The sequence below is a fragment of the Narcine bancroftii genome, chromosome 12 (genome assembly GCF_036971445.1).
Source record: "Narcine bancroftii isolate sNarBan1 chromosome 12, sNarBan1.hap1, whole genome shotgun sequence".
Taxonomy (NCBI): domain Eukaryota; kingdom Metazoa; phylum Chordata; class Chondrichthyes; order Torpediniformes; family Narcinidae; genus Narcine; species Narcine bancroftii.
The window spans coordinates 69,549,366-69,693,544 of NC_091480.1; the positions used below are offsets into that span (position 1 = coordinate 69,549,366).

General features: G+C 42.4%; 2 protein-coding genes across 12 annotated transcripts in view; one reads left to right on the forward strand and one right to left on the reverse strand.

The window, feature by feature from the left end:
- The first annotated feature begins 2,771 nt into the window (after positions 1-2,771).
- smarcc2 (SWI/SNF related BAF chromatin remodeling complex subunit C2) lies at positions 2,772-118,437 on the forward strand. Of its 6 annotated transcripts, none has more exons than XM_069906740.1 (28): positions 2,772-2,914; positions 14,894-15,013; positions 16,368-16,453; positions 18,276-18,357; positions 29,188-29,280; positions 31,899-31,968; positions 37,035-37,104; positions 41,004-41,079; positions 47,877-48,008; positions 49,326-49,441; positions 62,289-62,419; positions 69,150-69,209; positions 71,692-71,729; positions 74,756-74,886; positions 76,634-76,705; positions 79,260-79,373; positions 80,898-81,051; positions 81,232-81,348; positions 85,122-85,184; positions 87,142-87,400; positions 88,759-88,920; positions 93,636-93,697; positions 95,590-95,713; positions 104,667-104,827; positions 108,416-108,550; positions 108,654-108,963; positions 110,264-110,653; positions 113,772-118,437. In XM_069906740.1, exons 1-28 carry the CDS (start codon positions 2,804-2,806, stop codon positions 113,837-113,839), a joined length of 3,507 nt encoding a protein of 1,168 aa, XP_069762841.1. In that variant the 5' UTR covers positions 2,772-2,803; the 3' UTR covers positions 113,840-118,437. The 6 variants fall into 6 exon arrangements, with proteins under 6 accessions (XP_069762841.1, XP_069762844.1, XP_069762843.1 ...); XM_069906743.1 differs by having other exon boundaries at positions 110,264-110,347; XM_069906742.1 differs by having other exon boundaries at positions 62,295-62,419.
- Positions 118,438-133,870: 15,433 nt separating this feature from the next.
- Positions 133,871-144,179, reverse strand: part of LOC138747488 (myosin light polypeptide 6-like) — a 17,213-nt gene continuing 6,904 nt past the window's right edge. For 2 of the 6 annotated variants that reach the window (XR_011347516.1, XR_011347515.1), the window contains 4 exons: positions 143,245-143,418; positions 138,354-138,431; positions 137,428-137,570; positions 133,871-134,250 (listed from right to left, as the gene is read on the reverse strand). Coding sequence is in view for 4 of the 6 variants with exons in the window: in XM_069906753.1 (XP_069762854.1) it covers positions 136,431-136,459; positions 138,354-138,431; positions 143,245-143,418 (281 nt within the window). In the remaining 2 variants the exon portion in view is untranslated. Of the gene's footprint in view, positions 134,251-136,417; positions 136,460-137,427; positions 137,571-138,353; positions 138,432-143,244; positions 143,419-144,179 lie in introns of all 6 variants that reach the window. The other 4 variants (XM_069906753.1, XM_069906751.1, XM_069906754.1 and 1 more) reach the window with 2 other exon arrangements.

Here is a 144,179-nt window from a genome sequence, read left to right on the forward strand (position 1 = left end):
AGCCTGCTCCGTCATTCAATGAGAACATGGCTGATCTGATAATCGGCTCATCTCCACCAACCTGCCTTTTCACCATATCCCTTAATTCCCCGACTATGTAAAAATCTATCCAACCTGGTCTTAAATATATTTACTGAGAAACTCAGATCCACTCCATATCCTGCACAAAGACAACACTGGACAACAATTATTTCCAAAAGGTTTTCGTCCTGAAAGAAATTGGGGATTATGATAGACAACTTCAAGCTGAACACAAAAATCATTCTTCATCATCGGCAGCTGGCAGAGGCAGCTTGGTGCTGGGATAATGCACTGAGCAGCCTAAACCAGCACAGGGAAAGTTGTTCAGCAGCCAAAGGAGGCGGCTTTATCCCCATAATGCAGTTGGAAACTAACTGGTCAGTCGGGAGCTGTAAATCCCGCCACAGTACCGTACACTCACTCCTGCTCTTGCTGCTGCTCCACAGACTGCCATTGTGCTTGGGTCCTTGAGATCGGTGACCCTGACAGCCACCTTGTCAAGGTTCTCAAATTAGACTCCCACAAAATACATTCCAGCCTGCTTTCCATTTTCTGATCAATTAACATGAGGAGTACTGGACCCACCATTTTATCTCGCACGTCATCCTGACAGATGGCCCATCAGGTCTATGCCAGGTCTCAGGGGAATACCACACCCCCCGCCCCATTTATTTTCCTGCTAACCTATTCCACTGGACAACATTTTTTTTTCAAAAGGTTTGCTTCCTGAAATAAAATTGGGGATTATGATCGACAACTTTACGCTGAACACAAAGATAATTTTAGATTTGCTGTATCGTGTAGTGTAATGGAGGATTTGGACCATGCTTTTGCTTATGCAAGGCTGAGTATCAGTAACCTACTTTGAGTATAATGTAGGAATCAGCAGGCAGAAGCTAAATTCCACCACAGGGCCCAGAGATGCAGTTATCTGACAAAAAGACATCTGGTACCAAGAACATTTAATCTTCCTGCTTGTTGGCCGGTTGCTGTTTGAGATTGATGGGATTGTTGGTCGCAGACTGTCATGTGAGACCTTGCAGCTAAGTAAATCATTGTATTCAAAGTGATAAGCTAGAAAGTTGTGGTATTTGATAGAAGCCTAGGCGTGCTCAGTTATCTTTTTTTTGCGCAGGGAATAGGTGCTTGGGTAAGCAATTTTTGGGTAATATAAGCTGTGGTCCTGCTGCTGAAGTTTCAGACTCTCTGAGGGGTGGGAACATTTCTCAGCAAGAAGAAGAACTTATAGAGTCCAACCAACGTCCCGGTCGGGAGAGGTGGAGAAGCTGCTACCGGCGCCCCAAGAACCTACTACAAGTGTGCGGTCATTGCCTCGCTTCGGCAGTTGGGACCAGTCCAGGTGTTGATAAGTATAATTGGGAAGGGCTTGCATATTGTAGTTTGAAATCAGCTTTAGATTTAGTAATAGAGATTTGTATAAACTGAAGTGCTCTCGGCGTGTGTCTCTGTTTTCTTTCGGTAGCTCAAACACTGTGATCAATCTAAAACGAACAAAGTGAGAGGTACACGTTTACCCAGGACATGTAGGAAGTTGGAGAAGCATTAAATCAACTTTTATTGAATTTAGCCTGTTTAATCGCATAATGACACTGACACATTATGTTAATTCAACTGACCTAATAATGTCTTGCCACTGATTTTTATCTGTACTCACCATCTGATGCCTCAATAGTCGGCCAGCATTGATGGATTCCAGATGCCCTGATACCGCTTTTCCGTGGTTGGAATGTCCTGGTGAAACCTTTCACCATGTTCGTCACTGACGGCACAGAGATCAGCAGGAAGTCCCAGTGAGAATGCAGAAAATGAGTTTTCAATGACATGATGCATTCTCTGGCTTTGTCTGCTTGCAGTCGACTTAAAATATGTCAGGAAATCACAAAAATAGGTTATATCTAAAATAATGGTATGTTTTAGGAACATTTTAAGGTGATTTCTGTGATCAGCAGCCCAAAATCCATAATATACATCAAAAGGTGTTGAGGAAACAAAATCTTCATCATCCAGTGTTATCTTTCCACAACCACATGAAAGAAACAAAAAAATACATGCTGGAAACACTGAGTGGGTCAGACAGCATCTTTATGGGTCCGCATCACTCTCCATGGAAACTGGCAAAAGGAGAAGTTATGGTCAAAAATGGATGCAACTTTCTCTTTCTTTTGATGAAGAAACATTGATAATTTATCACTCCACAACTACCATCTGACTTGCTGAGTTTTTCCTGATTTTATGACTGAGAGCAGAAAGCAATCAAATGAGTCATCTCCTGAAACAGAGAAAGTCACAAGAGGGACTTTAAAGTAGAATTGGTCCATCAAAGAATGGACGAGGTAACCTTTAAACCATTTTCACCACTATTCATGGCCTTTGCAATCTCTTTGGTAACTCAAGAATCATGTTGCCCTGGATTGTATGTTGAAGTAGTAACTTTGTAATAAAGATCTATTTTTCTCAATCAATGAGAGTGATAAAACAATTAAAATAAGAAATTTGAGGAGTACAACAAACACTTGGCCAGAGAATTAGTTTTAGTCCTAATTAGGACTAAAATGTCTTGAGAGAAGCAGCAAATATGGGAAAACTGAGGCACAGAAAATCACATGAATGATGCAGAGGCGGCTGTCTGGGCACTCGGGGGCGCTGCCGGGTGCCGGTGCCGCGCCTGGGCACACGGGGGCGCTGCCGGGTGCCGGTGCCGCGCCTGGGCACACGGGGGCGCTGCCGACGGTGGGTGAGGTGTTTGCACGCCCGGTGGAAGATGGCGGTGCGAAAGAAAGATGGAGGGCCGAATGTGAAATATTTCGAGTCCTCGGACACGGTGTCGCAGTTTGACAACGTGCGCCTGTGGCTGGGGAAGAACTACAAAAAGGTAACACGATGTAGTGACTGGGAATAGGGACCTGGCGGCGGAATGTGTCACTGTAACGGGCCGTTGATGGGGTGGGGGGGTACATGGCTGGAGGTTGTCACTTCACTGAGGGGCCCGGGCGTGACGGCTCGGGGATGGGCATCGACCGCGACTCCTCCTCTCTTCCCCCTTCCCCCTCCCCTCCTCCCCTTTCCCCCCCTCCCCTCTCCCCCCCCTCCCCTCTCTTCCCCCCTCCCCTCCCCTCTCTTCCCCCCCCTCCCCTCCCCTCTTCTTTCTCCCCCTTCCACTCATTGCAGCTCCTGGAAGTCTGACAAAGGCACAGCACCAGAAAGATTCAGGTCACACAGCATCTGTGAAGAGGGAGAAATAAGCCTCTTCATCAGAGTGTTGCCAGCTTCATGGATTGGGGAACAATCTGGGAGTTCCCTGCGGTGAATTGGATACCCAATCCAGCATTGTTCCCCAATCTATGAAGCTCCAACAGCTATTGGATTCCAGGGTCAATGTCAGAACATTGGACAAGCAATGGAGTCAAACAAGGAAGTCTGTTGGCGCTAAGGTCAGGTGCAGTACACAAACATGCTGGAGAAACTCAGCAGGTCACACCGCATCCATGGGAAGTCAAGGAAAAATGACGATTCAGGCCCAGCGCCTTTGACACGAAGTGGGCAGACAGCTGGAATTACCACCTCCTCTCCCATCCTTCACTGCATACCGTGGTTGCCAGATTTTTACTTCAGTAAAATTGGTGTCTCATTTGAAATCATATATAAAAAAATGCATAACCATTACAGTACGGATACCCTGGCCCCTCTAGTCTGCACCGATTTAAGTGATCTCCTCCCCACTCCCTGTCCTTAACACTCCAATCCCTTCACATCTGTCATAGAGCATGCTTAAATATATAACAATTACAGTATGGGAAAAGGCCATCTGGGTCCCTCTAGTCTGCACTGATTTAAGTGATCTCTTATCTGCCCCCTGTCCATAACCCTCAAATCCCCTCTCATCTATCATAGAGCATGCTTAAATATACAACCATATTACAATTACAGTACAAAAACAGGCCATCTCTATTTCTTCTCATGTGTCATCTGCACCATTGAATGGTGGGGAGGGTTTTGAATGGGATGTCCCGGGCCGTATCCACTACCTTTTGGAGGGCTTTACCTTTGGAGGTATTGGTGTATCCGCAACAGACAGTGATGCAGTCGGTCAGCACACTTTCCACCACACCACTGTGTGGTGAAATACTTTTGCATTGTGGTGTCAATGTGTGGTACTCAGTCCTGTTGTTACACAAGAATTTGCATTCCTTTTGCATTTTAACCAGCTGGTGATGAGGACACACCAAGGTATCATTATGCTTTCTAAGTTACCACAATCTGCTTAGTGTAATATAAGGCCATTTCAGACAGCCCAGAAGTTGGGATGTAAAGGCAGAGAAACTCCCTAAAACGCATAATCGGCTCCCTTTCTGAATGTCTCCGAGCCACATATTCCAACCCCTCTCCGAGAGTAGTAATCTCCATAGTGCAGCCCTCCACCGATCGATCTGAATTGGCAGCGCTGTTTGAGTGCGGGCTAATGATGCGGTCGGCCCATGATCCATCTCCCCACTCACCCCTCTCCCTCCATGTCGGGGGCAGCGGGGGACAGTCGGGGCAGCGGGGGTTGTCAGCGGGGACCGTCAGGGCATTGAGAACTGTCAAGGCTGTGGGGACCAGTGGAGCAGTTGGGGCAGCGGGGACTGGTAGGTAGCGGGAGCGGTCAGGGCAGCGGGGACCGGCGGGTCAGCAGGAGCAGTCAGGGCAGCAGAGCAGTGGGAACAGTCAGGGCAGCAGGGGTTGTCAGCAGGGACCGTCGGTAATGGGAACTGTCGGGGCTGCAGGGACCGGCGGGGCAGTGGGGACTGGCGGGGCAGCAGGAGCAGTCAGGGCAGTAGGGAACGGTGGAGCAGCGAGAGCAGTTGGGGCAGCGGGGGCTTTCAGCGGGGACCAGTCATGGCAGTGGGAGCTGTTAGTGGGGAACGGAGTGGCAGCGGGGATCGGCGTGGCAGTGTGAGCAGTCGAGGCAATGGGGCCAGTGGGGCAGCAGGAGCAGTCATGGTAGCGGGGACCGGCAGGTAGTGGGAGTGGTCAGGGCAGCGGGGACTGGCGGGTCAGCAGGAGCAGTCAGAGCAGTGGGGGCCGGCGGGGCAGCGGGAGCAGTCAGGACAGCCGGGGCTGTCAGCAGGGACCGTCGATAATGGGAGCTGTCGGGGCTGCAGGGACCGGCACAGCAGTTGGGGCAGGGGGACTGGCGGGGCAGTAATGGTGGAGCAGTCGGGGCAGTAATGGTGGAGCAGTCGGGGCAGCGGGAAGCAGTCGGGTCAGTGGGGGCTGGCGAGGCAATGGGAGCAGTCGAGGCAACGGAGCCAGTGGGGCAGCAGTAGCAGTCGTGGCAGCGGGGAGCAGTCAGGGCAGTGGGGACCATTGGGGGCAGCTGATGCGGGCTGGGACAGCCACACTGGGCTGCTTCGGCCTTCGGGGCCGCTCTCTGTGGCTCAAAATGCGGAAGAGCAATGGCTCTCTTCCCTACCTGTAATCCCCCCACGCAGCTGGAACTGTCCTGGGAACCATAGAGCGTATTGATGATGGGTGGCACCAGTCGGCCCACCTCCACGGGGATCCAGAGGGCGCTACGAAGCGCCTCTCCTTTGAATGGGACACAGTCTGAATGATAAGTTCCAGATTTTTTACCTGCTCCGAAGCCGGTCTCCAGGCAGACCCTGAACTGAAATGGCCTGTACAGTCTTTCTTCTTATACAGCATCCTTTCTAATGTAACATTAGTCCCAAATTATACAGTGGAAAATGGGTTATTTTTCTGAAGGGGGAAAAAAAATCTGAAAGCAAGCTTAAGTCTCTTGTAAAAACACACTGAAATGCTGGAGGAACTCAGCCGGTCTTCAGCATCCACGACAGACATAGATATATTGCTGACATTTCGGGTCTGAGCCCTTCTTCAAGAAATAAGCAGAATGAGCCAGAAGCAGGAAATCTCAGAATTCAGACTGGAGCAGGAGTCTGGACCAACACAAGGGGTAAATTGGATATGATCATGGGAGAGGTGAGAAATGATCACGTGTGAAAGGAGGAAGAGAGACAGAGCTGGGGGGAGGCAATGGGGAAGAAGTGAGGGGAGCCAGAGATATCGATGTTAATGCCATCCAGTTGGACGGTGCCCATTCGGAAGATGAGGTGTTCCTCTAATTTGTGGGTGGACTCAGTCTGGCCGTGCATGAGACCACGGGAAAGGAATGGGATGAGGAAATGAAATGGGCGTCCACGTTATTGTGGTGGAAAGAGCCGAGGTCCTCAGCGAAGTGATCTCCCAGTCTGTGCCCAGTGTCTCCAATGTAGAGGAGGCCACAGCGGGAGGTCGGGATGGAGCAGCTGACCCCTGCAGATCCACATGTGAAATATTATCTGCTGGCTGATTTTGTGAGGTCTCTCCCCTCACTTTCAACAGTGTCAATACCCTAATCAGGCAGGAAATTATCATGGCAAAGTTACTTTTCAAGGCTTAGCTCATGATTAAAAATACTGAAGAACAGCACAATACGAGTTTCAGTTAGAATTTTGGTCATTGTGGGAATTGTGCAGAGCTATTACGTCTGTTCATTTCATCAAGGACGTTTAAATTTTGTGAAAGCTTATGTTTTTTTTTGTAAAGCTTGCAGCAGAATAACATTCAGATGTAAGTAAAATTGACAGTTAAAAAAATAAGCTATCAGGTAACTGATTGGATAAATAAAATGAGATTTGATAGAGGTTGCAGTACAAGTCATAGTTTGAAGCTGTCACGTGTAGTTGTTGAAGATGAGTGAGATCCCAGTAACTACTCCTGCAGCTTCCCACCAGGTTGATGAGCTAGAGCTGAGTTCCACATTCTGTAATGAATCAGCTTGATCCAGGGCTCTGTCGCTCCCCTGAGGTTGCATAATATACCGGATTTATAAAGTGGCCAGGGGACAGAAGGATGAAAGTCTGGCAGCGTGGAGGCTGATGGATGTATCACAGCCTTTGATCTTGTAGGAAACGTGTGTGAGGAGTTTGTTTATAAATGAGCTACCAGGAGCACCAGATCACTGCCTGAATTACATGCAAATTTACACGGGGTTCAAGAGTTCGAGTGGTGTAGTAGAAAATATCACAGCCTTTGATCTTGTAGGAAACGTGTGTGAGGAGTTTGTTTATAAATAAGCTTTACTGGAATAGTGCTGGGACCAGTGTACTGACAAATAGGTAAAATGGGCTTAGGGGAAATTTTGAATTTTAAAGAGGAAGGAAGAGTGTGGAGTAGCAAAATAGGTAACAATAACCGAAGGGTGACAGGAAGGGTTGGAGATTATTGCAGGAAAGAACACGGTGGTTAAAGTGGTAAAAATTGATCTTAAAAAAATCAGCCTAAAGTAAAGATACACAAAAGTGCTGGAGAAACTTAGCAGTGTCCTGAGGCAAAGATATATAACCATTTATATTTTTGCTTCCAGGCATTGTGTGACCTGCTGAGTTTCTCGAGTATTTTTGTGTATTATCCACAATCACAGTTTCTGCAGACTTTCTGGTTTTCTTTCCACTCACATATTCCTTTAAGTAATCCCTGTGCCATTAGTGCTCTACGATTAGTAAGGGATTACGTAAGGTGGGGTATGACTGGGAAGGTTGAGAACCACTGCTCCAGACCCAATTGTTAATGGAATATTTTGCTTGAGAAAAATGGTCACTGGCCCATTTCCTTTGGAGTTCTGAAACCATGCACATCACGTGTCAATTCGGGATGATTAAAACAGTGGTTTTTCACCGACATCCCACCTTAAACAATCCCTTACTAATCACAGAGCACCTTTGAAGTTGTGAAACCGAGTCAATGAGGGACGATTAAAACAGTGGTTTTCAAACTTTTTGTTTCTCATTCCCTTGCAGTCTGTATGGTTTTCTAAAAGGGATGTGTTAGTATCACCAGCTAAGTAACAGAAGTGTATTTTATGCACTTAGATTTCCAAAAAGCATTGCAAGGAAGCCACAAAAATATAGGCTCATGGGATTGGAGGTGATTATTATCGAAATAGTTGGAAATATGCTTGGTTGGAGGGACCAGGTGTAATGCATCCAGGTTTGTTGACAATACAAAGGCTGGTGGTGCAGGGATGCAGCTGGGTTAAGTGAATGACAGGTGGAGTGTAATGAGGGGAAATGTGAAGTTTTACACTTTTAAAGAAAGAATGGAAAAGTAAAACATTGTTTAAATGGTGAGACTGGCCATTGTTGCATTCAATTAGGAAAGTTTTGCTACAACTGGTGGGACCAGAACTGTTTTGTTTCCTTATTCAAAGTAGTGTGTGCTTCAACAGTAGATACGATTGCCTGCCGCTCACCTTTCTTTTGCCGGAAACAAATGCAGTGGAAGTCCAAAAAATCTGATCGCCAGAAATCTGTACCACTAGGAATCTGGACTTTTTCAAAACTCAGAACATTTTAAATTGAGCAGGCTTTTGTGTGCATATTTAAAACAGCTCATTTTGATAAATGAAGCAGGCAGTGTTTGCTAATGAACAAACTATCTGGGAACAAAAAGGAATTAAATTGGTGGAAAATTGTTATGAGGCAGGATATTTTATTTCTTTTCAAAGAATGAAAGAGAAATATGAAATATCTTCGAGTACTCTTTTTTTCTTATTAAGTTAAGCTTATAATTTTGTACACACTTTGAGGCTTTCTAGAAGATCTAAATTTGAAATTTTGCTTACCAATGGTGGTAAGAATGGTTTTATATCTGATATGTATACCTTATTGCAGACTAAAATGCCTAAACCAGATGTCGATAAAACTAGAGTGAAATGGGAAAAACGTCAAAATATCTATTTCTCCAAATGATTGAGTGTTGATATGTGAGGACAGTATGACTAAAAGTGTAAATGTAAGGTAGAGATTGATTCACTATAACTTTATAAATCTAGAGTGAAGTGGGAAAAACATGTCAAAATATCTATTTCTCCAAATGATTGGATGTCCATATGTGAGGACAGTATGACAAAGTGTAAATGTAAGGTAGAGATTGATTCACTATAACTTTATAAATCTAGAGTGAAGTGGGAAAAAGATTTGGAAATAACTATTTCTCCAGAGGATTGGACGTCGATATGTCGACATTATGACAAATATTGTAAATGTAAGATACAGATTGGTTCATTATAATTTTATCTACCAACTATACTTGACTCTGGAGAAATTAAAGAAATTTAAATATGTTACTTCTGATTTATATTTTAGATGCCACAAGGAAGTGGGTACCTTTTTTACATTGGGTTTGGTTATGTGAGATGGTTAAGCCTTTTTGGAATAAAATTAAGGAATTTTTAGAGCTTATGTTTACATTTAAAATTCCTCTTGATCCTTTGATATTTTTATTGGGTCATATTAAAGCATTGAGTTTGGAGTTAAAATTAGATAAATTCCAAATTGCCTTTATAAGGCTGGTTTTAGCAGTGGCTAGGAAATGTCTTGCAGTTACATGGAAAAATAAGACTAAATTGAGTATCTAACAATGCAACGTGGAGATGAGACTATGTATTTCTTTCGAGAAAATAATATATAATCTACGAAATAACTATCCTTTATTAAAACATGGAGCCCGTACATGGAACGGACGTGATTAAATCATTAAACCTTTCTTTCCCATTCGTTGGTGGTGTGGTCCCAATCCATGGCACATAATCCAATATGTTGTTTCAGTAGATCTCCTCCTTCCTCTCTTTTCTTTCTTTTTGGGGTAGTTTAGAGGGGATTAGGTGGGGTGGGAGGTATAAGAATGGGGGTGGTGGGTTTCATGGGATAAAATATGTATTGGATTGTATTTTGAATGTATAATTTATTGTTTATAAATAAAAATTTTTAAAAACCTATCAGAATTTACCTGTTCATCTCTTGCTTTATTTCTCCATTAAATTTCAATTTTAAAAGTATGCCCGAGAATCCAGAAAAGCTGGGCCATCCCAATTCGCAAACACGTAGTAATGGACTTGAGTGCTTCTGCACCGGCTGTTTTTTAGAATTGCTTTTGGGCGAACCTGATGTGATTGCCACTGACTTAGTTGCGCTCCACACGCCCTTCCCCAATCATATTATCAATACTGCTCAGTTCTGTGAGGTGAGGCCACTGCAAGGTACAATAATGGTGTCATTTTTTTTCTAACCATCCTTCTATTCATCCTTTGGGTTTGAAGATAGCTGTGTCCCAGTTCTGTTTTCGACTTGAATTATTCCTTTTATTTCTGTCTCCCCAAATCTTGTTTCCAGCATTTTCTGTTTTTATTTCCGATTTCCCAGTATCCGTTGACCATGACACAACTGATCTTGTGGTGTCTGAACTGTTTGAGATTGCCTTGGGCGGTTGCGATTGCAGCTCTGTGCTGTTGTTGTTTGATTCGAGTTGGGTATTCTGTGCCTTCTTTAGCTCAGACTGGAGCATAATTATGGACAAGGCATGACAGCCGTACCAATCGTGCCAAAACACGATGCTGGAGAGACCCAGCAGGTCAAACAGTGTCCTTTATGCAGCAAAGATAAAGATGCTTAACCAATGTTTCAGGCTTGAGGCCTTCATCAAGGAATGAATAAAATGTAGATGGGCGCCTGATGTTGGTTATGGCACCTGCCCACATTTTGCTCACATCTTGATGAAGGCCTCAAGCCCGAAACGTTGGTTACGGCACCTGCCCACATTTTGCTCGTACCTTGATGAAGGCCTCAAGCCCGAAATGTTGGCTACGGTACCTGCTCACATTTTGCCCACACCTTGATGAAGGCTTCAAGCCAGAAAAATGGGTTAGGGCACCTGCCCACATTTTGCCCACACCTTGATGAAGGCCTCAAGCCCGAAATATTGGTTAGGGCAACTTTATCTCTGCTACATAAAGGACAGTGACCTGCTGAGATTCTCCAGTGTTGTGTTTTTACTTCAACCGCGGAGTCTGCAGACACTCATGTTTTACTTCAATAATGAGCAAGATTGCCAAAAAAAATTTTTTTAATAATTACCATATGAAATTTCTTCAAATACTTTGTTCACTTATTATCAAGATAGAACCTTATTGTTGGATAATTTGGGGCGTATGGTACGGTTGCCTGGGTGGTCTAGATTTGAAAGTTTACTTATTGAAAGGAGTAAGAGAGGGTTTATATCTGAGATGTACGCTTTATTACAGAATGAAATGCCTAAGCTGAAAATTCATAAATCTAAATAAAAATGGGAAAATGATTTATCTATAACTATTTCTCAAGATGATTGGATGGCTATATGTGAGGATAGTATGACCAAATGTAAATGTAAGGTATAAATCAGTTCATTATAATTTTATTCACCAGTTATATTTAACTCTGGAGAAGTTCAGGAGATATAAGTTTATTTTTCTGATTTATGTTTTAGGTGCTATAAGCAAGTTGGCTCTTACACGCTACTTGGTCGTTTGAGACAGTGTGACCTTTTTGGAATAGAATTAAGGAACTTTTAGAAGTTTTATTTAAATTTAAGATTTTGCTTGACCCTATGGTATTTTTATTGGGTTATATTAAGAAAATGAGTTTGGAATTAAAATTAGATAAGTCTCAAATTGCTTTTTTGAGATTGGCATTGGCTGTTTGGCAATTACTTGCAAAAATGAGACTGATTTGAGTATTCGGAAATGAGGTCTTGTATTCCATTGGAAAAGATTGTATAATAATTGTAATAATTATCCATTCTTTGTTAAAGTTTGGAGCCTGTATACGAGATGTATGGGTTTGAATTTGTAATAGTTCTTCTTCCTACGGATGTTGGGGTTACACCAAACCATGGTGATAGTTGATGGTTGTTATGTAGGTTGATCTCCTCTTCTATCTTCTATTCTTTCCTTTTTTTTCTTTTGGGGTAGATTAGAGGGGGGTGGGGGTTGATAGGGGACAAATATTATGTATCTACTTGTATTTTGATTTTGATTGTATGAATTATTTTGATCAATAAATAAAATTTAAAAAATAATGGGCACGATTTCTCTCAATCTGGGAGTCACTGGTCCTTCAAATATTTCTTCAGATCTTCTTGAGCGACCCTTTCCCCCTTTAACTCACCATTGAAGACCTTTGCCACTTCTCTGGCTGCAAAGGTCTTGGATCTCAGTGGAAAGGTAAACTATCGGCAAGTAGCAAACGAACATAGTCAAGATTCACCCACACTTAATTCATCTATTCCTTTGTTTATTTCTCAGTCTTTTAATTTCATTGGTTCAATGGTAACTTAGTTGCTAGAGCACTGACGAAGGTTATTCAGCTCCCAGGGGAGCAAACATCAGCCTCATTTCCCACCTCATTTTCTCTGTCCATCAACAGCCCTTTGATCCACTTTTGCCATTTTTTAAAATTCACCAAATCGTTCCAGTCTCACATGTAGATTCCCCAACGACTGCATAGGCTGCGTTAAATATATCAAAACATCATCTGCAAATACATTTATTTTATACTCATCCGCACTCACCTTAATATCCATAATATTACCATACTGCCTAATTAACTGAGCCAAAAGTTCAATAACCAACGCGAATAGAGCTGGTGACACCCCTGTCTAGTCAATCTAGATAATACAAATGAAGAAGATACCTGTCCATTTGTCACAACTTTAGCCGATGGATTTTTATATAAAGCCTTCGCCCAGCTAGTAAAAAGTGGCCCTAATTTAAACTTCTCCAACACTTTAAACAGAAAACCCCATTCCACTCTGTCAAAGGCTTTCTCGGCATCTAAAGCAATTACCATAGGTTGACTGGATTGCCCCTGAGAAACATTAATTAAAGAAATCAATTTTACGATATTATCTGCTGAATATCAATTTTTAATAAACAGCTTGATCTACTTGGATCAAATCTGGTAAATATTTAGCTAATTATTAGCTAGAACCTTGTCAACAATCATGTAATCCACATTTAATAAAGAAATAAGATCCCACTTTTAATGGATCTCTATCCTTCTTGGGGATAACCGTAATAAACGCTCTAGAAAAAGAATCCAGGAACGAGCCAGTCTCTTTAGCCTGTTTCAAAACATCCATCAATAAAGGAATTAGCAAATCCTGAAATTCTTTATAAAATTCAGAAGTAAAGCCATCCTCTTCTGGAAATTTCCCACCAGGCATGAACTGTAACACTTCCTTCACCTCCACAACAGTAAAAAAAAGGCATCTAAGTCCTTAATCTCTGCATCCCTCAAAGACAGTAAAGCCAATTCAGATAAAAAGGTGTTGATTTTAGCATTATCCTCCAATACTTTAGAACCCCTGTGGTGTCCATTAGTAGCCCTTGGATCCGTTTTTGCCATTGTTCCACACTCAGGGTCATTTACAGTATTGTGGAAATCTGAAAATCTGCACTGCTTGGGGATTGAGTCGGATTCTCGGTCAGTACAAATTTACAGAGGAATATTGACAGGTTATTCGTTAGCAGATACAAAATTTAAACAGCGTAGAAGGTTGAGGGGGAATTTGATAGAGATTTACTAAAATGTGGCCTGGATTGCAGTATCGAGAATACAAAGAAAGATTGAGTAGACTGGGTCTTCATTCATTGGAGCGTAGAAGGTTGAGGGGGGATTTGATAGAGGTATATAAAATTATGAGGGGGATAGATAGAGTAGATGTGAATAGGCTCTACCCCTTGAGGGTAGGTGAGATTGGAACAAGGGATAATAAGTTAAGGGTTAGGGGGCAAAAGTTTAGAAGTAACATGAGAGGAAGCTTCTTCACTCAGAGAGGGGTGGCTGAGTGAAATGACCTTCCGGAAGAGGTGGTCAATTTTGTAACTGAAGAGAAGGTTGGATGAGAGCACGGATGTGAGGGGATTGGAGGGCTATGAACAGGGAGCGGGTAGGAGATCACTTAAATCGGTGCGGACTAGAGGGGCCGAGATGGCTTGTTTCCGTACTGTAACTGTTATGTGGCACTTACACATTCACACACCCTCACAAAAGATAGCTAAATTTAAAAAATTTGAATTTTTGAAAAGTCCGGTTTCTTGGGCGGTCCGGATTTCTGGCTTCTGGATTTTTTGTCTTTTAATGGACCTGTAATTTTTTTTTCCAGTTATGGGAGGAAATCGGAGTATCCAGGGTAATCCCATGTGGTCAGAAGGAGAGCATGCAAACTCCACACAGACAACACCCAATATCAGGATCGAACCCATGGTCCTTGGTGATGTGAGACAGCAGCTCTATCTGCCTGAAAACATTCCCAAACTTTTTGCTCCATTGAGAGGGGTTTTTTTTGGGTACCATAATAATAAATTCAGATGAAAAACTCACCCCAACCCACAATTTAATTTTCCTTCTTAACTATTACTGGAATGTCAGATAAGTTACTTTCAAAGCTTAGACATTACAAGCATTTTAACCAGGCATATTTTAGTTGAAGCCAAAGTTTGGGAATGTTTTGGGGTAGATCGAGCTGCTGTCTCACATCACCAGGGACCCTGGGTTCAATCCTAACATTGGGTACTGTCTGTGTGGAGTTCGCATGTTCTCCTTCTGACCATATACATCGATTTCCTCCCGTAATGGGGGGAAAAAAAATACAGGCCCAGTAAAACACCAAGTAAAAGTCGAAGCCGAAACAAAAATGCTTTTTTTCCTGGGCAATCTATCTTGGTGTAATTGGGCAGCACAGACTCGAGGGACATACAGCTGTATGTCTAAATTTAACCAATTCCAATATTGGAAAAAGCAAGCATCATAGGACCTTCCCAGCATCGAGCTTTGCTCTTCAGAACAAGAAGTGACAGTAGCATCTGTGTGTATTCTCCAGGTATGGGAAGGACTGAATTTACCTGTAAGCAGTTCGGATGCCAATGTTTTATTGTTGAACCACATGAATCATTCCTGCATTGGTGTTTGATGGTGTACATTTTTATTTACAGTACATCCAGGCAGAGCCACCAACTAACAAGTCTCTCTCTAGTCTGGTGGTTCAGTTACTACAGTTCCAGGAAGAGGTGTTTGGTAAACATGTAAGCAACGCCCCTCTTACCAAATTGCCTGTAAGTACAACTAATAAAATCAGGTATGGGTTCATTAATGCTGATTTAACACAGGAGCACAAGTAAACAATTCAGTCCTCTGTTCAATCCAGTTCGATCATAAGGCTATTTCAGACAGCCCCAAAAGTCATGATGTAAAGGCGGAGAAACTCCGCCAAAAAGCATAATCACTTCCTTTTCTGAATGTTTCCAAGCCGCATATTCCAACCCCTCTCCGAGAGGGGTATTCTCCGCAGCACAGCCCTCCACCGATCGATCTGAGCATACAGCTGTTTGGGGGCGGGCTGATGATGCCATCTCACCACTCACCCCTCTCTTTCCAAGTCAGGGGCAGTGGGGAACCTCGGGATAGTCGGGGCAGCGGTGGCCATCGGGGCAGCGGGAGCTGTCAGTGAGAACTGTAGGGGCAGGGGGGGTTGTCAGCGGGGACCATCGTGGCAGTGGGGGGCTGGTGGGGCAGCCAGTACGGGCTGGGACTACCACACCAGGCCGCTTCAGCCTTTGAGACTACTTTCTGCAGCTCAAAACGTGGCAGAGCAACGGCCTACCCATAATTCTCTCCACCCCCCCCCCCCCCCCCCCCCCCAGCAGCTGGAACTGTCTTGGGAACCATAGGGTGGTTTCAGCTGTGTGGGGAATTATGGGTAGGGAAGACGGCCATTGCCCTGCTGCATATTGATGAAGGGTGGCGCCAGTTGCCCCACCTCCACGGGGATCCAAAGAGCGCTATGAGGTGCCTCTGGATATGAATGGGACTCTGGAGCAGCCTTTTAGGGACTGCTGCCTGAAAGGTAAGTTCCCCTTTTTCCATCCGCCCCGTAGCCGGCCTCCAGGCGGAGGCCTGACATGAAGTGGCCCACTGCCCCAATCTCTCCCCACAGCCCTGTATCAGTACCCTCACTGATCCCACTATCCCACTCTCTCCCCACAGCCCTGTATCAGTCCTGACACTGATCCCACTGCCCCACTCTCTCCCCACAGCCCTGAATCAGTCTCCACACTTATCCCACTGCACCACTCTCTCCCCACAGCCCTCCATCTACTCCTAGTTCCTCAACCTGTATTCTCTCCCATGCCAACTCCGTTTTGTCGGAGTAAAGATTAGCATACAATTTGAATGGGAGGAGAATCCCATGCTCATGTTGCCCACCACGCCCCTCCCCAAAGCCATTTGACAGCCTCTACTTGATCCAGCATTAATACACCAACGTTTCCCTCCTGTACCAGTTTTTACTTATCGCCAACTCCACAAGACTGTGCAAAATGTTCAAATCTGTGTTGTTGTTGCAAGCAAATGTAGCTGTGTTGTACTTACATTCAGTGTCAAAACTAGAGTGCTGCTTGTATTTTCCAGATGAAATGCTTTCTGGACTTCAAAGCAGGTGGAGCTTTGTGCCATATTCTAGCTGCTGCTTACAAGTTTAAGAGTGACCAAGGATGGTAAGTTGACTTTCTTCACCAGAATTAGGACTCTTTATAGAAGGCACTTGCTCGAGACATCTCGGCTAAGTTGAATTGTGCTCTGTACAGGTCAGATCATTGACGTTGAGACATCATGAAACCTTATAGGATGTTTCCCCACATTAAAGTACAGACAGATTGGGAGATGTGTGGAAAGCATTTCTGAATTACCCCAGCCTTTGCACCATTTTCAAGGCACAAGTCCCCACCCTGATCCCAGTACCCCACTGTCTCCCCACTGCCCTGTATCAGTCCACACTCTGAGCCCACTGCCCCATTCTCTCCCCACATCCCTGTTTCAGTCCCCACACTGATCCCACTGCCCCATTCTCTCCCCACAGCCCTGTATCAGTCCCGACACTGATCCCACTGCCCCACTCTCTCTCTCTCCCTACAGCCCTGTATCAGTCTCCACACTGATCCCACTGCCTTATACTCTCCCCACAGCCCTGTATCAGTCCCCACACTGATCCCACTGCCCCACTCTCTCCCCACAGTCCTGTATCATTCCCCACACTGATCCCACTGCCCCACAGCTCTGTATCAGTCCCCACACTGATCCCACTGCCCCACATTCTCCCCACAGCCCTGTATCAGTCCCCACACTGATCCCACTACCCCACAGTCCTGTATCAGTCTCCACATTGATCCCATTGTCCGGCTCTCTTCCCACATCCCTGTTTCAGTCCCCACACTGATCCCACTGTCCCATTCTCTCCCCACAGTCCTGTATCAGTCCTGACATTGATCCCACTGCCTCATTTTCTCCCCACAGCCCTGTATCAATCCCCACACTGATCCCACTGCTCTACTCTCTCTCTCTCTCCCCACAGCCCTGTATCAGTCCCAACACTGATCCCACTGCCCCATTCTCTCTCTCCTCACATCCCTGTATCAGTCCCCACACTGATCCCACTGCCTCATTCTCTCCCCACAGCCCTGTATCAGCCCCCACACTGATCCTCACTTAACCCAGCCCTAGCCTTTGCACTGTTGACAAGGGCACAAGTCAAGAGTGTGATGGGGGTACTCAGCACTTGCCTGGATGAGAGCAGCTCCGACAACATCCAAGGTACTTAACAAGATCCAGAACAAAGAAGATAACTCGGTTGCTTTTTTTTCAAAAGTTAATTTGTTTTTATTCTCTTAAACTAAATTGTGGTGTGCTGAGGTAGTGGCGAGCAGACACAATACTCGAAAGACTGTACAACTTTATTCAAGTAAAAGTCTGAACACCAGTTCAAGCCTTGGTGGCTCCCCGATTGATTGGCTCAGGAGGGGCTGGCTCAGGTCTATATTCGGGTTGGCTGATTGACAGCCGGCCAGGTGGAGTCAGCCTCTTAGGTGGTCTATTTGGGTCAGCCAGGTGGAGTCTGCCCTTTAGGTGGTCTAATCGGGTCGGCCAGATGGAGTCAGTCCCTTAGGGGGTAAATTCAGTTCGGCCAGGTGGAGTCAGCCCCTTAGATGATATATTCAAGTCAGCAAGGTGCAGTCTATCTCTTCGGTGGTCTATTCAGGTCGGCCAAGTAGAGTCACCCCCTTAGGTGGTCTATTCAGGTCGGCCAGGTGGAGTCAGATTCTTAGGTGGTTTATTCATCCCCTTAGTAGGGTGTCTTCCTGCAGGTACAGAGATCGCCCCCCCCCTACAGCAGGCTGGTGGTTGTATCACCACATTCACCCACTTCTTAAAATTGTCCTAGGGTGGGGCTGTGTTTGTATAGTCCCCATCACTTGAATTTGAAACACTTGCGTCATATACCTGAAGGTCTGACTCCGTTAAATGTTAACATTTTGCTTTTAGGCGCCGCTTTGACTTTCAGAACCCCTCCCGCATGGACCGCAACGTTGAGATGTTTATGACTATCGAAAAGACACTGGTTCAGGTAAAATGCAACGTATCTCCTGCATGAAATGAGCTACATCTTGTTGTATCCTTGCAAGAAAGAGGGAAGGCATTTGGCAGGTGCTGTCTGAAAACATTCCATCCTCAGCCCATGGCTTTAAAAGGTCACAGCATGTCAGGCGTACAACTAAGTGAAGAAGGCTTCTCCCTTTATATCTGATATGTATACCTTATTGCAGACTAAAATGCTTGAACCAGATGTCGATAAAACTAAAGTGAAATGGGAAAAAGATTTGGAAATATCTACTTCTCCAGATGATTGGATGTCGATATGTGAGGACAGTATGACTAAAAGTGTAAATGTAAGGTAATAGTTTGGTTCACTATAACTTTATCCACCAACTATATTTGGCTCTGAGAAATTAAAGAAATATAAATATGTTTCATCAGAATCATGTTTTAGATGCCACAAGGACACCTTTTTACATTTGGTTTGGTTATGCGAGACAGTTAAACCTTTTTGGAATAAAATCAAGGAATTTTTGGAGGTTATGTTTAAATTTTAAATTCCATTTGATCCTATGATATTTTTATTAAAGCATTGAGTTTGGAGTTAAAATTTGATAAATTCCAAATTGCCTTTTTAAGACTAGCTTTAGCAGTGGCTAGGAAATGTCTTGCAGTTACATGGAAAAATGAGACTAAATTGAGTATCCAACGATGCTATGTGGAAATGAGATCATGTATTCCTTTGGAGAAAATAACATTTAATCTATGAAATAACTATCCTTTCTTTATTAAAACATGGAGCCTGTACATGGAATGGACACGATTAAATCATTAAAACTTTCTTTCCCATGCATTGGTGGTGTGGTCCCAATCCATGGCACATAATCCAATGTGTTGTTTCAGTAGATCTCCTCCTTCCTCTCTTTTCTTTCTTGTTTCTTTTTGGAGTAGTTTAGGAGGAAGTTGGGTGGTGTGGGATGGAAAGGGATGGGGGTGGGGGTTCATGGGATAAAATATGTATTGGACTGTAGTTTGAATGATTGACTTATTGTTTATAAATAAAATTTTCAAAAGAAGGCGGCTTCTCCCTCTACACCCTTCTACGGCTCATTATACGCTGACTTGTATTTGCACGTTATTTCTTTGTGATTTCCCGCACAGTAGGCAAGTTGAAACCGTGGCTACCTCGAGGTGTGCTGTTATCGCGGCTGGAGCTGGGGGAGGGGGGTGGTGGTCTGGGGTGTGCACCCAAGTCAAAGTTGCCAATGCCTGAAGTTGGGAGTTTTTTTTCCCAGAACCAGGGTTCAGATTGTAGGCCGGGTATTGGGCTGATGGAGGAAGAAGAGGAGGACGAACAACTTGTGGAGGAGGAATAAGACCCAACTGAGGGTAGGCCTGTGTTGAGACGGACCTTTAAGTTTAAATCAGACCCATCACATTCTAATGTTGCCCTATTTATCTAAATAAATGGAGAACTTGGCCATGCAGGTGAGCCATGGATTCTCAGTAGTCAAGGAGCAATTGACTGAGATGAAGGGTGAACTGTCTGATTAGAAGGTCTTCTATTAAAATGGATGTAATTAAGTGTCTGAGAGCCCGAGATTCAAGATAAATTTAAGAAGATTGAAGATTCATTTCTTGACTGTAAAAACGACGTGGAGCAGTGTAAAGAAAAGATGGAATAGATGGAGGATTTGTTTGCTGGTTGGGAGACAGAAGAGTGATTTGTTGAAGAAGATTTTGGAAAATCAGAGTTGGAGAAATAATGTTAAAATTGTTGGTCTTCCGGAAGATTTTGAAGGCTCGGATCCAGTTCATTTCTTTCAGAAGTGGATTCCCGAGGTTTTGAGAAATACGGGTAGCTGTTCGGGCCGGATTAAGGCCAACTGGGGCTGCTCCGTGGGCTAGGCCTCAAGACCTCAAGAGTAGGTCGAGGAGCTGGTGGGCGGTAGTCTTGGGAACGTGGAGCCGAGAGGACGGGAGCGGCTGACGAGGTGCTGGAGGTAGGATCCCGGGTGTGCTCTGCGGACTAGCCCTCAAAGTCTCGGGCTCGAGTAGGTCGCGGAGCCAACGGGAAGCCGAAAGGAGCTGCCAGTAGTCTTCACTGAAACGTGACTCGGCGACAGGGTCCTGGACACTGCCATTTGGCATGACAGGCTTGCTCTGTTTCGGGTGGACATGGGCGCTGGGCTGTGTGGCAGACTCCGCAGTGGGAGATTATGCATTTAGGTCAATACAGAGTGGTGTAAGGATGCTGTTGTGGTCACCAGCCACTGTTCACCACTTATGAAAGTTGTGGCTGTCAGATGCAGACTATTCCATCTATCACTGGAATTCACCTTGGTCCATATAGTTGGTGTGTAGAACCCTGGAAACCTCAAAACCATGCTGCCAAAATTCCATCAGTATGTGGACTTTGCGACGAGTGCACTGGACTTTGTGTACACAAACATCCCTGATGTATATCGTGCAAGCCCTGTCCCCACCTTGGCTACTTCCAGCATACAGACCGCTAGTCAGACGCTCCAGACCAGCCACGGAGCAGGTAAAGACCTGGCCGCCAGGAGCCATCTCTGCCCTTCAGGACTGCTTCGAGGGCACATGTTTAAGGAGGGGCATCACATCAAGTCAGAGGAGTCCACGGCATCAGTGATCAGCGGACAGGGATCACATCAAGTTAGAGGAGTCCACGGCGTCAGTGATCAGCGGACGGGGATCACATTAAGGTAGAGGAGTCCACGGTGTCAGTGATCAGCGGATGGGGAACATATAAAAGTAGAGAAGTTCACGGCATCAGTGATCAGCAAACGGGGATCACATCAAGGTAGAGGAGTCCACGGCATCAGTGATCATCGGACGGGGATCACATCAAGTCAGAGGAGCCCACGGCGTCAGTGATCAGTGGACGGGGATCACGTCAAGGTAGAGGAGTCCACGGCATCAGTGATCATTGGACGGGGATCACATCAAGTCAAAGGAGTCCACGGCGTCAGTGATCAGCGGACGGGGATCACATCAAGTCAAAGGAGTCCACGGCGTCAGTGATCAGCGGACGGGGATCACATCAAGTCAAAGGAGTCCACGGCGTCAGTGATCAGTGGACGGGGATCACGTCAAGGTAGAGGAGTCCACGGCATCAGTGATCATTGGACGGGGATCACATCAAGTCAGAGGAGCCCACGGCGTCAGTGATCAGTGGACGGGGATCACGTCAAGGTAGAGGAGTCCACGGCATCAGTGATCATTGGACGGGGATCACATCAAGTCAAAGGAGTCCACGGCGTCAGTGATCAGCGGATGGGGAACATATTAAAGTAAAGAAGTTCATGGCATCAGTGATCAGCGAACGAGGATCACATCAAGGTAGAGAAGTCCACGGCATCAGTGATCAGCGGATGGGGATCACATCAAGTCAGAGGAGTCCACGGCGTCAGTGATCAGCGGACGGGGATCACATCAAGTCGGAGGAGTCCACAGAGTCAGTGATCAGCGGATGGGGATCACATCAAGTCAGAGGAGTCCACGGCGTCAGTGATCAGCAAACGGGGATCACGTCAAGGTAAAGGAGGGCATGGCGTCAGTGATCAGCGGATGGGGATAACATCAAGTTAGAGGAGTCCACGGCGTCAATAATCAGCGGACAGGGAACACAAATCAGAGGAGTCCACGGCGTCAGCGATCAGCTCTGTTAGTAAGTGGACGGATGGCGTCACCGTGCCCACAACCATCACTACACGCCCCAACCAGAAGCCTTGGATGATTGCAGTGGTGTGCACGCTGTTGAAGAACCATGACTCTACCTTCGGAGTGGGTGAAAAGGCGGTATTGGCCAATGCAAGAGCCAACCTGTCCAAGGCCATCAGGGAGGCATCTCTCTGATCTGTGCCATCATGCTTCAAAGTGGCCACCATCATCCCTGTGCCGAAGAAGCCCTCAGTGTCCTGCCGCAACGACTACCGTCCTGTCGCACGCGTGTCCGCCGTCAAGAAATGCTTTGAGATAATAGTCATGGAGCACATTAAGGCCCCGCTGCCCTCCTGCAGATTGCGTACTGTCCCAAACGATCTACAGACAACGCCATTGCCACCAGGCTCCACCCGACCCTCACCTACCTGGAAAATAATGTTCGAATGCTGTTCATAGACTTCAGCTCAGCAAGCCACACAATCAGATCGCAGCACCTGATTAAGAAGCTGAACCTGCTGGGCCTGAACACCTTCCTCTGTAACTGGATCCTCAACTTCCTGACTGGGATCTCGGTCAGTCCAGATCGGAAATAGCATGTCCAATACCGTTGCACTGAGCACGGAGTGGCCCCACCAGGGCTGTGTGCTCAGCCCACTGCTGTTTACCCTGCTGACCCATGACTGTGTAACGCGATACAGTTCCTATCACATTGTCCAGTTCGCTGACTGTGGTGGGGAATTTTCAGCAAGAACGTGAGTCAGCTCGCAGAGAGGATGTGCAGTTGCTAACGGACTGGGGTGCAGAGACAACAACCTGCACCTGAACATCCACAAGACAAAGGATACAGGTGGGGGGACCACACTCGACTCCACCATCGAGATAGTCAAGAGCACCAAATTCCTTGGCGTGTACCTGGCGGAGAATCTCTCCTGGTCCCCACCCCAACACCAGATCCAAGGCCCAACAACGCCTTTACTTCCAGCTTCCTCCCCCTTCCCCTTTTTTGTTCAGAACATCTCTCATGTTCCCCCACACCTTGATGAAGGGCTCAAGTCCCGAAACATCGTTTCTTTACCGTCGCTACATAAAGACACTGTTTGACCTGCTGAGTTTCTCCAGCGTTTTTGTGTTTATTTCCATCTCAGAACACAAGTCCCTGCGGCGGACTGCTGAAGGGATTATTGGGGTCTCTCTCCCTGCCACAATGGACATTTATAATGGCCACTGTTTGCAGGAGGGATTATTGGGGTTTCTCTCTCCCCGCCACGATGGACATTTATAACGGCCGCTGTTTGCAGAAAGCCATAGACACTGTGAAGGACTTTACACAATCCTTTCCGCAATCTGCTCTCCCTTCAGCCATCTGGGAAGAGGTACTGAAGCGCTCGGATCCCTCACGACCAGATTACGATATGGATTTCTCCCCCCCTCCCCCCCCCCCCCAAGCCGTGAGGTTTCTGAACTCCGGGGACACAGGGCTAGTCTATGCAACATGACATTTATATTTTATTTACAAGAATGTTTCTGATGTATTCATCTATGTAAATAGCTGGCTCCACGGTCCGGAGAAATGTAATCTCCTTTTCACTGTACACTGCAATGGTTATGGTCTGAACGACAAATGAATGTGAACTGATGTCCAATGATGGTTCCCCCTCGACCCTTCCATTGTCTAACTGACAAGACATTAAGACTCTAAAAGTGCTGAATGTGAAAAATTCAGTTTTCTTCCAGGCAACGATAGTAAATATTACCTGTATATATTTGTTTTCTTTCCTTTATTGTGGGGTCCTAATTCTGCTGCACCATAGTAAATCCAGCACTGGGAAAAAAAACTCTTCCCTTGGTGCCCTAAGCACGTCCTTATTTTGCTTAATGGTTAATCCAGGCCTGTTAGCTGTTTGCTGCTTCGTGGGTAGCCGCAGGCCACCGTTAGCCACGGAGAGCGATAAATGCACAGAGGTTCTTTCTTGCTGCAGTCAAACAGGTACATAAAAATACTATAATAATATAGGAGGTCTGTTCAGATAACGAGTACTGGTGTCTTTCAGAACCCTGCTCTCTTAAGGGTTTTGTTTTCTGGCAGCTCCCTTTTAATCCTACTAATTATAAAGTTTAGACGTACAGCATGGTAACAGGCCATTTCAGCCCACGAGTTCAAATTTCTCCCCGATACGTTTCAAAGAGTGGGAGGAAACCGGAGCAACCGGGGAGGAAATCCACGCAGACACGGGGAGAATGTGCAAACTCCTTGGAGACGGTGCGGGATCCGGACTCCCGGTCCCGATCATGTCATGATAATGAATATGTATGAGATATACCGGAAGTCACGTGGTATGAGAGAGAGATAAGAACACAAGCAGGAGAACAAAGGAAACCGGAGAATAAAAAGACACTAAGAAGTTTACCTGATAAACTTGTGTTTAATGTTTTATTAACTTCACATTTCGAGCCACAAATGTGACATTGGCGACGAGGATGGGATAAGCTTGAAGAAAATTAAAGACTAAACAAGATTACAGAGGTTTACAGACAACTTCAAGGTGATAAGAATTTTCTCTTTGGCTCAGTACTTTTGGGGCTGGAATATTTCCTCATGGCTGGTGCAGACGGTGACTTTCTAACACATAGTGGAATTGCTCATTTTGACCCAACGGGTGATGCAAGCACTGTAAGTGTGAAGTGGAAGGCATGGCTGGAAGAATTTGAATCCTACGCCGACAGTCGTGGCCTATTTCTAGATACCGGTACAGTTGAACAAAAAGCGCAGAGAAGGGCGTTACTTCTTTTCACCGCAGGACCCTAAGTTCGGGAAACATTTAAGACACTTTTGAATACTGGAAGAAAGGATGATGCATTAAATGCACACTATGTAGTGACACCGAATGCTACATTTCAACGCCATTTGTTTCGGAGAACGAGACAAGAAGATGGCCAGACAATTGCTCAGTACATGACGAGACTACACCAGCTAGCTGTTGGATGCAATTACATGCCAGCTGATTTGGACAACCAATTATTGGATCAAGTCGTACAGCACTGCAGATCAGATAATCTCAGAAGACGTCTACTGGAAAGAGGGAGTGAGTTGGAACTCACCGATGCTTTAACCATTGCTGCTGCATTAGAGGCAGTTGAAGGGCAATTTCATACCATGACCCTGAAAGACAACTCAAGCCAGCAAATTAAGAGGCTCTCACATCGCCATAATCAGCCAAGATATACGTCGACACAGGATGTGGAGTGTTATCGATGTGGAAGGAAACCGAGGTCACTTTGGAAAAGACCCATATTGCCCGGCCAAAGGCAAAGTTTGCAGAAAGTGTGGAGGTAAGGACCACTTTGCAAAGAAGTGCAAAAGCAAGTCCAATGCAGACCAGAAGAGAAAGAGTACAACTTCCAAAGGCAAAGCCTGGGGGAAAGGAAAGTATCCTGGAAAGAAAGATACCATTCGCCAGATAGACGGTGACGATGATGATACCCAGGAGGAACAGAGTTGTTACCAATTTACGTTGAATGAAGTACGTCATGAGAAGGTCCCAGTGATCATTGGTGGAGTGACAGTGCAGGTCATTGTAGACTCAGGCAGTGACAGTAATGTGATTGATCGACATTTATGGGAGAAGTTGAAAAGGAAAAAGATCATCTGTACCTCAAAGAAGTGTTCCACGAAACTATATCCATACACAGCAACCAAGCCATTGCAGACCATTGGATGTTTTACTGCAACTGTTGAAGCTGGAGATAAGTACACCGAAGCAGAGTTTATGGTCATAGAAGAGAGGGGAGAACCATTGCTGAGTAGAAGCACAGCGCAAGACCTGGCAATACTTCATATTGGAGCTTGTGTCAATTCAATTCAGTCATACGAGGATATGAAGCAAGAATTCCCCGCAGTCTTCCAAGGAGTAGGAAAGCTGAAAGGTCGACAATTGAAGCTAGCGGTAGATGAAACGGTCAAACCCAAGGCACAACCAATGCGCAGAACTCCGTTTGGACTTCGTGGGAAAGTCGAAGCCAAAATTAAAGAATTGATCGAACAAGACATTATTGAACCGGTGGAACATTCGACACAATGGGTCAGTCCCGTAGTGATTGTGCCCAAACCAAAGGGTGACATAAGACTATGTGTTGACATGAGAATGGCCAATGAAGCTATAATTAGAGAACGACACCCTATACCAACAGTGGAGGAAATACTTCAAGAACTAACTACCAGCAAGGTATTCTAAAAAATTGATCTGAAATGGGGCTATCATCAATTAGAGCTAGATCCAGGTTCCCGAGATGTAACAACATTTGTGACTCACTGTGGATTGTATCGTTACAAGAGACTATCATTTGGAATTAATGCAGCTTCGGAGATCTACCAGTATGAAATCCATCGAGTGATTCAAGGCATTCCTGGAGTTGCCAACATTTCTGACGACATCATAGTCCATGCACCAACGAAGGAAGAGCATGACAAACGGTTGAGGCGTATACTATCTAGACTACAGGAGGCAGGCCTTACCGTGAATGGAAACAAGTGCCAGTTCGGTGTGTCAGAAATGGACTTCATGGGACACAGACTTACAAGGGAAGGACTAAACCCTGCAGAGGCCAAGGTGAAAGCTATTGCAGAGGCACGTGCACCTCAGAACGCAACAGAGGTGAGGAGTTTCCTGGGATTGGTCAATTTTTGTGCAAAGTTCATTCCTAATTTCGCTACAGTGGCAGAACCACTAAGGAAACTAACCAGGAAAGGTGTACCATTTCATTTTGGATCTGAGCAGAAGAAAGCGTTCACAGCGCTGAAGCAAAGCCTGACAGATGCAAAAACTCTTGGATATTACGATCCGGCGGCATCAACCAAAGTCATAGCGGATGCCAGCCCGGTTGGTTTAGGAGCCGTGTTGGTCCAGATGCATGATGGAGGACCAAGAATCATTGCCTATGCCAGCAGATCGTTATCAGATGTGGAAAGAAGATACTCTCAGACAGAGAAAGAAGCACTCGGACTTGTATGGGCCTGTGAGAGGTTCCATGCATATTTATACGGCATTGAATTTAAACTCATCACAGATCATAAGCCATTAGAGGTGATCTATGCACCTAGATCCAAACCATGTGCCAGAATAGAGAGATGGGTACTCAGACTACAACCCTACAAATATAAAGTAATCCACATTGCAGGGAAAACAAACATTGCAGATCCGCTGTCCAAATTGGTGAAGGATGGAGGTCCACAATCCAAGTCAGAATTGGGAACAGAAACAGAGAGCTTTGTACGCTTCGTAGCTATTCAGGAGACACTGAAAGCTGTGACTACGAAGGAAGTCGAGAGAGAATCCGAACGTGATCCAGAACTCATGGAAGTAAGAGAATGCATACAGAGTGGACAATGGGACAAGTGTACTCACAAGGCTTACATTCCCATTAGAGACGAACTTTGTTGCATCGGACAGTGTGTATTAAGAGGTTGCAGATTGGTGATACCACAAAGATTGAGACCGAAGATCGTATCCTTAGCGCATGAAGGACACCTAGGCATTGTTGGTACCAAGCAAAACCTCAGAACCAAGGTATGGTGGCCAAGTTGTGATAAAGACGCCGAGAAATTTGTTAAAACTTGTCACGGATGTCAAATCACGTAGGAGTAATCCGCCAGAACCGATCCGGAGTACGCAACTTCCGACAGGACCATGGATCGACGTAGCTGTTGATTTTCTTGGACCTTTACTGACGGGTGAATCAATTATGGTAGTGATAGATTACTACAGCAGATACTATGAGTACGTGGTGTTGAAGTCCACAACCACTGAAAAAACAATACAAGCGTTAGCAGAGATATTCGCAAGAAATGGATTACCTGTTACATTATACTCTGACAATGGTCCACAATTCATTTCAGAGACATTTGCAGAATACATGAGGACCACAGGTATCCACCATCATAAAGTAACTCCGAAATGGCCGCAAGCCAACGGAGAAGTAGAGAGACAAAATCAGTCCATTGAAAAACGATTGAGGATTGCACACGCTGAAGGACAAAATTGGCGAGAAGCATTGTTATCTTATGTGGCTGTCTATCGAGCAACGCCTCATGCAACCACTGGAAAAAGTCCTGCAGAAGCATTTTTTGGGAGAAAAATCCGCACAAAAATGCCAGAAATAAAGGAAATCCGAGACGACCAGGAGATGAGGGACCACGATGCTGAAAAGAAAGGTGCAACAAAGCTGTACACAGATTCGAAACGTGGAGCCAAGTACTCAGACATCATACCAGGAGATAATGTTCTAGTGAGGCATGAAACTGGTGGTAAGCTAGACACACCTTATTACCATCAACCCTATACTGTCGTATCCAGAAGTGGCAGTATGGTGACAGTCAAGTCTCCAACTGGAGTCCTGTATAAGAGAAATGTCTCAGATGTAAAAAGGTACCAGTCCATTGATACATCGAGCGAAGAGGTTGAAAGGCCAATACGAGATGCTGAAACTGAGAGACCTGATGATGTTCCAGAGGCAGTTACCAGCACTCCTGATGAAGTGGCTAGAGCGCCAGAAACACCGGAAGCCGTGGCAAGCAGTATTTCCGACGCCGAGAGTGAACAACCAAGAAGCGACAACAATATCGCAGGCAGGCCGAAACGAAACCGGAAAGCGCCCAAACGATACGAAGACTTTGTGCCATAGTTTTAATAAGAACTTTGGGACAGTATTTAATCTTATATCATAAAGTGCATGTATGAGTGCTGTAGGAAGTAAATTTTATGTAGTTGAGTTATAGTATTACCATTAGTTACGATGTTTGTATGTTTCCGAGGGATATTGGTAAGTGAAGGTAAAGTTTATTTCTGATTAAAGGAGGGATGTCATGATAATGAATATGTATGAGATATACCGGAAGTCACATGGTATGAGAGAGAGATAAGAACACAAGCAGGAGAACAAAGGAAACCGGAGAATAAAAAGACACTAAGAAGTTTACCTGATAAACTTGTGTTTAATGTTTTATTAACTTCACATTTCGGGCCACAAATGTGTCAGATCACTGGCGCTGTAAAGGCGTTGCGCAACCGTACTGCCCCAAACACTGAAGAAAACGCCCCGTCTCCACTCAGGGAAATGGACTCTATCCACTTTTGCCTCTTATAATTTTATATCCACTTTTATCTTTTCTCTTCTGCAGAACCACGGCCTGTCTCGACCCAATATTTACCTAAACTCAGACATTGAGCCCAAGTTGCTGAGTAAACTGAAAGACATTATTAAGAGACACCAGGTAAGATGGAACTTGGCAAGTGATGTGTGGAAATTAGCATGGCTTGAACATTGCATCATAAGTAGTTTTCTGAACATTTATTGTATTATAAAGCATTCAACAGATCATTCTTAAAATTGCCTTAATGTTTCTACCATCTAGCCACACTGTCCCCTGAGTTTTTACTGCCTTTGGCTCTCTTTCTGGTCTTGCTCTGTTACCCAGAATCCCACTTCACGCTGCATTCTCCTTTGTTGGAGATGCTGATTCAGGAAACAGTCCCTAGCAGTATTCATCTTCCATATAATTCCAATACTTTTATCTTCAGGAGAACCATGCACAGTTCCTGTCTCCAAACCTATCTCCCAATATTGATTTCTCCATTTTTTGGTGGTCTTCTCAAAATTATGATAGATATTTTATTCTTTCCCTCTTGAAGCATGGGTGAGGTTCCGTGTATTCTCAATATTATATTTTATTCATTCCCACTCGAATCATGTTTCATTGGTACTCTGAGAAAGAAAGATAATCAGAAGACTAATCTTCCACATAGTTATGTTTTTATGTAAAATTTGATGAATTGTTTCTCAGAATGTGGGTGATGCATATTCAGTGTATGGTATGCCTTCTTTGAAGCTCTGTAGTTCTTTCTGTAGTTTCACTGTGGTGGAGTTTGTCTTCTTTCAAGCTCTGCAGTTCTTTCCGTAGTTGCACTGTGGTAGAGTTGTATGTCTTCTTTGAAGCTCTGCAGTTGCTTCTGTAGTTGCACTGTGGTAGAGTTTGTCTTCTTTGAAGCTCTGCAGTTCTTTCTGTAGTTGCACTGTGGTAGAGTTGTATGTCTTCTTTGAAGCTCTGCAGTTGCTTCTGTAGTTGCACTGTGGTAGAGTTTGTCTTCTTTGAAGCTCTGCAGTTCTTTCCGTAGTTGCACTGTGGTAGAGTTTTATGTCTTCTTTGAAGCTCTGCAGTTGCTTCTGTAGTTGCACTGTGGTAGAGTTTTATGTCTTCTTTGAAGCTCTGCAGTTGCTTCTGTAGTTGCACTGTGGTAGAGTTTGTCTTCCTTGAAGCTCTGCAGTTCTTTCTGTAGTTGCACTGTGGTAGAGTTGTATGTCTTCTTTGAAGCTCTGCAGTTGCTTCTGTAGTTGCACTGTGGTAGAGTTTGTCTTCTTTGAAGCTCTGCAGTTCTTTCCGTAGTTGCACTGTGGTAGAGTTTTATGTCTTCTTTGAAGCTCTGCAGTTCTTTCCATAGTTGCACTGTGGTAGAGTTGTATGTCTTCTTTGAAGCTCTGCAGTTGCTTCTGTAGTTGCACTGTGGTAGAGTTTGTCTTCTTTGAAGCTCTGCAGTTCTTTCTGTAGTTGCACTGTGGTAGAGTTGTATGTCTTCTTTGAAGCTCTGCAGTTGCTTCTGTAGTTGCACTGTGGTAGAGTTTGTCTTCTTTGAAGCTCTGCAGTTCTTTCCGTAGTTGCACTGTGGTAGAGTTGTATGTCTTCTTTGAAGCTCTGCAGTTGCTTCTATAGTTGCACTGTGGTAGAGTTTGTCTTCTTTGAAGCTCTGTAGTTCTTTCCATAGTTGCACTGTGGTAGAGTTTGTCTTCTTTGAAGCTCTGCAGTTCTTTCCGTAGTTGCACTGTGGTAGAGTTTGTCTTCTTTGAAGCTCTGCAGTTCTTTCCGTAGTTGCACTGTGGTAGAGTTATATGTCTTTGAAACTCTGTAGTTCTTTCCGTAGTTGCACTGTGGTAGAGTTGTATGTCTTCTTTGAAGCTCTGCAGTTCTTTCCGTAGTTGCACTGTGGTAGAGTTGTATGTCTTCTTTGAAGCTCTGTAGTCTTTCTGCAGTTCTTTCCATAGTTGCACTGTGGTAGAGTTTGCCTTCTTTGAAGCTCTGCAGTTCTTTCCGTAGTTGCACTGTCGTAGAGTTGTATGTCTTCTTTGAAGCTCTGCAGTTGCTTCTGTAGTTGCACTGTGGTAGAGTTGTATGTCTTCTTTGAAGCTCTGTAGTTCTTTCTGTAGTTGCACTGTGGTAGAGTTATATGTCTTCTTTGAACCTCTGCAGTTCTTTCCATAGTTGCACTGTGGTAGACTTGTATGTCTTCTTTGAAGCTCTGTAGTTCTTTCTGCAGTTCTTTCAGTAGTTGCACTGTGGTAGATCTTGCCTTTTTTGAAGCTCTGCAGTTCTTTCCGTAGTTGCACTGTCGTAGAGTTGTATGTCTTCTTTGAAGCTCTGCAGTTGCTTCTGTTGTTGCACTGTGGTAGAGATGTATGCCTTCTTTGAAGCTCTGCAGTTCCTGGGATTGTGCTTCTACAGTGGTGTTATCAGAAATTCTGCGAAATAGGGAAGATATTGTTGCAAACTGGCTATTTGGAGGAAGCTGGTGGAGGAGAGACATTTCCACTCTACCACTGGCAATAATGGCACCAGTGTAAAGATTTTGAGATTGCTACATCTTGTTCGTTGTCCGATTCCTTGTAATAGTGGTCTTGACTTTTAGTCAGCTGGTTGTCCTCATAAAAGATGCATTCTGGTTTCTTGATCCAGGAGCGACTGATTTTATTTCACTAAAGAGAGAGAGAGATCTTGTTTGTTCACTTCATGTACTGGTGTCTGGCTTCCTATATATTAATTATTTAAGTGTTTTCCCATAGGGTTCTGTGACTGAGGACAAGTCAAATGCATCACATGTTGTTTACCCTATTCCTGGCAGTATGGAAGAAGGTGGGTTTTATGGTCTTCCGTCTTCTTAATTCTATCTCTCGCTTGAGTGATTTCATTTTGCAGCTCTCGATCAAAGGCTGATTACGTTTTCACTTATTTGGTGCAATATAAGAATAAGTTTCAGGTCTGAATGCTATTTTGCCCACATTCAGTTGAAATTGGAATTTTTCGTGATAATGAACTGAAATTACGAATGTAAGGTGAATTCCTTCCCATTCATATCCAGGTAAAGTGATGTTTCACAATGGCAATAAACTTTAAACTGATTTCTGAGCATTGCATTTTGTTGTACTCTTGTTCTTTCATGGTCTTTTGGTCATGCGTTTTCAATTAACCACATTGTCAAACAATTCCAATCATGAAATATATAGTGAATGGAAACCATATGACAATTACAATACAGAAACAGGCCATCTTGGCCCCTCTAGTCTGCACCGATTTAAGTGATCTCCTACCTGCTCCCTGTCCATAACCCTCCAATCCCCTCACAACCATGCACATCCAACCTTCTCTTAAATGACAAAATTGACCACCTCTTCCGGATGGACGTTCCACTTAGCCATCCCTCTCCCTCTCATGTTACTTCTAAACTTTTGCCCCCAACCCTTAACTTATGACCCCTCATAATTTTAAATACCTCTATCAAATCCCCCCTCTGTAGGTCCATTAGGAATATGCAGCGATTAACAATCTCAGATACCTCAAAACAATACTTTTGAGATGGGAACTCCCCTTTTTTCACATATCTTATGAATTTAATTTTGCAGCGGATGCTTTGCCTCAAACCTGAATGTTTATCTTACATTATAGTGAGATCCTCTTGTTATCATGAGAATAGCGGCAGTATTTAATCCCAGCCACAAAGAGATTCATGGAGCAGAACTGCTCCAATCATCTCACTATCCATTTGGTAAAGATAAAAGCTCAGCTAGTTAATCTCTTGAGCCGTGGAAACCATATTATCTTGGATAGAAGTTTACTATTGTGTGATAAGAGTCCAAAATTGTGAGCAGCACAGTACAATAGGCATGATTAAATCTGATTAAGAGGAGTACAATTGTACTAATTCAAGACACTGAGGTGCATCAAGTTAAAAATATGTTGGCAGAAAGCCCGATTGAAATTAATGGTGCTGAAATTTGAGTGAATTATTCACTAATTTCTTCATGAGTTGAGCGGGGAACTGTAGCTACCAACTAATCATGTATTTCGACCCGCCTCTCTTTGAATATTGCTGCTATTTCCCTCAAAATGTGCACACTCTAGTGTAGCAAACCTTTAATTTGATTTCTTTTTAATTTAGACTTGCAGCACGGTAACAGGCCCCTCCAGCCCATGGATCCGTGCCGCTCAAATGCACCCGTCAGCCTACGGACCCCATACATTAGAGGGCGGGAGGAAGCTGGAGCCCCCGGAGTAAACCCACGCAAACACAGGGAGAACGTACAAGCCCCTTACAGACAGCCCCCAATCCCTGCTACAGCATTGTGCTAACCGCTTCGCTGACCATGCGATGCATTCTTTGAAGATTTTCCCATGCAAGTTCCTTGCATCCAACAGCTTCCCCCCCCATATCATCTCCACTATTTTAATAACTAATAATTAATAAGTGTTCAAAGAGATATACACTTAATGCTAGCTGCTTTTCCCCTGGTTGTTCACAGCAATATCCTGGAATTGATCCCTAATTCTTAAAGTTTCTGTAAGTGCCTTTCACTTTGTTATTTGATGACATTGCCCATACCCCCATTTTCTGCATTTTTTTTCCATTCCCAATGCTACCTTTTCCTCTGTCCCTCAGCTCCTAGTCCAACCCGACCAGAAAATACTTTAAATCGCCAATCAGAATAAATGCAAATAAATCAAAACATAGGTAGAAATGGTGGGACGGGAGGAAATTAATAGTGTGACAGATTATGTTGTGTTTGTATTGTATATAGATACGTTTTTGGGAGATAAATTGGGGCAGGGTTTGTTAGTGTAGGTCACACACAAACACTTTAAAACAGATATTATTTAAAATACTGAAGCTCTGCTCATGCTAGACATGTCGGGATCCAGAACCTTTGTAAAAGCTTTGTAGAATGCCCAAGAGACTTCACTAATGGATTGTTGTTTACAAAAAGGCAACAGATTAAAGAACTTGTCGGAGCCGCAGACTTTCTGGAGTGGAACTTGCTGTTCTAAGAGGGTCATGTGGTTTTGCAAGCAGAGAGAGTCAAACAGGCTTTCTCTCTGAGAGAGAGAGAGAGAGAGAGGAATTGAGTTCTACAATTTTACAGCCAGCAGCAGCAGCTGGGACTGGAACAGGACAAGCTGGCAAGCTTGTGGAAAACCTGATTTGGAAGACGGGTTGTGACTGCTTAATTCATCTGGTCAAAGCCCTTGTGGTTCATGCAAGAGGAGAGGGCTGGCTGCATAATGTTTCACTTGAAATAAGAGAAACCAAAAGAAACTCTGTGGTGACCTGAAAGAAAGAGGTTATCATCTGGAGAACCCTGAGGGGGCAAGTTTCTTCAGCAAGGCACTGAAGTGGCTGATTAAAAAGGAATCAATTGTGGGTGTCCAGCGAACTACAAATCTCTCTCTGAAAATCGACAAGAACCTTCCTGAAAACCTTCCATTTACCTTTCAAGTACCAAAGCCTGGTGAACTTCATAAATGTTAAATTCTGTGCACAGTATAAGAATTGCCTGCAACCAGTGAACTTGGAGGAATGAGGAGTGAGATTGGACTGTGAATCAAAAAACATTTCTGAACTTACACACACATTACATACACGTGTGCTTATAATTAGAAGGGGGTTAAGTTAGGTTAGTTAAGTTAATAGTGATGTTAAAGTGTGATTCTGTTTTCATGTTTAAAGATAATTAAAAACAACTTTTGTTTAAGTAACCATTTGTCTTGGTGAATATCTATTCCTGCTGGGTTTTGGGGCCCTCTGGGCTCGTAATAATAGATACGCGAGAGAGAATAAATAACAGGGAAGAGGTCCCAGCACACACCATTACTGCTGAACTGCAATAAGGAATGCCTATCATTCTCTTTCCCCCAAGATTGCAAGTCAAATCCCCTGGCTGTGCTCCTGCTACAAGGTTCCAGCGATCAGGTCAACCAGGAGGCGGTCACAGGATGCTGAGGAACAATTCCAGGATTGCCTCAGGTCAGCAGATTGGGGCAGAACTCAGCTGAGGACCAGAATGATTGCACCAGGGGCTTTTATGGACTTGACAAAAGCAGCTGTGTCCCCACCAAACCATTCAGGCCTTTTCCCCAATCGGATGAACAGTGAAATCCAGTGAGAGACAGACCATATAACAATTACAGTACGGAAACAGGCCATCTCGGCCCTCTAGTCCGCACCGATTTAAGTGAACTCCACTAGTCCCATCTACTTGCTCCCTGTCCATAACTCTCCAATCCCCTCACATCCATGCTCTCATCCAACCTTCTCTTCAATGACAAAATTCACCACCTCTTCCAGAAGGTCGTTCCACTCAGCCACCACTCTCTGAGTGAAGAAGCTTCCTCTCATGTTATTTCTAGAGTTTTGCCCCCAACTCTTAACTTATGACTCCCTTGTTCAAATCTCACCTACCCTCAAGGGGAAGAGCCTATTCACATCTACTCTATCTATCCCCCTCAAAATTTTATATACCTCTATCAAACCTCCCCCCAACCTCTATGCTCCAATGAATAAAGACCCTGTCTACTCAACCTTTCTTTGTATTCTAGATACTGCAATTCAGTCAACATTCTAGTATATCTTCTCTGCACCCTCTACCTTATTGTAATCTTTCCTATAATTTGAAGACCAGAACTGCACACAATATTTCAAACTTGGCCTAAAATCATTTAAGTCTGGAGATCCAGAACACTACAAAAGCTGCACAAATGACCTCCTCAGACGAAGGGGAACCATCTCCCAGATGAGGAGGAGATTCTGGACTAGAATGGAATTGGCAAAGGATACCTATCAGCTGTGGCTGTAACCTGCTATAAAGCTGAATCCTGTGACATAGGAGGACAGCTAAGCTTTACTCCCAGGTGAGCCCAATTTGACCGCCAGAACAAGGAGGAACCACTGTGTACCCCCCTACCCCCTGCCCACGTCTCCAAATGGTCCTCTATTGCCCATATCTGAAGATGGCATGCGGGTACCTTCATGAGAGTGAATCCAAGGAAGGCATCTAGTCTGGACGGAGAAAATTGTGTCAACCAACTGGGTAGTGAATTCACAGATATATTTAACCCATCACTTTGACAGGGTGCGGTACCCACCTATTTCATATAGGCTTCCATTGTATGCCCAAAAAGAACGTGGTAACCTGCTGAAATGACTTGACCAGTGGCACTCACATCCACGGTGATTTAATGTTTTTGAGAGGCTGGTGTTGAAGCAGATCATCTGCTGAAACAGTGATACTGATCCCTTTGCCTACCTTAGCCACAGGTCTGTAGCTATCTCATTGGCTCTCCACAAAACCGTTATTGATTACAGCTCACCATTCAATACTCCCATCCGCTTAAACCTAATCAATAAACTCCCAAGGCCTGGGCCTCAATATCCTAATTATGCAATTGGATCCTGGATTTCCTTGCCTCTAGCTGAGATTGGTAAGAACATCTCCTCCACAATCTCCGTCAGTACCAGAAAGCACCACAGGGGTGCGTACTTAGCTCCCTGCTCTATTCACTTTACTCCTGTGATTGGGCTCTAGAATAGCAAGTGTTGAGTCAGCATAAAGGAGAGAGAGATTGGAAACTTGGCTGAATGGTGTATTAACAGCAAGCTCCCACTCAATGTCAACAAGGCCGAGGAACATTAAGAATGGAGAACCGGAGTTATACAATCCATTGGGGGCTTCAGAGGTGGAGAGGGTGAGCAACTTGTAAGTGTTACACTTGTTTTTAAGTTAGGGATATTTCAAGTACCACTTTATTGCTTAAAAAGCACGCAGGCACTTTCTAGATTTGCTTCTTTTCAGTTATAACCTTTTTTTTTGGAGCAGCACGTTGATCATTTGGAACCCTTGTGCCTCTAACCTACTTCCTTTCTTTCCCAGAAGAGTGGGTGCGGCCAATAATGAAGCGGGAGAAGCAGGTCCTACTGCACTGGGGATATTGTCCTGACAGGTATGTGTCTGCAGTGTAAGTAGTGTGTCAGATTTTGAAATAGTCACAAAGAAATTATAAATATCTATTAAAAAATATATAGACGTGTGTAACATCACACACATATAGAAACACACATACACACATGGGTATAGAAACATTTTTATATACATGGGTATAGAAACACACTTTTGTATACATAGGTGTATAGAAACACATTTATAGACATACATGTATAGAAACATTTTTATACACATGGGTATCAAAACACTTTTGTACACATGCATGTATAGAAGCACACTTATACATATGTATGTATAGAAACACTTATACACACGGGTATAGAAACACACTTTTGTACATGTGTATAGAAACACACTTATACACATACTTGTATAGAAACATTTTTATACACAAGGGTATAGAAACACTTTTATACACACATAGAAACACTTATGCACACAAACATATAGAAACACATACATGCATATAGAAAGATTCTTACACATATAGAAACATTTTTATATACATGCATGTATAGAAACACTTACACATATAGAAACACGCTTTTATACACACACATGTATCGAAACACTTGTACACATACATGTATAGAAACACACATATACATGTGTATAGAAACATTTTTATACACACGGGTATAGAAATACCCTTATGCACACATGCATACAGAAACACATACATGCATATAGAAAGGTTCTTACACACACATATAGAAACATTTTTATACAGATGCATGTATAGAAACATATACACATGCATAGAAACACACATTTATCACACACACACGTATAGAAACACATTTTTATACACACATGTACAGAAACCTGACTTGGAAATGCATTGATATTCCTTCTCTACTGATAAAGTTGCCCTAATGTTCCCTCTAAGCATTTCCCCTTTCACTTTTAACCTATGTCCTCCAGTTCCTGTCTCACCAAATCTCAGTGGAAAATGCCTGTTTGCATTTTCTCCATCTATATCCCTCATATTTTTATATACTTCAGTCAAATCTACACTCCAAGAAATAAAGTCCTAACCTGTTTAACCTTTCCCTGCAACTCCGTTCCTGGCAAATCCTCAAATCCTGGCAACATCCTTATAAATCTCTGCATTCTTTCAAATTTTAAATGTAAACGTATTGGCCCATGAGTATGTGCCGCCTTAAATACCCCAATTAACCTACAATTCCAGTACATTTTGAAAGGTGGGAGGAAAATGGAGCATTCGGAGGAAACCCACGCAGACCTTGTCCTTACAGACCACTGTGATAGCTTTACTCTAACCACGGCGTTAACCGTGTCTTTCCCGCAGTTAGATGATGTATCTTCACTTCCCCCAAAACAAGACTCAATGAATGCAGGCTTTGCCAACACTGTCCTGGCCGATAATGAATAAATGAAGTCAAAAATTAAGATGGGACACACAATTAACGTGATATGGATGAATGGAAGGGCAGAAAGATAGTCTTCTAAGTAGAATAGAGTCTTTTGTTGATAGATGTCATACTTATGAGTTGAACCCCCTTCCGTGGTGTTGACCCTTTGGGCCAACTCATCCATTCTGACCAAGTTGCCCCATTAGCTAGTGTTTGGCCCACGTCCCTCGAACCATTTCCTATTCATGCACTTGTCTGTATGCCTTTTGAATCTCGTAATTGTACCATCCTGTACGGTCTAGCGATCTCTTTAGTCTCCTTATTCCACGATATAAAAATTGGTGTTTTGGAATTTTCCACTTTTATTTTCTTTCTTTTCTGTCTTTAGGGGTTAGGTGGGTTAGAGGGGGTAAGACTGGAGGGTGGGATGTATTTGTAGGGGTGGAGGGGGGTTTGGGTTTTTTTATATAAATATATATAAACCATGTTAGAATTAGGATATATTTCCAAGCAATTGCCAAACATTTTCTAGCCACAGCCAATGCCAATCTCAAAAAATGGCAATTTGAGACTTATCTAATTTTAATTCCAAGCTCAATTTCTTAATATAACCCAATAAAAATACCATAGGATCAACCGAAATCTTAAATTTAAATAAAACTTCCAAAAGTTCCTCAATTATATTCCAAAAAAGATTTTACATGACCAAGTAGAATGCAAGAAGGAGCCAACTTGCTTATGGCACCTATTCAATGGAGATGAGGTCTTGTATTCTACTGGGAAAAAAAACGTATAATTTACATAATAGCTATTCTTTCTTTGTTAAAGTCTGTATACGAGATATATGGGCTTGAATTTGTAATAGTTTTTTTTTCCCCCCACAATCGTTGGGGTTGATCTCCTCTTCTACTTCATCTTTTTCTTTCTTTTTTGAGGGGTAGTTTAGAAGGGGTGGGGGATTATATGGGATAAAATATGGACCTACTTGTATGACTTATTTTGATTAATAAATAAAATTTACCAAAAAAAGAATTAGGATATATTGTATTATTTTTTCCCCAAATTTTATTTATTAATCAAATTAAGTCATACAATAAGAATTCAAGTAAATACATAATATTTTATCCCATATAATCCTCCAGCCTTAACCCACCCACCCTCCCAAACCCCTCGAAGCTACTCCTCCCCCCCAAAAAAGGAAAAGATAGAGTAGAAGAGGAGATTAACTTGCATAACTTCATGGTTTAGGGGGAAAAAAACTATTACAAATTCAAACCCATATATTGCACTTTAACAAAGAAGGGTTGATTATTACGTAAATTGTATGTTATCTTTTCCAATGGGATACAAGACCTCATTTCCGAATACTCAAATCAGTCTAATTTTTTTAAGTAATTGCCAAACAGCTACGCCAATCTCAAAAAAGACAATTTGAGACTTATCTAATTTTAATTCCAACCTCAATTTCTTAATATAACCCAATAAAAATACCATAGGATCAAGCGAAATTTTAAATTTAAATAAAACTTCTAAAAGTTCCTTAATTCTATTCCAAAAAGGTTTCACTCTTACATAACCAAGAGCCAACTTGCTTATAGCACCTAAAGCATAAACTTACATTTCCTTAACTTCAGGAGTTAAATATAACTGATGTATAAAGTTATAATGAACCAATCTATACCTTACATTTATTATCCTCACATATAGCCATCCAATCATCTTGAGAAATAGATATGGACAAATCTTTTTCCCATTTTAATTTAGATTTATGAATTCCGGCTTAGGCATTACATTCTGTAATAAAGCGTACATCTCAGATATAAATCCTCTCTTACCCCCTTCAGTAAGTAAACTTTCAAATCTAGACCGCCTAGGTAACCGTGACGTATGCCCAAAATTATCCAACAATAAGGCTGTAATCTGATAATAAGTGAACAGGGTATTTGAAGAAATTCCATATTTCTCCTTCATTCTTTGAAACGAAGTAAAATACCCAGCTTCATAACAATCCTCTACCAACTTAATTCCGTTCTGTTCCCACACTTTCAAAAGCTGATTATTTAATGAAAAAGAAAAAAACATTTTGAAACAAAGGAGTTTTAGCTGAGATTTTGCCTTCCGTACCTATAATTCCATTCTTCTTAGTCCACAACTCCATTAAATGTTTAAACGCCGGTACATTATAACTCTGTAAAAGCTGGGAATTCCATTTATAAATAAAGTGATCCATCTTCTTCTCGTCAATCTGTTGTTACCATGGTTGTTTTTTTAAAAAATGAAATATAAAATATTCCAAAAAAAATCATTAAACGTAAATTAAAAATACTAAATCAACACATTTTGATGCTGTTTGTAATTTTTTTTAACTGAAATTTACATTTAGAACAGATTGTTATGACACAAAATAGAGGCTGGATCTGAAATGTTTTAATGCTTTAATAAAAATTTTTTACGAGTAATTAATGAAGAGTAATGGTATTATTACAAAGAATTTTTAAGATCCTTTATTGTGTCTCTTCAGTTACGATACGTGGATTGCAGCCAGCGAAATTGAGGCACCTGTTGAGGACCCCCCGTCAACTGATCGACCCCGAAAGGTTTGCAGATCTACAACTTCTCAGTCAGTTAAATATGCATGTTGCTAGCATGTCTTCAGAAGATTTGTCTCAATTTTTTGGCCATAGCTCTGCTGCCCTCTTCATTGCATTTATTCAACTTTGATTCATTGACTCCCAAAGCAGGAAGATGTGTTTTAGTTCAGGAAGAGATGGCAATGCTTTATTATGTTGGGTATCAGCTGAGGGGATTAAAAATATTTCACAATCATTGAGAATGAAAAAAATAAAGATTCCACATTTAAATTAGTTGAGGTTGTGATACCAGTCAATGTTTATTGATTATTCCCATTCAGTGCACAGCCAAAATTAGCTGATCCAGACTCCATCTCAGGCAACATCCTGATGAATCTCCTCTCCAGTGCAATCAAGTCCTTTATGCTTTCACCACCACATGGCATCTTCAAGGATCTCTGGATTTGTACACCAAAGTCCCTTTGCTCCCTCAATATTCCCTTGGGCCGTCCCATACATCTAGAGCGAAAGATGGTAAATCATCAAATTCCAAAAATGCTACTAACGCAAAACCCTTTTACAATAGACAACTTATTTTTTTAAGGAATGGGTTAGGAAAGGAATTAAAAGAATAAAAGATTGCTTTTTGAGAAATAATTTATTAACATTTGAACAGTTAAATATGGAATATCTCATTGTATAATATTTTCAAACTATGAGTTGAAAACTTATTTGAAAGAAAAGTTGGGAACTAGTCTAAGATTACCTGAAAGTAGTTGCTATGAATATTTAATTACAGACAAAAACAATTTATTACAAACATGTACAGCAAATTGCAATACAGGGAAAATGATGGAACAATGTACAAACAAACCCAAACAAGGTTGGGGGGAAAATATTTAGATGTACGAATAGAGAATGAAACCTAGAAGGAATTATATTGCAGGGACCACCATGATTGATGCAGTAAATACTCGGTTTCGTACGATACAATACAATTGGGCTTCATAGACTTTTCGTTACCCCTCAAAAGTTAAACAAACAAAAAAATAAATGGTGCAATATTTTCATACTATTAGTTGAAAACTTATTTGAAGGAAAAGTTGGAAACTAGCCTAAGATTACCTGAGAGTAGCTGCTATGAATACTTAATCACAGACACAAACAATTTATTACAAATACGTACAGCAAATTGCAATTCAGGGAAAATGAAGGAAGCAACGTACAAACCCAAACAAGCTTGGGGAAAAAGATTTAAATATACGAATAAATAAAGGAATTAGGCCTAAAGTTAGACAGGGTTAACTTATGATTGCGCTTGCAGTAGCAAAAAAGTTCATAATGGTAACTTGGAAAACGGAGGCAACCTTAAAAAATATAATAATGGTCCATTAGAAAAAAATACCTATAATCTAAAAGACAAACATGCTTTATTTGAACAAATTTGGGAACCATACACAAAGTATATTAGAAACCGCCGATTTCAGACCTCCAGCTCTTGAAGTGATAAGATACAAGTATGAAAATATTTAAATATGGAATTTTCGACGACACGATTTTGTTTTCTTTTATTCTTTATTTATTTTTCTTCTTTCTCTCTTTTATTTATTTACACTAGAGGGGATGGGAGGAAGGGGGGAAAAGAAAAAACAAAACATAATAAAACATAACTGTGTCTATTTCAATTATGAATATTTGTATATATCGTTACTGATGTCGTTCACGGTGAAGCATTAAATAAAAAAGGAAGACCCCTCTCAAAATGCATCCCGTCACACCTATCAGGATCAAATTCCAACCGTCATTGGCCTGCCCCATTTACTAGTTAACATTCAGAGATGAATTCAAAATTAGAGATCGGTGCTTGGACCTCTTTACAATATGTATAAATAATAGGTGAAGACATTACGGGATAAAATTATGAGGCTGGGTATTTTATCTCGTTTCAAAGAATGAAGGAGAAATATGTTTACTAATTATCAGGTTAGAGCCTTATTGTTGGATAATTTTGGGCGTACACTGCGGTTGCCTAGATGGTCTAAATTTGAAAGTTTACCTACTGAAGGGGGTAAGAGAGGATTTATATCGGAGATGTATGCTTTATTACAGAATGAAATGTCTAAACTGGAAATTCATAAATCTAAATTAAAATGGGAAAAAAAATTTGTCCATATCTATTTCTCAGGATGATTATATGGCTATATGAGAGGATAGTAAATTAAGGTATAGATTGGTTCATTATAACTTTATTCACCAGTTATAGTTAACTCCTGAGAAGTTAAGGAAATAGAAGTTTATTCCTTCTGATATATGCTATAAGCAAATTGGTCCTGAGACAGTGAAACCTTTTTGGAATAGAATTAAGGAACGTTTAGTTTTATTTAAATTTAAAATTTCGCTTGACCCTATGGTATTTTTATTGGGTTATAAAGAAATTGAGTTTGGAATTAAAATTAGATCATTCTCAAATTGCCCTTTTTGAGATTGGCATTTAACTGTTTGGCAATTACTGGGAAAAATGACTGATTTGAGTATTCGGAGATGAGGTCTTGTATCCCTTTGGAAAAGATCATGTACAATTTACATAATAATTATCCCTTCTTTTGTTATAGTCTCGAGCCCGTATACGAGACATCTGGGCTTGAATTTGTAATAATTCAGCTTTCCGTGGGTGTTGGGGTTACACCAATCCATGGCAATAGTTGGTTACGTAGGTTAATCTCCTCTTGTATTTTCTATTCTTTCCTTTTTTCTTTTCGGGTAGATTGGGGAGGGGGGGTGGATTTTAGGGACAAACATTATGTATCTATTTGTATTTTTATTTCAATTGTATGATTTTTTTTTTAATTTTTATTTATTGATCAAACTAAATCAGGATACAAATAGATACATAATGTTTATCCCCTATAATCCCCCCTAATCCTAACCCTCCCAACCCCTCTTTAATCTACCCCAAAAGAAAAAAAGTAAAGAATAGAAGAGAGAAGAGATTAACTAACGTAACAAGCATCAATTATTGCCATGGATTGGTGTAACCCCAACACCCGCGGGAGGAAGAACTATTACAAATTCAAGCCCATACGTCTCGTATACGGGCTCCAAACCTTAACAAAGAAGGAATAATTATTACATAAATTGTACGTTATTTTTTTCTAATGGGATACAAGACCTCATTTCCGAATATTCAAATCAGTCTCATTTTTCCAAGTAATTGCCAAACAGCCAATGCCAATCTCAAAAAAGCAATTTGAGAATGATCTAATTTTAATTCCAAACTCATTTTTTTAATATAACCCAACAGAAATATCATAGGGTCAAGCAAAATTTTAAATTTAAATAAACCTTCTAAAAGTTTCTTAATTCTATTCCAAAAAGGTTTCACATAACCAAGTCAAATGTAAAAAAAGAGCCAACTTGCTTATGACACCTAAAACAAATTAGAAGAAATAAACTTATATTTCCTTAACTTTTCTAGAGTTAAATATAACTGATGTATAAAATTATAATGAACTAATTTTAAATAAAAAATCTTGCATTCACAGTTTGAGACATACTATCCTCACATATAGTCATCCAATCATCTTGAGAAATGGATTGTATGATTTATTTTGATTAATAAATAAAATTATAAAAAAGGACACTTACAGCTTGGTTGCTAAATCTGATAATAACACCAACGTGGGAAGGAAAATATATTTGAAGAAGACAAATTGCAGATAGGTTGAGTGGGAAAAGATCATAGAGCATGCTTAAATATATAACCATATAACAATTACAGTATGGAAACAGGCCATCTCAGCCCCTCTAGTCCGCACCGATTTAAGTGATCTCCTACCCACTCCCTGTCCATAACCCTCCAATCCCCTCACATCCATGCACTCATCCAACCTCCTAAATGACAAAATTAACCACCTCTTCCAGAAGTTCGTTCCACTCAGCCACCCCACTCCCTCTCAAGTTACTTCTAAACCTTTGTCCTTAACCCTTAACTTATGACCCCTCATTCCAATCTCACCTACCCTCAAGGGGAAGAGCCTATTCACATCTACTCTGTCTATCCCCCTCATAATTTTAAATACCTCTATCAAACCCCTCCCCCCCCCCAACCTTCTACGCTCCAATGAATAAAGACCCAGTCTACTCAATCTTTCTTTGTATTCTAGATACTGCAATCCAGGCAACATTTTAGTAAATCTTCTCTGCATCCTCTGTATCTTATTGATATCATTCCTATAATTTGGGGACAAGAACTTTCTTTATCACCCTATCTACATGAGAATCCACTTTCAAAGAACAATGAACCATTATTCCAAGATCTCCCTGTTCCTCTGCATTCCTCAATGCCTTCCCCTTCACTGCATACGTCCTGTTTTGATTAATCCCTTGGCCTGTACTCATTGGAATTTAGGAGAATGAGGGGGAAATCTCATTGAAACATTTCAAATGTTGAAAGGCATGGACAGATTGGATGTAAAAATGTTATGTCCCATGGTGGAAAAGTCCAGGACAAGATGGCACAACTTCAAGATTAAAGTGAAACACGAAAATATGTAGACACCGTGGTTGAAGTAAAACACACACAATGCTGGAGAAACTCAGAAGGTCAAACAGTGTCCTTTATATGGAAAAGGTGAAAATGCACAACCGACATTTTGGGCTTCAGCCCTTCATCAATATATGGAAAAATATCAGCAGGCATCTGAACAAAAGAGTAAGGGGGGGAAGTGTGGTCACAAAGGCTGGAGGTGATAGGTGGAGAAGGGAGGGAGGGGACAGTAGCGATCAGGGTGAGGAGAGATGACTGGATGAAGGGAGGGGGAAAGTAGGAAGGATAACTGGAATGGGGAAGGGAAAGATGAAGGGGAAGAGGAGAGCAAGTTAGCAGAAACTGGAAAAGTCGAGGTTAATGCCATCTGGCTGGAGAGTGCCCACACGAAAAATCAAGTGTTGTTCCTCAAATTTTGGTAGTCTTGGTGGGATAGTACATAAGGCCATGGACAGACATGTGAGTATGGGAGTGTGACACAGAACTGAAATGGTTGGCTACTGGGAGGTCTCTCTCACTGTTGCGGATGGAGCAAAGATGCTCAACGAAGCGTTCTCCCAATATGCACCCAGTCTCTCCAATGCTCTATGATAGATGTGAGGGGATTGGAGGGTTATGGACAGGGAGCCAGTAGGACATCACTTAAATCGGTGCAGACTAGAGGGGCTGAGATGGCCTGTTTCTGTATTGTATTTGTTATACGGCTATATGTTATGTTACTGTATTATTGAATTTAGAACTTGAGAGCACAATTTTTACAAATCTACAAATGCCACATTCTCATATAGTTATAGAAGATTAGTCAGATATTAATAAACCTGTTCAATAGTCTTACACTTTACAGATCAACTTCCATATAGATCAGATGTTCCATTTTGGTAGGAAAAAAATAAAGTTTTACACATTAAAAATGTGTGTGAAATAAGACAGGGGAATGTTAAAGATACCCAAAAAGTGACATAGATTAACAAGGCCATGTGAAAATAAATGCAAACAAGGCATTGAGTTCATTTATTGATAAAGAGAATTGAAAAGCAAAGGAATATTATTGAATCTTATATTGAATCTTTAGATTGTGGTCTGGCCTGCATATTACATAACACTGTAGAAACATTGGAGATGGGTTTAAAAAAAGGTTTAATAGTAAATCGCTATCAAATCCCACCTCAACCTTCTACACTCCAATGAATAAAGGCCCAGTTTACTCAATCTTTCTTGGTATTCTAGATACTGCAATCCAGGCAACATTTTAGTAAATCTTCTCTGCACCCTCTCCACCTTATTGATATCCTTCCTATAATTTGGGGACCAGAAATGCACAAAGTATTCCAAATTTGGCCTCACCAATGCCTTGAACAGTCTCAATATCACCTCCCAGCTCCTATATTCTATGCTTTGATTTATAAAGGCCAGCATACCAAAAGCCTTCTTTACCACTCTATTCTAACTAAGAGATGATCCTAGCAGGAAAGATTGAAAAGAAAGAAAAGAGAGAGGGTGGCCTTTTTGTGGTCTTTAAATTTCTTAATTAAAAAAAAATTTAGATATACAGCATGGTAACAGGCGAATTCAGCCCTGCCAGCCTGCCCGCCCAATTTACACCCCATTAACCTACACCACAATCTGTTTTTGAAGGATGGGAGGAAACCGGAGCCCGCACCCCCCCCCCCCCAGAAGGAAAGCCCACTCAGACATGGGGAGATCATGCAAACCCCCTTTACAGACAGCGCGGAGTTGAACCCCGGTACCAGTCGGTGGTGCGTAAAGGTGTTGCGCTGACCACTACGCCACTTGTGCCTTTATTATGAAAAGATTTGTTCATTGGATGCGGAGCCTGCTTTCCCCCGCTGGGAGACCAAAATGTGCATTGAACACTGATACATCCGTCAAGGAATTTGGCTGACAAATAATTGAAATATAGACCTCATTACCTCAAGGAGTGGTTAATATGAATTGCATAGATACTTCTATGTGAAAGATAGGTTGATGGAGGCAGATGATAAAGAACAAAGGAGCCCCTTGTAAATCATAAAGACCAAGAAGGACGAGCTTGGTCAACTGGCTTATCTTTCATAACTGCTGTGCGTTTTCTTGCTCCTCTATTTACAATGGTGGAAACCTTTTCTCTCGACTGCAGCCTTTCTGCCCCCTCACAAAACAAAGAAAACCGGTTTCCTTTTTCTGTCCTCAGAGCTTTCAGGAAAGAGTTCCTCCATTCACCTGCTCTTATTTTCCAATACAGGTTTATGAACTGATATTCTAAACTCTATGTTGGCAGGTCCATGCTAAGTGGATAATGGATACTGACACCTTCAATGAATGGATGAATGAGGAAGATTATGAGGTCAACGATGATCGGGCACCAGTTCTTCGAAGGAAAAGAATTTCTGCCAAGACATTAACAGAAGAGGTAATTGCATGTTTTCCCCATTTAATCTGAGACCATTTTCAGTCACTGGAAAGCTTTGTCTTATTCTAATTAAATTGCTTTTTAAAAATTCGTCCCTTTCGATTATGACCATATGTGAACTTGCTCTTCGGCAAATGTATATATCGTAAAATTCTGGGTATGTAGCACCTATGTATATAAGTGTGAATGTAGAACTAAATATGAGGAAGTGGTCATTTAAGTCAATGTGTGCCCCTTCAAAAGTTTAAAGATCAGGGAAAAGGACTTATTTTCCTAACAGAATTCTGAATTCTTCTTCATTTGTTCCCAGTACTGAGAGTTCACCATCCCTAAGATGTCTCTGGACTTTATTCCTCCCCTTATTCATTACTTGATATGAGGCAAATGGCTGTTCTGTCAAGTCAGCCATGAGTTCTTCAAAGATCAGTTGAAGTGGAGCCTTTGAAGGTTTTTGTTTTGCATTGGCAAATCCACCACTGTCCATTTCCCCATGACTGCAGTGTCCAGTTTCCTACTGCATTCCAAAGGTGTTTAGAATTAGTAGCTTGTTTTTGTGGGCCAGAGGGCCTGTGGCTATTGCTGTGTCTTTAAATTGAAAAAGATTTGTTTTTCAAATTTCATTTAATCAAAGTAAGTCATACAAAAAGAATACAAGAAAATACATCATATTTTATCCCATATAACCTACCCCTCCCTCTAATCTACCCTAAAGAAAAGAAAGAAAAAGATAGAGTAGAAGAGATCAACTCACATAAACAATCTTTAATTATTGCCATGGTTTAGTGCAACCCCAACAATTGTGGAGGGAAAAACTACTACAAATTCAAACCTATATATCTCGTATACGGGCTCCAAACTTTAACAAAGAAAGGATAATTATTATGTAAATTGTAGGTTATTTTTTTCCAATGTGATACAAGACCTCATCTCCGAATACTCAAATCAGTCTAATTTTTCCAAGTAATTGCCAAACATTTTCTAGCCACAGCTAGAGCCAATCTCAAAAAAGGTGCTTTGAGACTTCTCAAATTTTAATTCCAATTAATGGCAGAAATATGCAGGTTCTTGATAAGTAAGGGGGAGTGAAAAGTAACTGTGGGTAAAGTTGAGGATGCTGCTGGATTAGTCATGATCCAATTAAATAGTGGTGCAAGCTCATGGGGCTGAATGGTCTTATTCCTCTGCCTTTTATGTTTGTATGTTCTTTGGGCTGATAAAGTTTCTTTGTCTGTTATTTCGAGATAATTCTTGCCTGAGGATTGCTTTTGGGGTGCATGGAAAATCCCTCAAAATAACCCCTCAAATATTCATTCAAAGGTGCACAGCCCTGACTCAGATAGAAGAGAGAAAAAGGGAAGCAGCCACAAAAAGAGAAAGCGTTCTCCCTCTCCTTCTCCAACGCCTGACTCCAAGAAAAAGAACGTCAAGAAAGGGTGAGGCACTTCCCTTGTCTCTCAACATTAAAGTTGGAAATGCTCAATTCTGTCTTCTTTCTGCGTTAAATTAGAAATGTCCTGGACTGCATTTCAATCAATGGTGGGGGGGGGAGAAATTTCTCCCTTCGTAACGAATTAGGCACCGAAAGGTTTGCTGAAATATCAATCACTTGAGCGGTGTCGTATTAACAATAATATTGCAACTGCTTCTTTCAGATTGCAAGTGGGGAGGGGGCTATTAAAAATCGGTAGCCGTGGGGACTGGGATGATGAGGAATTCTAAAGGAGTGGTATCAAGTTTCTAATCCAAAGTCAAATTCCGAAAAGAGATCCAGACCATCCAACCATCCATCTTCAGTGACTGAAGAGAACCATTACTGTTTTTATATGTTGTGCTAATTCATTTTTCTTTTAATATTTTATTTACAATTTTAAATCGGATGGCATTAGTTATAACATATCGATACAAACATTATATAATTAAATAAAACTGCACCACCCAATTTCCCTCATCCACCCAACTAATGCCCTCCCTCCTCACCCACAAAAAAGAAAGTAGGAGATCGTCACTAAAAGCAGTCATGATCAACTTTTTAGCTGCGGAAATTGAGTCTACACCGGAGCAGTCAAATTTTAACACCAATATGGGCTCCATACTTTTACAAAGAAATGACACTTATACCCCAGATTATACGTTATGTTTTCTAAAGGAGTACAGGATTTCATTTCAGCATTCCTAAAACCAAATCCATGCAATAGCCAAATATTTTTAGAAACAGCCAAAGCCAAACATAAAAATTCAATTTGGTGCATAGTCAGTCTCAGTCCTAAATATCCCCTAGTAAAAACAACATTGGATCAAATGGTAGACTCGCTTCTAATGTTCCCTAATAAAAACGGTAGACTCACTTTTAATGTCCCTTAACAAAAACAACATTGGATCAAATGGTAGACTCACTTTTAATGTCCCCTAGTAAAAACAACATTAGATCAAACGGTGGACTCACTTTTAATGTCCCCTAGTAAAAACAGCATTGGATAAAACGGTGGACTCACTTTTGTAATAACTTATACATCTTAGGGATAAATTTATTTCAATCTTCCTTAGTATGTAATAATTCTAATGCAGATTGCCTAAGTAATTTTAAACCATGACCTAATTTCTCCAACAAAATTTTTAAAATAGACCACCTGAAATGGGTGCTTGTCCAATTAAGGTCTCTTCCAAACAATTTTGTTTTTATGGGGGGGGAGGGAAAGAGTGAATAGAGTAATGAATATATTACTGAAAACATGTTATGTTAAGGTTATTAATATAGTGAAACGAGCAAAGGATGCATGCATCCAGCACACTTCCAAGTATCGCATGTGCAAGGTGTATCTCGCCACCTCCTCGATTTATTTAAACTATACGTCCTAAGCAATATTTTGGGGGCGGTGCGGTTGACGTAGTGGTTAACACAACACCTTTGCAGCGCCAGCAACCGGGACCAAGGGTTCGAATCCCACTGCTTCCTGTAAAGGATTTTTACGTTCTCCCCGTGTCTGTGTGTGCTTTCCCCTGGTTGGGGAGAGGCTCCAGTTTCCTCCCGCCCTTCAAACCAAACTGGGGGTGTAGGTAAATTGGGCGGCACAGACTCGTAGGCCTGTTACCGTGCTGCATGCCTAATTTTAAAATTTGTGAGGTTTTGAATGTTGGTTATCTGAAATGATGGTTGTTTCAATCATGTATTATAAATAGTTAATCAGCAACCATCAATGGGAACCACCGTAATTACATTACTCAAGGAAGAACAGATTCTTTTGGCCACCCTTTTGTTTTACCAGTAACCGAAGGATATTTAAAAATGAGATTTCAATTGTCACAAGCACGCAAAATGCTTAAATAATTCCCAAAGCAAATGAAACTTGCTCAGGTCTCAGCTCTCCTCGAAATTTGATCTGTTGGTTTTGATGGCTTTCCACCTCTGAAGGGGCCCCGTGGTTTGGTTTTGCCTCACTCCAGGCTGCTTTACTGTTGGTCAACCTCTGATCGGTAAAGAAAATGGAAACTGTTTTTTAATTATAATCATTGGATCGCAACAGAGTTCAAAGTCAGTTCATGGCCCCCTCTGCTAACATATCCTGTGGAGTTATTTGACGAGGCAGTGGTAATGCAGACTGAAAATCACTTGTAATTATTTACTACACCAAGTATAATTCTGTCCTGTTGGTTTTCTGTGGGATTAAATTTTGCATTTCTATACATTTTCCCACGAGGACTGAAAGTTATTTGCCTTGATCATTAATGAGAGAGAAGGGGTACATTTTCACTCTGCTTTTTGTTCTCCTGTCTGTCTCATTCTGCCTCACCATGTACCAATCACTCCCGCCTCTAATTTTTTTCTCTTTTGTCGTCACTCTTGTTGATTTGCCAGCCTGTTTCTGCTTTAGTCGGGTCATTTCTGAAGCTTCTCTGAGAACCTGATGTATTCGGCTGAAGGCAAAATGTTAATGGAGTGGAGTTTATCTCTTCTGATTTAAGTTTCAGATGTCATAAGGAAATTTTCTTTCTGCTCAATCTTTCCTGCTAGGATAATCTCTTAGTTCTATTCAATATTTTTTTAAAACTCATCTCCAGTGTTTCTACATCATTATGTAATATGCAGACCAGACCACAATCTAAAGGTTCAATACAAGTGTAAAACATTGCTTTTCAATTCTCTTTATCAATAAATGAACCCAATGCCTTGTTTGCATTTATTTTCACATGGCCTTGTTAATCTGTCATGTTTTGGGTATATGTGGCATTCCCCTGTCTTATTTCACACATATTTTTAACGTGTACAACTTTATTTTTTTTCCTACCAAAATGGAACACCTTATCTATATGGAAGTTGATCTGTAAAATGTAAGACTATTGAACAGGTTTATTAATATCTGGCTAATCTTCTATAACTATATTAGAATGTGGCATTTGTGGATTTTTAAAAATTGTTCTCTCAAGTTCTAAATTCAAATTTTTTTTTGAAATTTATCATTTGTATCAATACAAAGTATAAATTCAATAAAACAATAACATAATATATAACCATATAACAATTATAGTACGGAAACAGGTCATCTCAGCCCCTCTAGTCCGCACCGATTTAAGTGATCTCCAACCTGCTCCCTGTCCTCACAACTGTGGACTAATTCAACCTTCTCTTAAATGACAAAATTGACCACCTCTTCCAGAAGGTCATTCCACTCAGCCACCCCTCTCCCTCTCAAATTACTTCTAAACCTTTGCCCCTTAATCCTTAACTTATGACCCCTCATTTCAATCTCACCTACCCTCAAGGGGAAGAGCCTATTCACATCTACTCTATCCACCCTCATAATCTTAAATACCTCTTTCAAATCCCCCCTCAACCCTCTACACTCCAATGAATAAAGGCCTAGTCTACTCAATCTTTCTTTGTATTCGAGATACTGCAATTCAGGCAACATTTTAGTAAATCTTCTCTGCACCCTCTCTACCTTATTGATATCCTTCCTATAATTTGGGGACCAGAACTGCACACGGTGTTCCAAATTTGGCCTCACCAATGTCTTGAACAGTCTCAACATCACCTCCCAACCCCTATATTCTATGCTTTGATTTATAAAGGCCAGCCTACCAAAAGCCTTCTTCACTACATGAGCACCCACTTTCAAAGAACGATAAACCGTTATTCCAAGATCTCTCTGTTCCTCAATGCCCTCACTGCATATGTCCTGTTTTGATTATTCTTCCCACACTTATCTTAAATTTTAAAATTAGGCACCTCACACTTATCAATATTAAACTCCATCTGCCATCTTCCACCCCACTCTTCTAAGCAGTCCAAATCCTTCTACAGTCCCCAAAAACCATCGTTACCATCCATAACACCCCGTATTTTTGTATCATCCGCATATTTACTAACCCAGTTTACCACTCCACCATCCAAATCATTAACATAAATGACAAGCAACAAGGGATCCAACACCAATTCCTGAGGCACACCACTCTTCACTGGCCTCCGTTATCCACCATGACTCTCTGGCATCTCCCCCTCTAGCCACCGTTGAACCCATCTGACTACCTCAACTTTAATACCTAGTGCCTGAACCTTCCATGCAGAACCTTATTGAAGGCCTTACTGAAATGCATATAGACTACATCTATTGCTCTACCCTCATCGACCTTCCTAGTCACCTCCTCAAAAAATTCAACAAGATTTGTCAAGCATGACCTTCCCACCCAACCCCCCTCTAAACTAACCCCAAAAAAATAAAGAAAAAAGAAGAGGGGGAGATCTAAAAAAATTCCATTCAATCATTTATCATGAATTGGGATCACACCTTCAATGAGTGGGAAAGAAAATATTAATGATCTCGTCACATAAGTTCAATATACAGACTCCAAGTTTTAATTAAAAAAAGGAATAATTATTTCATAAGTTGTACATTATTTTCTCCAAGGGAATACATAGCCTCATCTCCACTTTGCATCGTTGGATACTCAATTTTGTCTTATTTTTCCATGTAACTGCAAGACATTTCCTAGCCACTGCTAAGACTAGTTTTAAAAAGGCAATTTGAAATTTATCTAATTTTAATTCCAAACTCAGTGTTTTAATAGAAATATATTAGGGTCAAGTGAAATTTTAAATTTGAACATAACCTCCAAAAACTCCTTAATTTTATCCCAAAAAAAAAACAAACCGAATATAAAAAGGTACCCACTTCCTTATGGAATCTAAAACATATTTATATTTCTTCAATTTCTCCAGAGTCAAATCTAATTGATTGATAAAGTTATAGTGAACCAGGCTATACATTACATTTACACTTTTAGTCATACTGTCCTCACATATCGACCAATCATCTGGAGAAATAGATTTTTCCAAATCTTTCTCCCACTTCACTCCAGATTTATAAAGTTATAATGAACCAATCTATACTTTACATTTACAATTTTAGTCATACTGTCCTCACATATAGACTTCCAATCATCTGGAGAAATAGATATTTCCAACTCTTTTTCCCACTTCACTCTAGTTCTATCAACATTCTGCAATAAAGCATACATGTCAGATATAAATCCTTTTGATAATGAACTAAACTGGCATATAAATTATTGACAGAATGAACTACAAAAGATCGATGATGAATATTCAGTAGTATAAGGAAAAGATGATATTCAGTATTACAGTAGTATAAGGAAAAAGTGACATTACAGTTGTGAAGACAGGTTTTATTGGAGTCATTTATATTTAAAATAGTAAGAGACGGAAACAATAAATCATGTTTTCAGGTTTTCCCCCCCTCAAGAATTAAGTTATCAGCAATGGCCCTGGGAACCTTTAGAGCAAGTGTCATCTGGGACCTACTTATTAATCAGTGCTGCTAATCCGTTCACAGGATCCATTCTCAGGGATGCAGTTTCCAGGCAGCAAGCATCAACCAGCCACTTGCAGTCGTGATGCTCGCCAGACAGGCACACTGAAGCAAAGTGACCAAGAGGGGGCACTTAGAATTTTTAACTCCTAATCAAAATAATACTTCGCAATATGGGGCTGTTGGTTGCTTGGTACAGCTGCTGACGCAAATACGTTGGCCGCAAAGCAGCCTTCGTGATTGGGGCTGGAGGTCATCAATGTTCGCCCAAAAAGAAGCTTCAAAAATTCCAGCAGTTCATTCAGCTCGCACTCTAAACTGAGGGGCGTGGTGCGCGCAAAGTGGACTGTATGGGGTTGGGTACGCCTGTGGACCAAATACAACCGGTCGCTCAAAGAGGCTCAAGGTGTGCATCGAAGCAGCAAGCAATTCAAGTCTTGGACTAGGCGCAATGATTGACCTCCCAGTTTTCTTCTACTTCTCCTTTCGCTGAATGGGCGGCTTCAATTCGGGATCGCTCGAGGTAATCTCGGCAGGGTTCTGTTATTTTTCTCCACTGCACAGAAACGATTCCACCTCAAGAAGGAGTTTAACTCAACAAGATTTAATTCAGTAATTGAACTCTCATATATGCATAAAACTTCAGCATTTTTGTTAGTGATATTAAAAGCATTTCCCTTTCGCACAGTAAACCTCAACACTTGGCCAGCAGATTAATGTCAAATTGAGGATGTTTTCTTTTACACCCCTCCGCTATCTCCATCTCGTACTCCCTCTCCCTCACAACCCTCCTCCATCTCATTCTTCCTCACAAGCCTTTTTATAAGATTCTGGACACGCAGCACGGTAACCGGCCCTTTCGGCGCACGAGCCCAATCCACCTATAATCCCCATACGCTTTGAAAGATGGTTGGAAACTGGAGCCCCTCCCTGGGGAAAACCCACGCGGGATTCGAACCCGAGTCCTGATTGCTGGCGCCATAAAAGCATGGTGCCCCAGCTTTGTGCTCTAACTGTTTCCCTCAAAGCAATTCAGCCATTCGGAAAATTTCTTGGTGACAGCAGATGATCAGACTATCAGATGAATGGTAATTTTTTTTCAGAATGCAGCTGATTTTTCAGGAATCCCAGTCGTATAAAAGCAAAAAAGAAAATCCCTCCTTTATGATCAAGGAATATAAAATTTGAGATTAAAAGTTCTTGTCGTTGACACAAACACAAATAATAGTCCAGGCCTTGGTGGGTTCATGTTATTTGCTTTGCAATCAATTATTTCAGATGCGCATATAAATACAAACGTTTATTCTTGCGTCTGCTTTGACCATTTTTAATGCATTACAAAAGATTAAACATTTTGCCCCACACACATACAGAACTGAATGGGCAACGCATGCAGAGCCAAAAAGAAATATAACAGGAAAAGTTAAAACTTAAGCCTCAGGCTCTTGAAAGGGGTAGGTCAGCGGGCACAAAATTGGTTGAACTGATTTCCAAGAGGATGTGGGTAAGTTTAGAGATTCTGCGTTGATTTTCAAGAGTGTCAAGATTCTGTGTTTCAACAGTCAACAGGTTTGTAATACTTCAGATCCCTGGGTTAGCAGGAAGCAAGATGATGACCAAAAGTTACTTTAAAATTGCCAAGACTCCTTGTCTGTTGTTCATATCTCCTGCGCTTAGCGGGCAAAAGCGGTTGCCATTTTATGAATGAACTATTTGGCACGCTGCCTTCAATTCGTAAGGATGCCTAGTTGTGCAGTTAGATGAGAATGAATATCCTACTTGCAGAAGGAGACTTGTCATAGCAAAAATGACCATAGACTTGACCGATAGAAGGATGCTACACTAAATGGAGAGTTTCCAACAATGAAAACTAATTAATTTCTATCGACAATTTTAACCATTAACATTTTAGAATCCAAAATTCATGACTTTGGCCTATCATGTTGTGCATGTAAACATCCCAGCTCTCTGTTTATAGGATACAACACTTGAGGTCTGCGGTGTGCTGAGGTAGCAGCGAACAAGTACAAATCTCAAGACTGTACAACAGGCTTTATTCCAGTAAAAGTCTGAACACCAGTTCCACCTGTGTGACTGGCTCAGGAGGGGCCGGCTCAGGTCTATATTCGAGTCGGCTGATTGACAGCCGGCCGGGTGGTGTCAGCCCCTTAGGGGGTTTTCCTGCAGGTACAGAGATCGCCCCCCCCCCCCTGCAGTCAGCTGCTGGTCGTATCACTCCATGTGTCAGTCCCGACACTGATCCCACTGCCCCACTCACTCCCCACAGCACTGTATCAGTCCCCACACTAATTCCACTGTCCCACTTTCTCCCCACAGCCCTGTACCTGTCCCCTCCCCACACTGATCCCACTGTCCCACTCTCTCCCCACAGCCCTGTATCAGTCCCCACACTGATCCCACTGCACTCGTCTCCCCACAGTCCTGTATTGTGGTGCACTGAGGTAACGGCAAGCAAGCACAAAATTCGAAAGGCTGTACAACAGGTTTTATTCCAGAAAAAGTCTGAACACCAGTTCATGCCTTGGTGGCTCCCCGTGTAACCAGCTCAGAAGGGGCCAGCTCAGGTCTATATTCAGGTCAGCTGATTGACAGCCGGCCAGATGGAGTCAGCCCCTTAGGTGATCCATTCAGCTCAGCTAATTGACAGCCGGCCAGGTGGAGTCAGCCCCTTAGGTAGTCTATTCAGGTTGGCATGGTGGAGTCAGCCCTTTAGGTGGTCTATTCAGGTTGGCCAGGCAAAGTCAGCCCCTTAGATGGTCTATTCAGGTCAGCCAGGTGGAGTCAGCCCTTTAGGGGTCTTCCTGCAGGTACAGAGATCACCCCCTGTATTCGGCTGGTGGTCGTATCACCACAAGGTCCTCATTTAGTTTAACATTAAATGTAATCAGGTTTCTGCCTGTTAGATAGATGCAGACCCCACCATTTCTTGGATGAATGTCTCTGTCCTTCTCGCCACGTCCTCTGTCACTTAAGTAAACAGGCCCTTCCTTTCCATCCTTTTTGAAGATGTCTTGCAATTTGTGCAGCTCAGGTAAATTTCCACAGTTTAATCGCACCAGCCTCGCCTCGTAACCTGGAAACATTCTCCTCTGCACCCTCTGTTACTATCATGTCCTGTGCAGTATGGGTGGCCAGAACTGTACGCAATTCTCAAGTTGTGGCTTAACTCGTGTTCAGTAAGATCCTGCTCTTCTACTCTCTGTGTCTCAGCCAATAAAGGCAAGAACGTCTTATTTATCTTTTTGGAATCTATGGACTTGCCTATATTCCTCTAACCATCTTGGTGTCTAGCCATAAATTACCCTAGTTGACGGCATATACGACCCACTGACATATGGAAAGTATTCTTAAGGATAAGTATCTAGAGAGACAGGGACTGATCAGGGACACCCAACATGGGTTTGTGATGGGAAAGTCATGTTTGACAAATCTTGTTGAATATTTTGAGGAGGTGACTGTGAAGGTCAATGAGGGTAGAGCAGTAGATGTAGCCTCTATGGATTTCAGCAAGACCTTCGATAAGGTTCTGCATGGAAGGTTCAGGCGCTAGGTATTAATGTTGAGGTAGTCGGTGGTTAGAAGGTAGACACCAGAGAGTCATGGTGGATAACTGTCTGTCAGGATGGAGGCTGGTGACGAGCCCAGAGGACCCTGAAATTCACCGAGACAAATGGTCACTTAAACAAAAGTTGCTTTTAATTATCTTTAAACATGAAAACAGGATCAAACTCTAACTTATCACTATTAACTTAACCCCCTTCTAATTCTAAGTGCATGTGTATATGATATGTGGGTTGTGACAAGCCCAGAGGACCCTAAAATTCACCTTGAACAAATGTTGCTTTTAATTATCTTTAAAGATGGAAACAGGATCAAACTCTATCTTATTTTACTATTATTACTATTTAACCTGTTTCAAAAGAATAGAGTCTATTATCATTAATTTCCTTCAAATTACTTTAGCTGCTTAATAAGTAAAAGGCCATTTTCCTCTGCCAAGCTTTGCTTGGTTTTGTGGCGTGCTATTTTAAATTCATGAAATGACTATTCAGCAGCTGAACTGGGTCTCTGAATGATGGTATTTCCCTAAGATAATGAAACACTTTTTTGATTATGCAGGAACCTTTGTTATTAATTGACTTAACATTTAAATAATTATATTGCGAATGTGTTTGGAGAGTTTTTGACATTGGGCTTGCTGGTCAAGTAGTCTTGACCAAGAACTTGGGTATCCAGTAGTTTTTGTACAGATAGCATGAGTTTCTGATGGAAGTACAAACACAATTTTTCCCCTCATTCTGTGTGAAAAAATATAACGTTTAAATGCATACATTTTTCTTCTAGTTGCAAATTTAATTTCCTAATAAATACTCCCTCAGACTCTTTTCAGTATTCCAAAATGATTCCAGAGCACACTGCAAATTTTATAATGTAAGCTGGATACACTTCAGGACATAATTCCGATGCAAAGTCATTAAATTTACCAAAATAGTTTCCTCGACGCACATCCAATTTCAGATGCTCAGGAAGATTGCAGAACATCTAGCAATAACTCAGTCCCTGGTTCAATGATTAGCCTTCTGTCCATTTTTTGATCGATTGACACTGTAAATTTGTCTGTAGCCCATCCCTTCCGCAAGATTTTCCTCAATTGTCCATTTATCGTGTCAGGCTAAGCAGCCCTTTGGCAAATCGTCTTCTCACATTCTGTTAGTTCACAACATGCACCAACAATAACTATCTACCTCAACTATTTTTTTAGTTCTGACTACATTTCCAAATGCAACTAATTCCAATGCCATTCCTATCCCTTCCCGATACTTTCTAATCTTTGTGACTGCAGTATCATTTATTGTCATCTGATTGTACAAGTACCACCCGACTAAACAGCATTCTCTAGTCATTGGTGGAAAACTCATATCCAGGTGCACATGCAGACACACAATACATATACAGTATGTATATATGTAACGGCACAGGTTACAAATAAATGGAGAATACCCTCACTCGTTTCTTTCAGCCCACCATGAAGTCGACTTTCTTTACAACACTGCATTCTTTAACCAAATCCCACTGGCCTTCTCACTGGCTCACTGCCACACGGGCTCATTCCCCTCCTGGCGAAGGTAAGTATGTATCTACGACCTGTGGATGTATAAAAAAGAGAAATTGTTTAATAAATGGGAGGGTCAGCGCGAGCAGTTCCTTTGGTCGTCCAGCGTTCCCGCTGGCCAGTGAGAAGAAGCTGTCCCCCCCCCCAGCCTGGTGGGGCTGGCTCCAACATTCCCATATCTCTTCCCCGATGGGAGTAGCTGGGGCGGAAGGAGGCCCCAATGATTTTTGCGTGCCCCTCTTCAGGCAAGGATCCCAGTAGATTGAGGCAAGGGAGACTTTCCCAAGCCTCTGCATTCCCCCCACCCTGATCCACAGATCCAACACTTGAACCTGCTTTTAGTATGTTTCTCAGTTGCCTGTAATATCATTTGGAAACCCCCCCCCCCCCCTATACTTTGCCAGTTCACTTCCATATAAAGATTTAAACTTGACATTCAGATTCCTTATGGAGTACGAGGAGCTGCAGACGCTATCGTTTGGAGCCAAAAAAAACCAAACTGCTGGAGGAACTCAGCAGGTCAGGCAGCATAGAGGAGTGGTCAACTTTTCAGGTCGAAACTCTGCATCAGGAATTAAAATACACTTATTTTTCATGGTGGGCTGAAAGAAACGAGTCAGGGTATTCTCCATTTGTTTGTAACCTGTGCCATTACATATATACATACTGCATATGTATTGTGTGTCTGCATGTGCGCCTGGATGTGTGTTTTCCACCAATGACCAGAGAACGCTGTTTTGACAGGTTGTACTTGTACAATCAGATGACAACAAATTATACTGCAGTCGCAAAGTGATTAGAAAGCGTCGGAAGGGATAGGCTTTCCTCGCTTTGCCTGCCATGTTATTAATTTTACATTCTGTTCAGTCTGTATTTAATGGTGTGGTCTAATTCTTCTACTCTGCTAGTACGTAGGTTCAATGCCAAGTTAATGAACTACGTTCCATGTCCCAAAATTGTCCCATCGTAGATTTTTGGTTATGTCCATTAACTGAACTGAATTGAACTGAACTGACTGAAAAACCTACATGGTTATGTCCATCAATCCATTAACTGAACAAGTCAAGGGGTGACTGAAGAAAACCATAATCTTGTTTTATGCTCTTGTTAGTTTTTTAGGTATTTTTCAACCATTCGTTTGTTATAACTTTCAGGTTTCACTTAATGGTTTACACATCATTAAACTAGCTCCTATCTATTTCTCAAACTCTGCTATTATGTACAGAATAGTTCATGGAGAGAAAAATCTTTGTCCGTACTTATTCTTTGATTGATCTGCATCTTCCACACAACATTCATTCTATAGATTTTTTTTTTAGGTTGGGCTTTTAACAGCTTCTATTTAACTTGAATAAAAAAGCTCATTGGCCCACTCTCCAGGACTTTTGTGTGCTGCGCTTGAATTTTTGGGGGTTGCTTCAACTTGCTGAAAAATCGATTAAATGTCTGAAGAATCTGTCGGTGAACTCAAGATCTTTATCATCTCCATGGCCAAAGTAGAATTCTGTCATTTGTAGATAACCACCTTTTTAAATTTGCTAAGAGTCTCTGACACTGTGGAGTATGCAGGGCCCAATTGGTGGATTGGTTGTAGATATATGTCATGGGAACCAGACCCTTCATCTCAGTTCGTAGAGAAAGACGAAGTTTCCTTCTCGGCTGATCCCATTCGCCTGCATTTGGCCCATATTACTCTAAACCTTTTGTATCCATGTATACATCTCAAATGTTTTAAATGCAACCACTTCTACAATTTCCAATGGCTGCACATCCCTTCCACCCATCACCCTGAGTGTGGAAAGAAATTGCCCCCTTGGGTCCCTTTTAAATCTTTCCCGTCTCACTTAAACCTATGCTCTCCAGTTTTAGACATGGGAAAAAGCCTATGATCATTTGTATGACCCTGTCTTTTCATGGAACTAAATCTTCAGCCTATCCAGTCTCCCCTTATAAGTCCCAGTAAACTCCTCTCTTCCCTTTACATCTTCCCTGAAGTGAGACGACCAAAACCACATACACTCTACTCCCAAACATGTCATATATTGGTAACATGGTGTCCCTGCTCCTTATCCGATGAAGGCAAGTGTTTCAACTGATGGGCATCAGATAGAAATTTAAATACTGCCTTGCACTATTTTGATGGGGAGCCTCTATAACATCGTTAGTGCATCCAGACCGGTAGCATAAAATGCACAAGGACTTCGACAGTCAATGTCGAGTATTTTCCGCATGGGGTAAACGTGGTTGATAGAACGGTGGCCACGTGGAGAAAGAGTTAGAATGTTGTACTCTTGAGCGGATGACCGCATTGCACCTTGTTTTAAGACGCAGTCCCGCCACACCATATGCCAAGTCAAAGCGAGGACATCGCGAGGACGACCAAGAGGATCTGACCAAGGACATGGACGAACCTTCCCCTGTCCCCAACGTAGAAGAGGTCATACTACCAAAAAGTGGTAATAAGTTTTTCTCGTTTTTTTTCCCTGATGCTGTGATTATTATTCAATTGTGACAATTATTCAATTGAGACTCCTCCAAGTTTACTTGCATTGTCCAAAGGGTTTAGTTCCGTGTAATATTTTTACTTGGAGATATTTATGAAATTGAAATACCAAGAAAAATTCTTTATTGCAATAGCTACTGCAAAGAAATGGGAAGATGATAGAGAAGTGTTGCTAAGTCGATGGTATAGTGAGATGCAAAATTGTACACCTTTGGAAAAAAAATTACATATAGTTTAACGAATCGAGTTGAAAATTTTTGTAGTATTTGGAAACCATCTATGCATAATTTCATCCACCTCTTCTTCCTTATCCATTCCTCTCAATTAGTAATTTTCAATAACAATGAATGATTGTCTGCGCTAATATTATTGTCTATTAAAATGGTAGATGTTTCTTTTGGGTGGGATGGGGAGAAAATATATACAAAGTGCTTTTTTTGTATAATTGGCTATGGATATTTCATTCATTTTTTTTCCTGTAATGATGCAAACAATTAAATAAAATTTAAAGAAAGATTTAGTTCCATGTATTAAAGCTGAAAGGCGAACTTTCGTGGCTCAGAATGACTGGGTTGTATTTCAGCTCCACCGCACAAAGTGTGAAGGAGCAGAAATATTTTCCAATGTGCATTGAAAATATTAACAGCCCCAGCCCTCTATTCTATCCTGCTGCTGTTGACTGTTTGGTGTAAATTCTCACTGTATAGTTCTATATATTTATCACATGGTGCATCAAACTGTACTGAGTTTTATGGAAAAATATTTCTGATTTTTCTTAAAGTGCATTTGTGGGGATTATAACATATAACAATTACAGTACAGAAACAGGCCATCTCGGCCTCTCTAGTGATCTCCTCCCCACTCCCTGTCCATAACCCTCCAATCCCCTCACATCCACGCACTCATCCAACCTCTTCAATGACAAAATTGACCACCTCTTCCGGAAGGTCGTTCCACTCAGCCACCCCTCTCTGAGTGAAAAAGCTTCCTTTCATGTTACTTCTAAACTCTTGCCCCCTAACCCTTATGACTTCTCGTTCCAATCTCACCTACCCTCAAAGGGAAGAGCCTATTCACATCTACTCTGTCTATCCCCCTCATAATTTTAAAAACCTCTATCAAATCCCCCCCCCCACCTCAACCTTGTACGCTCCAATGAATGAAGGCCCAGTCTACTCAATCTTTCTTTGTATTCTAGATACTGCAATGCAGGCAACATTTTCATAAATCTTCTCTGCACCCTCTCTACCTTATTGATATCCTTCCTATAATTCGGGGACCAGAACTGCACACAGTATTCCAAATTGGGCCTCACCAATGCCTTGAACAGTCTCAACATCACCTCCCAGCTCCTATATTCTATGCTTTGATTGATAAAGGCCAGCCCACCAAAAGCCTTCTTTACCCCTCTATCCACATGAGAATCCACTTTCAAAGAAAGATGAACCATTATTCCAAGATCTCACTGTTGCCATTTTCGAGATTTTATCCAACTTTCTTTGGTATCTATCTATTCCAATATCAAAGCATCTTGTGGATGTTGGAAGACTGAAATAAAAACAGAAATGCTGGAAGGAAGTTGCACCCCAAAGCAAGTGGACTTACCTCATGGGTAAACCTGAGGTATGGTGCCTGGTTTAGTTGTAAGGCTATCCAGAGCATTTCAAAATGATAGAGCGAGTGTTTTCTGGATGGAGCCCCACACTATATGATTATAATCAATTAATCCACTCATCTGAAGGGAACAATTGAAATTGAGAAGATGATTGAAGATGAAACTGAGAAAGGTTGACCATACATTTCATTCGACAGGCGTAAACGCTTTGAATTTAATCCCTAGCCAATTGCACTGTGTAGTAAGCCTCTGCAACTCCCCCCTTTTTGCATCAGTTCCTCTGGATGAGCATTCCTCAACAATATGCTTGTTCCAGCTCAGTAACTGCAATAAAGAAGAGCAAAGAAGGTGATTAAAGAACCCCAGATGCTTATCGGTTGTCAGTGCCTTGCCTTCCAGAGTAACATGCAGGATCATTTGAGCGTCTCAAAATCTGTCAATTTGGTGTTCGCAGTAAGCACAATAGAGGCCTTGAAAGCAAGCGCAGTTGAGGCGCCTCTCAAAATGATGCCAAGACTGCCGTGAGGAGGAGTCACAACCTGTGAATTCTGAGGCCTTCCTGTGGCAGTAGTACTAATAATGGAAGCCTTCAAATGAAGTATAATTTACAGGTAGCGTAGAAGAAAGAATCTGGGGTTTTCGTACATGCAACATAAGAGTTTTTCACTTCAATGTGCAATCATTGGTTCAACAATTCACAAAAGTGAATATATCCAATAATAGATCGCGTGCACTTATTGGAAATATTCACTTTGTGAACTGTTGCAGCAACAATTGCACACCGATGTCCCCTTGAAATGATTGGCCGGGGAGTTCTCAGGCATTCTGTGCACTCTTCCCCACCCCCCCCCCCAAATCCAGTCAGCACCTAGAAACGCTGTCTCACCTTTCCTCACCCCTGTTAGTTGGATCGTGCTCTCCACAAAAATGGCGGCCGTGCACTGAGGAAGTGCCCAGTTCTTTGCCATGTTCTTTAAAAAAATTGTGAAGGGGTCTTATATAAATGGAAGTTATTTTTATGAAATAGAAACACACAACACTCACTGAAACTTTGTAGCCAGCATTCCTGCAATTTATTCTCGATATAAATGTAATAAAAATAGCTGAAAGATTAAAGAATGGAGCGAGAGTTTGTACATTGTTGATGCTTTAGTACAATTGCTTTCATTGAGCTCATTCTGGAGAATAATTCCTGCAACTAATGATCTTCAGTTATAACTTCATCTTGCCTATCCCTTAAAGTGTCCCATTGCAATCCAAACTCTTTTGATATTGACACCAAAAATTAATCAGAATTAATGAATGGCCTTTTTGGTGTCAATAACACCCTTGACTTGTTATAACTTCATCTTGCCTATCCCTTAAAGTGCCCCAATGCAATCCAAACTCTTTGAGCGCGCAAAATGTCTGCTCAGCAAAGTTCTCGTTGTTAAGATGTCTCCTGTGTTCAGCAGTTGGGTCAGTGAACAGAAAAGTTTCACCTTCACTTGGGCCACTAAGTTGACGGAGTACTTCAACCTGCTCAGTTTTTATTTTCACTCTGAATGAAAATCAATTTGGGGAGCAAACTGCTGTTCCAGTTTTTAACAACTCAAACGTTAAATGTCTCTGGAAACCCAACTCTTGTCCCAAACGTATTTGCGACTTTGGCCATCTCCAGATGTAGTGCAGAGAATTCTATGGCAGCAATCGCAGTTCGTTGCCGCATCAATAGCTGCGCAAAAAATATTCACGTTGATCGCAATCGGCATGACTTTTCAGTGAGCTGGTTCTCTAAACACAGCGTATATTGATGCATGATGTATCTCCCTTAAGAATACTCCCTCTGCAATGTTTCTGTCTTCTGGTATTGAATGTAATGCAAGAACCAGTATGTCAAAATAAAGCATCTTTGAATGGAACAATGGACACCTTGATGAAGGGCTCAAGCCTGAAACATTGATTATGCGTTTGCTACATCAAGGACACTGTTTGACCAGCTGAGTTTCTCCAGAGTTTTGTGTTTTTACTGTATGGTGTTCCTGGTGCACATTTCTCCAGCATCCCTTTCTTCTACACTTGTGAACCGAGACTCTGCCCCTTGTAACTGATGCACAGCTGTCAGTGGCAATGATTTTTGACGGTTCTACTATTTTCTGGGTCAGTATGTCCAACACAGACTGGCAATGGTCTTTGAAATGGTTGAGTGACTCAGTTCCTGTATTAGAACTCGCTCTGTAGAGGCATTCTGATGGCTTCATGAATTAATTTTTGGGTTAATTTAAGGAACCCAAGTAATGTTGAGGCTTCTCTGCAAACATTTAAAGAATGCTTTTGCTCCCACAGCTGTCAGTGGCAGTGATTTGTGACGGTTCTACTATTTCCTGGGTCAGTATGTCCAACACAAACTGGAAATGGTCTTTGAAATAGTTGAGTGACTCAGTTCAGTATTTCCTGTATTGGAATTCACTCTACTATTTGAAGAGGCATCCTGAGGGCTTCAGGAAAGTTAAATTAGTTTTTGGGTTAATTTAAGGAACCCAAGATATGTTGAGGCTTCTCCACAAATGCTTTTGCTCCATGTTCAGCACATCTGCTCGATCTGTTAGATGTATCTCTCGTGCAAGGCAGTTCTGGAAACGCTGTGGCCAAAGGCAGACCCCTGTACAGTCATTTGATGGCCCACTGACTGGCTCTGTAATTCTCAGTTATTAAGTCATTATAATCTTGGGATTGTACTTTTTAAAAAAAAAGTGGTGAATAGCCTTTCGATTTTAGCTCATGCATGGATTTTAATGCTACAAATACCTTCACAGAACAGAAGCCCGCAATTTTTCAATCACTGACAAACAAAGCCTCATCATTAATTGGAGGGAAACAGCGGTTTTCCTGCTTAGGTTTTAATCTCATGAACCTTTAGGCCATTGTTTTGATTGCTGACCCGAGACAACTTTGAATAGCGCGGCCAAAATGTCTCTGGTAACGGAAGATAATATGCACTGGACCACATATTAAACACAAGGGATGACCTCTTAAATCTGTGCATTGAAATTTTCTTTTAGGTCGCCGTAACGTATGTCCAAAATTATCCAACAATAGGCTTTAATTTGATAAAAAGAGTATTCGAAGATATTTCATTCTTTGAAATGAAATAAAATATCCTGCTTCATAACAATCTTCTACCAGTTTAATACCTTTCTGATCCCACAACTTCAAAAGTTGATTATTAAGTGTAAAAGCTTATTTTACCTGAAATTTTACCTATAATTTCATTTTTTTAATTTTAATTCCATTAAATATTTCATATAATCGTCTTGCATGAAGGAAACCTGTAAAAGAGAAAGATTCATTAGAACTATTTCATTGTTACCTCAATCAAACTCTGGTAACTTTTATAAAGCTGCCTTTTTGCAGTACTCCTTGCATGTTTATTAAGCACTGTTATCTTGGCAATTGCTGCATAAATGAATGAGAGCTACTTATTACTTCTCAGCAGGTGCTCCTTGCATTTGTACACTCCACATTTATATATGGAAAAAAGATGCATTAACTTTCTTTGAAAGTGGATTCTCGTATGGATAGGGTGGTGAAGAAGGCTTTTGCTAGATTGGCCTTTAGAAGTCAAAGCCTAGAATATAGGAGCTGGGAGGTGATGTTGAGACTTTTCAAGGCATTGGTGAGGCCCAATTTGCCATTCTGGTCAACAAATTATAGAAAGGATATCAATAAGGTAGAGAGGGTGCAGAGAAGATTTACTAAACTGTTGCCTGGATTTCAGTCTCTAGAATACAAAGAAAGATTGAGTAGACTGGGTCTTCATTCATTGGAGTGTAGAAGGTTGAGGGGGGATTTGATAGAGATTTACTAAACTGTTGCCTGGATTTCAGTCTCTAGAATACAAAGAAAGATTGAGTAGACTGGGTCTTCATTCATTGGAGTGTAGAAGGTTGAGGGGGGATTTGATAGAGATTTACTAAACTGTTGCCTGGATTTCAGTCTCTAGAATACAAAGAAAGATTGAGTAGACTGGGTCTTCATTCATTGGAGTGTAGAAGGTTGAGGGGGGATTTGATAGAGATTTACTAAACTGTTGCCTGGATTTCAGTCTCTAGAATACAAAGAAAGATTGAGTAGACTTGGTCTTCATTCATTGGAGTGTAGAAGGTTGAGGGGGGATTTGATAGAGATTTACTAAACTGTTGCCTGGATTTCAGTCTCTAGAATACAAAGAAAGATTGAGTAGACTGGGTCTTCATTCATTGGAGCGTAGAAGGTTGAGGGGGGATCTGATAGAGGTATTTAAAATTATGAGGGGAATAGACAGAATGGATGTGAATAGGCTCTTCCCCTTGAGGGTAGGTGAGATTGGAACGAGGGGTCATAAGTTAAAGGTTAGGGGGCAATGGTTTAGAATTAATATGAGAGGAAGCTTCTTCACTCAGACAGTGGTGGCTGAGTGGAATGACCTTCCGGAAGAGGTGGTCAATTTTGTCATTTAAGAGAAGGTTAGATGAGTGCATGGATGTGAGGGGAATGGTGGGTTATGGACAAGGAGCGGGTAGGAGATACTTAAATCGGTGCGGACTAGAGGGGCCGGCATGGCCTGTTTCCATACTGTAATTGTTATATGGTTAACTTTGTTATCTGTTGTAAGATAGGTAACCAAGAAAACATTCTTCCCAAAGATTTTTAACGTGCTATAAGAAGAGCAAAATCTCTCCGCAGATAAACCATGTCGCACAATGCCAGTTAGTGACTTACTGAGTGCTCTCGGGTTGGTTGGTTGACCTTGGGTTGTGTTCACACCCAGAGAGAAAGTCGGTTCACCATCGCCATCTCAAGAAAAATTAAAATGGGCAATAAATGGGAGCTTTGTCAATGATTTCCAGATCCGAGGAGAGAATTAAAAAGAATTCTTTTAAAGCGCAGAGAAGCGGATGAAGCTCAATCTGGGCTTGTTAACTTGGATTCTCACAACGTTCATTTGCATTTCCTACTGCGTTCATTGCACAGTCTGTGATTACTTGCGAATGTTTACAGTAGGCGTAAATAGTTTGTAGTGTTTGTAACTGAAGATTTTGTTTTTTAGTGAATACCAAGAAAGATTCTGAATCGGCTCCTGTGAAAGGTGGAACGGTGACTGATCTAGGTAAAGAATAAATCTTCTGTCTATTTATCATTCTTCACTCCCCCCCTCCATGACTGCATTGATCTTTGTCGCATTCAATCAATCGTTGACCTTCTTGATTAGCCAGGGTGATGGGTGAAGGCCGGTTAGTGGGGGGGCTGATTAGGGAAATGGATCAGCTCATGATTGAATGACGGGGTAGACTCGATGGGCTGAATGGCCTATTTTTGCTCCTGCGTCTTATGGCCTTTGAATGGCGGGGCAGACTTGATGGGTTGAATAACCTGTTTCTTCTCCTATGTCTTAATGGTCTTCTCCACGAATCTATCCCTTGAAGAAACTCATCTAAACTTTCCCAGAAACTATTATTTTGGTATCTTGGCAAATGTTTATCCCTCAACTAAATGCCAGTTATAGCCTCTTACGTTGCATTTTTGAATGATTTTCTTAGGATTGTATTTTTTTTAAAAAGGTGCTGAACAGCCATTCGATTTTTGCTCATGCATGGATTTTAGTGCATAAACAGAGGCTACAAGTAACACTCTTCTATACCTTCTATACCAAGTAACACTCTTCTATACCTTCTATACCTTCTATACCAAGTAACACTCTTCTATACCTTCTATACCAAGTAACACTCTTCTATACCTTCTATACCAAGTAACACTCTTCTATACCTTTTATACCAAGTAACACTCTTCTATACCTTCTATACCAAGTAACACTCTTCTATACCTTCACAAGCAGAACATAAGCCACCACTTTTTCAATCACTGACAAACAAAGCCTCATCGTTTAATTGCAGGGGACCACAATACACAGCGATTTTTCCTGCTTGGGTTTTAATCTCATGAACCTTTATGCCCTTGTTTTGATAATTAAGATGGCTTACCCAGCACAACTTTGAATAGTGCGGTCAAAATATCTCTGTTAATGGAAGATAACATGCACTGGGTCACAAAACGCACAGGGGTGGCCTCTTAAATCTGTACATTGAAATTTTTTTTATAGGTAACTGTAACGTACGTCCAAAATTATCCAACAATTGGGCTTTAATTTGATAAGAGTATTCGAAGATATTTCATTCTTTGAGATGAATTAAAATATCCTGCTTCATAACAATCTTCTACCAATTTATTACCTTCCTGATCCCACAACTTCAAAAGTTGGTTATTAAGCATAAAAGGAAAATGCTTATTTTGAAACAAAGTTTTTACCTATAATTTCATTTGTTGTACTCCATAATATATTTCAACACAGGCAATTACTTAATAACTGAGAATTCCATCTATAAACCAACTGATCCATCTTCTTCTCGCCAATCTGAGATAATTCAATATTAGCCCATATCAAAGGTTTATCCCCCTCAAACATTTTGTTAATAAATTTCATCTGTGTCAATTCATAATATTTCTGGGGTAATTAGGAAGTTGCAAACCTCCGAGTGCATCCTTCCAAGTTAATTTCAGTAATGACGCCCCTTTCCACAGAAACTTCCTCGCCAAAGCATTCAGATCCTTAAAAAAATTTTTGAGGAATTATGCAAAGAGAATAGATTGAAAAAGGTATTCATTTTGATAGAATTAACACATCCTATTAATGTTATAGGTAAATCTTTCCACCGATTCAAATTATATTTAATTTTAGACAATAAAGGTAGATAATTCAATTCATATAAATTATTATAATTACTGTCTATCGTAATACCGAAATGCTTAATCCGATCTGACCACAAATTTGACAATATCCATTCCAGCTAAAGGCACAATCTCACTCTTTTCCCAGTTAATTTTATAACCCAATACTTCACCGTACTGCTCCAATCTACCATGCAGACTCCCCGAAGACTTCAAAGGTTGTGTTAAATATATCAAAACATCATCTGCAAACAAACTTATTTTACGTTCATCAGCTTTCATCTTTAATATTACTATCTTGTCTAATCATCTGAGCCAAGGATTCAATAGCCAGTGCAAATAAAGCCTTGCCTGGTCGATCTGGATAACATAAAAGGTGAAAATACCTGTCCATTTGTCACAACTCTAGCAGTAGGTCTTCTATATAAAGCTTTAACTCAACCAATAGAAAAGGCTCAAAATTCAATTTCTCCATGTGTGTTGAAATATTAACAGAATAAGCCAAGAACCATGAAAACGAGTTGTCCTTTGAGATAGCTTGTCCACCCAAGCTATGGTACCAAGAACGTGCAGCGCAAAAAAAAACTGGCAATCTGGCCCAGCAGCATATACTCATGTCGCAAAAGGTACTAAAAAGAAGTGGCTTCAGCGTAAACCAGATGACCAGTGTGATTGACTGATCTTTCAGAATTCTGAAACAGATCTAATCGTTTGGAAGATAGCATCACTGTTCAATAAAAAAGCCGAAACAAAATAGGGAAACGTAGACCAGGTATACAGACGTCAGAAAAATATGACTACGGTGTATAATGTACATGCATGGCTTCCAGGCAAACAAACACTCTGACTGTTGCTTTCTTTTCTAGACGAGCAAGAGGATGATAATCTGGAAACTACAGGCAAGGTAAAAGTGCTGTTCATGTCCACTCTGTGTCATTTCTGCCATTAGTTCTGAAGGTACCAGACTCCTGTTTGTAATTTTCTTTGCTTGGAAAATCCCTACCTTTAAAGATTGTACCACACTGAAGATATGTGGTCAACAAAGGGAACATCAGAAATGGCACCCAATTTTCTTTTGAAGTTTATTGACTAGTTCTTATTGAACAGTTCCCAAGAAGAGAACAAATGCATCCATATAAGGTAGAGTGCATGTATAAGGTAGAGAGGGCGCAGAGAAGATTTATGAAAATGTGGTCTGGATTACAGTATCTAGAATACAAAGAAAGATTGAGTAGACTGGGTCTTTATTCATTGGAGTGTAGGGGGGATTTGATAGAGGTGGTTAAAATTATGAGGGGGATAGACAGAGTAGATGTGAATAGGGTAGGTGAGATTAGAACAAGGGGTCATAAGTTTAAGGGTTAGGGGGCAAAAGGTTAGAAGCAACGTGAGAGGAAGCTTCACTCAGAGAGGGGTGGCTGAGTGGAATGATCTTCTGGAAGAGGTAGTCAGTTTTGTCATTTAAGAGAAGGTTGGATGAGTGCATGGATGTGAGGGATTGGAGGGTGATCAACAGAGAGCAGATAGGTGGGACTAGAGAGTGGAACGACCTTCCGGAAGAGGTGGTTGCAGCGGGGTCAGTTTTGTCATTTAAGAGAAGGTTGGATGAGTGCATGGATGTGAGGGGATTGGAGGATTAGGGACAGGGAGCGGGTAGAAGATCACTTAAATCGGTGCGGACTAGAGGGGCCAAGATGGCCTGTTTTCGTACTGTCATTGCTATATGGTTATATAAAGTACTAGTTACTCAACTGCAATCCATGCCAGATTCAGTTGTGGCTGTTTGACGGTTTCTTCAGTTCATACTCCAGCCCAGACTCCATGTACAGTAGGGTTAAAAACTAGGACCACTTAATTATTCTGGAATAAGGGCAGATTTCAGATTTCAGATGGTCTTCTCAGGAATGTTGTAAAACCATTCAGCCACTTGAGAGTGCCTATACATCAGTATAGTTAGTAATTTTCTGAAATGTAAAACTTCAAAATTTGGCCACAAAACACCTGTTTCTAAGTACATTATAGCACAGAAACAGGCCTTTTGGCTCTTCTAGTCTATGCCAAACCATTTTCCAACCTACACCCAGTTCACAGCCCTACATACCACTCCCATCCAAGTACCTGTCCAAATTTTTCTTAAAGCCTAAAACTGAGCCCGCATTCACCACTTCAGGTGGCAGCTTGTTCCACACTCCCACCACTCACTGTGTGGAGAAGATCACCCTAAGCTTTTCCCTTTTCACCCTTAACCCATGTCCTCCGGTTTACATAACTGTTGAAAAAACCCTACCTACATTTACTCTGTTTATCCCCCTCGTATTATATTAAGTTGGAAGATCAACACTTACTCCATATATATCATCAAATTAAAACTGTGCCACGCTCATGATTCAGGCAAGCACAAGGAACCTAACACCTGTTTTAGGCCCCACCATAATTATTTTTCCCCTCCTTTAAAAGACCCCACAATTTTATTTTTAATATACTTTCTTGAAAATCGTGCAAGTTATCCATGCTGTGAGAGATGCCAAGGTGGGCAGGGCAAAATGGAGGGTAAGGCAGAGATGTGTGCGGTAAGATCACAGTGATGTGAACAGTGAGGGAGATTTATCTTGTTTCTGTTGTCTATGTCTTGGAATATAATTGTTGTTTAGTTGATTTGTGCCACTACAAACTGTGTGTCCTGGGACTGAATAACCTGACTTGTCAGTGTTTGAATCTGCAATGTTTCAAATCCTGGCACAATGATCACAGCATCTGCAGACTTACCTGTGTAACCATAAAATAATTACAGTACGGAAACAGGCCATCTAGGCCCCTCTAGTCCTTACTGATTTAAGTGATCTCCTCCCCGCTCCCTGTCCATAACTTTCCAATCCTCTCACATCCCACCTCTTCCGGAAGGCCATTCCACTCACTGAGTGAAGAAGTTTCCCCTCATGTTGCTTCTAAACTTTTGCCCCCTAACCCTTAACTTATGACCCCTCAATCCAAACTCACCTACCTCCAAGGGGAAGAGCCTATTCACATCTACTCTGTCTATCCCCCTCATAATTTTAAATACCTGTATCAAATCCCCCCTCAACTTTCTACGCTCCAATGAATGAAGACCCAGTCTACTCAATCTTTCTTTGTATTCTAGATACTGCAAATCAGACCTTTTAGTAAATCTTCTCTGCACCCTCTCCAGCTTATTGATATCCTTCCTATAATTTGGAGACCAGAACTGCACACAGTATTCCAAATTTGGCCTCACCAAAGCCTTGAACAGTCTCAAGATCCCCTCCCAGCTCCTATATTCTATGCTTTGATTTATAAAGGCCAGTCTACTAAAAACCTTCTTTATCGCCCTATCTACATGAGCATCCACTTTCAAAGAACGATGAACCATTATTCCAAGATCTCTCTGTTCCTCAACGCCCTCCCCCTCAATGCATATGTCCTGTTTTGATTATTCTTCCCAAAATGAAGAACTTCACACTCATCGATATTAAACTCCATCTGCCATCTTTCAGCCCACTCTTCGAAGCCGTCCATATCCTTCTGCAGTCCCCGAAATCCATCGTCACCATCCACAACTTCCCCTATTTTTGTATCATCCGCATATTTACCATCATCCAAATCATTAATATAAATGACAAACAACAAGGGGCCCAACACCGATCCCTAAGGCACACCGCTTGTCACTGGCCTCCATCCTGACAGACGATTATCCACCATGACTCTCTAGCATCTATCTTCTAGCCACCGTTAAACCCATCTGACTATCTCAACACTAACACCAAGCGCCTGAGCCTTGTTTTTTACCACAGCTCCGATTGGTCTAAATTCTTTGGTTAAACTGTCTACTCAATGGTAGTGAATCATTTATCAATGGTCCAAACACATGTCAAAGGGGAACGTTTAAAGGTGAATTGTGGTTTCCTGTTTCAGGATGAGGAAGATGTTTCCACTGGTAACAAAGGGGAACAGACACGAAATCCCGATTCTCATGAAGACAACGTTACAGAACAGACTCACCATATCATCATACCTAGCTACGCAGCATGGTTTGATTACAACAGGTATGCTGGAGATTTGCATATATTGTGGTGGATAATGATCTGTTGTTAGGTAAATATTAATGCTTTTGTTGGGGTTTGTGTGGGCCCCACAGGTTAAGAACCAGACCAGTGTCGAGGTACAAAGCACACGTTTATTTCGGGGGATGCAAACGGGGCAACAGGGTCAATATGCACGGCAAACCTCTACACACACGATACACCGGACAATGAGAGGGGAACCGACAGGGGACTCGGTGAAATTACATGAACACACACATTCAACAGTCAGGATCGAGGTGACTCTCACCCCTTGATGGGCACGGACACGGCTCTTACCACCTGACCTCGGGGCTTGCCCCAACCCAGAGGGGAAGGGACTATTAACGTGCTATAAGGGGACCAAAAGAGGCAGGACAGAGGGGCGCGTGGCCCTTTACGGTCCCACAGGCAGTGCTCGGCGGGGGGAGGGGGGCGGAGCAGGCTGGGCCCCCGTTGGTGCCAAGCGCAGAGGGGGATCAGCCGAGATGATTCACCCTGGGCCAATGGGGCGAAGGTCAGGGCCAGGCTCCTAGTGATTTAGGTGATCCAATCGCAAGGGTCACCTCTATGGCTCGGGGGGGCGGGTGGGTCTTTGACCTTGATTGGCACGCGGTGTGTCCTCCAAACAAGAATGCAACAGCGCCACCAGGTGGTGGACACTGCTGTCCATTACAGTTGGATATTCATGTTTGGCCTCACACCAGATGCCCCTTGCAAGAGGCTTCCAAGATGATATTGGGTTTCGTATAGATTGCTGAGTGCATTTTTGGCATTAAATTTTAATTCTATAAATTTCTTTGGTCTGACACCTACTGTCTGTGATCGTACTATGTGTAGACAACACTGGTAAAAGTGGCTTCGCCCTGTATTAATTCCTTACTCACATTATCATCGAAGGAACTTACAATATGTACAGGGCCTCCTTGGGTGACAAACAACTTGACTTGTGCCAATTTTTCACAGAGGGTGGTGTGTGTATGAAATGAGGTACCAGAGGAAGATGGAGAGACGAATACAATTGTCATATCTAAGCAATGGATACATGGATACGAAAAGTTTTCAACCTTTTTCTTTCCACTCACATATCACTTTAAGTAATCCCTATGCCATCGGCACTCTGCGATTAGTAAGGGATTACTGGGGAAAACAGGTTGAGAATCACTGCTCTGGACTCAATTGTTACTGAAATCTTTTGCTTGAAAAGAATTGTCGTTGGCCCATTTCCTTTGGAGTTCTGAAACCATGCAAGTCTCAAGTCAATGAGGGACAATTAAAACAGTGGGTTTCAAACTTTTTCTTTCCACTCACATCCCACTTTAAGTAATCCCAATGCCATCAGTGCTCTGTGATTAGTCATCTTTTTCCCATTTTAATTTAGATTTATGAATTTCCGGTTTAGACATTGCACTCTATAATAAAGCATACATCTCCAATATAAACCCTCTCTTATCCCCCTTCAGTAAGTAAACTTTCAAATCTAGACCGCTGAGGTAACCGTAACGTATGCCCAAAATTATCCAATAATAAGGCTCTAACCTGATAATAAGTGAATAAGGTATTTGAAGAAATTTCATATTTCTCTTTCATTCTTTGAAACAAAATAACAATCCTCTACCAATTTAATTCCTTTCTGTTCCCACGGTTTCAAAAGTTGATAATTTAAGTAAAAGAAAAAAAAATCTTATTTTGAAATAAAGGAGTTTTAGCTGATTATTATTATTCTCAACAGTGTCCATGCCATCGAGCGTCGAGCTCTCCCAGAATTCTTCAATGGAAAAAATAAATCCAAAACACCGGAGATGTGAGTATTTCATTATGTTTTTTTCAAGAAAAAAACAGTCCCAGCAGGCAATTCATTTGAATACTTCAAATAACGTGAACTCAAATGACCAGTTTGTGACCATCCCACTTCAGGTGGTCACATGCGAAGTTCAAAGTCAGAGGCATGAAGGTTATGCTGTAAGCGTAAGGAGAGAGGTGTCGAGACCACAAAGCTCGCTTCACCAGGTTCGGGAACACCTGCCTCCCCCCCCACCCCCCCGCCATCAATGACAAACGAAATCAGGGAGTTGTTTAAGGACTCTGACTTGTGCACTCGATTGATTATTGAATATATATCTTCCCTTGAGTATGTTTTATTTTGCATTTATAACCATAAAACAATTACAGTACAGAAACAGGCCATCTCGGCCCCTCTAGTCCGCACCGATTTCAGTGAACTCCACTAGTCCCACCTACCTGCTCCCTGTCCATAACTCTCCAATCCCCTCACATCCGTGCACTCATCTAACCTGCTCGTAAATGGCAAAATTGACCACCTCTTCCACTCAGCCACCACTCTCTGAATGAAGAAGCTTCCTCTCATGTTACTGCTAAACTTTTTCCCCCCTAACCCTTAACTTATGACCCATTGTTCCTATCTCACCTACCCTCAAGGGGAAGAGCCTATTCACATCTATTCTGTCTATCCCCCTCAATTTTAAATACCTCTATCAAATCCCCCCCTCAACTTTCTACGCTCCAATAAATAAAGACCCAGTTTACTCATTCTTTCTTTGTATTCTATGTTAAGTAGAAATTCTGCCTGGCCCACAGGAAAAAAGGATCTCAGGATTGTCGTATATGTACTCTGACAGTAAATCAGAACTTTGAAGTGTCTTTCATGAGTACAGAGATACCATAAATGATAAGAAGTCAGGATATTCAGGTATCAAGTCCTTGTAAACAGGAGTCCAACATTATTTCTTTTATGAATATTGTGACTGGCTATTAAAACGTTTAACTTGCATACAGGCTGTTGATTTTGCAGTGGCATCAGGTTGGGACAGTGGTTGTAGGGTGCTGGAATGGCAAGGCAATTAGTTTTGATTTACTGTCAGAGGACATATATTGACATCACATACAACCCTGAGATCCCTTTTTCCTATGGGCCAGGCGGAATTTCTACTTAACATAAATGCAAAAAAAAACATACTCGAGAGGAAGTTCAACCAACCTGCAATAATCAAAAAAGTGCCCAAGTCAGAGTCCTGATTGAGTTTGTTGTTGAGGAGTCTGACGGTAGAGGGGTTGGGGGCAGCAGCTGGGCAATGCTGTGCATGGAGTTTTCATGTTCTCTCCGTGACTGTGTTGGGTCCTTCCCACATCCCAAAGGTACGCTGGTAGATTAATCGCCTTCAAAATTATCCTTTAATGGTAAACGGCAAAAGAAAAGAGGGGAGTGGATGGACATGTGCGAGAGAATACCTTGCTGGGAAACAAGGGGTGACTGACGGGATTGCAACAGAGAAAGCCATCCCCTAAGGTAGGTAGGGATGGGAAATAAATGCAGACTAGTTAACTAGCCACCTATCGTTCCGCTGCAAGTCTTCTGAAAATGTCCTCGAACATACCTGAGCTGCACTGCCTGTGGAGGAGGTGAAATGTTGTGGTCACTGTCAGCACCTGACCTTGGGGACATTTCAGGGACCTGCCCCCCTTTCACTGATGTGTCAGACCCAAACTCCGTGTATTGCGCAGCCAGTGGTCTTCTGGAGGGTCAGCATCAGTGGGAGAAGAAGAATTGTTGGTGTTTCAGGACAGAACGTTTCATCAAGATTGAGAGTGAGCCACTATGATGAGGACAAAGTGGGAGAGTTTGGACAGGGGGGCAGCAGGGAGTGGTTAACCAGGGAAGGATATCGGGCAGAGACAGTAGATGTGTCATTCAAATACCCATCTATACATTAGAGGTATAATTTTCTCAGCAACCTGTTTTCTCTCTCGTTCCCCCAGATTTTAATACCCACCTATATATTAGAGGTATAATTTTCTCTGCAACCTGTTTTCTCTAATGTTCCCCACAGATTTCACTACCCATTCTATACATTATAGGTATAATTTTCTCTGCAACTTGTTCTCTCTCACGTTCGTTCCCCCCAGATTTTACTACCCATCTATACATTATAGGTATAATTTTCTCTGCAACCTGTTCTCTCTCACGTTCCCCCCCAGATTTTACTACCTATCTATACATTAGAGGTAATAGGCAGGGGCCGATTAACTTCTCAGTCTTCGGGAGTAAGGCAGAGTGCCAAGAGAATTCCTCACAGTCACAGAACCAGTGAAGAAGTCGGGATAGATAAAAGGGTTAGTTGACTCGCTGCTTCCCTCATCCTAACGTGTAAGTTCACGCAACAAGGATTCCAAGATGCATAACTAAATCAGTTAAGTTCAATCAGCAGCGGCCCTGTTGGGATGTTGGAGGGAGCCTCATGTACGTAAAGTACATAGTCAGAATCATGATGTCTCTCTTAATGGTGATATTACGTCAAAATTGATGATTCAACAATCTTTTTACTCCTATTCTTCCCCAGTTATCTGGCCTATCGTAATTTCATGATTGACACGTACCGTCTGAATCCACAGGAGTACCTCACCTCAACAGCATGTCGCCGGAATCTGGCAGGAGATGTTTGTGCAATCATGAGGTAACCAAGAATTTTTGTTATTTACTAATGGACTTCATAATCTCCAAGTGTTTTAAAAGGAATAGGATGGGAGGTAATGGGGATGGTGATGGGGGAGGGGTGGGGTGGTATCACGGCTATAGTAAGAGAGGATGCTGTGGAGGGTGTGTCTACTGAGAGGGATAGTAACAGGCTATAGAAAGAGGGGACCGAGTGCGGGGAGTGTCCACTGAGCTGGTATGGGTGGGAGTCAGAAACAGAAAGGTAGCTATCACCATGCTGGGAGCCATCTATAGGACCCCCAAAATAGCCCTTGGGACACTGAGGCAGATAAGCAGGCAGATTTGGGAATGGTGCAGAAATTACGGGGTTGTTGCTGTGGGAGACTTAACTTCGCCAATGTTGACTGGGAAGAGGGATAGATGGGGCAGGGTGTGTCCAAGGAGGATTCCAGACCCGCCAACTGGAGAAGTGCTGGGTAATGGTAATTCGATGTTGCTAAATAATTCTGACTTTATTAAGTTCATGAGGGATCGTAATTTTTGAATATAAATGTAGATTCGATAGGTAGTAAATTTGTTTTGTGGGATGCATTGAAAGCTTATTTGAGGGGACAGATTATTAGTTAAAGAGCTAAAATTTAAAAATGACATTTGGCTGAGATGAATGATTTAGAGAAAGAGATAGAGATTTTGGAGAAAGAAGTACAGCAGGATGCTACAGAAACTAAAAAAGCTCATTTAACTAATTTGAAATTATGGTATAATTCATTACAAACTTATAAATTTGAGAAGTTATTGCAGAGGACCAAACAAAGTAATTATGAGTTGGGTGAAAGAGCCCATAAAGTATTAGCGTGGCAATTGAAGACTGAACAGGCCTCTAGGACAATCAATGCTATTAGATGTGATTTGTTGATTACTTATAAACCCCAGGAAATTAATGATGAATTTTGTTTATTTTCTGAGAGATTGTATACTTCTGAAGTATTGGAAGATAAACTAAAATCGACACTTTTTGTCTGAATTGGCATCTCCAAGGGACGCAGAGATTAAAGACTTAGATGCTTCTTTTACTGTTGTGGAGGTGAAGGAAGCGCTATAGTCAATGCCTGATGGGAAATCTCCAGGAGAGGACAGTTTCACTTCTGAGTTTTACATATAATTTAAGGGATCAAGTGACTTCTATTCTTGGCATCTGTAATTATGTAATGTGTGACAGCTTTAAGAAACAACATTTTATAGATACAAGTATGCTTTTTTAAATAAATATAGATATGCAAACATTTACATTAAGCAGTATTTTCCCCTGCTGAGACCCGAAATCCAATCCTTCCTCACACAACTTTCTCCAACCTACAGTGACATGGGGAACATAGTTTTTAGTGTCTTTTACCTTTCCAATAATTGTTCATCGAACTGGATTGTCAACTTAATGCCAGCTTTGTGACAGATGTTTTACATCTTGATGATTTTACCCATGGTTATGTCTGTACACTAAATTAATAAATCCAGGTTTATGTTGATGTTTTTCGGTTGTCTGCAGGGTACATGCATTTCTTGAGCAATGGGGAGTTATCAATTATCAGGTGGATGCAGAGAGCCGGCCAACACCAATGGGTCCTCCCCCAACGTCACATTTCCATGTCCTTGCAGATACACCTTCTGGCCTGGTGCCTCTTCAGCCCAAAGCTCCACAGGTTGGTCTTTGCCAGTAGGAAAATCTCCGTGCTAAGTAAAACAAAGGGTTTGAATTTTGGTTAATATCTTAATGAAAAGTGGCATCCCATTTGCACTCCTCTGGCGGGTTCGGAAATCAATCAAAGTGAGAGGAATGAAACATTTTTGAGAGTTTTACCAATGTTTTCAATTTTCGGCAGACATCTGCATCCCAGCAAATGCTTAGTTTCCCTGATAAGAGCAAAGAGAAGATCCTTGATATGCAGAACTTTGGACTACGAACAGATATGTATGCAAAGAAAAATATTCCTTCCAAGGTAAGACGGTATTTGAAGCTGATCCAAGACTCTGGTTGATTTCTTTTGATAGTTTGTGACTTAATGAAGGTGCATAGAAAGGGAAGAAAAGGGACCCAAGTTAAGTGGATAGTGAAGATGGTTTTTGGGGACTGCAGAAGGGTTTGGACTTGCTTATATGAGTGGGCTGAAAGATGGCAGATGGAGTTTAATGTCGATAAGTGTGAGGTGCTGCATTTTGGGATGAATAATCAAAACAGAACATATGCAGTGAAGGGGAGGGCCTTGAGGAACAGAGGGATCTTGGAATAACATTTCATTATTCTCATGTAAGGGTGGTAAAGAAGGCTTTTGGTAGGCTGGCCTTTATAAATCAAAGTATGGAATATAAGAGCTGGGAGGTGATGTTGAGACTGTTCAAGGCATTGGTGAGGCCAAATTTGGAATACTGTGGGCAGTTCTGGTCCCCAAATTATAGGAAGGATATCAATAAGGTAGAGAGGGCGCAGAGAAGATTTACTAAAATGTTGCCTGGATTGCAGTATCAAGAAAACAAAGAAAGATTGGGTAGACTGGGTCTTTATTCATTGGAGCGTAGAAGGTTGAGGGGGGATTTGATAGAGGTATTTAAAATTATGGGGGGGGATAGACAGAGTAGATGTAAATAGGCTCTTCCCCTTGAGGGTAGGTGAGATTAGAATGAGGGGTCATAAGTTAAGGGTTAGGGGGCAAAAGTTTAGAAGTAACATGAGGGGAAACTTATTCACTCAGAGAGTGGTGGCTGAGTGGAACGACCTTCCAATGACCTTGTCATTGAAGAAAAGATTGGATGAGTGCATGGATGTAAAGGGATTGGAAGGTTATGGATAGGGAGCGCGTCGGTAGAATTAGTGGAGTTCTCTTAAATCAGTGCGGACTAGAAGGGCCAAGATGTCCTGTTTCCGTACTGTAATTGTTATATTGTTATATTCGGCTGTGGAAGTGAGTTCGCTGTGTGTATTTTAAGGCAGAGATTGGTACGTATTTGATGAGTCAGGGCAACAAGGGTTACGGGGAGTAGGGCTGAGTGGGCGGATGGATCGGGTGTATTTAAGGCAGACAGGTATTTGATCAGTTAAGGGCATCAAGGGTTATGGGGAGTGCTGAGTGGGAGGATGGATCGGGTATATTTAAGGCAGGCAGATATTTGATCAGTAAGGGGCATCAAGGATTGCGGGGAATGGGCTGAGTGGGAGGATGGATCGGCCCACAATTAGAATGGCGCAGCAGCCTCAATGAGCCGACTTCTACTCCTAGATCTTGTGACCTTAATTCAACGTTTACTCTCTCTCCTTCTCAATGCTGCCAAAAGCGGGCCACATTAAGAGGCCTTTTCACACCGCATTGTAAAACCTCCTGGGAACCCTCCTGTGAATCAGCAGTGTGAAAAGGCTGGCCCTACCTCGTTCCCAGACCACCCTCTCCCTGTGGCACAAAAAGGAAATTGGCCACGGAGGGGAAGCCTCGTGACGTCAGCACTTGTGTGCCGTGTCGCGTAAGCGATTAAAATTAAAAGATTCATACCTCCTGACAATGGTGGGCCGCTTCGGCTTGTCGGGACAGCAGCACAATGCAGGATGAATGGCCGTCCTTGTTAAAATCCACCGCTCCACTGGAATCGCTCTGTATTTTCCCCAGAGCAATTCCAGCTGCGCGAGGGATGATGGGGAAGCGAAGCTGGCTGCCGTCGCAATGTGCCGGAGCAGCCCAGAAGCGCGGTGGTGGACAGGGGAGGAACCAGGCGAGCAAAGGCCAGATGGTTTGGTGGGCAAGTTGGGGGGGTGGGGGGGACTTACTCCTGTGAGTGCGTATCGTGTAATTTTTTTAAAGTTTATTTATAGATCATAATGAATCTCCAGGAGAGAATGGCTTTCTGAATTTTATAAAGAAGTGGTGGAAGCATTGCGATCTATGTCTAGTGGGAAAACTCCGGGAGAGGATGGTTTTACCTCTGAATTTTATAAAGGAGTGTTCTATGTCTAATGGGAAGTCTCCAGGAGAGGATAGTTTTACTTCTGAATTTTTTAAAGAAGTGAGGGAAGCATTGTGATTTATGTCTAGCGGGTAGTCTCCAGGAGAGGATGGTTTTACCTCTGAATTTTATGAAGGAGTGATTTATGTCTAATGGGAAGTCTCCAGGGGAGGATGGCTTTCTGAATTTTATAAAGAATTTCAGGATTTATTAATCCCTATATGATGGACATATTGAAACAGACAATGGAGATTGATTCTTTTTCTAGAGCAACTATTACAGTTATTCTTAAGAAGGATAGGGCCCCATTAAAAGCTGGATCTTATAGACCTATTTCTTTATTTAATATAGATTATAAAATTGGTACTCAGCAGATAATATTTTGAAGCTGATTAATTAATATTTTTCCGGAGCAATCCGACAAACCCATGGTAATTGATCTCGATGCAGAAAAGGCCTTTGACAGAGTGGAGTTTTTTTTTGTTTAAAGTTTTGGAGAAGGTTAATTTTGGACCTAAGGATTAGGGCTTTATATAAAAATCCTACGGCCAGAGTGGTGACAAATGGACAGGTGTCTTCACCTTTTGTCTTCTCTAGATCGACCAGGCAGGGCTGTCCTTTGTCACCAGCCCTATTTGCATTGGTCCTTGAACTTTTGGATCAGTTAAGTAGACAAGATAGAAATATTTATTATGGTGAAAGCAGATGAATCCAAAATAAATCTATTTCCAGATGACGTTTTGATATAGTTAACCCAACCTTTGAAGTCTTTGGAGAGTGCATGAATGATTGGAGCAGTACGATGAAATATTGGGATATAAGATTATCTGGGATAAGAGTGAAATTATGCCTTTGGCTGATGTGGACTTGAAGGCATATGGCGAAATTTAAGTGGTCTGATCGGATTAAATATTTAAGTATTGTAATAGATAGCGTATCGTGTCATTGGTTGGGGCGTGGGGACCCCCCCCCCAGCCTTAAATTGCCAGGGAACTTGGACCGCAGAGTGAAATGCTTGGCAGGTTCTGAATTTCACTGGGTCACCTGGAGTGTGAAAACAGCTAAAGAGAGAGAGAAAAAGAAAATGTGGTCATTTTCATCAGAGCTAGAAAATCTCAGAAATAAAAACAAGTCGCATAGATCGTCATGGGGGAAAGGGTGAAAAATATGGAGATCAAGGCTGATGGTGGATGAAAGAGGGTGGCAGAGACTAATGAGTCACCAAAAAAAAACCTGTCTCAAGGAAGTTGTTACTAGATGAATGAAACCTGAAATTACCAGAGCAAAAATATGAATTCTGAAAACAATCGGTCCTGAAGAAAAATAAAGCCTGCTAAATTTAAAAAGTTCGAGAGATTTCGATTCTCAGGTGGTCTGGATTTCTGGCATCTGGATTTTTGGGCTTCTACTCTTCTGCTCCTTTCCATCCAGCTCGTAGGACATAAAGAGACTGTTTTCCGTCTGCTTCTTCGTTTCTGAATGTAAACCACTTGAACACAATTTCAAACTTGAATTTGACCAGTATCGTGATATTTTGAGTATGTAGTATTTAAACATAATAGTTCTGGTGAAGATTATTGAAATAATTGAATTACAAATGCAACTAGTCAGGCAACATACTGTTCCCCAAGCACTTTGTGGGATCTTACGAATCAACTCCATGATCGCCACTCCAAAGTAACTCACTATTTTGAAAGATTCTGCTGGGGTGGCAGCCTTGGGTTAAAAATGGAAGGCTGTCATTCCTGTGATGAAGGCATTTCACATCCACTTTCTTCACCAGAGTAAAGCATCAGCTGGAGCTACTCGGGAGTGGACTGAGCAAGAGACGCTTCTACTGCTCGAGGTAAGCACGGGGGTGGAGGTGGGGGTGGGAGGGGCCCTAATTCAGGGTGGTCGGTACAAGCTAACCTTAAAAAAATTGGATCTCACTTGTCTGGATTCTTGGGCAATACTTTTAAAATTCAAATTTCAGTTTGGATTTTCTGGACTCTTATAAAATTCAAATTTAAGAAGGAATACAAAGAAGGATTGAATAGACTGGGTCTTCATTCATTGGAGGTTGAGGGGGGATTTGATAGAGATTTACTAAAATGCTGCCTAGATTTCAGTATCTAGAATACAAAAAGATTGAGTAGACTTTATTCATTGGAGCGTAGAAGGTTGAGGGGGAATTTGATAGAGGTACTTAAAATTATGAGGGGAATAGACAGAGTGGATGTGAATAGGCTCTTCCCCTTGAGGGTAGGTGAGATTGGAACGAGGGGTCATAAGTTAAGGGTGAGGGGCCAAAGGTTTAGAAGTAATATGAGAGGAAGCTTCTTCACTCAGAGAGTGAAATTACCTTTCGGAAGAGGTGGTCAATTTTGTCATTGAAGAAAAGGTTGGATGAGTGCATGGATATGAGGGTTATGGACAGGGGCTGAGATGGCCTGTTTCCGTACTGTAATTATTATATGGTTTTATATTTAAACATGCTCTTATGATAGATGTGACGGGATTGGAGGGTTATGGACTGGGAGCAAGTAGTTGGGACCAGTGGAGATCACTTAAATTGGTGCGGCGGAGTAGAGGGGCCAAGATGGCCTGTTTCTGTACTGTATTGGTTATATAGTTATAATAACGAAGAGGTGAATTTTGATGGTTTATTCATTAGCAAATGCAGCACGCTTCATTTGTCAAAAACAATCGGTCCTGAAGAAAAATAAAGCCTGCTAAATTTAAAAAGTTCGAGAGATTTCGATTCTCGGGTGGTCTGGATTTCTGGCATCTGGATTTTTGGGCTTCTACTCTTCTGCTCCTTTCCATCCAGCTCGTAGGACATAAAGAGACTGTTTTCCGTCTGCTTCTTCGTTTCTGAATGTAAACCACTTGAACACAATTTCAAACTTGAATTTGACCAGTATCGTGATATTTTGAGTATGTAGTATTTAAACATAATAGTTCTGCAGTTTGACAGTCAGCAGCAACAGCTGGGACTGGAACAGGACAAGCTGGCAAGCTTGTGGAAAAACCCCATTTGGAAGACGGGCTGTGAGTGCTTAGTTCAGCCTCCTCAAAGCCCTTGTGGTTCATGCAAGAGGAGAGAGCTAGCTGCGTAATGTTTCACTTGAAACAAGAGAAACAAAAAAAAACTCTGTGGTGACCTGAAAGAAAGAGGTTATCATCTGGAGAACCCTGAGGGGACAAGTTTCATCAGCAAGACACTGAAGTGGCTGATTAAAAAGGAATCAGTTGTGGGTGTCCAGTGAACAACAAATCTCTCTCTGAAAACTGACAAAAACCTTCCTGAGCAGTAACCAATTACCTTTCAAGCACCAAAGCCTGGTGAACTTTATAAACGTTAAATTCTGTGCACAGTAGAAGAATTGCCTGCAACCAGTGAACTTGGAGGAATATGAAGTGAGATTGGACTGTGAACCAAAGAACTTTTCTGAACTTACACACACATTACATACACGTGTGCTTAGAACTAGAAGGGGGTTAAGTTAGGTTAGTTAAGTCAATAGTGATAAGTTAAAGTGTGATTCTGTTTTCATGTTTAAAGATAATTAAAGGCAACTTTTGTTTAAGTCACCATTTATCTTGGTGAATATCTATTGCTGCTGGGTTTTGGGGTCCTGTGGGCTCGTAACACCAGTAATGTTCTTGGACTGGAACCAGATGCCTGTATTAGATGCACCTATTTTGGATTCAATCCTGCAGATGTCCCCGTGCATGGAACAAATTGAGATAATAAAATTGACTACTTAAACATAATTGGCCTTTGGAGCTGGTGACTCTATTTCCATTTCCTCCCACAGGCCCTAGAGATGTACAAGGACGATTGGAACAAAGTCTCGGAGCATGTAGGCAGTCGCACACAGGACGAATGCATCTTGCACTTCTTGCGTTTACCGATAGAAGACCCCTACCTTGAAGACTCGGAGGCTTCACTCGGTCCACTGGCCTATCAGCCCATTCCATTCAGCCAGTCCGGTAATCCCGTCATGAGCACTGTGGCATTCCTGGCGTCAGTGGTTGACCCTCGGGTGGCATCGGCGGCCGCAAAGTCTGCGTTAGGTGAGATGGTTTCAGTTCCAAATTTCAGAGTAGGTTTAAGTCTTGTGAAAAAAAATTTTTTTAATTTTATTTATTAAACCAATAAAAGTGCAAACCAGTATATAATATTTTATCCCATATAGTCTCACAACCCCTCTTTAAACTACCCCAAAAGGAGATCAAATAGCATAATACCCCAATTATTTGCACTGGTTTGGGACAACACCATCAGTGTGTGGGAGAAACATATTAATAATTGGACCACACATATTCCATGTACGGGCTCCAAGTTTTAACAAAAAATAAATAATTATTACGTTATCTTTTCCAGTGGAATACAAGATCTCATCTCCAAATGCCTTTGCTAAATCCTCAAGTAATTGCCAGACATTTTCTTGCCCTGGCTTGGGCCAACCTCAAAAAAAGCGATTTGAAATTTATCTAATGTTAGCTCCAAACTCAATATAACCCAATAAAAATCACCAAGTAGAATGTAAGAAGGATCCGACTTCCTTAAGGCATCTAAAACATAAATCTGAAGGAATAAAATTATATTTCCTTAATTTCTCCGGGGTTAAATACAATTGATGGATAAAATTATAATGAACCTTACATTTACAATTTTAGTCATTCTGTCCTCACATAAATTCATCCAAACATCCTGACAAATAGATACCGCCAAATCTTTTTCCCACTCTGTGGTGCACTGAGGTAGCAGCGAGCAAGCACAAAACTCAAAAGACTGTACAATAGGCTTTATTCCAGTCAAGGTCCAAACACCAGTTCATGCCTTGGTGGCTCCCCGTGTGTAACTGGCTCAAGAGGGGCTGGCTCAGGTCTATATTCTGTTTGCCTGATTGATAGTCGGCCAGGCAGAGTCAGCCCCTTAGGCGGTCCATTGTCCATTCAGGTCAGCTGATTGACAGCCGGCCAGGCGGAGTCAGCCCCTTAAGTGGTCTTCCTACAGGTAGAGAGATCGCCCCCTTGCAGTCGGCTGGTGGTCGTATCACCACAAACTTCAATCTGGCTTAAACATATTATTCTGTAACAAAGTATACATCTCAGATATAAATCCTTTCTTGTGGTCTTATGAAAATTAAAGAGATTTGCCAATAGGGTGCTTCTTGTTTTTGTCAGTCTTTCAATATGTTGTGCTCCGTATAAGTTGACTGTCTGGATTAAAGGCAAAAAACAAAGCACCCGCCCCCCCCCCCCCCCCCCCGTATCTTCGTGCACTTGACAAGGAATTTAATTTGTTTTCATGCCTGCATCAAAGCAAAACTCAAACGTCTGCAGGCACCACAATATCAAAATAATGCATGGGGTATTTACATCCATGGGCACTTCTCCCATTTTAAACATCAGACTTTGGTTTGCAGAGGAGTTCTCAAAGATGAAGGAGGAAGTCCCCTCTGCTCTGGTGGAAGCTCATGTGAAGCAGGTAGAAGACGCTGCTAAAGTTACTGGGAAAGCAGATCCGACATATGGTCTGGAGAGCAGCGGGATTGCAGGAACTACTCCAGATGAACCAGAGAAGTTGGGTGAGTGCATATGAGGGGTACCGGGATGTGCCCGGTGGAAATTGCAGTTTTAATGAGCTGTCCTTGGCTGTGCAATTGTAGGCATACGCATATCTGTTGACCTTACATACATTTCATGAATTGATCCAAGTACAGGTTGTCCAAATGTTGCTATGCCCCATTCAGGTTGTCAATGTCTTGGATCTTTTGGACCCTTGCCACCCATCGTGGGGGGCTAATGTGCAGATGGAGTTTAATATTGATGAGTGTGAGGTGCTTCATTTTGGGAGGAATAATCAAAACAGGACATATGCAGTGAAGGGAAGGGCATTGAGGAATGCAGAGGAACAGAGAAATCTTGGAATAATGGTTCATCGTTCTTTGAAAGTGGAATCTCGTGGATAGGGAGGTGAAGAAGGCTTTTGGTATGCTAGCCTTTATAAATCAAAGCATAGAATATAGGAGCTGGGAGATGATATTTAGACTGTTCAAGGCATTGGTGAGGCCAAATTTGGAATACTGTGTGCAGTTCTGGTCCCCAAATTATAGGAAGGATATCAATAAGGTGGAGAGGATGCAGAGAAGATTTGCTAAAATGTTGCCTGGAATTCAGTATTTAGACTACAAAGAAAGAGTGAGTAGACTGGGTCTTTATTCATTGGAGTGTAGAAGGTTGAGGGGGGAATAGATAGAGATTTACTAAAAGGTTGCCTGGATTTCAGTATCTGGAATACAAAAAGATTGAGTAGACTTTATTCATTGGAGCGTAGAAGGTTGAGGGGGGGAATAGATAGAGATTTACTAAAATGTTACCTGGATTTCAGTATCTAGAATACAAAAAGATTGAGTAGACTTTATTCATTGGAGCGTAGAAGGTTGAGGGGGGATTTGATATAGAGGTATTTAAAATTATGAGGGGAATAGACAGAGTAGATGTGAATAGGCTCTTCCCCTTGAGGGTAGGTGAGATTGGAACGAGGGGACATAAGGGTTAGGGGACAAAAGTTTAGAAGTAACATGAGAAGGAGATGGGTGGCTGAGTGGAAGACCTTCCGGAAGAGGTGATCAATTTTGTCATTTAATTGATAGTTGGATATGTGCAGCGATGAAAGGGAATTGGAGGGTTATGGACAGGTAGCGGGTACAGCTATAATATTGGCTTTTAGAGATATAATATTTGTTAAAACTCCCATGGCAATATTTCGATCATAGAAATATCTGGATTAGTCTCGTCTCTGAAACTGTATTTCTAAATACAGTTTCTCTTTTTGCTGTCTGTGTGAAAGTTGGGCATTGCGTTTCCAACACACCAAAATATTTCATTACATGTAATGGACTTTATGACATTGCAGTGATTTTCACACATACTACCTACTCACAAAAGAGAGAGTGGAGAAATAGGAATCAAGTAGTGTGGAAATTCCAAGCTTCCTTTCAGACCACTCCTGTGAAAGGTTTCTTTCGTGTAGATACTGCTTGACTTGCTCTGGTTTTCCAGTATTTTCTGATTTTATTCCTGTGCAAGGTAGTTTCTTTATATAGAACATAACACCCTATTTGTCTTGAACAGGAGTGACAGCACAGATCATGCCCTCAAGCAGTATCTTAAACTCCAAATGGACAAATTCATAGAGCATGCTTAAATATATCTTTGGCTTGGCTTCGCGGACGAAGATTTATGGAGGGGTAATGTCCACGTCAGCTGCAGGCTCGTTTGTGCCTGACAAGTCTGATGCGGGACAGGCAGACACGGTTACAGCGATTGCAAGGGAAAATTGGTTGGTTGGTTGGGGTTGGGTGTTGGGTTTTTCCTCCTTTGTCTTTTGTCAGTGAGGTGGGCTCTGCGGTCTTCTTCAAAGGAGGTTGCTGCCCGCCGAACTGTGAGGCGCCAAGATGCACGGTTTGAGGCGATATCAGCCCACTGGCGGTGGTCAATGTGGCAGGCACCAAGAGATTTCTTTAAGCAGTCCTGTACCTCTTCTTTGGTGCACCTCTGTCTCAGTGGCCAGTGGAGAGCTTGCCATATAACACGATCTTGGGAAGGCAATGGTCCTCCATTCTGGAGACGTGACCTACCCAGCGCAGTTTGATCTTCAGCAGCGTGGATTCGATGCTGTCGGCCTCTGCCATCTCGAGTACTTCAATGTTGGAGATGAAGTCGCTCCAATGAATGTTGAGGATGGAGCAGAGACAACGCTGGTGGAAGCGTTCTAGGAGCCGTAGGTGATGCCGGTAGAGGACCCATGATTCGGAGCCGAACAGGAGTGTGGGTATGAGAACGACTCTGTATAGCTAATCTTTGTGAGGTTTTTCAGTTGGTTGTTTTTCCAGACTCTTTTGTGTAGTCTTCCAAAGGCGCTATTTGCCTTGGCAAGTCTGTTGTCTATCTCATTGTCGATCCTTGCATCCGATGAAATGGTGCAGCCGAGATAGGTAAACTGGTTGACCGTTTTGAGTTTTGTGTACCCGATGGAGATGTGGGGGGGCTGGTAGTCATGATGGGGAGCTGTCTAATGGAGGACCTCCGTTTTCTTCAGGCTGACTTCCAGGCCAAACATTTTGGCAGTTTCCACAAAACAGGACGTCAAGCGCTGAAAAGCTGGCTCTGAATGGGCAACTAAAGCGGCATCGTCTGCAAAGAGTAGTTCACGGAAAAGTTGCTCGTGTCTTGGTGTGAGCTTGCAGGCGCCTCAGATTGAAGAGACTGCCATCCGTGCAGTACCGGATGTAAACAGCGTCTTCATTGTTGAGGTCTTTCATGACTTGTTTCAGCATCATGCTGAAGAAGATTGAAAAGTGGGTTGGTGCGAGAACGCAGCCTTGCTTCACGCCATTATTAATGGAGAAGGGTTCAGAGAGCTCATTGCTGTATCAATTTGAGGGGGAGGACGTGGAGGGGGAGGACGTGGACATGTCCTCGGGCCTGCGCAAAGGAACTTTTAGGTAGAGTGCATTGTGCGCAGTACTGGCCCCACCCTTTACACACATGGTTCGTGTGCTGTGGCCAAGCAAGCTGGGACATGGCAGCGAGGTCCTTGGGTCGTAGGTTTTATATCGGAGTGGCCTTCTCCTATGCAGGTTTCTTACCCGGGCTGGAGGGGCCTGCCTCCCCTCCTAGGTCGGACCATACCTGGTCGCAAATCACCTGTGGACATGGCCTAGGTAAGTTTCATTGGGTTCTCTAACTACCTCTGAGGTAGGTCAGGGACCCGGTTGGATTCTGACAGGGTTGACCGAGTCACACCCTTTCTTACTGCTGTGTAACTGGGGTGTAAAATGTAAAAAGCGAGGGGAGGTGAAGCAGAGTGAAGCAGGCGGAGGCCCCGGTCCGGGCAGAAGCGAGGGGGAGGTGGTGCCCCTGGCCTTGGCAGAGTGAAGCAGGCGGAGGCCCCGGTCTGGGCAGAAAGAAGGAGGCGGCGGCCCCGGTCCGGGCACAGGGAAGGCGGCGGTGGCCCTGGCCCCAGTCCGAGCAGAAGGTAGGCGGCGGCGGCACCGATACGGGCAAAAGCGAGGGGGAGGCGACAGCCCCGGCCTCGGTAGAGCGAAGCAGGCGGAGGCCCCGGTCTGGGCAGAAAGAAGGAGGCGGCGGCCCCGGTCCGGGCACAGGGAAGGCGGCGGTGGCCCTGGCCCCAGTCCGAGCAGAAGGTAGGCGGCGGCGGCACCGATACGGGCAAAAGCGAGGGGGAGGCGACAGCCCCGGCCTCGGTAGAGCGAAGCAGGCGGAGGCCCCGGTCCGTGCAGAAAGAAGGAGGCGGCGGCCCTGGTCCAGGCAGAAGTGAGGGGGAGGCGGTGGCCCCCGGCCTTGGCAGAGCGAAGCAGGCGGAGGCCCCAGTCCGGGCAGAAAGAAGGAGGCGGCGGCCCCGGTCCGGGCAGAAGTGAGGGGGAGGCGGTGGCCCCGGCCTCGGCAGAGCGAAGCAGGTGGAGGCCCCGGTCTGGGCAGAAAGGAGGCGGCGGCCCCGGTCTGGGCAGAAGGGAGGGGGAGGCGGTGGCCCCGGCCTCAGCAGAGCGAAGCAGGCGTATATATATGCTACGTATATATAAATAAATAAATACACACACACACACACACACACACACACACACACACACACACACACACACACACACACACACACACACACACACAGTGGTGATGTAGGACTGGGATGGCAGTGTTTTCTTTTATCCCTTACCATGGAGCACAACTTGTCAATTCAGAAACATGCAGAATGCAGCACCTTGTCTGGACTTTTTTCTTTCTACACCCATCTTTCAAGGTCTGGATGTTGCTGGTGACGACAGCATTTATTAATGCATTAATAAATGCTTAAATATATAACCATATAACAATTTCAGTGCAGAAACTTTGGCCCCTCCAGTCCACACTGATTTAAGTGATCTCCTCCCTGTTCCTTGTCCATAACCCTCCAATCCCCTCTCATCTATCATAGAGCATGCTTAAATATATAACCTTTTCAATGACAAAACTGGCCACCTCCTCCAGAAGGTCGGTCGTTACCCTCAGCCACCCCTCTCCCGCTCATGATGCCTGCAACAATATAGCACATCCTCAATCTGGGGTGATTTGCACACAATCCAGAATATTCTGACTCGGGTGAGAGTTCAACCAATTGGTGATTATGAGAGTGAATAGTTCAAAGTGCGAGGCTGCATTTAAGAGAAACTCAAAATCGTATATTGTGTTTTGGCCAGGCTTCACGATTTTTAACTTTATATTTTTACTTTCCATATCTCAGAGGAAGGCAGTGATGAAATTAAGTCAGATGCTCAATCAGCAGAAGATAAAAAAGAATCAAAGGTAATATTCTTTTCTGCTGTCGTGTTTCATGAAACTGATGAAATCGCTCGCATTTTCTTCACTGTCAGATTTATTTTTAACCATTTCTTATTAATTTGGGAGGCAAGAGCGCGGGGGAATTTTCTAATTGAAACTGATAAAATTGCTTGTATTTTCTTCACTGTCAGATTTATTTTTAACCATTTCTTATTAATTTGGGAGGCAAGAGCGCGGGGGAATTTTCTAATTGAAACTGGTAAAATTGAGTAAAGTCTGCAGACACCGTGGTTGAAGTAAAAACATGACGCCAGAGAAACTCAGCAAAAATAAACCAACGTTTCGGGCTTGAGCCCTTCATTGAAGAGTGGTGTAGCATAAGCCAGAGAAGTTGATGTTAATGCCATCTGGTTGGGGATTGCCCCCCCAATTTACTGGTGGCCTGGGTTTGGTAGTACCTGAGGCAGTGGACAGACGCGCCAGCGTGCAGAATTGAAATGGTCGGCCTTATTGCTGATTCGGACAGAGGGAAGGTGCTGAGCGAACCTCTGACTTCTACCAGGACACTTCCTGTTCTCCCTCCCTTTCCCATCCCTCCTTTATAAATCAGAGCAGAGAATATAGGAGCTGGGTGGTGAGACTGTTCAAGGCATTGGCGAGGCCATATTTGGATAACTGTGTGCAGTTATGGTCCCCAAATTAGAAGAAGGATATCAATAAGGTAGAGAGATGGCAGAGAAGATTTACTAAAATGTTGCCTGGATTGCAGTATCTAGAATACAAAGAAAGATTGAGTAGACTGGATCTTTATTCATTTAAGCGTAGAAGGTTGAGGGGGGATTTGATAGAGGTTATGAGGGGGATAGACAGAGTAGATGTGAATAGGCTTTTCTCCTTGAGGGTAGGTGAGATGGGAATGAGGGGTCATAAGTTAAGGATTAAGGGGAAAAAGTTTAGAAGTAACATGAGGAGAGGGGAGGCTGAGTGGAGCGACCTTCCGGAAGACGTAGTCAATTTTGTCATTTAAGAGAAGGTTGGATGAGTGCATGGATGTGAGGGGATTGGAGGGTTATGGACAGGGAGCGGGTAGTGGACCACTTATATCGGTGCGGACTAGAGGGCCCAAGATGGCCTGTTTCCGTACTGTAATGGTTTTATAACGTACACGGTTTGACCTGCTGACTTTCTCCAGCGTTGTGTTTTTACAGATATAATATTGATTCCTTTTCCCACAATAAATGTCACCACACCCCAGGAAAGAAAGGTTTTTTCAAAATCTTTTCTCCCATGAGAATGGCGATAGAATTCTGTAATTCACGGTGAGTATATATTTTACGACTTCAGGAAGCAGCTCATGAGCACAAGAAACCAACCAGTAGAGACAAGTGTTAACAACTTTGGAGCATTTCAGTAATTTTCTACTCTCACCTTCTGAGGCTGGGAGCAAGCTGCTTTCACTTCACTCTGCTGATTTAATAAAGGAGCTTTCCATCCTTTGATATCGGAAAGAACCAAGGCAGCAAACATTTTCAATTAAACAATGGCAAAGGCTTTGTTCTTGCTCGGGAATTCAGTGTTCCACCACTAAGCCATATTTCAACTGGCGATGCATCAAAGTTTATATTTTAGATGTCCAGGGGTGTGCATGGACATCAGATAGGATCAGGTTCTACTATCCCATGGAGTATTGTTTAAAAAAAACATTTCATTTATTCCCCTTTGCACCGTCCACCGCACCCCAGGGAAGAAAGTGGTTTTTTAAAAATCTGTTCTCCCGTGAGAATGGCGATAGAATTCCGTAACTCACTGCGAGCGCATACTTGAGTTGCTTTGCGTTGTTCCCGGGCTGCCGCACACCAGCAGCGGGATCTACTCTTGCTTTGGCCTACTAAACTGTGTCGCTGGTCTGTTCCAAGGATAACAAGGAACAGGCAGGCAAGGATGGAAATAAGAAGCAGCCTGACACCTCTGCGAAGGAGGAAGAGAAGGGGAACGAATGTGAACCGGAGAAAGAAAATGAGAAGGCGGAAGTAGAAATCGGTAAGTTACTGTTCAGCAACTGTCTTTTGCCATCTCATCTTCTCCCAAGTTTTTAAATATATTAGTGTTTTGAATCTGTATCCCCTAATATGAATCCTTCCAATCAGCTTTCTGACCCTGCCAGTTAACACCTCACATTCTTGGTGATTGGAGTCATCTATCCCTCCTTGTTCCCTACCCTTTGACGCAGCTGACCACACCATCCTTGTCCACCATGAGATCTCACTCACCTGGTTCTCAGTGTATCTGGCTAGTTGTGGCCAGGGAACTATTTCCAAATGCTTCTCCCCTTACACTAACTCCTTTGCCACTCCCCAAAGATTCTTCCTTGCACCCACCCCCAATCCATTTCTCACCAACATGCTGTCCTTTTGCAACATCATCTGTAAATATGGCATTATCTTCCATGTGTCCATGCCCAATATTTCTGAAGGGTAGTGTGGTCAGCTAGAGAGATCAAATAGATGACTTTGATCACCTAGAACATGAGTAACAATGTTAACTGGCAGGGTCAGAAAGCTGATTGGAGGGTTTCATATTAGGGGATATTGATTCAAAACACTAATATATTTAAAAACTTGGGATATCATTGTTACTCATGTTCTAGGTGATTATGATTGTAGTCATCTATCCCTCCTTGTTCCCACACCATCCTTGTCCACCATGAGATCTCACTCACCTGGTTCTCAGCGTATCTGGCTAGTTGTGGCCAGGGAACTATTTCCAAATGCTTCTCCCCTTACACTGACGCCTTTGCCGCTCCCCAAAGGTTCTTCCTTGCACCCACCCCCAATCCATTTCTCACCAACATGCTGTCCCTTTACAACATCATCTGAAAATATGGCATTATCTTCCACGTGTCCATGCCCAATGTTTCTGAAGATGGTGCAGTCAGCTTGAGAAGTCAAAGGGAGGGATAGATGACTTTAATCATGTAGAACATGAGTAACAATGATATCCCAAGTTTTTAATCCCAAGTGTTTTGAATCTGTATCCCCAATATGAATCCTTCCAATCAGCTTTCTGACCCTGCCAGTTAACATTGTTACTCATGTTCTAGGTGATTAAAGTCATCTCTCCCTCCTTTCGACCTCTCTAGCCTTTGACTTCTCAAGCTGACCACACCACCCTTCAAAACGTTGGGCATGGACACATGGAAGATAATGTCATATTTTCAGATGGCGTTGCAAAGGGACAGCATGTTGGTGAGAAATGGATTGGGGGTGGGAGCAAGGAAGAATCTTTGGGGAGTGGAAAAAGCGGCAGTGTAAGGGGAGAAGCATTTGGAAATAATTCTCTGGCCACAACTAGCCAGATACGCTGAGAACCAGGTGAGCGAGATCTCATGGTGGACAAGGGTGATGTGGTCAGCTGCGTCAAAGGTTAGGGAACAAGGAGGGATAGGTGACTACAATCATCATCACCTAGAACATGAGTAACAATTATATCCCAAGTTTTTAACTATATATTAGTGTTTTGAATTTATATCCCCTAATATGAAACTCTCCAATCAGCTTTCTAACCCTGCCAGTTAACATTGTTACTCATGTTAGGTAATTAAAGTCATCTATCCCTCCTTTCTAGCTGACCACACCACCCTTGTCCACCATCAGTCCACCATGAAACATCTGGGTGAGATCTCGCTCAACTGGTTCAAAACAAACTTTTTCCCTTTACAGTTAATAATCAATTCTTGGGAGCATAAAGGAATTAAATTGGTAGAAGATTGTTATGAGGCAGGATATTTTATTTATTTTCAGAGAATGAAAGAGAAAAATTGAGATATCTTCGAGCACTCTTTTTTCCGATTATCAAGTTAAAGCATTATTGCTAGATAATTTTGGACGTACTTTGAGGCTAAATTTGAAATTTTACTTACTGACAGTGGTAAGAAAGGGTTATATCTGATATGTATGTTTTATTGCAGATTAAGATGCTTAAACCAGATGTATATAAAACTAGAGTGAAATAGAAATAAGATTTGGAAATATCTATTTCTCCAGATGATTGGATGTCTATATGTGAGGACAGTATGACTAAAAGTGTAAATGTAAGGAATAGATTGGTTCACTATAACTTTATCCATCAACTATATTTGACTCTGGAGAAATTGAAGAAATATAAATATGTTTCTTCAGATTTATGTTTTAGATGCCACAAGGAAGTGGGTACCTTTTTACTTTTGGTTTGGTTATGTGAGACGGTTAAACCTTTTTGGAATAAAATTGAAGGAATTTTTGAAGGTTATGTTCAAATTTCACTTGACCCTAAGATATTTTTATTGGGTTATATTAAAAACTTGGAATTAAAATTAAATAAATTTCAAATTGCCTTTTTAAGACTAGCTTTAGCAGTGGCTAGGAAATGTCTTGCAGTTACATAGAAAAATGAGACTAAATTGAGTATCCAACGATACAACGTGGAGATGAGATCATGTATTCCCTTGGAGAAAATAACATATAACTTAAGAAATAATTATTCCTTTTTTATTAAAAATTGGAGCTAGTATATGAAATTTATGTGATTAGATCATTAATATTTTCTTTCCTGTATATCGGTGGTGTGGTTACAATCCATGGCAAATAATTGAATTGCGTTGTTGTAGTAGATCTCCTCTTTTTCTTCTTCTTCTTTTTCTTTGGGGTAGTTTAGAGGGGGGTTGGGAGTTATGTGGGATAAAACATTATAACCATATAACCATATATCAATTACAGTTCATATTGACCTCTCTAGTCCACACCAATTTGTGATCTCCTACCCGCTCCCTGTCCATAACCCTCCAAACCCCTCACATCCATGCACTCAACCAACCTTCTCTTAAATGACAAAATTGGCCACATTTTCCAGAAGCTCATTCCACTCAGCCACCCCTCTTCCTCTCATGTTACTTCTAAACTTTTTCCCCCTATCTCTTAACTTATGACCCCTCGTTCCAATCTCACCTACCTTCAAGGGGAAGAGCCTATTCACATCTACTCTGTCTATCCCCCACATAATATTAAATACCTCTATCAAATCCCCCCGCAAATTTCTACGCTCCAATGAATAAAAACCCAGCCTATTCAATCTTTCTTTGTACTCTAGATACTGCAATCCAGGCAACATTTTAGTTAATCTTCTCTACCTTATTTTTATCCTTCCTATAATTTGGGGACCAGAACGGCACACAGTATTCCAAATTTGGCCTCACCAATGCCTTGAACAGTCTCAACATCACCTCCCAGCACCTATATTCTATGCTTTGATTTATAAAGGCCAGCCTACCAAAAGCCTTCTTCACCACCCTATCTACATGAGAATCCACTTTCAAAGAACAATGAACCTATTCCAAGATCTCTCTGTTCTCTGCATTCCTCAATTCCCTCCTCTTCACTGCATATGTCCTGTTTTGATTATTCTTTCTAAAATGAAGCACCTCACACTTATCGATATTATATTCCATCTGCCATCTTTCAGCCCACTCTTCTCAGCAGTCAAAATCCTTCTACAATCCCCAAAAACCATCTTCACTCTCCACAACCCCCCCTATTTTTGTATCGTCCGCATATTTACTAACCCAATTCACCACTCCATCATCCAAATCATTAACATAAATGGTAAATAACAAAGGACCCAACACCGCTCATCACCGGCCTCCATCCTGACAGATTCTCTGGCGTCTATCTTCTAACCACTGTTGAACCCATCTGACTATCTCAACATTAATACCTAGCACCTGAACCTTCCACATGGAAGGCCTTGCTGAAATCCATGTAGACCACATCTACTGCTCTACCCTCATCAACCTTCCTAGTCACCTCCTCAAAAAATTCAACAAGATTTGTCAAACATGACCTTTCCCTCACAAACCCATGTTGGGTGTCCATGATCAGTCCCTGCCCCTCGAGATACTTATACATATTATCCCTAAGATATGTATTGGATTGTATGATTCATTATCGTTTATAAATAAAATTACAAAAAAAAGCTGTCCCTTTGCAACATCATCTGAAAATATGCCATTTACTTCCACGTGTATATTAGCAAAATGTGTCAATCACCTTACGTTTCTAAAACTCTAAATAGACTGCAAGTCTGCTTGTCCGACACCCAGTACTAGATGAACAAAATTTTCTGCCAAATAAATACTGGACACACTTCAAAGACCATTGTACAGAAAGCAAACAGCTGGAGGAATTCAGTGGATTGGAGGGTGAGGAGGGATCAATCAAGACCTTGCATCAGATCTTAGGACAGAGAGGAAAGGCAGCAGAGAGGAGATGGGGGGGGGGGGGGTGAACCACAGGTCAGTGGGCTGAGGAGGGACTGGACTGGAAGCCGGATGAGGAAGGGGTGGTTGGAAGCAGATGGGGGAAAACAAGCGGGCAGATGGAGCTGTGGGGGAGAATGGAGGGTAAAGCTAGAGTGAGGGGGCGAGGTAAAAATGACAACACAGGGCTAGAAGCTGATAAATAAGCAAGGTGATATTGAGGGCTATTAGGGAAACGATGAAGGGGAGATGGAGCCAGATGACGGAGGGTATCTGGTGTGTGAAATCTGTGGGTAGTGTGGACGGAACCCGAAGGACATGGGGTCAAATTGGGTGATGGGGAGCTTGGAGGCTGGGTTTGGGAAAGGGAACGAAAATGGGAGGACCAAATGTGGAACCGAAGGAGAGGGAAGGGCATTGTCCTCTGGGTTGTCTGCCCCTTGCCCCAGCAGTCGAGGATGGGAATGGGAAGTAGAGTTGAAATGCCATGCAACTGGGAAGCTTGGACTTCTGATATGGAGGAGGCCACGTCAGGGGCACAGAGTGGAGTGGACATGATTGGAGAATGCTCACGTGAACATTGGCCTCACCCGCAAGGGCTCTTCAGGTCACATGAATCATTGTCTCCCTTGCAATGGCTGTTCTGGCTATAGTTCCTCTCCACACTCAGTCCTATGCAATTTCTTTCCCCCACAGAAGATGCACAGCCCACCGAGTTCCTCCAATGGATTGTTGCTCATTCCTGATTCCAGTCTCTTGTGTCTTTGTTAAAAGTCATCATCCTTACAAATAGTTATCGGCTCCAACTGTCCTTCTGGCATCTTGTCAGAAACTGAAGTGGACAGTTGTCAACCAGAATGAGGACAAGGCTAAACATGATCGAAGGAAGGTCGTATATTATTGAAGGTGCAGACAAAGGGATTTTGAAGTCTAGATACACCAGTTACTAAAAGATGTACCATTAAAAAGGCAAATTAAGCTCTAGGGTTCTGGATGACGTTATTAAAGATGTATAAAGGCATTGGAGAGAGCGCAGATTTGAGACAAGGGAGTACATATTGAGAAGGGATGGAAGGCATTGATTTAAGAACTAGCATAATTTCCTTTGAATCTGTTGGTTTCTCTAATTGTTCCTTAATCCAATCATTCATGTGGGGAAGAATTGAATGGTTTTGCTGAGGATGTTTCCTCGTGGGGATGAGCAGGCTGTGACAGATTATGCTGTGTTTGTATTGTAGATAGATATGTTTTTGGGAGATAAATTGGGGCAGATTTTTTTTTAGTGCAGCTCACATACAAATAATTTAAAACAGATCTTATTTAAAATACTGGAGCTCTGCTCAGGCAAGACATGTCGGCGTAAAGAGCTGTGCAGAAGCTTTGGAGGGTGCCCAAGAAATTTCTCTAATGGATTGTTGTTTACAAAAAGGCAACAGATGAAAGAACGTTGGTGCCGCAGACTGTCTGGAGTGGAACTTGCTGTTCTAAGAGGGTTATGTGGTTTTGCAAGCAGAGAGAGTCAAATAGGCTTTCTCTCTCAGAGAGAGAGGGAATTCATTTCAGCAGCAGCAGCTGGGACTCGAACAGGATGAGGTGGGAGAGAGAAAGAGAGAGAGGGGGGGAATTCAGTTCTGCAGTTTTACAGTCAGCAGTAGTGGCTGGGACTGGAATAGGACAAGCTGGCAAGCTTGTTGAAAAACTTCATTTTGGAAGATGGGTTGTGAGTGCTTAGTTCATCCTGGTCAAAGCCCTTGTGGTTCATGCAAGAGGAGAGAACTGGCTGCCTAATGTTTCATTTGAAATAAGAGAAACAAAAAGGAACTCTGTAGTGACCTGAAAGAAAGAGGTTATCATCTGGAGAACACTGGGGGAGGCAAGTTTTTTCGGCAAGACACTGAAGTGGCTGGTTACAAGGAACCCGTTCTGGGTGTCCAGCGAACCATAATTCTCTCTCTGAAAACCGACAAGATCCTTCCATTGTGGTAACCATTTACCTTTCAAGCACCAAAGCCTGGTGAACTTTATAAATGTAAATTCTGTGCACAGTCGAAGAATTGCCTGCAACCAGTGAACTTGGAGGAATGAGAAGTGAGATTGGACTGTGAACCAAAGAACTTTTCTGAACTTAAACACAGATTACATACACGTGCGCTTAGAATTAGAAGGGAGTTAAGTCAATAAAAATGTGATTCTGTTTTCATGTTTAAAGATAATTAAAAGCGACTTTTGTTTAAGTCACCATTTGTCTTGGTGAATATCTATTGCTGCTGGGTTTTGGGGTCCTCCGGCCTCATAACATTTTTGGGGATCATCATTTCAGATTAAAAATTGGAGTTTTTGTGATTTATTAGTTAATTGTTTTTTTTCAAGTTAATTTAAAGCTTTTGTGTGGAAAAACAGCAGCAATGGATGTTGATACATTTTTGTCACAACCATCACCTGTAAGGCAATCAGTGTCGGAGAGTCACCAAGTAATCCAACAGAGCAATCTGGAAGAAGCGAGTGGCAGACAGTTGATCTCTATTTTCATAGGGGAGTGATTGAAGCAAATGGGTTAGGTGCAGGCTGGACAAGCACACAAGGGAACAGGTGACAGTGCTATAACCCATGTTCCTCTTGCTCTGGCTTGGACATCAGTGCTAGAATCAGTATGAGTTAAGGGGGAAAAGGGCTGGATTTCGGGAGATAAGAACTGCAAAAAAAGAGAGTGGGAGCAGAACAAAGTCAATTTGAAGACATAATAACATACATTTGTTGTTAAGGAATTTTTTATTAACATGTATATAAAATTACAAGAGACTGCAAAGAAAAAAAGATTTATATAAACCAGGAGGAGATTTGGTCAAAATTATGTTATGAAAGTGTTACGAATGCAGTAAAATGGTTCAATATCATTTTCTTCATCAATTGTATTATACTCCATACAAGTTAAAATGGACTTAATCCTAATTATTAAAATAAGTGTTTTCGATGTGTGAAAGAAATGGGGACTTTTTTTGCATTCAGTGTAGTCTTGTGAAAAAGCGGAAAGGTTTTGGAACAGAGTGAGTTTATTATTAGGGCAAATTGATACCAAAGGGTCCAAGAATCTTTTTAGGACTTCAGGGACTGAGTAACAGGGAGATAATTATGAAATTGAAATTGGACAAATATCAAGAAATTTTTTTTAAGTGTTGCAATAGCAACTGCAAAGAAATGTAGAGCCAGAGAAGTGTTATTAATTAGATGGTACCGCACGGATGGCAGTCTCTTCAATCTGAGGCGCCTGCAAGCTCACACCAAGACACAAGAGCAACTTGTCCATGAACTACTCTTTGCAGACGATGCTGCTTTAGTTGCCCATTCAGAGCCAGCTCTCCAGCGCATGACGTCCTGTTCTGCGGAAACTGCCAAAATGTTTGGCCTGGAAGTCAGCCTGAAGAAAACTGAGGTCCTCATCAGCCAGCTCCCCGCCATGACTACCAGCCCCCCCACATCTCCATCGGGCACACAGAACTCAAAACGGTCAACCAGTTTACCCTACCTCGGCTGCACGATTTCATCTGATGCAAGGATCGACAAAGAGATAGACAACAGACTCGCCAAGGCAAATAGCGCCTTTGGAAGACTACACAAAAGAGTCTGGAAAAACAACCACCTGAAGAAACACACAAAGATCAGCGTGTACAGAGCCATTGTCATACCCACGCTCTTGTTCGGCTCCGAATCATGGGTCCTCTACCGGCATCACCTACGGCTCCTAGAACGTTTCCATCAGCGCTGTCTCCGCTCCATCCTCAACATTCATTGGAATGACTTCATCACCAACATCGAAGTACTCGAGTTGGCAGAGTCCGCAAGCATCGAATCCATGCTGCTGAAGACCCAACTGCGCTGGGTGGGTCACGTCTCCAGAATGGAGGACCATCGCCTTCCCAAGATCGTGTTTTTATGGCGAGCTCTCCACTTGCCACCGAGACAGAGGTGCGCCAAAGAAGAGGTACAAGCACTGCTTAAAGAAATCTCTTGGTGCCTGCCCCATTGACTACAGCCAGTGGGCTGATATCGCCTCCAACCATGCATCTTGGCGCCTCACAGTTCGGCGGGCAGCAACCTCCTTTGAAGAAGACCGCAGAGCCCACTTCACTGACAAAAGACAAAGGAGGAAAAACCCAACACCCAACCAACCAACCAATTTTCCCTTGCAACCGGTGCAACCATACCTGCCTGTTCCACATCGGACTTGTCAGTCACCAACGAGCCTGCAGCAGACGTGGACATACCCCTCCATAAATCTTCGTCCGCGAAGCCAAGCCAAAGAAGAAGAATAGTGAGATGTGAAATTGTACACCTTTGGAAAAAAAATTACGTATAGTTTAAGGAATCGAGTTGAAAATTTTTATAGTATTTGGAAACCATTTATGGATAATATTTCGCCAACCTCTTCTACCTTAACTGCTCCTCTCAATTAGTAATTTTCAATAACAATTAAGGATTGTCTATGCTAATATTATTGTATATTAAATGGTAGGTGTTTCTTTCCTTACATTTGGGTGGGATGGGGAGAAAATATATAAAAGTACTTTATATCATCAGCTATGGATATTTGATTAATGTTTCATTTTTTTCCTGTAATGATGCAAACAATTAAATAATTTAAAAAGAAAAGAAATAAGAATTTCAAAAGAATTGATTATTGGGATATTCTTTTCTTGCTAACCCCAGCAGAGACAGAGAAAGAAAATAAAGATTTCCAGGATGACGGAGCAAAGAAAGATGGAGAATCGGAAACCGATAAAAAAACCAAACTAGAGCGGGACATTGGTGAAGGGAACTTGTCCACAGCAGCAGCTGCTGCACTGGCAACGGCTGCAGTCAAGGCAAAGGTGAGTGCCGGGAGGGAAGCAGATTCGTCATCTCTGCAGTTTCCAATACCAGTTACCGTAAATTTGTGTAATATCAGTTCATTTCAGGTTGTTGGGAGATCATCTCGTAGAGGGTTATCGTGATTTCAGTATTTGAGTGCCGTTAGTGAGAGGGTCTGCTATATTTTTTGCTGAAATACGAGTCGTTTAGTAGCTGTTCACCATCTATGTTAATGATTTGGACGATGGAGTGGCAAACTGAGTCAGTAAATACGCAGACAATACGAAAAATAGGGGGAGTTGTGGAGGGTGAAGATGGTTTTCGGGGACTGCAGAAAGATTTGGACTGCTTAGAATAGTGGGCTAGAAGATGGCAGATGGAGTTTAATATCGATAAATGTGAGGTGCTTCATTTTGGGAAGAATAATCAAAATGGGACATGCAGTGAAGGGGAGGGCATTGAGGAAGAGAGAGATCTTGGAATAACGGTTCATCGTTCTTTGAGAGTGGATTCTCATGTCGATAGGGTGGTAAAAAAGGCTTTTGGTAGGCTGGCCTTTATAAATCAAAGCATAGAATATAGGAGCTGGGAGGTGACTGTTCAAAACTTTGGTGAGGCCAAATTTGGAATACCGTGTGCAGTTCTGGTCCCCAAATTAGAGGAAGGATATCAATAAGATAGAGAGGGAGCAGAGAAGATTTACTAAAATGTTGCCTGGATTGCAGAATCTAGAATACAAAGAAAGATTGAATAGACTGGGTCTTTATTCATTGGAGCTTGAAGGGGGATTTGATAGAGGTGTTTAAAATTATGAGGGGATAGACAGAGTAGATGTGAATAGGTTCTTCCCCTTAAGGATAGGTCAGATTGGAACAAGGGGTGGTAAGTTAAGGGTTAGGGGGGAAAAAGTTTAGAAGTAACATGAGAGGAAGCTTCTTCACTCAGAGAACGGTGGCTGAGTGGAATGACCTTCCAGAAGAGGTGGTTGCAGCAGGGTCAATTTTGTCATTTAAGAGAAGGTTGGATGAGTCCATGGATATGAGGGAATTGGAGGGTTATGGACGGAGCAGGTAGGAGTTCACTTAAATCGGTGTGGGCTTGAGGGACTGAGATGGCCTGTTTCTGTATTGTAATTGTTATATGGCTCCAGTCTCATATACCAGCTACAGTAACTGTGCCATTCTCAGTTATTAGGTAATTATAATTTACCAGTGTTAAAGCATTTGGTAGACTTATGGAATTAAAAAAATGAAATTATAGGTTCCCAGGGGAAAATTTTGGCAAAAACACCTTTGTTTCAAAATAAGCTATTTCCCTTGAAAGTTAATAATCAACTCTTGAAGTTGTGGGAGCAAAAAGGAATTAAATTGGAAGATTGTTATGAGGCAGGTTATTTTATTTCTTTTCAAAGAATGAAAGAGAAATTTGAGATAACTTTGAGCAATCTTTTTTCCAATTATCAAGTTAAAGCATTATTGCTAAATAATTTTGGACGTACTTTGAGGCAAAATTTGAAATTTTACTTATTGACAGCAGTAAGAAAGAGTTTATATCTGATATGTATGTTTTATTTCAGAATAAAATGCTTAAACCAGATGTTTATAAATCAAGAGTGAAGTGGGAATAAGATTTGGAAATATCTATTTCTCCAGGTGATTGGATGTCCATATGTGAGGACAGTATGACTAAAAGTGTAAATGTAAGGTAGAGATTGGTTCACTATAACTTTATCCATCAACTATACTTGACTCTGGAGAAATTGAAGAAATATAAATATGTTTCTTCTGATTTATGTTTTAGATGCCATAAGGAAGTGGGTACCTTTTTACATTTGGTTTAGTTATGTGAGACGGTTAAACCTTTTTGGAATAAAATTGAAGGAATTTTTGAAGGTTATGTTCAAATTTCACTTGACCCTAAGATATTTTTATTGGGTTATATTAAAAACTTGGAATTAAAATTAAATAAATTTCAAATTGCCTTTTTAAGACTAGCTTTAGCAGTGGCTAGGAAATGTCTTGCAGTTACATGGAAAAATGAGACTAAGTTGAGTATCCAACGATGCAACGTGGAGATGAGATCATGTATTCCCTTGGAGAAAATAACATATAACTTAAGAAATAATGATTCCTTTTTTATTAAAATGTGGAGCCCGTATATGGAATATATGGCAATTAGATTGTTAATATTTGCTTTCCCATACATTGGTGGTGTGGTCCCAATCCATGGCAAATGATTGAATGGTGTTGTTGTTGTAGATCTCCTCCTTTCTTTTAGGATAGTTTACAGCGGGGGGTTTGTGGGATGGGGGGGGTTACGTGCGATAAAACATTATAACCATTACAGTACGGAAACAGGACATCTCGGCCCCTCTAGTCCGCACCGATTTAAGAGAACTCCACTAGTTCCACTTACCCGCTCCCTGTCCATAACCCTCCAATCCCCTCACATCCGTGCACTCGTCCAACCTTCTCTTGAATTCTCCTTTGTTTTTCTTTCATTGCTGAAATAACAAAATACTGCACATTTCAACAGCTACGTCCACTCAACCAAATTAAGGAGCAAATGGTTGCTGCGTTTTGACTCTCCACAAATCATTTCAGACAGTGTCCTCCAATCAATAATGTTTTTCATTGCAAAACAGCAACTGGAATATGTATCACAGCTGAATGCCCCAGATCATTTTAAGTGCCCGATAAAGGGCACATGACCATAAGATTCAACACTCAAGTTCTTACAGGGGTACTGTGGAGAGCCTTCTGCCTGGTGCCTTAAACCAGCCTCTACCCACCTCCCCCACCCCCCCCCCCCCAACAGCCCGGGCTGTGCCCTCATCACTCTGCTACCGTCCGGGGGGGAAGGTCCAGGAGCCTGAAGACGAAAGGACATCTCCTTCCCCTCCTCTATCAGGTTCCTGAACAATCATTGAACCCCACACACTGCCTCACTTTGACTTATAGTTGTGAGGTGGTTTATAGAAATATTTGCACCATGAAACCACACATTTTGCGGCACGTCCATGTCAATAAATTCTGATACTGATTCCAAAGCGGCAGCTTTAAGGAATTTCAGAGGGATGAGAGGTTTAGGGAAGGAATTCTATACTTAGGATCTTGACAGCAGCAGACACAGCCACCAGTAGTGAGTCACTGAAAACCAGGGCCAGAGCAAGAGGAACATGGGTTCTAGCACTGAGTGTCCAAGCAAGAGGAACATGGATTCATGCACTGATGTCCAAGTGGAACATGGATTCTAGCACTGATGTCCAAGCCAGGGCAAGAGGAACTAGCACTGATGTCCAAGGCCAGAGCGGGAACATGGAGATCTACAAGAGTTCCAGCACTGATGTCCAAGGCCAGAGCAAGAGGAACATGGGTTCTAGCACTGATGTGAATTGAAGGATAATAACTTTAAAATTAAACTGGTCAGTGAACTTCACCAATTTTTTTTGTTTGCTTTCAGGATTAGGAGGAGGGTGGTTGGCGAAATTTATTCTCTGCCCCGTGCTGAATTAAGGGATTGGTAGACTACTGCAGGTAGAACAGAGATGTCGCTCTTTCTTTTGAGCTGGGCAGGAAGTTGACTGTGCCTGAATTCTGCTCTTACAGCACCTTGCTGCAGTGGAGGAGCGGAAGATCAAATCGCTGGTTGCCCTGCTTGTCGAAACACAAATGAAGAAACTCGAAATCAAACTCCGGCATTTTGAAGAACTTGAGACCATTATGGACAGAGAAAGGGAAGCCGTAAGTGGCCGTGTTCTCAGAATGTGAGTTGTCTTTGTATTTCCTATGGTGCAATCTGGCACTTAGTTAGTTTACATTTTACCCTCTCCTTTTGATGGAACAGTTGGAATACCAGAGGCAACAGCTTCTCTCAGACAGACAGGCCTTCCACATGGAGCAGCTGAAGTACGCTGAGATGAGGGCTCGCCAGCAGCACTTCCAACAGCTGCACCAACAGCAACAACAGCAGCAGCATCAGCTCCCATCCGGCCCTCAGGCCAGCCAGCAGCCGGCCGCCATCCCCGCGCCCGTCCAGCCTGTGCCGCCTGCTGCAGTTCAGCAGGGGACGTTGAACCAGGCACCGGGGGATTCCCTCGCACAACCCATTCCGCAGCAACCGCCCCAGCCGACCCAACCTCCCGTTCTTGCCCATGGTAAGTGAAAGAGATAAGAATATGCTTCCCAAACATGCTTTTCCCAACAGTGCAACAAAGATTGAAGCATGAGGGGGAGGGAAAACTAAGAGAGGTGAAATTCACATTGCACAAAATCAGAGGTTTTCAACCTTTTCCTTTCCACTCACAGCCCACTTGAAGTATTCGCAATGCCATCAGTGCTCTGTGATCAGTGAGGGATGGTTTAAGGTGGGATGTGGGTGGGAAAGGAAGATTGAGATATACGAGTGGGAAGGGAAGGTTGAGAATCACTGCTCCAGACCCAATTGTTACTGAAATCTTTTGCTTGAGAAAAATGGTCATTGGCCCATTTCCTTTGGAGGTCTGAAACCGTGCACATGACGAGTCCATGAGGGACGATTCAAACAGTGGTGTTCACCCACATCCCACCTTAAGCAATCCCTTACTCATCACAGAGTACCTTTGGAACTATGAAACCGAGTCAATAAGGGACGATTAAAACAGTGGTTCTCAACCTTTCTCTTACCACTAACATCCCACTTTAAGTAATCCCTATGCCATCGATGCTCTGTGATGAGTAAGGGATTGCTTGAGGTGGGATGTGGGTGAAAACCACTGTTTTAATTGTCCTTATTGGACTCGTGACGTGCACAGTTTCAGAACTCCAAAGGAAATGGGCCAAAGACCATTTTTCTCAGGCAAAGGATTTCAGTAACAATTGGGTCTCGATCAGTGATTCTCAACCTTCCCTTCCCACTCGTATATCTCAGTCTTCCTTTCCCACCCACATCCCACTTTAAACCATCCCTTACTATTCACAGAGCACCAATGGCATAGGGATTACTTAAGGTGGGATGTAGGTGGAAAGAAAAAGGTTGAAAGCCACTGTTTTAATTGTCCTTATTTGGCTCGTTATGTGCACGGTTTCAGAACTCCAAAGGAAATGGGCCAATGACCATTTTTCTCAAGCAAAAGATTTCAGTAACAATTGAGTCCAGAGCAGTGATTCTCAACCTTCCCTTCCCACCCACATCCCACCTTCAACAATCCCTTACTAATCACAGAGCACTGATGGCTTGGGGAATATTTTAAAGTGGGATGTGAGTAAAAAGAAAAAGTTAGAAACCCGCTGTTTTAATCGTCCCTCATGGACTCGTGATGTGCGCGGTTTCAGAACTTCAAAGGAAATGGGCCAATGACCATTTTTCTCAAGCAAAAGATTTCAGTAACAGTTCGGTCAAGAGCAGTGATTCTCAACCTTTTTCTTTCCAACCTATACCTTACTACAAATATTGTAAATTGATTTTACTTTTTCCAGGTCAGTCACCATTTCCAGGGCAACCAACTCCAAACCAACTGATGCCCAGCAACGCGCCTGTTGGTATGCCTACGAACATGTCTGGTAATGTGGCTGCTGATACATCTTGCATGGTCCCAGCCAATATCGCATGTAGCATGGTTACTACCATCCCAGCTAACCATCCTGTCCGCATGTCAAACCCGGTGCATGGCAGTATGTCCAGTAGAGTCGTTCCTAGCGATATCTGTACGGGGCTGCCAGGAAACGTTCCTGCAGATCTGCTTAGTTCTTTGCATCCCAACATACCAGGAAACATCAATGCAGACTCCATGCCTTTGAGATCCCCACCAGCTGCTCAAAGCCCTGCTATTGTTGCTGTCATGCAGGGAAACACAAGCCCATTGCCAGGTGAGCAGTAATCCTTAGAATACTTCCAACAGCATCTCAACGAATAGGCAAAACAAAAGCTAATTGCAATTAGTTTCCCTGAACTGTTCGTTCATTTGTCATTAGGCAACGTTTCAGATAGACTATCTCTTTCAAATAAGAATATTGGGCTTCTGTGGAACATATCTACTGACATTGAGATTTGACACAATAGATGATCTCAGTGACCTTTCACCCCATGGGACCAGGTGATCACATTCCGTTGATAAAATGGTTTGACTCAACCATGTAGTGGAATCGGTTATCACACAATTCATTCACTCTCAGGGTTCAGTATAATGCTTTCAAACTGAGACAAGCGCTAGAATGGATTAGCTGACCCTACCCTGAAAGTAGATTGTACAGATGGAGTGTTAGTCTGTAACATATCCATTGCTGTCACTGCCTCTTGGATTGTAGATCAGGCCAATATGGAGCAAGTGTTATGAAGGAAATGTTATGAAAATGCTAGTCTTGAGGGTATTGGTGACAAGACCAGCATTTTCACACCCAGTTCCAATCACCCGCATAAATGGTCACTTTTAAAAGGCTGCGGTCAGAGTTACGTCAATATTCCCACCCTGCCACTAGACAGGGTGTGGCTGGGTTTGGTGATAGTAAAGGACGTTCAAGGATATATCTTTGGCTTGGCTTCGCGGACGAAGATTTATGGAGGGGGTAAAAAGTCCACGTCAGCTGCAGGCTCGTTTGTGGCTGACCAGTCCGATGCGGGACAGGCAGTCCGATGCGGGACAGGCAGACACGATTGCAGCGGTTGCAAGGGAAAATTGGTTGGTTGGGGTTGGGTGTTGGGTTTTTCCTCCTTTGCCTTTTGTCAGTGAGGTGGGCTCTGCGGTCTTCTTCAAAGGAGGCTGCTGCCCGCCAAACTGTGAGGCGCCAAGATGCACGGTTTGAGGCGTTATCAGCCCACTGGCGGTGGTCAATGTGGCAGGCACCAAGAGATTTCTTTAGGCAGTCCTTGTACCTTTTCTTTGGTGCACCTCTGTCACGGTGGCCAGTGGAGAGCTCGCCATATAATACGATCTTGGGAAGGCGATGGTCCTCCATTCTGGAGACGTGACCCATCCAGCGCAGCTGGATCTTCAGCAGCGTGGACTCGATGCTGTCGACCTCTGCCATCTCGAGTACCTCGACGTTAGGGGTGTGAGCGCTCCAATGGATGTTGAGGATGGAGCGGAGACAACGCTGGTGGAAGCGTTCTAGGAGCCGTAGGTGGTGCCGGTAGAGGACCCATGATTCGGAGCCGAACAGGAGTGTGGGTATGACAACGGCTCTGTATACGCTTATCTTTGTGAGGTTTTTCAGTTGGTTGTTTTTCCAGACTCTTTTGTGTAGTCTTCCAAAGGCGCTATTTGCCTTGGCGAGTCTGTTGTCTATCTCATTGTCGATCCTTGCATCTGATGAAATGGTGCAGCCGAGATAGGTAAACTGGTTGACCGTTTTGAGTTTTGTGTGCCCGATGGAGATGTGGGGGGGCTGGTAGTCATGGTGGGGAGCTGGCTGATGGAGGACCTCAGTTTTCTTCAGGCTGACTTCCAGGCCAAACATTTTGGCAGTTTCCGCAAAGCAGGATATATAACCATATAACAATTACAGGGTAGAAACAGGCCATCTCGGCCCCTCTAGTCCGCAACGATTTAAGTGATCTCCTACCTGATCCCTGTCCATAACCCTCTAATCCCCTCACATTCATGCACTCATCCAACCTTCTCTTAAGTGACAAAATTGACCACCTCTTCCGGAAGTTCATTCCAGTCAACTACCCGTCTCTGAGTGAAGAGGTTTCCCCTCCTGCTACTTCTAAACTTTTGCCCCCTAACCCTTAACTTATGACCCCTCGTTCCAATCTCACCTACCCTCAAGGGGAAGAGCCTATTCACATCTATTCTGTCTATCCCCCTCATAATTTTAAGTACGTCTATCAAATCCCTCCTCAACCTTGTACACTCCAATGAATGAAGACCCAGTCTACTCACTCTTTTTTTGTATTCTAGATACTGTAATCCAGGCAACATTTTAGTAAATCTCTATCAAATCCCCCCTCAACCTCCTATGCTCCAATGAATAAAGTCCCAGTCTACTCAATCTTTCTTTGTATTCTTGATACTGCCATCCAGGCAACATTTTAGTAAATCTTCTCTGCACCTTCTCTACCTTATTGATATCTTTCCTACAATTCGGGGACCAGAACTGCACACAGTATTCCAGATTTGGCCTCACCAATGCCTTGAACACTTCCCAGCTCCTATATTCTATGCTTTGATTTATAAAGGCCAGCCTACCTAAAGCCTTCTTTACCACCCTATCGACATGAGAATCCACTTTCAAAGAACGACGAACCGTTATTCCAAGTTCTCTCTGTTCCTCAAGGTCCTCCCCTTCACTGCATATGTCCTGTTTTGATTAATTTTCCCTAAATGAAGCACCTCACATTTATCAATATTAAACTCCATCTGCCATCTTTCAGCCCGCTCTTCTAAGCCGTCCAAATCCTTCTGCAGTCCCTGAAAACTATCTTCACTCTCCACAACTCCCCCTATTTTTGCATCGTCCACATATTTACCAACCCGATTGGCCACTCCACCATCTATGTTCTATATAACTATTAAAACATCAGCCGCAAGTTACAATAACAGCGCTGGAAATTGCACTCTCCCCCCCCCCCCCCACCCTGAGTGGCTAATTGTAAGAATTCATTAAAATCGTTCACCCAAATTGAACACCAACCCCCCCCCCCCCACCCCCCATGGACTAAAAATTGATACCTAACTCAACCCCATGCTGGAAATGTGTTTTCACCTCAAAAATCACTTGATGTTCATGGGCAGATCTTTTCAACATCAGCAAGTGAATGTGTTCACTTCCCAGCTGATTGAAAAATCCAACCCACATTGATTTTATTCACCAGAGAAGATATTTAGTTCTTGCATCTAAACTGTTGCTCAAAAAAGACCATTCTTAACACCTTTTGATTTGGGTTCTGAATACCCACTTGAAGAAATATACCTGGTTTTGTGTGAAGCTGCATCCTACTCTGTCCAACCATCTCGTTAAAACGATGTTGATTTATTTTTTTCAGAGCAAGGAGGTTCAATGCAGACGGAGGTCCTGGCAACCCCAGCAGCATCAGCCCCTCCATCACAGTGATGTGAAATGTTCAAGCAGGACAAAGCATTCTACCTAAAAGGAAAGTTTTCTCAAGTGTTCCAGTGTGAGGAGCGCTGAGTTATTCTTTCTCAAGTTTAATTTGATTTTAAAGTAACAATTCAGATAATTAATGGAGGTGCTTCTGATGTCGGTGAGGTCACGTGTTCACTGGACAGTGACCACATTACATAGACCAATGTATATTTTGCTATATTGATGTCGGTGAGGTCACATGTTCACTGGACAGTGACCACATTACATATTCTGCTATATCGATGTCAGTGAGGTCACGTGTTCACTGGACAGTGACCACATTACATATTCTGCTATATTCTGGGTTTTAATTGCAATTACCAAACTATGATTGGAAGACTTTGGTGAGCAAGCCCTTATTCCTTGTTCAATGCATAGTGGACTGTGGCTAATTTCCTCGTTTTGTCATTTGTGAGCTATCTTTTTTTGGTGCCAATTTGGGGAGGGGAGGAGGGGGCAGAATTTGACGCGAAAACGTCTATGGCCAGCCATGGAAGTTTTTTTATTTAGTTCTTGCTTTATAGTCAACAACTTGCATGTTAGGTATTTATCCATTTCATAAGTGTGCTAACATTGTTTGTTGGGCTAAAGCCACAAGCTTGAATGATTTTGTTCACGTGGAATTCTATACTTCAATGCTTGGACTTCCATTTTGATTCAAAATGGCAGTTAGCAACTTTTGAAATCAGCATGGGATTAGGAGGTTTAGGCTTTCAGCAATCTCATTCCAGTCTTGTGTCCATGGCTTATATGATGACTTAAGAAGGTTAGTTTAGCTTCCTTCTATATTGAATGACTGAACACATCATCATTAAACCTATTTCAGTCGAAAAGAGTTCTACATTGTTATGGACAGGAATGGCATCCTCTGGCAGACAACCTGCCATGTCATTTTGTTCCTCATGAGGGTAAATGGATCCCCAATATAAAGACTTTATTGCTGGGAGATGTTTATCTAGTTTACTAAAATGTTGCCTGGATTGCAGTATCTAGAATACAAAGAAAGATTGAGTAGACTGGATCTTTATTCATTGGGGCGTAGAAGGTTGAGGGAGGATTCCGTATTGTAATTGTTAAACAGTTGCCCCAAACACTGGATAATAACTGGTTACAGCACAGAACCCAGGAAAACCTTCACCCTCCTTTCAAGTTATTGAACATGATTAAAGCACCAAAGGACACAAATAGCCTCCTAATGTTCCTGTGTTTATTTTTGTGTCTTGTGTGATGGTTGGTCATTCAGTGGCTGGTTAAATTAGCATTAGCAACCATGAAATAACTTTGTTTCTGCCTAACTCTGCTTTTCACTGGTTGACGCTTTCTGATTCAGCTGCCGTTTCATTAATTGGTATGTGGTGAGGGCCCTCATTCAATTTAAATCCAACTTGTATTGCAAGAAATATTTGACAATTTGAGTTTAAAGTGATATCCCATTTCTGTTTGGGTCCATTTTTTTTTTGGTGATGATGTTTAAAGTGCACAAACTTTAAGCCCTGAAAAGGAATCAGTCATATGACCTGTCGAACCCCATTGGGCTGAGCGCTTGATTTGTGCTACGGTCCTGGTCATTTGAACCATATAACAATTACAGTACGGAAACAGGCCATCTCGGCCCCTCTTGTCCACACCGATATGTGATCTCCTACTCGCTCCCTGTCCGTAACCCTCCAATCCCCTCTCATCCGTGCACTCATCCAATCTTCCCTTAAATGACAACATTGACCACCTCTTCCAGAAGTTCGATCCACTCTCTTAAGTGAAGAAGTTTCCCCTCATGTTACTTCTAAACTTTTGTCCCCTAACCCTTAACTTATGCCCCCTCATTCTAATCTCACCTACCCTCAAGGGGAAGAGCCTATTCACATCTACTCTGTCAATCCCCCTCATAATTTTAAACACCTCTATCAAATCCCCCCTCAACCTCCAATGAGACCCAGTCTACTCAATCTTTCCTTGTATTCTAGATTCTGCAATCCAGGCAACATTTCAGTAAATCTTCTCTGCACCCTCTCCACCTTATTGATATCCTTCCTATAATTTGGGGACCAGATCTGCACAAAGTATTCTAAATTTGGCCTTTTATACAGAATGTTTGTTTGTGTGTTAGAAAGAAAGACTGTTTAAAATGGTTCTCTTTTGGTTTTGTTTTTGAAACAAATTTTTACCTCTGAGATGGCTTTTGTTAGTGGTTTTAACTTGTACGGATGCGATCTCTTCCTCTGTAAATACACACACAAATGCACTTGATGACACACACAGGGCAGACACAAGTAGAGACAAATGCTCAGAAGCGTATACTTTTATTGGTTAAGACATTGCTACTGTGTAGATGCAGCTGTCCAATTCTGTTTCCTGGCCTCGTCAGTCACTCTGAAAATATTTGAATGAATTAATTTTAATGTTTGAATTGTTAAATGCAGTCACTGAAGCACATCTATTAAATATTGCCAATCTTTCCAGATGTTATTGCTGTGCTATAACTGTTAGCATTGTGGAGAATGTACAGAACAAGAAACAGCCAGTGGGCCCCGAGTTAGCTGGTTTCTTAACGGAAATGAGAATGTGTATCGGACCTCCTGACAGATTTCAGCTCCCTCCCATCCCTCTGGTTTTCATTCCACTGGGACAATCACACTAATACTAATATACTTTCCGGTGTAGTGATTTAGCAAAAGTCTCCCCCTACGCCCCCGAGCTTCTACTCTGGTTTTAACTCGGAAGTTCTACTTGAAGAAAAGAACGTATTCTAAGAGTTGAGAAGATGCCACAATCTTTGTTAGCTATTGAAGTGTGGACAGATAAGGCGATAATTTTAAATACCCCAACCTTCTGCACTCCAATGAATAAAGACCCAGTCTACTCAATCTTTCTTTGTAGTCTAAATACTGCAATCCAGGCAACATTTTAGTAAATATCTATCAAATCCCCCCCTCAACCTTCTATGCTCCAATGAATGAAGACCTAATCTACTCGATCTTTCTTTGTATTCTAGATACTGCAAGCCAGGCAGCATTTTGGTAAATCTTCTCTGCACCCTCTCTACCTTATTGATATCCTTCCTATAATTTGGGGACCAGAACCGCACATGGGATTCCAAATTTGGCCTCACCAATGCCTTGAACAGTCTCAACATCACTTCCCAGCTCCTATATTCTATGCTTTGATTTATAAAGGCCAGCATACCAAAAGCCTTCTTCACCACCCTATTCACATGAGCAACCACTTTCAAAGAACGACGAACCGTTATTCCAAGGTCCCTCTGCTCCTCAATGGCCTCCCCTTCACTGTCCCACCTTCAGCTTGACGACATCTTGTGAAACTGAGTGTTTGTTTCTTCCTGGAAATTACAATCAGTGCCAACGTGGAAATTTAGCAGTGCCACTGATAAAAGGTGGCTGGCTGGTTCAGCCAAGCACTGGGGTTTGCGAAAGAGCTGGGCAAATTATAACCATATAACAATTGCATTACGGAAACAGGCCATCTCGGCCCCTCAAGTCCGCACTGATTTAAGTGAACAATGTGCAAAGGCTTTGAGATTGTTATACCACCAATGATCACACGCTGATTTCAGGGACTAGCTGCTTGGCTGGAGGTGTCTTTGATTTTATTGTATATCTGCTAATTTTTATATTAATAGTTTGCTCGACATTTCCCATCGTATTCATCTGCCTGTGTTGTATATGCTCTGTTCCAACACAAAATAGAAATTTGAAATATTTTTCTTTAATATTGAACTGTATTGGAACAAACTATTTTTTGGGCCACTTGAGTCACAAGTACTTGTTTGTCACCCTCCATTACATTCAAAGCATCCATTATACATTCTGAAAGTGACAGTATTATCTAAAAATTGCCAGAACTCTTTAGAAATAGATATCAATGAGGGGAGTCATGGTTTTTAAACCATGAACATCTCTTGCAACAATTTGAAGTTTCTTTCACATCGTGAATAAAATTGAGTCAAATGTTAAAATAAAAGTACAAAATTTTGTCAAGCCCTTTGAAAGTAAGCAGTTCTTTTTACAAATTCAGAAATTTCAATTGTAGTTTTGTCAGAATGTAGTCTGTAACTCCGTAGTCTGTACAACTTTTGCAATCATGAGAAATTGCTAAAGAATAAACATGTACTTATTAAATATCAGAGCAGTATTGTATTTACTTCTTATGTCATTCCCAGGTTCCATGGCCCTAATGTTCCCCATTCACATTTCCATAAATGGCTCATGCAGTCTGTTTCCCTGCAGCTGGCATAGTTTGCCAGCCTTAACCTACAGATGAACTGTATTGGAGGATTTAAACTATGCTTTTTTGCTTTAGCTTTAAATCATGTTTTTTTTTACTTTTGAAACCTTTGCTTCTGCAAGGCTGAGAACCTGCTTGTTTTTTAGAATCAGCAGACATAAGCTAAATTCCACCATGAGGCCCAGAGATGCAGTTATCTGACAAAAGGACATCTATGTACCAAGAACATTTAATTTTCCTGCCTGTTTTGGCCTAGCCTTGACGCAATGTTTTGGTCACAGACTGTCAAGAGGCCTAGCCTTTACGCAAAATAAACCATTGAATTCAAAATGATAAACTGAAGGTTGTGTTATTCGATAGAAGCCTCGGCATGCTTGCTTGCTTGCTCACTTATCTTTCTTACTGTTCTGGGAATAGGTGCTTGGGTAAGCAGTTTTTGGGTAATATAAGCCATGGTCCTGCTGCTGAAGTTTGAGACTCTCCAGAGGTGGCAACATCTCTCAGCAAGAAGAACTTCTAGAGTCCAGCCAATGTCCCAGTCAGGGGAGGTGGAGAAGCTGCTACTGGCGCCCCGACAACCTACTACAAGTGTGCGGTCGTTGCCTCGCTTCAGCAGTTGGGACCAGTCCAGGTGTTGATAAGTATAATTGGGAAGGGCTTGCGTATTGTAGTTTGATATCAGTTTTAGAATTTGTAATAAACATTTGTATAAACTGAAGTGCTCTCGACGTGTGTGTCTATTTTCTTTCGGTAGCTCAAACACTGTGACCAATCTAAAACGAACAAAGTGAGAGGTACAAGTTTACCCAGGACAATTGGCGTAGTCAGCAGGATTGGTCTCGAGATGTTTCGCCGAAAGAAAGAGGTGAGCCCTGAGCAGTTCTTGATACTGGGATGGACTTCCAAAGACGTTGGGTTTGGCATGTTGGGCAATACCCCTTCTTTGTTGGGACCACCCATTAGTTGGTATGAGAAGTTAGATTCATCAAGTGTGCCTCTGGGAGAGCAGGTTGCCACTCGCTTTCGAGAAAGTAAATTTCCTGTTAAAAAGGGGACGCTGACGGACGGTTTTTGGCTGCTGGCCACAGCCTTACGCCGCTCCGTTCAGCGTGAAGCAGAATCTGTTCAAAGAGAAGTAGAATCCCAGCACAAAAGAGAGCAACTCGAGGAGGAGCTTGAAGCCATGCGACAACGCTGTTCCATGATGATCGAGATTGTTCGCACCAGTCAGGACCGACCCAAAGAATGTCCAGACGATCGGCTGTAATATTAAACTCCGGCAGCAGCTCTGTGCAGATAAGGAAAGGCATGGAGTAGAACCCAATCCACTTCGTATTCGTGCCATGATAAGGAATGGCGACGATCCTGATGTAATTGATGATTGGGATGGGAATATCTAGAATGATGACAATGGTAATAATGCAGATACTCCTCAGCATGTGCCTAACATAGTACCCTCTCCACCCGCTGTTCACGCCCGCTCCGTAAGGCAGCAGATTTTCCAAACGGAGAGCGAGAGCGGTGGAATGTAACTGATGAGATTGAAGAGGTAGATACCCCAGTCTCCCAAGCGGACCCAGGGGAAGGTACCCGAACCCCTGCTTATGCTCAATGGCCCACCCCCTCTACAGGAAGGCCTCAGCCTCGTCCCGTCCACTGGGCAAAGGACCCTGTGGCCAAAGTGGGAGCAGGGGTCAAGAGCAGTTAACGACACGTGACTTCTCTATAAAAGAGCTGGCCGCCATTGGAGATCGATTTAGGCAAAAGGCAGGAGAAACTCTGGTGGCCTGGTTCTTGCGTATTTGGGAACAAGGAGGGGGTAATGTATTTTCAACCCCTAAGGAATTGTTGGGATGAGGAACATTGATTACTGATATCCGGGTCACTGCTGAGCTGCGGGGTAGAGGAAGAGAGGTGGATTACTTACTTGCCACTCTAGGGGATGTCCTGCTATGAGTATACCCATCACCAGTAGATTGGGATTTACATTTCCAGAACAATTGGGGCACCCCAGAGGAGGGTATAGCAGTAATTCGTCAGCAGGCCCTGGCCTCTGTCTTGTATGCAGGGCGTTTGAGGCTGTGGGTACATGGGGGGAGCCCTGATGAAGAGATATTCACGGCCAGAATGCATACCCGATTGGTTCGTTCCGCCCAACCCACTGTACGGGGACTGGTTCTGTCCGTAACTAGTCCGCTAATTGGGCACCCTGTGTCTGAGGCGGTGCACGCCTTAACTGGGCTTCGAGAATTAGAATTGGGAGGTAAAATCCACTCATGTACAGCCCAGGTTAAATCAGACAACCAGGATGAAAAGAGAGGGGCTGTTACTAATAACAGACCGACAAGAAAGGACCTTTTTCTAACCTTGTTAAAGTTAGGCGTACCTAAAAGTGATATTGATGGGAAACCTACCGCCGTCCTTTATGCCCTTTATAAGAGGAAGGCAGGGGAACATCATCCCCAGGTGTTGAGTCCTTCTGGCCCAGCTGAGCCTTCTGCTCCCACTGCTGCTTCTATCGAGTCAGCTTCTCCTGCTCCAGTTACCCGTGATGAGATACAACAATTGGTTAAAAAGGCTCTTATGGATAATAGTGGCATGTGGGCCTGGAAGCCCCCGAACCCTACTAAAGCATGAGGGTGTGGGCAGGGCTCCCATGTCTACTCCATTGAGATACAGTGGATACATGGGACCCGTTATATACCGTTAACAATCCACTGGGGTGGGGGTAATGACCGCCAATATTTGGCCTTGGTCGACACCGGTGTGGAGCACTCGGTGATTCCTGGTAACCCCGACCTCTGGACTGGACCGACATTTCGAATAGAGGGGATGAGAGGAGCAATCACCCTGGTGAAGGAAATAAAAGTCCGTGCCACGGTGGGTGATGGCCCTTCCCCCATATGGTTACATGCCCTGGTGGCTGCCACTTACGAGTGTATCCTGGGTCTTAATATGTTGGCCGGTACGCCCCTAAATGCTAGCCAAGGGGGATTTGCATGTGGAATTTGGACTATTACAAAGAGACTAGTGGTGGGTCAGGCTAAGTGGGATCCTGTGATGGTGCCTCCCCCCTCGAAACCAGTGTGCATTCACAATATCGCCTCCCTAGGGGGAAGGAAGAGATTACTGCCTCCATCGATGCTCTGCAAGAAGAAGGGGTAGTGAGGCCCGCAACATCGGCCTTTAATAGCCCTGTTTGGCCGGTCCAGAAGCCGGACAGCTCCTGGAGAATGACAGTTGACTATCGTTTTTTGAAAAAACATGCCCCACCACTTGCTTCAGCAGTTCCGGACATTGTCACCCTTATTGAAAACATTGCTACTGGGAACTCAGGAACATGGTATGCTGTCATTGATCTCGCTAACGCCTTCTTCAGTATTCTTATAGCTGAGATCTCACAGGATCAGTTCGCCTTTACCTGGAAGGGGCACCAGTATACCTTCACCCACCTCCCTCAGGGCTATGTACACTCTCCCACTATTTGCCACAGCCTAATTGCCCGTGATTTGGAGACAGTGCCAGTATCGCCTTCCCTCCCAATTCACCATTATATTGATGATGTGATGATCCAAGGGGCCACGGAAGAGATGGTACAGGTACAGGAAGGAATGGAGAGTGTCCAAGATACCTTGATGCAAAGAGGGTGGGCCATTAACCCCGCCAAGGTACAGGACCTGTCCCAGACAGTCATCTTCCTTGGAATTCAGTGGCATGCTGGAGAACAGGTGGTTCCTGATAAAGTTCGCAATAAGATCGCAGTCTTGGCCACTCCTACTAGTAAAAAAGAGACCCAGTGTTTCCTGGGGTTATTGGGATACTGGCGACGCCATATTCCACACTTGGCGTTGCTTTTACGTCCTCTATACAAGATTATCTGAAAGAAAGCAGACTTTTTATGGGGTGACGATCAGGAAAGGGCGTTCCAGTCCGCCAAGCAGGCTATTCTTCAGGCCCTGCCCATTGCTCCCCGCATCCCAGATACCCCCTACGAACTACAGGTCTCCGTTACTGATGATGTGGCCTCCTGGAGCCACTGGCAGAAACAAGAGGGCCACCGAGTCCCGCTGAGATTCTGGTCATGAACCATGCCCGAGGCTGCCACTCGTTATTCTGCTTTTGAACAACAGTTACTGGCCTGTTACTGGGCCCTGTTGGAGACGGAAAGAATGACAGGTGATGCAAATGTTCAGTTGCGACCTGCACTTCCAATAATGAACTGGGTCCTAGCTAATGACGCTAATCTAAAGATCGGGCGGGCTCAGCAATCTTCTATTGTTAAATGGAAGTGGTATATTCAGAATCATGCAACCAGAGGGCCTGAAGGGGTGGGGCGCATACACGAACAGGTGGCTGATCTTCTGTCTCGTCATGAAGACGTTGAACCCGCCTTTCCCCCTCCCCTACCCTATTCACCAGTTCAATGGGGTAAATCATATGATTCGCTCACTCCAGCAGAACAAGAGGATGCCTGGTTTACTGATAATAGCAGCTGGTGGGTGCAAGGAAAGCAGAAGTGGAAGGTGGTGGCTTTCCATCCCAGGTCGGGAACTCGCTTATCAGAGGAGGGGGATGCTGAGTTGAAGACGGTCACTTTACCACTAGACCCCCATGATCACCCTCTTTGCCTGTTTACTGATTCCTGGGCTGTGGCTTATGGCATGGATGCCTGATTGGCAAAAGAATGACTGGTTGATACATGACCGCCCAGTATGGGGCAAACAGTTATGGCAGCTGTTGTGGGATGCTTCCCACCATCGTGAGATAACCATATATCACGTTGACGCCCATACCAATGCGACGACTAACATGGCACAACATAATGCAGTAGCAGATCAGCTTGCCTCTATCAGCCGCGCTGATACCGTCCCCCTGGCTCGATGGGCACATGAACAAAGTGGCCATTTGGGGGAGAAGGGATCAGCTATGTGGGCCCGTACACATGCTTTACCCGTCCATCAGGATGATCTCCGCATGGTCATGCGTACACGCCCAGCATGTGAGCTTGTGAAGTCCTGCACCATTCCTCCTGGTCCGCATGGCCGAATAAGACGGGGTGCTCGCTCAGCTGCGGTCTGGCAAATTGATTACATAGGCCCCATGCCACACTGTATGGGTAAATGTTATGTCCTAGTAATGGTTGACACCTTTTCGGGCCTGGTTTTTGCTTTTCCCACCAAGACGGCTGACCAAGCTAGCACCATCCAAGGACTAAACCATTTAATTTCTCATTATGATGTTCCAGAGGAGATTCAGTCTGATAATGACTCGCACTTCTCCGGGAAGGTAATCTGTGATTGGGCAACTGCTAACGATATCTTATGGGTTCCCCATATTCCTTATTACCCGCAGGCTGCTGGGTTTGTTGAACGAATGAACGGCTTACTGAAGGAACAAATTTGTTTATTAACACCACTGGGGACCCTGAAAGGGTGGTGCCATGTGCTGCAGCAGGCAGTCGACAATTTGAATCATCGCCCTTTAAAGGGAGATACACCTTTCCACCGACTTCTTCACGCTTCTGAGCTACACCCTATTCCAGAGGAAAAACAGTCATTGCCCCCCCATTCCCGAGCTAGAGAATGCCGGACAAAAGGTATAGGTGGCACAACCAGGTAGTGGCCCTCCTGTAAAAGGGGAAATAGTGACACCTGCCCAGGGTAACACTCGGTGGGTAGCTATTGAGGGACAAGATGATTTAGTTTGTTTAAATACTGAATGCTTACGGCATCGTGAGTGACGTATGTCAGGCTTCTTTGTTCCAGGTCCTCCGTCTTGCGCTCCTGCTGATCTGGCTTAACAGCTGCTTTGGTGCCAACAATTGGATTTGTAATGTCGAGGACGTTCAGAGGGAGTTACCCGTGGGATACACAGTCCGATGCATTACATCGAGGAAGTCCTCGGTCACCCGCCTCATGCAGCTTAATTCCTAGCGCGCTTCCTTAACGTCTTCCCTTCTTTTGTTCTCAATGCCTCCTCTCGGATATCACTCGCTTCATCCACTGACCAGTCACCCTTCGTCCGGGAGTCCAGCTGAATCAGCTGGGATGCACCTACCCCCGTCATCGGGCACTCTGTCAGTGGAGGGAGTGGGATCCCGGACGAGCCCCCATTTGTGAGAAACAGAAGTTCCTTCACAGATTTCGCTCGAGACAAAAATTGAGAACAAAGAACATTTATTGTACAACAATGCAAAGTTGGGTGCTTCCCCTTACCCTGGGAATACACACACATACTGGGGCTCACCCAACTTTTATACAGTTCATCTCAGTGTAGAGATAACCCCCCCCCCCCCCCTTTAACATTCTTCTGCCTCCTGGATTGGTTTGGCATTTGGTAATTCTGTCTGTCTACGTGCAGTTTCTGTAAACTTGGAAGTCCATGGGGTATCCTGTCTGGGTCCCATCATGTCATTGTCCTTATTCATGAATCTGCCTTTGTCCTTATTCACACATCTCAACCCCCAGGATTTACTAATTCTATATGCAGAACTTGCTAGTTCTTTCTATCACTATAAGACCTTTCTTCTGTTGTACTTGCGTAACCCTTCCTCACACTCTTATCGGAATTCATCCTTATTCAGCACTTACTTTACTTCCTCTAGTCTAGTCTAGTCTATTATTCTTTATTTTATTCATACTAACTTTACTTCCTATAATCTATTATCTCTCACATTACTGTGCTGGGAATAGGTGCTTGGGTAAGCAGTTTTTGGGTAATATAAGCCATGGTCCTGCTGCTTAAGTTTGAGACTCTCCAGAGGTGGCAACATCTCTCAGCAAGAAGAAGAACTTCTAGAGTCCAGCCAATGTCCCAGTCGGGGGAGGTGGAGAAGCTGCTACCGGCGCCCCGACAACCTACTACAAGTGTGCGGTCGTTGCCTCGCTTCGGCAGTTGGGACCAGTCCAGGTGTTGATAAGTATAATTGGGAAGGGCTTGCGTATTGTAGTTTGATATCAGCTTTAGAATTTGTAATAAACATTTGTATAAACTGAACTGCTCTCGGAGTGTGTGTCTATTTTCTTTCGGTAGCTCAAACACTGATCAATCTAAAACGAATAAAGTGAGTTGTACAAATTTACCCAGGACATGAACCCAAGTAGATTATTATAATTGGACCATTTTAGTTCCTGCTCTCTCATCTTTCTGGAAAGTGGTCCTGCTGCTTTCTGCAGTCCAAAACTATTTGTGTATTCTAACCAGTTGTTGGCTTTAGCTGAATTTATATTAAATGGCAGAGGGACTTTTGATCCTTCGGTTCCATTTTAAAATCTCACTTGTTGCAAAAATTTGCTTTCAAAGTAGGTTTGTGACCTGGAAATTACCCCCTAAAATGCCACACAGTTCCACAATGCACCAAATTTCCAATTCAGGGGACAGGCTCGACAAGATCAAAAGAGAGTTGACAATTGGATTGACAAAAGTTTCGCTCGGATTTAGCTGAACAGGATTGTTGTTGCCAGCTTACATTTCCAGTAAAAAGTCTTTAAAAATTATTCCATGATCTGTCCAAACTATTGTTTTTTAAAAATGAAATCAAAATCTCTAGCACTTGAATCCTTAGCTGGAATATTTGAAACAGCAAAAAAAATATTGGGCCTTTTTTCATTAAGGTGACGTAAAAGTGTTTAAAATAATGGAGGAATGGAATGGTGTAAAGGCACTCAGCTCATCCACTGGTGACGATTAATCCTATTCCAGATCAATGTTTGTAAAATCATTCTTGCCGCTGAGATTGAAGTGACCTCTCCACAATTGCTAGGTTTACCCATTTCTTAACAAGGGAATAACTTTTGCCACTTCATCTAGACCAGAGGTTCTCAACCTTTTTCTTTCCACTCACATCCTACTTTAAGTATTCCCTATGCCATCAGTGCTCTGCGATTAGTAAGGGATTGCTTAAGATGGTGTATGGGTGAGAAGGGAAGGTTAAGAATCACTGCTCTAGATCCAATTGTTACTGAAATATTTTATTTGAGAAAAAATTGTCATTGGTCCATTTCCTTTGGAGTTCTGAAACCATGCACATAATGAGTCAATTAGGGACGATTAAAACAGTAGTTTTCACCCACATCCCAACTTAAGCAATCCCTTACTAATCACAGAGCACTGATGGCATAGGAAATACTTAAAGTGGGATGTGAGTGGAAAGAAAAAGGTTGAGAACCACTGGTCTAACAGCACTTGTATTTCACTCAATCTTCAGGTGCAGGTGACATTCCCACTTCAAATTACGCTAACTTTACAATTCCTCTCCATTAATCAATCTAACTTGTACAGTGTCTCAAATATCTGTTTCTTAACTTAATTTGGAAGAACTCCCTTCGTGTTGACAGATGTAAAATATTCATTTGGTATTTTAACATCCATATATAACCATACAACCATATAACAATTACAGTACGGAAGCAGGACATCTCAGCCCCTCTTGTCTGCACCGATTTAAGAAAACTCCACTAGTTCTACCTACCCGCTCCCTGTCCATAACCCTTCAATCCCCTCTCAACTGTGCACTCATCCAACCTTAAATGACCAAAACTGACCACCTCTTCCAGAAGGTCGTTCCACTCTTCTGAGTGAAGAAGTTTCCCACATGTTACTTAATCTTTGCCCCCTAACCCTTAACTTATGACCTCTCATTCCAATCTCACCCACCCTCAAGGGAAGAGCCTATTCACATCTACTCTGTCTATCCCCCTCATAATTTTAAATACCTCTATCAAATATCCCCCTCAACCTTCTACACGCCAATGAATAAAGACCCAGTCTACTCAATCTTTCTTTGTATTCTAGATACTGAAATCCAGGCAACATTTTAGTAAATCTTTTCTACACCCTCTGTACCTTATTGATATCCTTCCTATAATTTGGAGACCAGAACTGCACACAATATTCCAAATTTGGCCTCACCAATGCCTTGAACAGGCTCAATATCACCTCCCAGCTCCTATATTCTATGCTTTGATTTATAAAGGCCAGCATACCAAAAGCCTTCTTCACCACCCTATCTACATGAGAATCCACTTTCAAAGAACAATGAACCGTTATTCCAAGATCTCTCTGTTCTCTGCATTCTTCAATGCCCTCCCCTTCACTGCATATGTCCTGTTTTGATTATTCTTCCCAAAATGAAGCACCTCACACTTATTGGTATTAAACTCCATCTGCCATCTTCCAGCCCATTATTCTAAGCTGTCCAAATCCTTCAGTCCCTGAAACCATCGTCGCCATCCACAATTCCCCCTAATCGTCTGTATATTTACTAACCTTGACGCAAAATAAACCATTGAATTCAAAGTGATAAGCTGAAGGTTGTGTTATTCGATAGAAGCCTAGGCATGCTAGCTTGCTCGCTTATCTTTCTTAATGTGCTGTGAATAGGTGATGAGTAAGCAGTTTTTGGATAATATAAGCCATGGACCTGCTGCTGAAGTTTGAGACTCTCCAAGAGGTGGCAACATCTCTCAGCAAGAAGAACAACTTCTAGAGTCCAGCCAATGTCCCAGTCGGGGGAGGTGGAGAAGCTGCTACCGGTGCCCCGACAACCTACCAATTTACCACTCCATCATCCAAATCATTAATGTAAATGACCAACAGCAATGATTTCAAAAGCTGGTATGCACTGCAAGGATTTTGAAAGCTGGAATGAAATGTACAGATTTGGAAAGCTGGTATGCACTGCAAGGATTTGGAAAGCTGATATGAAATGTAAGGATTTGGAAAGCCGGTATGCACTGCAAGGATTTGGAAAGCTGATATGAAATGTAAGGATTTGGAAAGCTGGTACGCACTGCAAGGATTTGGAAAACTGGTATACACTGCATGCACTGCAAGAATTTGGAAAGCTGGTATGCACTGCCAGGATTTGGAAAGCTGATTTGAACTGCAAGGATTGGATATGCACTGCAAGGATTAAGAAAGCTGGTATGAACTGAAAAGATTGGATATGCACTGCAAGGATTTGGAAAGTTGGTATGCACTGCAAGGATTGGATATGCTCTGCAAAGATTTTGAAAGCTGGAATGAACTGCAAGGATTTGGAAAGCTGGTATGCACTGCAAGGATTTGATATGCACTGCAAGGATTTGTAAAGCTGCTATGAACTGAAAAGATTGGATTTTCACTGCAAGGAGTTGGAAAGCTGGTGTGCACTGCAAGGATTGGATATGCTCTGCAAAGATTTTGAAAGCTGGAATGAACTGCAAGGATTTGGAAAGCTGGTATGCACTGCAAGGATTTGATATGCACTGCAAGGATTTGTAAAGCTGCTATGAACTGAAAAGATTGGATTTTCACTGCAAGGAGTTGGAAAGCTGGTGTGCACTGCAAGGATTGGATATGAAATTCAAGGAGTTGGAAAGCTGATATGCACCACAAGGATTTGATATGCACAGCAAAGATTTGGAAAGCTGGTAAGCACTGCAAGGATTTGGAAAGCTGGAATGAAAGGAAAGGATTGGATATGCACTGCAAGGATTTAAAAAGCTGGTATGCACTGCAAGGATTGGATATGCACAGCAAGGATGTGGAAAGCTGATATTTACTGCAAGGATTGGATATGCACTGCAAGTATTTAGAAAGCTGGTATGCTCTGCAAGGATTTGGAAAGCTGGTATGCACTGCAAGGATTTGGAAAGCTGGTATGCACTGCAAGGATTTGGAAAGCTGGTATGCACTGCAAGGATTTGGAAAGCTGGTATGCACTGCAAGGATTTGGAAAGCTGGTACACACTGCAAGGATTTGAAAAACTGGTATGCACTGCATGCACTGCAAGAATTTGGAAAGCTGGTATGCACTGCCAGGATTTGGAAAGCTGATTTGAACTGCAAGGATTAAGAAAGCTGGTTTGAACTGAAAAGATTGGATATGCACTGCAAGGATTTGGAAAGCTGGTATGCTCTGCAAGGATTTGGAAAGCTGATTTGAACTGCAAGGATTAAGAAAGCTGGTTTGAACTGAAAAAATTAGATATGCACTGCAAGGATTTGGAAAGCTGGTATGCACTGCAGGATTTGGAAAGCTGATTTGAACTGCAAAGATTGGATAAGAACTGCAAGGATTTTGAATGCTGGTATGTACTGAAACAATTTGGAAAGCTGGTATGCAATACAAGGAATTGGAAAGCTGGTATGCAATGCCAGGATTGTATTTGCACCACAAGGATTTGGAAAACTGATATAAATTCCAAGGATTTGGAAAGCTGATATGCACTGCAAGCATTTGGAAAGCTGGTATGCACCGCAAGGATTGGATATGCATTGCAAGGATTTGATATGCACTGCAAGGATTTTGAATTCTGGTATGTACTGAAACAATTTGGAAAGCTGATATGTACTGCAAGGAGTTGGAAAGCTGGTATGCAATGCCAGGATTGTATGCAGCGCAAGGATTTGGAAAACTGATATGCATTCCAAGGATTTGGAAAGCTGGTATGCAATGCCAGGATTGTATGCAGCGCAAGGATTTGGAAAACTGATATACATTCCAAGGATTTGGAAAGCTGGTATGCAATGCCAGGATTGTATGCAGCGCAAGGATTTGGAAAACTGATATACATTCCAAGGATTTGTAAAGCTGGTATGCAATGCCAGGATTGTATGCAGCGCAAGGATTTGGAAAACTGATATACATTCCAAGGATTTGTAAAGCTGGTATGCAATTGGATTTTCACTGCAAGAATTGGATATGCATTACAAGGATTTGATATGCACTGCAAGGATTTTGAATTCTGGTATGTACTGAAACAATTTAACATAACATAACAATTACAGCACGGAAACAGGCCATTAGGCCCTTCTAGTCCGCACCGAACCAAACACCCCTTTCTAGTCCCACCTCCCTGCACAATGCCCATAACCCTCCATCTTCTTCTCATCCATATACCTGTCCAACCTTTTCTTAAATAATACAATTGACTCCGCCGCCACTATTTCTCCCGGAAGATCATTCCACACAGCTACCACTCTCTGAGTAAAGAAGTTCCCCCTCATGTTACCTCTAAACCTCTGCCCCTTAATTCTTAACTCATGTCCTCTTGTTTTAAACTTTCCTCCTCTTAACGGAAATTGTCTATCCACATCCATTCTGTCTATCCTTTTCATAATCTTAAATACTTCTATCAAATCCCCTCCCAACCTTCTACGCTCCAAAGAATAAAGACCCAATCTGTCCAATCTCTCCCCATACTCCAGATGCTTAAACCCAGGCAACATTCTGGTAAACCTTCTCTGCACTCTCTCCACTCTGTTTATATCCTTCCTATAATTAGGCGACCAGAACTGCACACAGAACTCCAAATTAGGCCGCACCAACGTCTTATACAATCTCAACATCACCTCCCAACTCCTATATTCCATGCAATGATTGATAAAGGCCAGCATACTAAAAGCCTTCTTCACCACCCTATTCACATGAGTTTCTACCTTCAGGGAACGATGTACCGTTACTCCTAAATCTTTCTGCTCTTCTGTATTCCTCAATGCTCTCCCATTTACCACATATGTCCTATTCTGATTCTTCTTACCAAAATGAAGCACCTCACACTTATCAGCATTAAATTCCATCTGCCATTTTTCAGCCCACTTTTCTAAGCAGCCCAAATCCCTCTGCAATCCTTGAAAACCTTCTTCATTATCCACTATTCCACCTATCTTAGAATCATCTGCATATTTACTAATCCAATTCACCACCCCATCATCTAGATCATTAATGTATATAACGAACAACAATGGGCCCAATACAGATCCTTGAGGCACACCACTGGTCACCGGCCTCCAACCTGACAGACAATTATCCACTACCACTCTCTGGCCTCTCCCTTTCAGCCAATGTTCAATCCATTTGACTATCTTAAAATTTATACCTAAAGACTGCACCTTCCTAACTAACCTTCCATGTGGTACCTTATCGAAGGCCTTACTGAAGTCCATATAGACAACATCCACTGCGCTACCCTCATCCACATTCCTAGTCACCTCTTCAAAAAATTCAATCAGATTAGTCAAACATGACCTTCCTCCCACAAATCCATGTTGAGTGCTCCTGATCAGACCCTGTCTATCCAGATGTTTATCTATCTCTAAGAATTTTCTCCATTAATTTACCTACCACAGACGTCAAACTTACAGGCCGATAGTTGCCAGGCTTCCTCCTTGAACCCTTTTTAAACAACGGAACCACATGCGCAATGCGCCAATCCTCCGGCACTATCCCTATATCTAATGACATTTGAAAAATTACCGCCAGAGCCTCTGCTATTTCCTCCTTCACTTCTCTCAATGTCCTGGGGAAGATCCCGTCTGGTCCCGGAGACTTATCCACCTTTATATTCTTCAAAAGCCTTAAAACTACACCTTTTGTAATCTCTATATTCCCCATATTTGGAAAGCTGATATGTACTGCAAGGAGTTGGAAACCTGGTATGCAATACAAGGAGTTGAAAACCTGGTATGCAATGCCAGGATTGTATTTGCACCGCAAGGATTTGGAAAACTGATATGCACTGCAAGGATTTGGAAAGCTGATATACATTCCAAGGATTTGTAAAGCTGGTATGCAATGCAAGGATTGGATTTTCACTGCAAGAATTGGATATGCATTACAAGGATTTGATATGCACTGCAAGGATTTTGAATTCTGGTATGTACTGAAACAATTTGGAAAGCTGATATGTACTGCAAGGAGTTGGAAAGCTGGTATGCAATGCCAGGATTGTATGCAGTGCAAGGATTTGGAAAACTGATATGCATTCCAAGGATTTGGAAAGCTGGTATGCAATGCCAGGATTGTATGCAGCGCAAGGATTTGGAAAACTGATATACATTCCAAGGATTTGGAAAGCTGGTATGCAATGCCAGGATTGTATGCAGCGCAAGGATTTGGAAAACTGATATGCATTCCAAGGATTTGGAAAGCTGATATGCACTGCAAGGATTTGGAAAGCTGATTTGAACTGAAGGATTGGATATGCACTGCAAGGATTTGTAAAGCTGAAATGAACTGCAAAGATTTTGAATTCTGGTATGTACTGAAACAATTTGGAAATCTGGTATGCACTGCAAGGATTTTGAAAACTGGAATGAACTGCAAGGATTTGGAAAGCTGGTATGCAATGCTGGATATGCAGTTCAAGGATTTAAAAAGTCGGTATGCACTGAAATGATTTGATATGCATTGCAATGATTTGGAAAGCTGGCACGAACTGAAAAGATTGGATTTTCACTGCAAGGATTGGATATGCACAGCAAGGATGTGGAAAGCTGCTGTTCACTGCAAGGATTTGGAAAGCTGATATTTACTGCAAGGATTGAATATGCACTGCAAGTATTTAGAAAACTGATATGTACTGCAAGGATTGGATATGTGCTACAAAGATTTGAAAAGCTGGCATGCCCTGCAATGATTGAATATGAACTGCAATGGTTTGGAAAGCTGGTATGAACTGCAAGGATTGGATTTTCACAGCAAGAATTGGAAATACACTGCAAAGATTTGGAAAGCTGGTATGTACTGCATGAATTGGATATGCACTGCAAGGATTTGAAAAACAGATATGAACTGCAAGGAATCGATATTCACTGCAACTATTTGGAAATATAGTATGCACTGCAAGGATTGGATATACACTGCAAGGATTTGGAAAGCTGCTATGTACTGCATGGATTGGATTTTCACTGCAAGAATTGGATATACACTGCAAGGATTTGAAAAGCTGATATGAACTGCATGGATTGGATTTTCACTGCAAGAATTTGGAAAGCTAGTCTCCACTGCAAGGATTGGTGATGGACTTTAAAGAATTGGAAAGCTGGCATGCACTTTAAGGATTTGGAAAGCTGATATGAACTGCAAGGATTTGATATGCACTGCAAGGATTTGGAAAGTTGGTGTGCAATACAAGTATTTTGAAAGCTGGAATGAACTACAAGAATTGGGTGTGCACTGCAAGGATTCGATTTTCACTGTAAGAATTGGATATACACTGCAAGGGTTTGGAAAGCTGGTATGCAATGTAAGGATTGGACATGCAGCGCAAGGATTTGTAAAGCTGGTGTCCACTGCAAGGATTGGTTATGCTCTGTAAAGCATTGGAAAGCTGGTGTGCACTGCAAGTATTTTGAAAGCTGGAATAAACTACAAGGGTTGGATATACACTGCAAGTATTTTGAAAGCTGATATGAACTGCAAGAATTGGATATACACTGCAAAGATTTGGAAAGCTGGTATGCAATGCAAGTATTGGAAATGCAGCGCAAGGATTTGTAAAGCTGGTGCCCACTGCAAGGATTGCATATGCACTGCTAGGATTGGATATGCACTACATGGATTTAGAAAGTTGATAATGCTCTGTAAGGATTTACAAAGCAATGGTAATGGAGATAACAGATGCAACTTTTAAAAAAATCTAGACATTCAGCACGGTTACAGGCCATTCTGCCCATAAGTCATGTTACCCAATTGCCCCCCCCCCCACCCACCTGCTTCATTTTGAATAGCGGGGGCAGGGAAAACCCCTGTGGTCACAGGGAGAACGTACAAACTCCTTTCAGGCAGGGCAGTGCTGATCGCTGTAAACGGTGCACCAGGCCAGCCCCAATCCCCTCATGATTTTTAAATTCCAGATGAGAACTCTGCCAATATGGGATGCAAATACACCCTGGCCCAATGGCCTCAGCACGACTATCCCGCAACGACCTGGTTGGAAGAGCGAATGTCAACATGATTTAGAAAGTATCAGGAAGTAGACAAACCCGGAATTAACGGTTCAGATTTTTTTAATGACCTGGAAGCAACAAAAGTATTTCAGATTTATAAAGGGAATGTGCAGATACAATCTGGGCCCGTGGCATCCTTGGTACAAAGTGTGTTTGTGTCCCTATGCATGTGTACACGGAGGAGGAAGCTGAGTCACTCAACTCAAACCGCGTGGGAGGCTTTGCTACTAAGAAGATCCAGACGGGTGCAACGCAGAAGGGAACGATTTCCTCTCGCCAGCTAGTCAACCCTTTAGGGCATCTATTCTCTCGCCTACATACATCAGTGCACAGGAAAATCATTCACTTAGAGAAAAAAAGTTTTGTGTCGAAAGTAGAAAAGGCACTTAAAATTCAGCCATTCATCACCATTCGGACCAATTCTGTGAAAAAAAAGAAAGCAGATGTTAAATTATTCAATTGAAGAAAGGTTCCGATTAAAAGCAAAATTATATGCGCACAAGCAGGAGTTAAAGGTATAAATGTGCAGAATGATCCCAATTTTACTCCAGCTCGCATCGAGTTACCAGTCACAAATTTCTCTTCCCTGCAAACTCCCTGCCCCAAAAGAAGGAGTAAATGTCAAAACTGGATTTAATTAGAACTTTCTCATCCCATCCCCAATCCCAGTCAGGAATCCAGTTTGCACTTAACTGGATAAAGGAGCAGAAAAGATGACAGTTCCTATCAATAGATTATTGAAGACATATTAACATCACAGCAGCCCATTTAACACCAAAGGAAGACCATATTAGCCACAGAATCCACTGGATGGGATTTTTGTTCTGCCAGAGATAACCATTCAACGCTGGTGCAGAAACAAGATCAATTTCTTCCAAAATAAAAACATTGCAATTTACCAATTGCATAGAACATCCAATACAATCCATTTTAAAAAATCAGGATGATCTTGGCACACATTTTTCCAAAATAAACTTAAAATGGGGGAAGTTTTCTTAGGTATAAGTATCTAAAGGGGCAGGGACTGATCAGGGACACCCAAGAAGGGGAAAGTCATGTTTGACAAATCTTGTTGAATTTTTTGAGGTGGTGACTAGGAAGGTAGATGAGGGTAGAGCAGTAGTTGTAGTCTATATGGATTTCAGTAAGGCCTTCGATAAGGTTCCACATGCAAGGTTCAGACGCTAGGTATTAATGTTGAGGTAGTCAGATGGGTTCAACGGTGGCTAGAGAGGGAGATGCCAGAGAATAATGGTGGATAATGGAGGCCAGCGACTAATGGTGTGCCTCAGAGCTCAGTGTTGGGTCCCTTGTTGTCATTTACGTTAATGATTTGATTGGTGGAGTGGTTTAGTAAATATGCGGACAATACGAAAATAGGGGGAGTTCTAGATGGTGACGATGGTTTTCGGGGACTACAGAAGGATTTGGATGGCTTAGAAGAGTGGGCTAGAAAATGGCAGATGGTTTAATACCAGTAAGTGTGAGGTGCTCCATTTTGGGAAGAATAATCAAAACAGGACATATGCAGTGAAGGGGAGGGCGTTGAGGAACAGAGAGATCTTGGAATAATGGTTCATCGTTCTTTGAAAGTGGAATCTCGTGGATAGAGTAGTGAAGAAAGCTTTTGGTATGCTGGCCTTTATAAATCAAAACATACAATATAGGAGCTGGGATATAGATGTTGAGACCGTTCAGGCATTGGTGAAGCAGAACTTGGAATACTGTGTGTAGTTCTGGACCCCAAATTATAGAAAGGATATCAATAAGGTAGAGAGGGTGCAGAGAAGATTTACCAAAATGTTGCCTGGATTGCAGTATATAGAATACAAAGAAAGATTGAGTAGACTGGGTCTTTATTCATTGGAGTGTTGAATGTTGAGGGGGGATTTGACAGAGGTGTTTAAAATTATGAGGGGGATAGATACAGTAGATGTGAATAGACTCTTCCCCTTGATGGTAGGTGAGATTGGAACGAGGGGTCATAAGTTAAGGGTTGGGGGCAAAAGTTTAGAAGTAACATGAGAGGGAGAGGGGTGGCTGAGTGAAATTACATTCCGAAAGAGGTGGTTGCAGCAGGGTCAATTTTCTCATTTAAAAGAGGATGGATAAGTGCATGGATGTAAGGGGATTGGAGGGTTATGGACAGGGAGCAGGTATATCACTTAAATCGGAGTGGACTAGAGGGGCCGAGATGGCCTGTTTCCGTACTGTAATTGTTATATGGTTTTATATTTAAACATGCTCTATGATAGATGTGAGGGGAATGGAGCGTTATGGATAGGGAGCAGGTAGAGATCACTTAATCGGTGCCGAGATGGCCTGTTTCCGTACTTTAATGGTTGCATGGGTATAACACTACCCTCCATTCAAACATCAACAGGCTGACAGATGTAAGAATAAAAGTCATGATTCAAATGGTCTTTCTTTAGCTTGTAGAAGTTTTAGTTAAGAACCAGAGATACCAGCCTCCTCCCTCCCCTTCCTTAAAGTAAACCACACCTAAAATAAGCCACATGCAGAACATGCCAAAAGAACTAGGGACAAAAATTGGCAGGGTGGGCGGGGAAAGTGTCAAAGGGAGCGTACCATGGCGTGCTATTCACCCAGACATGATGTGCCTGATAAAAGCTGTCAAAGAGGAAAGAAAAAGTTAAACTAAGTGGGGGATAAAAAGCAATGCAAATTGAACCAAATTTTTTGACGTGCAGCTACCCCAAGAATTACTGAGGACTTGGATAACGAACTGCTTCAGTAAAGCCAAGTACCCAAACACTCGGGCTCAACGCAACTCAAAATCTGTTCAACTAACCACTACGAACTCCCACTTCGATGGCATCCAAGCCCAGCCGCTTGAAAACGGATCCACTTATCAACCAGTGAGAACATGCATCAGGGCAACGGGAGAGACCAAGATGAACTTGGGTTCAGAGTTATGATGAATCAGCACAGTTGAAATTTATTAATAGGATAAACCTTTGATAATGGGCTGATATTAAATTATCTCGGATTGGGGAGAAGAAGATGAATCAGTTGGTTTATAGATGGAACTCTCAGTTATTAAGTAATTATAATTTGCCCATGTTAAAACATTTAATGGAATTATAAATATGAAATTATAGGCAAGGCACTCAAGGTAAAATTTCAAAATAAGCTTTTACACTTAATAATCAACTTTTGAAGTTGTGGGATCAGAAAAGAATTCAATTAGTATAAGATTGTTATGAAGCAGGATATTTTATTTCACTCCAAAGAATGAAATATCTTCGAATACTTTTTTCTTAATATCAAATTAAAGCCTTATTGTTGGATAATTTTGGGTGTCCATTATGGCTACCCAGGCAGTCTAAATTTGAGATTTTACTTACTGATGGTGGTAAGAAAGGATTTACATTTGAGATGTACGGTTTATTGCAGAATAAAATGCTTAAGCCAGATGTTTATAAATCTAAATTAAAATGGAAAAAGATTTGTCCATATCTATCTCTCAGGATGACTGGATGAATCTATGCGAGGACTAAAATTGTAAATGTAAGGTACAGATTGGTTCATTATACTTTCTTCATCAGTTATACTTCGGAGAAATTAAGGAAACACACCTTGAGCTTGGAGTTAAAATTAGATAAATTTCGAATGGCTTTTTTGAGATTGGCCTTAGCCGTGGCTAGAAAATGTTTGGCAATTTCTTAGAAGAATTTTGAGTATTCAACGACAGCATTCGGAAATGAGGTCTCGTATTCCGCTGGAAAAGATAATGTATAATTTATGTAATAATTATTCCTTTTTTTGATAGGGTGGTAAAGAAGGCTTTTGGTAGGCTGGCCTTTATAAATCAAAGCATAGAATATAGGTGCTGGGAGGTGATGTGGAGACTGTTCAAGGCATTGGTGAGGCCAAATTTGGAATACTGTGTGCAGTTCTGGTCCCCGAATTATAGGAAGGATATCAATAAGGTAAGAGGGTGCAGAGAATATTTACTAAAATGTTGCCTGGATTGCAGTATCTAGAATACAGAGAAAGATTGAATAGACTGGGTCTTTGATTGGAGCGTAGAAAGTTGAGGGGGGTTTGATAGAGGTATTTAAAATTATGAGGGGAGTAGATGCGATAGGCTCTTCCCTTGAGGGTAGGAGAGATTGGAACGAGGGGTCATAAGGGTTAGGGGGCAAAGGTTTAGCAGTAGCATGAGAGGGAACTTCTTCACTCAGAGAGTGGTGGCTGAGTGGAATGACCTTCTGGAAGAAGTGGTTGCAGCAGGGTCAATTTTGTCATTTAAGAGGGTGAGATGAGTGCATGGATGTGAGGGGATTGGAGGGTTATGGACAGGGAGCAGGTAGGAGATCACTTAAATCAGTGCAGACTCGCTGGGCTGAGATGGCCTGTTTCTGTACTGTAATTGTTATATGGTTAACACGAACCAACGCTCCACAGATTTCTGGATCATGAATCATTCCAATTACAGCTCCCTCCCTCAAAAAAAAATGGTGGCTGAGTGATTTCACTCTTTATCAAGGACGGAACTTACCCTCGTAGTTGATGCAGCCATTGGCATCCTCGTGGCCTGCGACCAGTGTCTCCACTTCTTCCTCTGTCATTTTCTCCCCTAGGAGTTCATCAAAAAGTGCTGTAAAACACTTGCTGTGGTCCAAATCTATTGATTGTAATTGACCTTTTGGCTGTGTGAGATGCAGCCAGAGAGCTCCAAAGGATGGAAGTGGGAACAGAAGTGGAGAAGACGACGACTAATTATTTGCCAACCCACACCCAAGCCATTCCAGTCGATTGGAACGACGTGTAGTCCCATGGTACTGTGGTAAAGATGTGATCGACTTGGTCCATAAATCCAGGCGGCAAGAAGTTTATATATTGGTTTCTATAGAGAATTATTAATAATTTTTGATAAAAATTGGTGGTGGTAACGAAGGGTTTTGGTAAGCTGGCCTTTATAAATCAAAGCATAGAATTTAGGAGCTGGGAGGTGATGTTGAGACTGTTCAAGGCATTGGTGAAGCCAAATTTGGAATGCTGTGTGCAGTTCTGGTCCCCAAATTATAGGAAGGATATCAAGAATGTAGAGAGGGTTCAGAGAAGATTTACTAAAATGTTGCCTGGATTGCAGTACCTAGAATACAAAGAAAGATTGAGTAGACTGGGTCTTTATTCATTGGAGCATAGAAGGTTGAGGGGGGAATTGATAGAGGTGTTTGAAATTATAAGGGGGATAGACAGAGTAGATGTGAATAGGCTCTTCCTCTTGAGGGTAGGTGAGAGTGGAATGAGGGGTCATAAGTTAAGGGCTAGGGGGAAAAAGTTTAGAAGTAACACGAGAGAGGGAGGGGTGTCTGAGTGGAACGACCTTCTGGAATAGGTGGTCAATTTTGTCATTTAAGAGAAGGTTGGATAAGTGCACGGATGTGAGGGGATTTTTTTCTGGTTACACAGGAAAAGTCGGCAGATACTGTGATTGCTGTGCCAGGGTTTGAAACCTTGCAGATTCGAGTATTGCCAAGTCAGGTCATTCAGTCCCACGTCACTCACAACTGCAAGCCTTGTGTACATCAGTAGAAACATTGAATGTGTCGACCAAAAACCACTAGGTGAAAAGATAATTCATTGAATATATCCCATCTTTCAGTAGTTATATCCTCCTCTGTCAAACTAAAGAAGTCCATTTTGAAAATCGTTAGTGAAACATGGGTGTAGGAGGGGAGTGATTGACAACTAAACTTTGCTTCAGGTGTGATAGGTGCTTGTTTGAAGGGGGTATTACAGCAGAGCTTTGGAAGGATAGACTGGAGGGGCCCATCAAGAGAAGCACTATGGGTGGAATTGAGGAGTGGGAAAGATATGGAGAAGGAACTGGAGGAACAAATTTGTAAGGAAATAGGAGATATTAATAGTAAGCACCGGGGTTGAGATTGTGGGAGATTTTAAACCTTCCACACGTTGACTGGACGCCCACACTTTAAATGGGCTTGGATGGTTTGGAGTCCGTCAAATGAATGTGGAATTGTTTTCTACATCAATATATAGAGGTACCAACTAGAAAGGGGGTGGTGTTGAATCTGCCACAAGGAAATGAGATGGGGGGGGGGGAAATCAGGTGAACAGAGGGGAGACTTTGGGTCACAATACTATTGGTTTCAAAATAATTATGAAGAAAGATGGGTCTGAGACCCAGGGTTGAGATTTCTTTTGTTTGGAGAAAGGCTAATTTTGAGATGAGAATGATTTGAAAGGTGATAAATTGTTTTATGAGAAGGAAAATGGAGGGCACTCAAAGGTGAAATGTTACGTTGATGAAAGGAAAGGTTAAAAGTTTTAGGGAGCCTTGGTTTTCAAGGGTTATTGGAAATAAGGTTCAGAAAAAGAGAGGTCTTTGTATAGACAAGCATGAAGCAAATGAGGTGTGAGAGGAATTTAAAGAATAAAAAGAATCTTAAGAAGGAAATTAGAAAGGACGAAAAGAGATAAGGAGGTTGTGTTGTCAAGTAAAGGGAAAATAAATCCAAAGGGTTTCTACACATATATTTAGAGCCAAAGGATAGTGAGGGATAAAATTGGTCCCCTAGAGGATTTGTGTGGAGCCAGAGGAGATGGGGAGATTTTGAATAGTTTTACTAAGGAGAAGGATATCATCTAACCATTACAGTACGAAAACAGGCCATCTCAGCCCCTCTAATCTGCACCGATTTGTGATTTCCTACCTGCTCCCTATCCATAACCCTCCAATCCCCTCACATCTGTTCCATCATCCAACCTTCTCTTCAATGACAAAATTGACCCCCTCTTCTGGAAGGTCATTCCACTCAGACACCCCTCTCCCTCTTGCATTACTCCTAAACCTTTTTCCCCTAGCCCCTAACTTATGACCCTCGTTCCAATCTCACCTGCCCTCAAGGGGAAAAGCCTATTCACATCTATTCTGTCTATCCCCCTCATAATTTTAAATATCTCTATCAAATCCCCCCTCAACCTTCTACACTTCAATGAATAAAAACCCTGTCTACTCAATCTTTCTAGACACTGCAATCCAGACATTTTAGTAAATCTTCTCTGCACCCTCTCTACCTTATTGGTATTGTTCCTATAATTTGGGAACCAAAACTGCACACAGTATTCCAAATTTGGCCTCACCAGTGCCTTGAACAGTCTCAACATCACCTCCCAACTCCTATGCTTAGATTTATAAAGGCCAGCTTACCAAAAGCCTTCTTCACCACATGAGAATCTACTTTCAAAGAAGGATGAACTGTTAATCCAAAATCTCTCTCTTCCTCAATGCCCTCTCCTTCACTGCTTATGTCCCGTTTTGATTATTCTTCCCAAAATGAAGCACCTCACACTTATCGATACTAAACTCCATCTAATCGCTATTAAACTTCATATTGATATTTAAGCAAGGAAAATAAATCAGGAAGCTGTAGAAATGATGATGATTAAAGAGGAAGTTCTGATCCTTTTAAGGAAAATAAAGGTGATGAGTCTCCAGGTCCTGACAAGATATTCCTTCGGACCTTAAGGGAGGTTAGTGCAGAAATAGTAGGGGCTTTAATGGAGACATTTTAAATGTCATTAGTAAACAGGATTGGTGGCTCATGTACATCCATTTTTTACATAACGTTCTCGGAGTAAATCTCGTAATTATAGGCCTGACATCAGTGGTGGGTAAGTTAATGGAAAGTATTCTTAGAGATGGTATATTTGGATAGGCAGGGTTTGACTTGGAAAGTCAAAAATCATGTTTGACAAACCTTATTGAATTTTTTGAGGAGGTTACTGGAAAAGTTGATGAGAATAAAGCAGTGGATGTTGTCTATATGGACTTTAGTAAGGACTTTGATAGGTTCCTCAGGGAAGGTTCAATCATTAGTTTTTAACATTCAAGCAGTAAAATAGTTTCAACAATGGTTGAATGGAAGATTGGAATCCAGTGACGAGTGGTGAGCCTCGGTTTCAGTATTGGACCTATTACCATTTGTCGTATACATTAATGATCTGGATGATGGAGTGGTAAATTGGATGAATCAGTACACGGATGATACTAAGATAGATAAAACTCTGGATAGTGGAGAAAGGTTTCAAAGCTTGCAGAGGGATTTAGGCCAGTTAGAAGAGTGGGTTGAAAGATGGCAGATGGGAATTTAATGCAGGCAAATGTGAGGTGTTACACATTTTGGTAGAGCTAATCAAAATAGGGCATACATGGTGAATGGTCGGACATTGAAGAGTGCAGTGGAACAGAGGGATCTAGGAATAATGGTACATAGGTCCCTGAAGATGAAGCCACATGTGGATAGGATGGTGGAAGCAAGCTTATGGTATGTTAGTCTTTATTAAATCAGAGCATTGAGTCTAGGCCAAGTTGGCCTGTTTCTGTAATTGTTATATGGGTCAGTGGGTTTAGGTGGGAGAGTGTTTGGCATGGACTATGTTAAAGGCATTGGTGAGGCCATACTTGAGAGTATTCTCTACAGTTTTGGTCACCAAAGTATAGGAAAGATTTCAACAAATTGGAGAGAGGGTGGAAAATATTTATGAGAATATTGCCGGGTTACAGGATCCAAGTTATAGGGAAATGTTAAATAAGTTAGGTCTTTAATTCTTTGGAACGTAGAAGGTTGAGAGGGGATTTGATTGAGATGTTTAAAATTATTAGGGGTATAGAGTTGACGTGGAGAGGCTTTTTCCTTTAAGAAATGGGGAGATACAAACAAGAGGACATGAGCTGAGAGTTGGGGGCAAAGGTTTAGAAGAAATGTGAGGGGAGACTTATTTACTGAGAGTGGTTATGTGTGGAATGAGCTTCCAGACGAAGTGGCGGAGGCAGGCTCGATGTCAGCATTTAAGGGGAGGTTGGATGGGAAAGGAATATGGAGGGTCACGGGTTGAGTGTAGGTCAGTGGGGTTAGGTGGGAGAAAGTGTTCGGCATGGACTAGAAGGGCCAAGCTGGCCTATTTCTCTGCTCCAGAAACCTGGGGTCAATTCTGACCCCTGGGCAGGACTATGCACATTGCAACCCACAGATGTACTCTGTGCTCTGGTTTGTCCCCTCAAACCAAAGACAGGGGAAAATGAGTCAAATGGGGCACACGAGAACCAATGCAAGGCAGCGCGGTCAGCCAGCGATGGGGGTTTGAATCCTGCCCTGCCTGGAAGGAGTTTGTACATTCTCCCTGTGACTGCGTCTCCCCCCCACCCTCCCCCCCACGCCATGCTCTACTTTCCTCCCACCGTACTGGGGGGGTTGGAGGTGAACTGGGTGGCACGTGAGCCTGTTATCGTGCTGTGTGCCTAAATTTTAAAAAGAGTATGTTGCAGGGATGCATGGAAATCAAACTGTTGGGAGATGGATTGGCTCCTTCTTTGTCAATTACCCGCAGGGCCAAAATTCCCAACGTTGAACCAGTATTACCCAGAGTGATCAGGACATGACGTAGTTCAGCACCAATAAGGGTGCCGTTTCCCTCCTTATCAAAGACACGCAGACCCTCTGCAAAATCCTCAAAGGTCCCCGGTTCCTTGTTTCTTGCAATGTCTTGAAGTTTGGGAAGGAACTGCTCAAAATCCAGCGTTTTCAAATTCATATCTGAAAAATTAGAAGAGTTCATTTTGTCCTATTTTTCTGATCTCTACCTTCCCGATTACAAGCAAAGACTTTTTAATAGTCATTTATTCGGGGGCATGCTAGAGCATGGTCAGAAATAACCAAATTCTTCGTTATCTAATTCAATGATCAAAACAAGACTGTACGTGCAGAAAGTCATTCAAGTAAGCACTGAATAAAACCATGAAAAATTGTAGGCTATAGGATTTTTTCTTGTGTTATGCAATTTTGCTTCTAACCATAATTTCACCGACTCCTGGCTTCCCTTTAAAAAAAAGTCAAACCAGGAGATGGCCCATCAGCTGGACACAAGTCACATCAAAATGGTGAATGCAAAAGCAAATTCTGGACATCATGAAAAGAGGCCAGAAGACATTGCTGCAAGCACGTACTGCAAAAAAGGCCACCATTCAGTCTTCCCCATGAGCATTTTTAATCTTGCCCTTAGTTCACCAATCAAGCAACCGAAAAATTGACTCATCCGGCATCTTCCAAACCCCGCATAAGTGCTGGATACTGTTTTTTTTACTGTATTGTGACCGATCAAAGGAACTATTCCATTATTGAGAAGAAACTGTTGTCTATAATATTTGCTCTGCAGAATTTTGATGTATTTTTTATTTAAGTAACCATTTGTCTTGATGAATATCTATTGCTGCTGGGTTTTGGGGTCCTCTGGGCTCGTTAACATTATTTCCTCTTGCCACCCAAACAACTGAAAAATCCACTCAATCCTGCTCGAG

Excerpts from the sequence above, each read along its gene's own strand:
- smarcc2 (XM_069906740.1), top strand. The coding sequence starts at position 2,804 with ATGGCGGTGCGAAAGAAAGATGGAGGGCCGAATGTGAAATATTTCGAG. Across the intron at positions 15,014-16,367 it reads CCCCTCTTACCAAATTGCCT|ATGAAATGCTTTCTGGACTT; the intron begins GTAAGTACAACT and ends TGTATTTTCCAG. Across the intron at positions 110,654-113,771 it reads AAACACAAGCCCATTGCCAG|AGCAAGGAGGTTCAATGCAG; the intron begins GTGAGCAGTAAT and ends TATTTTTTTCAG.